At 41.3% G+C, this 144,179-nt stretch overlaps 1 protein-coding gene and 1 long non-coding RNA gene across 2 annotated transcripts; one reads left to right on the top strand and one right to left on the bottom strand.

Annotated features, from left to right (window-relative positions):
* Nucleotides 1–14,268: 14,268 nt before the first annotated feature.
* ANGPT4 (angiopoietin 4) lies at nt 14,269–74,943 on the bottom strand. The gene is given in 9 exon segments (XM_074292839.1): nt 14,269–14,566; nt 15,879–16,009; nt 19,828–19,994; nt 23,932–24,054; nt 24,057–24,127; nt 28,130–28,362; nt 29,403–29,524; nt 31,465–31,620; nt 74,504–74,943. Coding segments are annotated over 9 exon segments (1,464 nt in total). The 5' UTR covers nt 74,804–74,943; the 3' UTR covers nt 14,269–14,405.
* A 40,284-nt stretch (nt 74,944–115,227) lies between these two features.
* Nucleotides 115,228–131,248, top strand: LOC141553595 (uncharacterized). Its single transcript, XR_012485542.1, has 3 exons — nt 115,228–115,319; nt 116,480–116,544; nt 130,877–131,248. It is a non-coding gene; the product is annotated as an uncharacterized LOC141553595 (long non-coding RNA).
* The last annotated feature ends 12,931 nt before the right edge of the window (nt 131,249–144,179 follow it).

Here is a 144,179-nt window from a genome sequence, read left to right on the forward strand (position 1 = left end):
AACTCCCAAGGGAGAGGGGGAGCAGATGCTTGCACTTCCATGATGGATTTCATTGGGTTGACGACCCATTTATTATTTCTTTAAATTGTTTCTTCCCCAAGTAGAGGGGAAAAACCCTAACTACAACTCTGGATAACTCCTTTCCCCTCTGTAGGCCTTAGTTTCTCCATTTGTAAAATGGGACTCTGCTAGATGGTCTCAAATCCTTTCTGGCTGTAACATTTTGTCTAAGGTACATTTAAGCTCTGCGACCAATTGATTAAGATGAGTCCTCCTTCCTGGCAAAGATGGAGCTCAGCTGGTTGACCTCATAGGGTGCAGGGCAGAAGCCTCCAGGGCTCTGACGTTGGGAGCCATGGAATGTGAGCAGTCGGATCTTATCTCCAGCAGGGAATGGAAACCTTGTCCGGTGCCCAGGGGCCCTGGGACAGAGGGCACATTCAAATCTATCCAAGAAACAAAACACATTTTGTAGGCAGGGCTTGGCCCCAGGGGCCCGCCATAAGCCCAGAGAGGGATGGGAATCTTGGTCCACATCCTCTGGGTCCTTGAGAAATCTGGTCCCTGAGCAGAGAGCTCCATTCATGAGATGGGCTGGTTTGGACAGGGGGAGGGGCTCTTTTCTCTTTTAAAACCACAGATAGATTGAGCTATTGTGTAGGGGATACAAAGACAGGTCAGAATTGTGTTGTGTCCTTTGGGGAATTCGCACCTATTTAGGGAGACAGCACTCACACACAGTTGCATAAGTTAGCTCCAGACCAGGCGGTGGTTATATAAATGGATTTGTCATTCATTGCCTCAGTTGCCGCATTTGCTAAGAAAGAAGATGAACGGGAGCGTCTGCTGACTTTGCAGAAGGGTCTTTCCCGAAAGGCTGTCTCTGGTTCTCAACGTCCAGAAGCCCTTATAGCTTTCCCTGCCTTTGTCCAACAACCCTGACTAGCTGTTCTGGGGGAACAAGTCGCCTCTTTGAGGTTGCATGCCAACATTTATAAAGAATAGAAGCTTCGCACAGTAAGCTGTGGTATTTCACATTCTTTGAAGGCTCTCCTTGCCCTCCCATTTTTGAGCAGAGCATTTGGGATAGTCCTGAATCTGGACCTAAGCCTGCCTTTCCAGCTTATCTCATGCTACATCCCTTTATATAGCCTTTGATCCAACTAGACAGAATAACCTGCTCTCCCTCAAACTCACCTTGCAAATTACAATTTCTGAGATTGCCTACAGTGTGCCCTTTTTTTTTTTTTTTTTTTTTTTTTTTTTTTTTTTTTAACAATTCTTGATGTCTTCCGTTCTACCATTTGCCCAAATTCTACTTCTAAGTCTAAATCAAATCTTTCTCTAGGAAGTCCTTCTCCTCTACTCCAAGTTCTTGGGGAACTATTCTTTTCCCTCTGAATTCTTCTAGCCTTGCCTGGTAATGTTAGTGATCTCTCCATGTTTTAGTTTTCACTCCTCTACCAGAATGAAATTTCCCTGAGGTCAGGTACAAGACTTTAAACATCTTTGGCTTCCTTCAGGACTCTATCCAAAGTCAATCACCTGCAGGAAGTCTGTCCTGCATCCTCTCCTTCCCCCCTTTCCTGTTCTTAGCATCCCTCCTATCTACTGTACATATGGTTGTTTAGTCATGGCCAACTCTGTGTGACCCCATTTGGAGTTTTCTTGGCATAGATACTGGAGTGGTTTGCCATTTCCTTCTCTAGCTCATTTTGCAGATGGAAAACTGAGGCAAACAGGGTTAAGTGACCTGTGCAGGGTCATACAGCTAAGCTAGTAAGTGCCTGAGGCTGGATTTGAACTCAGAAAAATGAGTCTTCCTGACTCCAGGCCCAGCATTCTATCTACCAGACCAACTAGTTGTACATGTATACTCTGCATCTACCTTATTGTTTACATGCTATGTTCCCCATTATAAGGGGACATTGAGGACATATACTGTGTTTTTGGCTTCTTTATCCTTACTCTTTTGTTTTAAAAATAATAATAGCTTTTTATTTTTCAAAATACATGCAAAGATCATTTTCAGCATTCACTCTTGCAAAACCTTGTGTTCCAAATTTATCTCTCTCCCTTTCCACTCCCCCCTTCCCAAGATAGCTTTTAATCCAATATAAGTTAAACAAGTGCAATTCTTCTAAACATATTTGCACATTTATTATGCTTGTATTATTATACAAGAAAAATCACATCAAAAAGAAAAAAAATGAGAAAGAAAACAAAAAGCAAATAAGCAAATCACAACAAAAAAAGGTGAAAATACTATATTGTGGTCCACACTCAGTTCCTACAGTCCTCTCTCTGGATGCAGATGGCTCTCTGTATCACAAGCCCATTGGAACTGGCCTGAATCACCTCATTGTTGAAAAGAGCCACATCAATCAAAGTTGATCATTGTATAATCTTGCTGTTGCTGTATACAACGATCTCCTTGTCCTGCTCATTTCACTCAGCGTCAGTTCATGTAAGTCTCTCCAGGCCTCTCTGAAATCATCCTGCTGGTCACTTCTTATAAAACAGTAATATTTTATTACATTTACATACCATAACTTAATTCAGCCATTTTTTTTTATCCTTACTCTTTAGTACAGTGAATGACATAATAACCACTTAATAAATGCTTTTTGACTTATTGACTGACTTTGTATCCTTCAAAATCAAGACCCAAGCTTGGTACATGTGAGAAGAAAATGAATTGACAATCAGAGACCTAAGCTCTGATGTAAATGTGTAATTTTTGAGCAAAACATTTCTTCTCCCTGAGCCTCAATTTCTTTTTTGTTATTTTGGTTACTTTAAAAAATGTTTTATTTTTCCAAATAGATGCAAAAATAGTTTTTAACATTCACCTTTGCAAAATCTTGTGTTCCAAATTTTTCTCCCAATGTCCCCCTGTCCCCTCTTCCCTCCTGTAGATAGCAAGCAATCCAATATAGATTAAATGTGTAATTCTTCTAAACATATTTCCATATTTATCATGCAGTGCAAGAAAAATCAAATCTAAAAGGAAATAAAAACATGAGAGAGGAAAAACCCAAGCTAACAACAACAAAAAGGTAAAAATACTATGCTTTGATCCACATTCAGTCTCCATAGTTTTATCTCTGATTGCACATGGCTCTCTCCATCACAAGTCTATTGGAATTAGCCTGAATGATCTAATTTTTTAAAAGAGCCAAATCAATCAGAGTTGATCATCACATAATCCTGTTGTTGCTGTGTATAATATTCTCCTGATTCTGCTCACCTCACTTAGCATCAGTTCATGCAGGTCTTTCCAGGCTTTTCTGAAATTAGCCTGCTCATTATTTCTTATAAAACAGTAACATCCCATTACATTTACCTACCGTAACTTATTTAGCCATTCTCCAACTGATAGGCATCCGCTCAATGTCTAATTCCTTGACACTAAAAAAGAGCTGCTACAAATATTTTTGCACATGCGGGTCCTTTTCTCTTTTATGATCTCATTGGGATATAGAACCAATAGAGACACTGCCAGATCAAAGGGCACGCACAGTTCTATAGTTCTTTAGGCATAGTTCCAAATTTGAGCCTCAGTTTATCTAAAATATGAATGTGATTAACCCTGTCCTGCATCCTGTCAAAGGGATACAAGACAAAGGGGTGTGTTGGAGCTAGCTCCAGTTGGTACCTGATTAAATTTTCACTTTTAACATTTTTTTCCCCTGAGTCTGGGGTTAAGTGACTTGCCCAGGGTCACACAGCTAGGAAGTGTTCAGTGTCTGAGGCCGGATTTGAACTCGGGTCCTCCTGAATTCAGGGCTGGTGCTCTATCCCCTGCACCACCCAGCTGCCCCCTCACTTTTAATATTTGTACCTTGGAAATTGAAAATGCCACAAATCCAGGCTTTATTATTTTGTGGATGGTGTAGACTTATGAAAGTGATGGAGAAAACTTTAATGCAAATTGGACTGAAATGTATGTCTTGCATATTTTCCCCCAGAAAGATCTAGTTGTTAGAGACATCAGCATACCCTTTCCTGAGACTCAAATGAAATCATATATGTAAGGGGCTTTGTCTCCTTCCTGCAGTAAGGAATCAGTTAATTATCGAAATTTACCCTTTTGGCCTCTCCACACATTCTCGGGTTTGGGCTAACTCTGATTTTTTCCCTTTGTTCTGAGGACCCTGGATGGTTTTGAAGGGGAGAAGAAGGGAGGGGATTTGGTGGCTGGAGAAAGGGGAAGGAGATCCTGCTGCTTGGAGGAGGCCCTACGCTTGTGCCTCAAGGCTCCAAAGTTGAAGTCCTGCTGGTAAATTGTATTGTTTCCCTCATACTGGATGTCTGTGGGAGAAAGGGGGAGGACAGCAGTAGTAGTAGACAAGAGGGCCTTAGAGCTACCCGGATACTTAGGGTTGACCATTATTAACAATGTAGCCATTAGTGTTGGGCACTCTTTTATTTGGGATTAGTAGACTGGGATTAGTAGATTGAAAACCAACAGAGTTATGCTTAAAACGTGGAATCTTAGGGCTGGGAAGACTTAGGACATGGAATGTTAGAGAGGAAAGGGTCATGGTCCTCATTGAAAGCACAACTTCAGAACTGGGAGCTCAGAAGCCATTTAGACTAATTTTTTTCTTCTACCAATAGCCCTGAGAGGGGAAGGAATTTGCCCAATGATTTTGCTGGTCATTTACTCCAGACCTGGAGCTTTTCTTTCTTTGCTAAGATGCTTCTGGGTTGCTAGGTGATGAAGTGCTTTAGGGTGTCAACTTTGGAGTCAGGAACATTCATCTTCCTGAGTCCAAATCTGGCCTCAGACACTTATTAGCTCTGTGACTTTGGGCCAGTTGCTGAATTCTGTTTGCCTCAGTTTCTTCAACTGTAAAATGAGCTGGAGAAGGAAATAACAAAACCTTCCAGTATCTTTGCCAAAAAGGGTCATGAAAATTAAGCCATGACTGAAAACAACCGAATAATCTGAGTTTTTCTCCCCATGGTAAAACTCTTTCTAGGGAATGGGGGAGGAAAGGATACTCAGTGTATCTCCCAGCCTCTTTTTTCTATAGAATGAGTTTATGAGGCACTAAGGAGAGTCCTTATGAACTAGCTCCTCCTTGAGGTCTGGGCACCTATGAGGAGCCAAATAAAAGGAAGGGACCTCCTCCTCAAGTGAGCTTGGAGAGCTGAGATCTGGATTTTATCCACCTCTCATGGATGTTTGCCCAGCCCCTTTGGCTGGTCTCAACCCCATTTTCTGGCCCCAGGCTATTTTGAAGGAGAGCCAAGGGCCAAGAAAATGGAGGGTTATCTGTACTTGCTGCCCTTCCTTAGGAAGGAAGGAGACAAAGAGAATCTTCTTCGGGCAAAGGTTGTGGGTTTAGGGGATAGGGTGAGCTGTCTGAGGAAACTCACTATTTCCCAGCCTTCTACTGCTTCTCTTTTCCCTCAGGAAAGCTTTCACTCTTCCCCAGCCCATCTCTGATTCTTCTTCTTTTAGGCATATCTGGAATCCCATCTTCCCCAAGAATTCCTTGGCTATTTCAAATTACAGAGATGTCTCTTTTCTCCCATTCTTGTAGGCCACTTTCCAGTAACAATGTCAGAGCTGCTGAGATACCACTATACACCTGTCAGATTGGCTAAGATGACAGGAACAAATAATGACGAATGTTGGAGATCGGGATGTGGGAAAACTGGGACACTAATACATTGTTGGTGGAATTGTGAAAGAATCCAACCACTCTGGAGAGCAATTTGGAACTATGCCCGAAAAGTTATCAAAATGTGCATACCCTTTGACCCAGCAGTGCTACTACTGGGCTTATATCCCAAGGAAATACTGAGGAGGGGAAAGGGACCTGTATGTGCCAAAATGTTTGTGGCAGCTCTTTTTGTAGTGGCTGGAAATGGAAGATGAATGGATGTCCATCAATTGGAGAATGGTTGGATAAATTATGGTATATATGAAGGTTATGGAATATTGTTGCTCTGTAAGAAATGACCAGCAGGAGGAATACAGAGAGGCTTGGAGAGACTTACATCAACTGATGCTGAGTGAAATGAGCAGAACCAGAAGATCGCTGTATACTTCAGTGTTATATGAAGATGTATTCTGATGGAAGTGGAAATCTTCAACATAAAGAAGATCCAACTCACTTCCAGTTGATCAATGATGGACAGAAACAACTACACCCAGAGAAGGAACACTGGGAAGCGAATGTAAACTGTTAGCACTACTGTCTATCTACCCAGGTTACTTATACCTTCGGAATCTAATACTTAATGTGAAACAAGAAAAAGGTATTTACACACATATATTGTATCTAGGTTATATTGTAACACATGTAAAATGTATGGGATTACCTGCCATCGGGGGGAGGGAGTGGAGGGAGGGAGGGGATAATTTGGAAAAATGAATTAAAAAAAAAAAACAATGTCAGAGCTGGAAGAGACCTCAGAGTAATTGAGTGTAACCCCCATCTTTTATAGATGAAGATCCTGGGGAAGATGTAGCACTCAACTTCATACTGTAAATTAGTGCCAGAGGTAGGATTTGAACTGGTCTCATGATTCCAAGTTTTGCCATCTGCAGAATGGGAATGATCTCAGCTTCATAGAATATTAGAGAGATCGATGAAATACAGCCCCACAGAAATTGTTAGCTATTATCACCGTTATTGTGATTGCCCAGCAGCTCAGGAATTGATTTTGAGCTTTCTGCTAGTCGTGCACTCTTAACCCTCATTTCCTGATAGGCAGGTGCAGGAAAGAGAGAGGGTGGATTTGGCTTCTCCATCTGTGGCCTGGCAAAGGGCAGGCACTCAGCTTCTGTTCATTGGTGCAGGTGGTTTGCCCAGAGCCTGCTCTAACCACCCTGGACATCACGCACCAGAAAGAAGCAAGGCTCATTGTGTATGGCATACACAAGGGATTATTTTGGGGAAGTGCTCAGGGAAATGTCTTCTAGTGAAGATGAGGGTGAATGGTAGCCGACCTCCGCTCCCCCAAAGTGACTCACTGGCTCTTTCCATAAGGAACTAGACCAAAAGGGCAAAATCTGACAGCCCCCAGACTTCCACGGGCCATGAAGTGGCAATATTACATCTAGGTCAAAGAGACAGGAGGATGTGTCGTCTCCCTTCTCAGAGAGCAGCCAGCAGCCTGTCTTGTCCCAGGAGGGTGCCCTGAGAGGTGGGAATTCCAGCCCTAATGTTGGTTCTTCTGCCAGGGGTGAGCCCTAACGAATGAAACCCATTTTAGGAAGCTTATGCCCCACCACGGCTCAATGTGGCCAGCCTTCTCTCTGTAGAATCACTCTTCCTCTTGCCAAGAACTTAGGTTGGGAGAAATGGGGCAGGTGAGACGAACACCCCTTAGAGGGCCCAGATTCCAGTTCTCAGAGTAGGACCTGCCTGCTTCTCACCTTAGGAGAATCCCTCCTGTCCCCAGCTGTTAGTGACAGTCACACCGGTCTTAGCCAAAGTGTGATACTCTCTGGGCTGTCCTGAGTCTTTCTTAGGCTTCTGAGACATTCCTCAGAGCCTCGCAGCTCAGAATAAGAAAGACTGTCTGAACCTAGAATGTTAGAACTGGAAGGGAAATTAAAACAAAATACCAGAACTGGGAAGGAGCTTAGAATGGAAGGTAATGGACGAGAAGGGGGGGTTGGATCCTAGGACATAGAATATGAGAACTAGAAGAGACCTTGGAGTTAATCAAGCCAGACGTGGTGAATTTACCCAAAGTCAGAGATCTAGCCTGGGTTTCACCTCCACCCTTGTCAGATTATTACACATTCTTCCCCTTCAGGTGCCCTGTGGTTCAGTCAAACTGATCTTTGATTTTCCTTATACATCACGTTCCAGCTCTCTCTGGCCTTTCTCTGGCCATCCCCCATTCCTGGCATGCACTGCCCCTTTGCTTAGTCCCACGGGCATCTCTGCCAAAGCTCAGCTCAGACATCTCCTATGTGGGAGTTTCCTGAGCCTCCTAGTAACTTCCCACTCTCCTTCCCTAACCCTTTACATTGATTTTCTATATATTTTGGGTGAGAGGCAACTTGGCCTAGTGCTTAAAGAGTGGCCTTTTGGGTCTGGAAGACCTACATTCAAGTTCCTCATCTAACTACTGTATGAAAGTCCCTAAGCAGATTACTTAATCATTTTGCCCCACCTACCACTTTAGGACAAGAGCTGTTCTGCACTGGAAAGGGAAGTTTCCTCATCACTAGTTTCCTAAAGCAATGAAATCTAAAATTACATATTTTATACATACTTACATATGCATATTTTTCTCCCCCAATAGAATCCTAATTCCCTGAGCGTAAGGAATTATTTGCTTTTTCCTCAGTATCCCCAGCACTCTGGCACACTTTAGGTGTTTAATAAATGCTTGTTGAATGATTGATTGAATTTAGGTCTCCAATCCAGGACTCTTGACAGCAAATTGTGCTGCAAATGTCTTGGAAACGAGCTGGCCAGAGGCCACAGATCCACAGATTTGTGGAAGCTGCTGGAGGTCCTGCTGGTAGATTGGGTCTGTGCCTTTCACAGTGACCAACCCGGGCTTGATCTGGGTCCTATTATTGGCCAATCAGTGAGAGTCAGAGCCATTTGGGCTTAAACATGGACTTTAAGAAGTTGGAGATGATAAGTGGTGAGAAAGAAGGGGGAACTCAAAAGAAGGTGGAGAAAGGAGAGTGGAAAGCAGCCCACTGCCTGGGTGGAAGAAGAGGAAATAAGAAAGGCAGAGAAAAGAGGGATGGAGACAAAGTTAAACAGACTATTCCAAAGGAAAGAGAACTGGATCCAGAGAAAGAAGAACAAAGCCTCATGCAGAGGCTCCCTCCCTCCCATACAAATCATTTTTCTGATCTCAGTTTCCTTATTTGTAAGACAAAGTATTGAAGTAGATCAGAGGTCTTAACCAGAAGTTTGTGGATAGATTTCAGGGGGGGGGTGTCTCTGAACTTGGATAAGAAAAAAAAGTTTACATCTTTATTTTCACTAATCTTTGATTTTCTTTGTAATCCTATGTACTTTACTTTATGCATTTAAAAACATTACTCTAAGAGGGAATCCAAAGGCCTCCCCATATTGCCAAAAGGGTCCAGGACATAAAAAAGGTTCAGGACCCCTGAGCTAGAGGATGTTGAAGGTCTCCTCCAGATTTTGAGAGTCAAACCAGGAGGAGGCCTCTTGATTTTCCAAGGAAAAATTGGCCCTTTGGCTTCTGTTGCTTTTTTTCTAAACACAAACTGGGCAGGGAGGCAGCCCAGGGTCTTAGCTTTCCCTTCTCCCCTAGGGAGTTTTCTGTTGCATTAGGCCAAACTTCTCCTCCCAGGCTGGGCCCCAGCCCCTAAAACCCCCATGGTCACCCTCCCCCCAGCCTTGTCCCCCCCAGTTTTACTCATGCCCTGCTTATAAAATCTGAAGTACAAAAATAAATATTTGTTGATATAAAAATAAAACAAGCACTTTTCTTTGGCCTGCCTTGGAGGAAAGGGGGAAGAAGGGAGGGAGGAAAGGAAAGTTATGAGAGGATAGGCTCACTTCTCTTGCTGCTCTGGAAGTGCAGGCTTGGGGGCTTGGAAGGAGGCTGGAGCCTAGGGAGAGAAGGCTCCAGTAGGGGAGGTCTGGCTCTGACCCAAAAGCAGATAACAGGTCCCCTGCATGGCAAGGACAGAAACTGGGGCCAAACTTCAAGGTCTGAGCTTCTCACATGTAGTTTTCCTCATCTACAAAGAGAGATGGTTGTATGAGTCGTCTCTTTCAGCTTTAACATTTTACATTTTAAGAGCCCCTCTAGCTCAGAAAGTCTGTTTTCTGTGTTCTGAGGTCCCTTCTAGCTGTGATGTTTTCTGTTCTGTACTTTAAGGTCCCCTGGTGTTCTTGCTCTCCCACCCCTCAGTAGCACAGGCTACTTTCATGTTCTACAGCCTAGCCAGACTCCAGTAGTCTATGCTGTTTGCCTCTACCATGGACTACGAAGGACTCTGGACAAGTCCACCTACCCCCCCAAATTCCTACCAAGAAACCCTCTTAAAGCGCCTTAAATTCCATCATTCAAGAGTTTGATCCAAAGGACATGGCCTGGGGAGACAGAGCTTTGCCCTGGGGGACCCTCTGCCCAGCCAGCCAAACTCCAACTGGCTTAGAGGGCATCTCTCCATTGAGCAAGTAGGGGCTGGTGCCTGGGACCGATCTCTGGGGGGGAACCCTTCTTCCCATCCCATCCCCCTGCCTGGCTATGGATGTTTTTTCCTACCACTCCTTCAGAGGAAGGAATGAGGACCCCAGGGCCCAGCAGAGCCATGGCCCCAGCAGCTCCACTGCGGGCATAAAGAGCCCTAGGTAGCCCCGTTACCCAGAACTCCTTTCCCCTCTTTGAAGGAGGGGCTTTAGGACCAGTGGTGAGCCTGCAAGTTCTCTCCTCCCAGCAGAGAGGTGGCAAACTAACTCCAGAAACAGAAGGAGGCATTTCGTGTCACATATGACCAAAGTGGTGGCTGTTTTAGTTCGTTATACTTTTTTTGTTATGGGGGATAGGTGCTCTTTGGGAAGTGACAATGTAAAAAATGGAGATCTGAGATTGTCAGAGGGAATAACAGGCGAGGAAGCCCTCTTTGCCGATGTAGCTGGCCCTTTCTCTGTGACTGGGCCTAGAACACTGGGAGGTTAGGTAACTGCCACCAGCAGGACAGGGATCTGAATTCGGGTCTTCCTGGCTTTGAGCCAGCCCTCTGTCCAACGTGCAGCTCTTAGAACACACCTGAGCTCTGAAATCCAACTCTCTCATTCATCAGAGGAGGCAGCAGGGGCCGTGGGTGGAAGGAATTTGTTCTAGGTCTTACCACCCTCAGTGGCAGGGGCAGACTGGAACCCACTGGCTGTGCCCTCTAGCACAAGCAGCCGCCTTAGTTAAGACCCTTTGGGGGGGAGGGCAGGGCCGTGTTCTATTTCTATTGTCTTCATCAGCCCCAACAACTGAACTCTTTTCCCCGAGAACTGAAAGTATAATTACCAGCCCATAAATATTTATCACCATGGACACAGTAAACCCTGTCCCAGAGAGAGGGTTCTGCCTTTTAACACTCTCAATGCTTCTTTGCCCCACTCCACTCCATTGGACTTCACCCCACCCCACTCCCTGTTCCCAGCAGGCCCTGAGCACTTATCCATTCCCTGATTGAGAGCTAGTTGACCCGATTCACAAACATTTTGGTCCAAAGACCAAACATTTTTTGTTTGTTGTTTGGTTAGGGTTCCTGCTCCCCCAGTCCTACCCACTCATCACTTCCCCCGGCTGGGGACAGTGATCAGACTCCCAGAATGTCAGGGCTGGGAAGGAGCATAGAACACAGTCAATCGGAGTTAAAGGATCTCAGGAAGAACTTTTGTTGCTGAATCCCAAGAACATCAGGCCTGGAAGGACTAAACCATCCCTGAACGTGGATCTCTACTACAAAATATCCAACAAGTAGTTTTGCAACCTTTGTCTGAAGACCTCCCATGAGTGGGGAGGCCCAGGACTTACCAAAGCAGCCCTTTGGAAAACTGGGATTGTTAGAGAGTTACTTCAAACCTAAACCTGCTTCTACAACTTCTATCCATTGAGCTTAATTCTAGCCTCTAGGGCCTGATAGAATAAATCTAATCTGTCCCTCATCTCTGCTACGTATTCTCTTCGCCAGGGTTAAACATCTTCAGAATATTCAATTATTCCTTCTATGGCATAATGCCAATACCCTTCACCTTGAGGCCCTTCCCTGCAGGCTCTCCAACTAATTGATGTCCTTCCTAGACTTAGCACCCAGAACTAGTGATGTTTCAGATGAAATCAGATCAGGGCAGCGTACAGCGGGATTATCTAGCTCCTCTCTGGCTCAGACTTTTTTTCCCCTTTAAACGGAGTTAAGATAATGTTAGACCTTTGGTTACTGTATCAGACTATTGATTGGTATTTTATTTTTCAGGAGCCAATTCATCCCAGCTCCCAGAGCCCAACTGTTAAATTTCTAGTGTGAGCACTTGCGCCTTGGAAATCGGGGCTTGATTTATTGTTCTGTTGTCTAAACTTTGAAGGTGTTGGAAAAATGTTAACAGTGCAGATTGAGCTTAAATGTGTGAGCGCCATATATTTTTTGGAAAGTCAGTTTTAAACATTTACTAGCACACCCTTGCTGGTAATGCACCGGCACTCTCAGATCTTTTCCCAGAATGGTAGGTATTTTACCATAGCTTCTCCATCTTGTACTTGTAAAGTTTATTTTTTGAACCACAAGTGTAGGATTTTACATTTATCCCCATTAAAATTTAAGATAATATATTTCAAGCTGGAAGGGACTTGAGAGAGTTCATTTAGTTCAACCCTTTTTACAAATGAAGTTGACAAACGGAGAAACTCAGACCCAAGGAGATCATTCTTTATCCGAGATCTATTGCTGTCTCACCACCAAGCAAATAAAATTTGGCTCAATGTTCTTTGGGATCCTGACTCTGACTTCCATTGTGTTAAACCATCTCTGAACCAAGGGAAAAAAAAGCTTTGCCAACTTCTGTTTTCTCTTGCCCTCTTGGCCCAAATCTTACTCTTCCTTCTGCACACAATTCTGGTCTCTGTCCTGTGCCCTCTCCTTTGGAAACCTCTGATTATTCCAAACCCAACCGATCTTTCCTTCTTGGAATATGTGCTATCCTGTCTGTACCTTACTGGCTCTAAAAAACCACGAGTCTCACAGACTATTACTGAAATCACATATTCATGTATTTGGAAATCAAAGGGACCTCAGATCCTTTCATTTTTGCAGATTATCCTTTAAACCATTGATCTTCCCATAGCACCAAGAATATATATATCCGTCTTCTTTTTTCTCTGCTTAATGGAGCTGCTGTCTCCAACTAGATTGTGAGTACTTGAGGGGTAGTGTGGAGTTTATTCTTCTGTGTTCCCCAGGAACACAGAGCTGGCCTGGCCTACAGACAGAAAAGGAGGCCTCCTGTACCTTTGGACCTTCCCTGTCTGTTTGCTATCCCTCTATGGGGGACAAAGCCCTTCATGTCTATCTCTTTTCCCTTTGCTCTCCCCTCCCCCTCAACAGTGGCCATATTAAGGACATAAGTCCCCCTGGGAGAGGGAACACGGGGCTGGATCGTTTTAGAGAGAGATTAGTGACAGACTTCTCACCTCTTTTCCAGAAAATAGATTTAGGAGGATGTGGGGGGGAGCACAAGGTATTGGGAAAATGAAGAGGGGAATCATTATAGATGGAGGAGGATTGCATGGGGAGGGGGGTAGTCCAGACCAGTTGTATCTCTTACACATTTTTGTTGCCCAGAAGATCCAAATAAAGCTGGCCTGGCCTGAAATGACTGGTTATAAAGTTATGGTTTAATCCTTTGGGGAAAAATGGGCTGGGTACCTGGGTGGCCTCTGGCTTCTACTCCTGGTCCCCCTGGCAGATCATGGCCAGACTCCTCAGGGTTCAGCGTCCCACCCCTCCTCCTCCCTGGTCTCCGGGTTGGAGTGTTTCCATTCACAAGTCCATCTCTCTGAGACCGTCAGTCCCCTTTGCCCGGACCCTGCTGCCCACAACAGGCTCTCCCGCCTGCTTCTGGGGACACACACGGGGCCGTTGGGCGTTTCTGAGAGGGAGCCACTGCTTTAAGGCGTCTGCTTCTGGGATGGAGAGAGCCACCTGAGCAGCCTGTGCGAAGGAAAGGTCTCCCATCTTCTCCAAGGGAAAGAACCAAGGGCGCCCCTTTCTGCCCTCCTTTCTCCTCCTGCTCAGCAGACCAGCCAGGGAGACCAGCAGAAACCAAGGACTCGAAAGTTTGGGCTTTTTGAATGAACAGGATTCTCTGGATCTAATTAAAATGTGTGTGGGTGGTGGGGGGGGGGGAGAGAAGTGGAGCCAGCTCCTCTGGCCATGAAATGAGGATCCTGGATGGCAGCGCTGGAGAGAAGCGGGGGCCGCCCAGGCCGAGGAGGGAAAGGACAATGGGCTGGATGGAAGATGGAGGGACAGAGGGGTCAGACAGAATTGAGTTAGATGGGATCAATATAAGGTAAGAGGGAGCCTCCCCCCAAAGTGGGGCTCGGGTGTCCCAGGAGCCCAGAGAATCTGCTCCACTGTGGGACCTTTCCGGGAGGGGAGCCCCAAGAATCTGAGCTCCAGCACCAGTGCCGCCAGGAGACAGACAGGTGGGCCGACTCCAGCATCTTGATGCTGTCCAAGAGAGTCCTGTTTTGAGGAGTCCAGACTAATTTGTGGAATCTGAGTCTGTTAGGGTCTGGCTTCTCCTCCAGGCAGACCTTCAGGCACCTCAGTCACCTTCTGCGTGCTGAGACGTGGGTATTTCTCCTCTGTCGTGGGGTGGTCTCCGTCCCCCCGATTGCCACTGGTGCCTTTCCTAGCCTGCGCTGTAGTCCTAGAAGTCCGTGGGCCTCACCATCATGCGGGTGGCCCGGAGCGAATAGCTGGGGCCCTGGAAGTAGTGCCACCGGATGCCGTTGAGTTTTCGGACATTGTGCTTGGCTGGATAATAAATACCATTGAGGTTGGAGAGTCCACAGGCATCAAACCACCATCCTGGAAAGAGAGGAAGCGCTTCTACTCTGGCTCAGAGGCTTCTCAGGGCATAACTAGCAGTTTTGTTGATATTGTCCCTATTCTCCACCCCCACCCCCGGGTGCGACAAATCTTTATGAGACACCTACAAATATAGAGAAAGCAGATCAGTTCCTCTCTCATACCAATATAAATGGCTAGCTGAGCTACCAAAGAGCCAGAGTCCATGCTAATTGTTATCAATTGTTTAGCTAATGTATTAGCAAGAACCCTAGATTGAGGGTCAGCATCCCTAGGGTCAAGTTCAGATTCTACTGTTTAAGTTGGCATGACCCCCAGCAAATAATTTTCCTCTGTTGAACTTCAGTTTGTCTTTTGCTAAAATGGGGAAATAACATTTGCAGTGGTTACCTGTAGCCTATTGTGAAGAAGAGAGCTTTTAATGTGAAGTGCCATAGAAGTGTGATCTTTGGTTTTTGATAGCTCAGCCAGAGTGATGGGAGAGACCAGAGATCTGTCCTCCCTGGTCCGCTTCCTTCACACTGAATTCAGCACAAGAAAGAGGACCTGGAAGTGCTGCAGGTATGGAATTCTGTTCCTGAAATGAGGCAGTCAGTGCAGATACAGCCAGGTCACAAAATTACAAACCGTCCAAGCTTGGGAGGGATCCCAGGACACAATGATAGAACATGGAATCTTAGAGCTGGAAAGAACCTTAAAAGTAGGAGTCAGGGGCACATACACCCACACACAGCACAGACTGTTAAAGCTAGAAGGGACCTTGGATGTAAGTCTAACTCTTTCATTGTAGACGCGTGGAAACGGAAGGAAGGTGATTTGTACTGAAAGACAGTGCTGCCTCTGCCACTTTGTAGCCCAAGGGGAGCTTCCATTTAGAGCCTGCCGGTGGCCAATGGGGCAGCATCTTCCCAAGCCCTGGAATGGCGGCAGCTCTGCCCTGGGGAGGCTCTTTGAGGACTTGTACCAAGAGCCGGTCATCTGCTGATGGTCGTAGCCTTTGGGAGAAGTTATATGACCTAATTACGTTACGTTAGATATATAGCTATTTATCTATGTTCGTGCCTTAACTTTACACTTTACTACAAGTTCTTAAGTACTTGGCTTGAGCACAAGATGTGCAAGTATAAAATGCTTAAGAATGTGGGCTGAGGTTGGCTAAGTACGTGCTGCACATGGACTCTTTAAGGAGAAGCTAGGTGCATGGAATGCTTGCTGATGTTAGACAGAGGTTTAGTAGTAGGGCTGGTTCCCTCCTTTGCTTCTTCCCCTTCCCCTCCCTCTCTGTCTCTCCCCACTTGGCCCTGGTCCTTACCTCCAGACAGCATCTGAGCACACTTGCAAAGACAATTGTCATTGTCAGAATCTCGGGTGCTGAAGTTGGTGCCCTGGAGGACCAAGCCACTCTGGTGTCCGGCTGTACCACTGTAGTCCTTCAGTGTCAACCTGCAGGTGCCCGTGCCCCCAGAAGGGAAGGGAGAAAAGGGAGAGAAAGGGAAAGAAGCAATGAGAGCCGGGTGAGAGTGGACATGATTTCCAGGAGGGGGAAGGCCCTCTAGAAAGCTCCCCTCCACTCAGATGGGGCTGAGTTTATTAGGGACAGTCTTGAGAAGCATCTCTAAAGCATCTCTAAAAGGCCTCTACAGGAGGGGGGTGTTTCTGGGGAATCCGAGGCTCACTATGAAACCTGTGTGGGAGGTGTGCAGTAGCACGCCTGCTTGACCCACTATGTGTGCTCTGTCTTCTGTTTCTCTGTTTTCCAGAGGGAAAGCCCTGTCCCCTTCAGCCATTCCAAATTCTGTAACTCTCCGAGGTTTGAGTGGTCTCTTGTAGGAAGTCTTCCTTGAGCTTGCCAGCCCCCAGGAAGCTCTCCTTCCCTTGCATTCCTCCAGCATTCTCTGTCTATAATCCTCAGTGGAACCTGAGCAGAAAGGAATCTGCCCAGAATGGCGGGGGAGCTCTTCGGCTGGGTATGGTGAGCTCTCCAAGTCTTAGGACCTATTCTCTTTCTCTCCACCCCACTCCCATCTCCCAGCTGGCATTTACCCTTCTCTAAAAGGTGTCCCAAAGGTCTCAGGGCCGTTTAGAACTTTAATAGCTTAAAACGAACTAAAACTTTTGGGACATCCTGTATGAACATCATCTTATTTGAACCTCACTGCCACCTTCTGAGGTCCTATAAGTCACTACAGGTATTTAAATCCCCTTTTTACAGATGAGAATACTGAGGCTCAGAAGAATTAGGTGACTTGGTCACAAAGCTAGTAGGTCTCAGAAGCGGCTCTCTCCTGTCTAGAGCTCCTTTCCCCACTCCACAGTGCCTTTCAGCAGCTCGATGGAGGGGTAGCCCCCTCAGTTGTTTGTTTTTAGATAAACACTTTTCCAGGAGGGCTGCTGCAATAATCCTCTCTGTGAATGTGCATCTGTGCACACATAGACACATGTGTTATTATGGGTGAGTATGTGTACATCCACAGCACAGACACATGCCCTACTGTGAGTCACCTGTTTTTTAGTATTGCTGCTTCTCTGTATTTTTGTGCCTGGGTAAGTGTGTAGTTGCATGTATTTGTGTGTGAATTTTTCATATCGGGCGTGTCTATTTGTGTTTACAAATGTGTGTTTGTGAGCACTCATGTGCCAGGGCTGCCAGCGTTTTGTCTGCACGGCCGCCTGCGTTTGTGTGACCGATAGCAAGTCTCAGTGGAACTTTGTATGTTTGTGTCTCTCCGTGTGTGTCTCTGACTGCAGTGTCTGTATTTCTGTGTGGCTGTGATGCACAACAGCTGGGTGCTTCTTGCACCACCAGGCAGGTTGACTCAGCTCACATGGGCGCGCATTTGCCCTGGCCCAGAACTAGCAGATCTTTCTCAGCTTTCTCAAGAAGCACCGTCCCAGGAAGGAGTACTCTGGGGCCCCTGGGGAGTCTGGGCTTCTCACAGAGTTCTACCTTGCTGGGAAGCAAACTAACTCCCCCTGGTCCACTGAGGCCCCGGCCCCTCCCTAAGAGCTTCACTCCTGGCTGAGGGAGCAGGAAAGTGGGAGGAGCGACAAGGGAGTACAGGGGAGAAATTAAACCCCAGCTACAAGCCACCTACAGCCCCCCATTGCCTACAGGACACAGTCTGAACTTTTATGTTCAAGGACCTCCACCATACGCCCCCAAACCATCTTTCCTGATTCCTCACTACCTAATGAACACAATATCTTTACTCTCTTTGTCTGACTTCTCCATGCCCTTATCCACTCATTTTGCAGCTTCCTACAATGCCCTAACATATCTGGACGTATCGGCCCAAACCCCATGTGCCTTTCCTTCTGAACACACCCTCCATCTACTTTGGACATATCTGGTATGTGCCTAGTTATTTATTTCTTCCCCCACCCCGTTAAAGTGTGACCGCCTTTTTGCCTCTTTGTTCTTGGTATGGGCCTGAGACACGGTAATCACTCAATGCTCATGGAGGAACAGATAAAGTCGGTGATCCATGTACAATTAGAATTTTTGCTTCATGATGATAGGATTTTGTCTTATGAATGTGAGACATGAAGTGGTCATCGGTACTTCCCCATATATCCACTTCCACCAGGTTATGGTATTCTGGGAATCGGCTGAGAATAGGGAATAGGAGGGAACCTTCTTTGGTTCACAATGTTCCCCTGGCCTGAAGGGCCCATCTTGTTCCTTTCTACCGCTCTATAATCCATCTATTTTTCAAGCCCCAGTTCATGTCCTTCTTCCTTTGGGAAGCCTTCCCAGACCTCTCAGCCCACTCCTTCCTCCTCTCTCTGAGCTCTTGGAGGTGGGATTTTGGTCTCTGCGATGGGCAGGGTATGGGAGGCTCTCTCTGCTGCTGCTGCTTCTCTCTCTTCATACCCCTGCTCCCCATCCCTAAGGTTCTTTCCAGGTTCTTCCAAGCAAAAGGAGAGCCCCCCTTCTTCTCCACCCAAATCAGCCTAGTTCAGACCCTTATCACCTCTCATTTGGGTCATTTGCAATAGTCCACCCTCCACAAAGTTAACAGAGCAATTTCCTTTAATCACAAGGCTGACCATATTACTCAACAAACTGTAGCTCCCTATTACCTCTAGGATCAAATAGAAATTTCTCTGGTTAGGATTTAAAATGATTTATCTCCCTATCCTAACCTCTCCAGGCAGCCTCATTACCCACCACTTCTGCACACATTCCACATTCCAGTCATATTGATCTTGCAATTCTTCACTTGTGAACCCGGAGTAGAAGCTTTGTTGGGCCTTGCACAGGCAAAAAGAAGTATAGCCATATCACTCCCTTGCTCACAATTTCTATAGGATAAACAAAAATTCTGCCTTTTATTGAAAGTCTTCCACAATAGGGCGTAAGCCTATCGTCCTAGCCTCATCTCACATAGTGCCTGGCAAATACTAAGTAAGAGCTTAATAGAATCATCAACATCCCTCCTCTTTTTCATGCTCCATATTACACAGTCGACCAAACTAACAGGTATCTATCCCGACACCTCCCCTGCTTAGGAGGCCCTTCTTTTTCATCTCTGCCCTTCCTTGACCATCTTCCACTCCCTATCCCCGATGAAAATTGTAGCTTGTTCTCAGATTTTTCTACATTTCTTTGGATTTTCGCCCTGTCCCTATTGCATTCTATCTTGTGTAATATTTGTGTACAGGGGTACCTACTGCATCATATAGTAAGAACTATCATCTCTATGCCCATCTATCTAGCCCAACTAGGGTGTGTTGATAGAAACTAATTCTGAATGTACCAGGATACACTTAAATTCAATCTGCAATATTAGCCTTTCTCCCATAGAGTGCTAATCCTAACTCTACTACGGACTTTACTCTCTGTGTCGGGCCACTTGGTTCCATCCCTTCTCTGGACCTCAGTTTTCTCTGTCAGACGAGGAGGCAGGACTTAATGAGTTCCAGTGTCTCTAAGCTCCCTTATTATTTTTCTTCCCCTTCCTGTCCCCTTTTTTGTGGGTCAGAGGGAGCGGGGTGCTGATAGGCCTTCTCCTCTACTTGACCCCACCGGGCACAGAGCCTTGAAAGGAGGGGTCCCGCTCTCTTGGGCTCTTGGTGACGTGAGTCTGAATGGGGGACACATGGCGGTGGTTGATCCCCCCCAGGGCCTGACCCCCCTCTCGGTCATCTCTGACCGGCCAGCCCAACCATCTAGAACCTGGTGGCCCGGGCTGGGCCTGGAGGGAACCAGAGAGAAGGGCATTCCCTTCTCGAGCCCTAATCCCCCCCCTGCTTCCCACCTGTAGAACTGCTGCTCACTCCCCAGCTGGATCCGCTCATACTGGGCATAAGCCTGGTTCCCTTCCCAGTCCAGCAGCTCCACCCTCAGGGCATAGGACGCCTGACTGGTGAGCTGGTACAGCGCCTCATTGCCCAGCCAGTACTCCCCAGCAGCGTCGCCAAAGCCCTGTGGGGGAAGAAGGAAAGAAGGGACAGATGCAGTGAGGTGAGCTCCGGTCCCCTCCGGGCTGTGGCTCAGAGCCAGAGATGGAGCTGGAGGCGGGGCCAGCGCAGGGAGATCTGTCCAATCAGCTTTGGGCAGCATCCTTCTCCGCTGCTTCTCCCCATTCTTATTCTCTCCTCTGGCTTCTCTTCACTTTCAGGAGCCACTTCCTCTCCCTGTGCTTCTTCTTACTTCCCCCTCTCACTGGGCCTGCTCTCATGAAAGGCTCTGACATCAGGTTGTGACCCACCAATCAGCATCAGTCTCTGCTTCCTTCCCATCAGCCTCCTCTCTCACTAACAATAATATTTTTTAGAATATTAACTCATATTCTTTTAACTCAGAGGTTCTTAACCTTTTTGGGTGTCATAGACCCCTCTGGAAAATCAGTAAAGCCTGTGGATCCCTTTTCAGAATTGTGTTTTTAAATGCTGAAAATAAAACACATAGGTTAACAAAGGAAGCCAATTACAATGAAGTGTAGTCAGAAAAAAATTAAAAGCAAGCTCATAGACCCCACAATCCTGCTTCAAGGTTGACAAAATGCACCCTGCAGCAGCCTTGTGAGGCCTGAGGCCCATTTGTGGAGAATCTCCCAGGTCTCTCTCATCCAGACTATTTCTTGTGGTTTCCCAGCTTCATTTTGGCTTCGTTTTCTGACTATTTTTCACCTTCCTGGATAGCAGGACTCAATTCCTGACTTTCCCTCCTTCTACTTATTCTCTCCCCTCAAACTCTGATAGGGGGCCCGGGCCCCCTCACCACTGCCTGTGGTCCCCTTTACCTTGTCCACATTTTTAAAATGCTGTATCCTCCTATTAGAAAATAAGCTCCTGAGGCCAGGTATTAATTATTTGCTTATAGTTGCATCCACCAGCACAGTCTCTGACACGTAATAAATGCTAGCTCACTCCTTACATTTCTCTAACTTTCATTCTCTCTCTCTCATTCTCTCATCTTCTCACATTCTCTTTCTCTTCTCTCCCTTCCTCCCCCCCTCCGTTTCTCTGTCTCTTTCTGCGTCTGTTACTGCCTTTTTCTCTCTCTTTAAAACCCCCTCAATGGTCTTACACACTCTCTCGAGCTACATCTCTGTTCCCTTTCACAGCCAAATGCCTGGAAAAAAGCTGTCAACGCCATCTGCATTTTCTCCTTTTGCACTCACTTCTCAATTATTTGTACTCTCTCTTCTGACCTTGTGACTCATCTGAAACTGTTTTTTTCAAATCTATCAGCTCTTTGAATGGCCAGATGCAATAGTTTTTTTGTCAGTGCTTATCTTCCTTGATCTCTTCAGCATTGGACACCATTGAGCAGAATCAATTAGACAGGTGACATAGTAGATAGAACACTGGGCTTAGAATCAGAAAGAACGAAGCTCAGCTCCACCCTCAAACTTTTATCAGATGTGTGATCCTAGACAAGTCATTTAACCTGTCTGCCTCAGTTTTCTCATCTGCAAAATGGGAAAATTAATGGTATCTACTTCCTAGGGTTGTGGTGAAGATCAGACGAGAGATTTGGAAGTTGGCACTTACTAAATGCTCATTTCTTGCCTCCCTCCCTCTTCCCCTCTCTCTATACTCTGTAACTTCTTCAGTTCTTATGGATTTAATTATCATCTCTATGCAGATGATTTCCAGATTATATTTGCAGCACCAAGTCTCTCCTGGGAGCGCTAGTCGTGGAATGTTTTGTGGGCATTTCTCCCGTCCAGCTTCTCTGTGCTCACATGTCCCCACTCTTGTTCAGGCCCTGTCATCTCTCACTAGGACAATTGTAATAACTTCTGAATTGGTCTACGTGACTCAGATTTCTCCCCTCTCTGGTCTGTTCTCTACGTGCTGCCAGCGTGATGTCCTTGAAGTCCACATCTTACCATGTCCCCTCCTGCTCAATAAATCACAATAGCTCCCTATTGGTCCTAGGATCAAATTCAAACTCCCATGTTTGGCATTTAAAGGCCTTCCCAAGTTGGCTCCAATCTCGTTTTCCAGTCTGAGGATTTTAGATTTCTGTCCTTCATGTGGTCTTTGTTCCAGCCAGGCTGTATTACATGTTCTTCACACAAAGGATTTCATCTCTCATCTCCGTGCCTTTGTGCATTTCCTTCCAAGCTTGCTCAGATGCTCCCTTCGCCATGAAGCTTTCCCCAATCCCTTCAGCTTGATTTGGAGTGCTTCCTCCAACTAAATTGTGGCTGTTCAGTCATTTTAATTGTGTCTGACTCTCCATGACCCATTGAGGGTTTTCTTGCCAAAGATACTGGAGTGGTTTGTTATTTCCTTCTCTAGCTCATTTTACAAATGAAAATAACGAGGCAAACGGGAGTAAGTGACTTTCTTAGGGTCACACAGCTGGTAAGTGTCTGAGGCAGATTTGCGCTCAGAAGGATGAGTTCTTCTTGACTTTAGAGTCAAGTCTCTCCAATAGCATCTAATGCTTTAAAGTCAGCGATTATTTCATTTTTTTTTGGTTTTGTATCTCAATGCCTAGTATAGAAGGTGGTAGTTCTTGATAAATGCTTGTCCATTTATGCAAAGGAAGAAACAGAGTCAGAGCCCAGATCTCTTGATTCCAAGGTCATTACTCTTTCTCCAACCCTTCTTTATATTGGGTCATAGACCTGGAATTTCACTGGTGTATAGAAAACTCCCTTCCCCAATGCCCATTGCCATCCTGTACCCTGATCCAGATGAAAATGTAATTGAGAAACAATTTAACAGAATAAATGAAAATTACAATAGACCATAGATAATATTAGTTCAATAGGTAATAGGAAGAATCCTCAAATAGGCTTACTGGTTCCTTTTCAATTTGAGTTCGATGCCACAGCTTCCTCTCTCTCTTTTCACTAAAGCATACACAAAACAGGCTTTTTTGTCCTTATTCATTAGGGCCTTGATGGACAGTGGGTTGTAGAAGCCCAGGAAGTATATCAAGATTGCTCTCTGGTCCCCTGGGAAGGAGACCCTATGAGGTCCCTGAAGTTGTTGAAGAACAGAAAAACAGAAAAAGAATCCAGGGTCTAGAGAGGGAGGCAGATAGACAGATTGACAAACAGACTGATAGATTGACAAGCAGAGAGGCAGGCAGATTGACAGGCAGACAGACCGACAAACAGAAGGGCAGGCAGATAGGCAGGCAGGTAGACAAGCAGAGAGGCAGACAGACTGACAAACAGAAGGGCAGGCAGGCAGACTGACAGGCAGACAGGTAGACAGGCTGACAGGCAGACAGACTGACAGACTGATAGGCATATAAGCAAGCAGGCAGACAAGCAGAGAGGCAGACAGACTGACAAACAGAAGGACAGGCAGACAAGCAGTCAGGCAGACTGACAGGCAGACAGGTAGACAGGCAGGCAGGCAGACTGACAGGCAGACAGACTGACAGACTGATAGGCATATAAGCAAGCAGGCAGACAAGCAGAGAGGCAGACAGACTGACAAACAGAAGGACAGGCAGACAAGCAGTCAGGCAGACTGACAGGCAGACAGGTAGACAGGCAGGCAGGCAGACTGACAGGCAGACAGACTGACAGACTGATAGGCATATAAGCAAGCAGGCAGACAAGCAGAGAGGCAGACAGACTGACAAACAGAAGGACAGGCAGACAAGCAGTCAGGCAGACTGACAGGCAGACAGGTAGACAGGCAGGCAGGCAGACTGACAGGCAGACAGACTGACAGACTGATAGGCATATAAGCAAGCAGGCAGACAAGCAGAGAGGCAGACAGACTGACAGGCAGACAGATGAACAGGCAGGCAGGCAGACTGACAAGCAGAAGGGCAGGCAGACAGGCAGTCAGGCAGACTGGCAGACACCTGTCTGACAGATTGTGTCCCAGCCCGGAGGGCTCTTGACCCCAATAGGCTTGGGTGTCTAGGTAGACATTACCTGTTTGTAATCTTTCCAGTTCCTTTGGAAATTTACACTGCCATTCACTCGTCTCTGAATGAGGGTCCATCCCCCACCACTGGTCTCCATGTCACAGTATACCTGGTGGGAAAGAAACTTTCTGGGGTCACATTTGAATGAACAAGTGAATGAACCCAACAGTCCTGGAAGGACCGCTCATCCTTCTGTAGCAGAGCTGCAGAGTACAAAGGCAAAAAGGGAAGGCAGTGAACACTGGGGAAAGGACAAAGGTTGGCTCAGCCTGGGAGGATCACCCTGGGGGGGGGGCCATTGCAGTTCACACACCCACCTCCTTTGATTCTCACAGCAGTTAGGTGAGGGAAACAGGGTGACGATTAGCATCTCCATTTTATGGATGGGAGAACTGAGGCTTTGGAAAAGGAAAAAAATGAATTGTCCCGGGTCACACAGCACGTCGCAGTGAGTCAGGGCTAGAACCAGGGTCCTAGACTGATGTTCTGCCCTCCACCCGGGCTTGGGGGATCCCCAAGACTTCAGTCTCCACAAGCTCCGATTACTTCCAGCCTCCTGTTCTGTCCACAGATACACACCCACAGGCTCCCACCGACAGGAGCAGGCCTCTCACATGGTGATGTTTCCTTTGCTTTAGCTCTCTTACGATTCAAATGGCACCTCTGAGGGATGGGTCCTGGACAGGTGGCTCCATAGTCGACTTAGAGCTGGAAGCACTTTAGTCCAACCCCATCCCTTAACACACACTTTTTTTTTTTTTTTTTTTTTTTTTTTTTTTTTTAGAGAAAAAAAATTGAGGGACAGAGAGAAGTAACTTTTCCAAGATTACACAGGCGTAAAAAGTCAGGCATTATTTGAACCCAGGGCCTCCGATTCCAAATCTTGTACCAGTTTCTTTTCCCTCTGCATTGGGGCACTGAACCCATACATGGGAGGCAGGAATTGTGGCTCTGCCATTAACATGCTGTGTAAACTTGGGCCAGTCTCTGTCCTTCATACCTCTGTAAACCGAAGGCTTGGACTCCATGGTGTCTAAAGTTCTTTCCAGCCCTAATATTCTATGTTCTAAAGTTCTTTCCAGTTCTAATGTTCTATGGTCTGAGGTTCTGTGGTATCCCATAGAGTCAGTCTGGACCTGTTCCTAGAAGAACTATTCACTGAGGATTGGAGACATAGGCACTTCTCAGAGTTTCTGGTCCCCGCCTCAGAGATCCCCTTGTTTGCCTGCCTTGTGCCTGCAATGGGCTGTTAGCATCACATTCCTTTTAGGATTGAATGCTTTTCTGGACCAGGATGACAGGCTCTTTGATCTAGGACTGCAAGAGACTCAGAGATCAGGTGGTCCATCCCTGTGATTTTATAGATGAGAAAACTGAGGCTATGAAGGGAAGCATAATATACAGGTAGAATGATGATGATGATGATGATGATGATGATGATGTGACAGAAAACAACCCAGATCCTCTAATTCCAAAGCTATTATTTCCTCCAATGTACCTTTCTGCCTCCCTCTCTTGTGCAGTGTAGGTGACGTATCTTTCTTGTTACTTAACCTCTGTTTGCCTCAGTTTTCTCAACTGTAAAATGGAAATAATAATAGCACCTACCTCCCAGGACTGCAGTGAGGATCCAATGAGATAATAATTGTAAAGCTCTTTGTATAACACCTGAAATGCAATAGGTACTTCTTCCTTCCTCTCCTGTCCTGTCCTGTCCTGTCCTGTCCTGTCCTGTCCTGTCCTGTCCTGTCCTCTCCTCTCCTCTCCTCTCCTCTCCTCTCCTCTCCTCTCCTCTCCTCTCCTCTCCTCTCCTCTCCTCTCCTCTCCTTCCCTTCCTTTCTTTCCTTCTTTTCTTCCTTTTGTCCCTGGTGGCCCCTGCTCCAGGGGCTGCAGCTTGTACTTTTCTGAAGACAGGGAAGGGGACCTGGGATGCTTCTCTCTGTCCCAGAGGACCCCAGATCCTACTGAACTATTTTCCATGTAGTAATTGAGAAACACCACAGTGGATGTGGCTCCCTGGGACCCCACTGGTAATGACATATTACTTAAAAACAAACAAGTAAGGAATGTTAACAACTTCTAACTTCTAAACTATTTGTTTACTGTAATCTCGGAGGTGGCTTTGGCTGTGAGACTGAGGCTTGGCAGGATCTCCAGACAGGGGTGATGAACTACGACTGACAGATAGTTTGACCAATGCTGAGGAGGGGGGGGGGGGCTTCTTGCTTTTGACTGATCAAGAGGCGTAAGAGGTCACAGAGCAGATAAAACATTATTGTCCCCCCTTTAAGACAAAGCAGCTGAGGATCCACAGATGAGAAGTGATAGGATCATAGATCTCATCTGGGCTATCCTAAGAACTCTGCTACTTGACACCTGTGGAATCTTGGGCAAGTCATTTTCTTCTATAAAATGGGGCGAGGCTGGGTCATTTCCAAGTTAATCTAGCAGAATGTGGCCCATCATAGACTGTCATAGCTGATATGCTCCACAGAGGTCATCTAAGCCAAAAAGAGCTAGGCACACAGCTTGCCCCGTTTAATCAATACTTCTCATCATATTTAAAAAAAATTATTTTTTAGCTAGAAACTATGTGGATGCCCATCAATTGGAGAATGGCTGAATAAGGTATATGAATATTATAGAATATTATTGTTCTGTAAGAAATGACCAGCAGGAGGATTTCAGAAACATCTGGAGAGATTTACATGAACTGATGCAGAGTGAAATGAGCAGGGCCAGGAGATCGTTGTATATTTCAACAACAATACTATATGATGGTCAATTCTGATGGGCGTGGCCCTCTTCAACAATGAGATGAACCAAATCAGTTCCAATAGAGCAGTAATGAACTGAACCAGCTACACCCAGGGAAAGAACTCTGGGAGACGACTATGAACCACTACATAGAATTCCCGATCCCTCTATTTTTGTCCGCCTGCATTTTTTATTTCCTTCACAGGCTAATTGTACATTAAATCAAAGTCCGATTCTAGCTGAAAGGGATCTCTTCCTCCTCCATTTTCCTGGAGCACTTTGTCTAGATTGCACCTTCGGTTGTGTTTTTCTTTGCATATGTTATATGTGCTCCCACCCTCTCCCTCCAAGAAGGCAGGTCATTTTTATCTTTGTGACCCAGGCCCAATAGGTGATGGGTGCTTTGTAAATATTCACTGAACTGAATGGGAAGCAATGGGCACAGTGGAGGGTCTCAAAGTCTGGAGTCAGTGGTCCCGGGTTCAAACTGCTGATCTACCACGTGTTGTGCTCACAACTGTTTGGTCATGTATACATATATTGTATTTAATTTATACTCTAACATATTTAACATGTATTGATGGACCTGCCATCTGGGGGGAGGGGGAGGGGAGAAGGGTCTGAGGCTGAAGCTGCCCTCAGGAAGATGGATCTCCCTAACCCCAGGCCCAGAGCTCTGTCCACTGTGTTGCCCCTTAGAAAACATTCTGGATGTCATCTAGTCCAGTTCCATGATCCCACAGATAAGGTAACCGAGGAAGTCCCAAGGAGGGAGGTGAGCACAACACGTGGTAGATCAGCGGTTTGAACCCGGGACCACTGACTCCAGACTTTGAGACCCTCCAGTGTGCCCATTGCTTCCCATTCAGTTCAGTGAATATTTACAAAGCACCCATCACCTATTAGATAAAAATGACCTGCCTTCTTGGAGGGAGAGGGTGGGAGCACATATAACATATGCAAAGAAAAACACAACCGAAGGTGCAATCTAGACAAAGTGCTCCAGGAAAATGGAGGAGGAAGAGATCCCTTTCAGCTAGGACAGCAGGGAAGGCTTCATGGAGGAGGTGGCAACTAAGCTGAGCCTAGAGGATTCCTAAAATTAGAGATGGGGCCTGGGGAGGAGGAATGCAGCGTTTGAGCAAAGGGGGAGATGGTTGGAGCTGTGTATTAGGACAATTATGTTGGCAGCTAGGGGGAGTGGAAAGGGGAGATAGGAAGCATCATAGCTCCCATTTCTTTTGTACTAAGCACTTTCCCATTAGTTATCCCATTTAGTCCTCACAATATCCCTGTGCCTGTGAGGAGGCAGGGCAGGAGCTATCAGCTCCACTTGACAGATGACAAAACTGAGGTCTGAACTTGTTCAAGAACGCCCTCAAGCAGAATTGGACTTTTAAGTAGGGAACAGCAGTTTGGTTCAGCCCGCAGGACGGGGGCAGCCTCACCCTTGCCGCTGGAGACGATGTGAACCAGGCGCTGCACGGAGTCCAGGAGCTGCCGCTGCTGCCGCTGCAGGAGGCTGGTGTTGCTGTTGGCCGCGTGCAGGCTCCTCTCCAGGCCCTCCAGGGTGCTGCTCTGCCGGTTCACCAGGCGCCGCAGCTTCTCCCTCTCGCCCCGGATGCCCTCCAGCTCGCTCTGGTGCTTGCTCTCCATGGCCCGCACCCGCGTCTCTAACACACTGCCCGGGGGAACACACAATGGGCAGAGGGCCCCGGCAGGCGGTCCCACCTCCCACCGGCTGTGCCCCCTGTGCCCGGGGAGCTGCCTTCTGGGCCCAGCGTTGGGCTCTGGGAGCGCTCCTCCCTGGGGCACCACGGCCTTCTGGCACTGCTAATGAGGCTGGTACTGGGCCCCGGCAGGGCCTGACAAACACGTTTCCTCCAGGGGTCCCGGCCCCAAGCTCCCGGGACAGGAAGCGGGAGCTCGGAGCCAAAGATGCCTGGGTGGTGAGACAGTCCCCAGGCGTCAGAAAGGAGGGCCGGCGTGTGGAGAAGTCTCCCAAAGGTTAACAGAGGTGATCCTCTAGCAACGTTGTCCCGCTCTGCCCATGAGGAAACTGGGGCAAGAGACTTAAGTGTCTCACTGAAGATCATACAACTAGGCAGGAGCTGGCCCGGGTCCTCCCGATTCCAGAACCCACGCTCCATCCTGATCGCCTATTGGTGGTGCCTGAGGTTCCCTGACCCCCAGGTCAGTCACTGCCATCTCTGTCTCAATCCCTGTCCCTGTCTCTGTCTGTTTCTATTTTCCTCTCTGTTCCCGACTCTGTCTCTGCTTCCACCCTATTTCTATCCATCTCTTTCTCCCTATCCTATCTCTATTTCTCTATTTTATACATATATGTATATATTTCTCTGTATTATATATAATCTTTATCCCCATCTCTACATTATCTCTATATTATATGTATAATCTTTCCCCATCTCTATTCCTATCTCTATTTCTCTCTATTTTCTCTCATATATATATATATATATATATATATGTAAATATGTAGATAGATATCCACCTCTATCCCTATCTCTGTTTCGGTCTCCATCCCTATCCCTGTCTTTCTCTGTGTCTGTCTGGTTCTGGCTCTGTTTCCATCCCTGGCTCTGGCTCCCTCTCCCTCTATCGCCTCCCACAGATTCCTTGGTCTCCTAGGCTGGGCAGGCTGGTGCACTGGATGTCCGTCCCCTTGCCCAGGTTCCCCTCCCTTTCTCTCGGGCTTTGTACCTGTTCCGATTCTGCAGTTTGTGGATCTCATTTGTCTGCAGGAGCAGCTGCTTCTCTAGTTTGTTGGTGGACAGTGAGTTCTCAAGTAGCTGGAGCTCAATCCTGGACGTCTGGTTCAGTACCTGTGCCGGGGACAGAGAGGAAGCCCGCTTGTAGCCTCCTTGGTGAGCACACTGTCAGCAGTCCTAGGGGCCTTTGCAAGGCCTTGGTTCTGACAGCAGGCCTGGCTGTCAGGTGAGGAAGATTATTCCACCCCTTTGACAAATGGGGAAACTGAGAAGTTAATAGTTATAATTAATAATAATTATAGTAAAGTTATAGTAAATAGTAATAGTAATTATTCCTTTCATTTGCCTAGGGATTCACAGGTCCGATGCACTTTGTGTGTGCTAATTTATTTGAATCTTACAACACCCTCGGGAAGTAGGGAGGTATGGCCTGAGACCAGTCACTACGTTAGCCCTAATCTAGGCCTTACTTTTCTCACCTGAGAGCTTTGGATTAAATGATCTCCAAGACTCCTTCTAGCTCTGAAAACTCTTAGTCTATGAGGTGGATGAGGAGGGGCAGGAAGGTTAATAGTAATAATCTGTAATATGTATGCTACACTTTTAAGGTTAAGAAAAATTGCTGAATGCCTCAGTGGCTCAACTGGGCCTTAGACCCAGGTCTCCTAACTTCCTGCCCAGCACTTTTTTCGTCCTCTCTACTATTCTCTCTCAGCAAGAGGAGACAGTGACTGAGGCCTTCTGACTTCTGCTCTGGGCTCTGTCCGTCCACTGCCACTGAGGCTGGTTCTCAGCTCCGAGCTCACTGGGCCTGTCCTGAAACTTCATTCTCCTCCTGCTGCCCTATGGGAGGGCCCAGCTTGGACTCCAACACTTCCCAAAGCCAAGCGCTCATCAAATTATGGAGGGCCCAGGCATGCTGGGTGATTTGTGGGATGGGCCCTGAAGCTAGAAGCTCTGCTGAACTCTGTTGTACCTCCACATCAGCCCCTCCTAGTGTAGCACTGAATACACCTGCACATAAAGTACATGTGAATACTTAATTGTAGCCTTCCTGGGGGAGGGGAGGGAGGAAAGAGGGAAAAAAGAATAAAGTAAAAAGTACATAGCAGAGAAGAAAAGAAAACTTGCAAGGAAGCAAAGAAAAAATGGATAATTCTGGACACAATGTGTAGTATTTATCATACAGGCTCTCTTGAAATGGAAATTTATTGCTTTATATTTTGAATCCTTTCTTCTGCTGTGCACATGATAATTTTTTTCTTTTCCTATTTTCTATTTAAGTTTAAAGTAAACAAGCAAAAGTTTAAAAAAAAATTCTATGGCTTCAAAGAGCCTCTCTGACCTGCCTCATTTCCTGAAAGTTTTGGGCTGCCTATTCTTTTCTCCACATGGGTTCCCAGTCTTTTAAGCCAGTGACCTCTAAGCCCGACAGCTGTCTTTCTCCCTTGAAGGACTGCCAGGACAAAGACAAGAGAAGAGGATTGGTGAAAATGGCTATGTTTCCCATTTCCTCATAGCCACACTTTTCCTGCCTAATTTCCATCAAAGTCTTAAACATACCCTGTTATGGCCCCTGTAGTTATTGTGGGATTTGGAGCTGGAAGGGACATTAGAAATCAATAGACTTTAACTTTTTGCTTTTACAAAGTGGAGAAACTGAGATCCAAGGGCCCCTGGGTCCATATTCAGCCTCTGATGCTTATTATCTCTATGATCTTGGGCAATCCTGGGTCTCAGTTTCTTCACCTGTAAAATGAGGGAAATCAGGTAAGAAAGCCCTGACTTTAGTATCTGGTGATCCCAAGGCACAAAAACATAGCAGGGATTAAAATTCAGGTCCTTTAATTCTATATTTTAGGTGGGCTTTAGATGGGGCTCGGAATCCTGGAGAAGAGCTTGGTGCAGTTCAGGGAGAAGGAAGTGTGGGGCTCCCACTGCATCACTGGAATATCCCTTTTCTCTCCAAGTATCACCTCCACCCTTCCTCCCCTCCTCATCCCCAACTTCATCTCTCAGCCCTGCCCTCAGTCCTGCTTTCTAGAGTCCCATACCTGGGCTTCCACATCGGTGAGTTTTCTTGTTTGTTGAGCTGTCTGGTTGAGTAGGTTGGTGCCAAGCTCAAGCATGGTAGCCGTCTGGTTCTGGACCGCGTTCTGTTGGATCTGGACCATCTCTGACTTCATATTCATCTGGATGTAGCTCTCCAGCTAAAAGGATAAAACCATAGTGACTGGATCACAGCCTCAGACACATCTTTAGCATGCATCCAGTAAGGAATCTTGCCCTAGAGAGTTGATACAGAGGAGGCATAAGCGGGTCTTTGGACTCTCAGGTCACAGTCTGGGAGAGTCTACACCAGGGAAGGGAGTCCCACATGTTGAGAGAACTCGAGATTTCACTGGCAAAACAGGCACAAAGGTTAATTCTAAATGTAGTTTAAGGATAGGCAGACAGATATAGTGGAAAGAGTAAGAACTTGGAGCAAGACTTGGTTCAGACCCTAGCTGTACCACTTCTTTAGTCACGTAACGGGGGACAATCAGCTAGGTGACTCAGTGGACTGAGCTCTAGGCTTGGTGTCAGGAAGCTCTGAATTCAAATCCAGCCTCAAACCTTTACCAGCTGGGTGACCCTGGCAAGTCACTTAACCCTATTTGCCTCAGTTCCTCTTCTGTAAAAATGAGCTGGAGAAGGAAAGAGAAACCCATTCCTATATCCTTCCCAAAGAAAATCCCAAATGGTGTCATGAAATGATTGCAACAACTTCCACAATTGTGGACAAAAACAGCCTTTCTGACCCTTAATTTCCTCATGTATAAAATGGAGAAAATAATTTGTCTATTACTTTACAGAGCTGATGAAAAAAAGTACTCTGTACACTGCAAAGTACTATAGAAAAATATATTATTTCTATAGAAATATGAACTATTATTGTTATTATTTCTTTATTTGAGTAACATTACTCAAAGCTTGAGACCCTGACCCTTAGCTGGGAAACCAGTCTTAATATTTCTGAGGATAGAATATAAGCTGATGGACTTGCCTGGGGTGAAACCAAGGTGTGTTGGTAAATGCTTGACAATGCCAAAATGGCATTCATTATGCTTTTAAATTTAATCTGCATTATTGACATTTTCTCCATCACTTTCTGAATCAAGCCCTGATTTGTAGCATTAAAAAAAAAACTTCAAAGTGTCAGTGCTCTGAAATTTTAACAATAAGCTCTTTGAGCAAGTTCCAGAATACTACTGAAGAGAGCCCCAGTGAGGGAACCAGAGAATGGGGGAGAAAGAATAGGATGATAAGTTTTGCCTTACTTCATTGCTAACTAAGTTTTAGCTGTTTTATTTACGATCATGGGAAGGAACCATGTGGATCTAATACTCTACTTATTCCTGGATACATTATTGGGAGGTAAGCGCCTGATTTTCAGCACGCATTCACTTTGAATTTGCCAAGAGGGTCTTTGGCAAATCAATTCAACCCCCATAGCCTTCACTGTGGAAATGAGCAGGGTTTATCACTCTCTCCTACTCTTATCCTTTTGTCCTTGAGACTAATGCTTCTGGTCACTTCCTTGGTTCCTCCCCTCATGTAACTTTTCCTTCAGTCTCTCCTTCAGCTCCTTCCCTAAAGTTTTCCTTTAGAACCAAGATGGAAAGTTGTAGTATATGTTTTATGATGGAGTTCTATTGTGCTATAAGAAATAAAAAAAAGAAAGAGGGGTGATTTCCGAAAAACACGACAAGACCGATATGAATTGATGCAAAGTGAAGTGAAAAGAGCCAGGAGATTATTGTGCACATAATAGCAAGGTTATAATAATGATTAATTGGGAAAGACTTGGCTTCTCTGATCAATACGATTATCTAACACAATTCCAAAGGACTCATTATGAAGAATGTTGTCCACCTCAAGAGAGAACTGATGAACTCTGAGTCTAAATTGAAAAATAATTTTCATACTTTCTTTTTCTTCCTTTTAAATTTTAAAAAAAAATATGGGAATATTTTGAATGATTTCACATGTATAGTTGACATATTACTTGTCTTCTTTGTGGGTTGGGGAGGGGATGAGAGGGAGGGAGAGAATTTGAAATTCAAAATTTAAAAAGGAGTCTTACAAAATAAATAAATAATGAATTAAAATGGAAAATAAAAAAACAAACAAACAAACCAAGGTGGAGGTGGGAAGGACAAAAGCAAGATGGCATAGACCCTGCCTCTAATACCAGCTCAGCTATCTAGAAAGCTCCCAGCCTGACTAGTAACTTTTCAGTATTAAGAGAGAGAAAAAAAAGTATGTTTTCTCTCTTATTCTTTGCTCTGAGAAGTAAAAAAAATTAACAACTTTCCTTCCTTTAGTTCTGAGTCCCCAACCACAGAACCCCACTGACAAAATAGTATAACTGTACATCTATCTTTCATTCCTGGCACTGCTTTCTCTACAACTTCCTCTTGGTAGCTGAATGTACTTCTTGTCATGGTGACTCCCCTCCTCTTTCTGGTTCTGTGGACTGCTCCAGTGCCAGTATTTTATTCCTCAGATCTCACATAGTTTCACTTCCTCAGGTGAAGCCTAGGAGAGTAAGCTTATAAACCATGTCATCTTCACTCCCTGTATCCCAGGTTAAGGCAGATTCCCATTGGAATCAAGAAAGGGAGAAAAGCTAGGAATCTCATACCTGAAAACCACCAGGAATCCATCTCTCCCCTTGGCAATACTAAGGCAGAGCTATTTGTAAATGAGGAGACTTGTCCCTTCTAGAGCTAACTCCATGATCCTACTGTGCCTAAGGCATAGAGCACACAAAGATAAACACAAATCCTAGAGGACCTCACTATACACACATATATACATATATGTATATGTACTTATACATATGTCAGTGTATCTTAAACTCCTCTAGGGTTTATGTATACATGTATACGTATAGTAAGTTCTTCTAGGAGCTTACATGTGAATGAATACATGTATATATGAACACATACATACATGTATACACAGATAAAAAAGAAAGTATATACATGATAACTTGAGGAGAAGGAAGAGACCTAGGAGGATTAGGACGTATTTCTGTTTGGCGAACCCAAACCTTGAAGGACTGTAAAGATTCTGCCACCCAAATTACCATCTACCTTCTTTTTTCCCTTTCAATAGTATTTTATTTTTCTAAATACACATAAAGATAGTTTTCAACATTCATTCTAGTAAGATTTTGGATTCTAAAATTTCCTCCTTCCTTTCTTACCTCCTCCCTCCCCAAGATAGCAAGCAATCTAACATAGGTTAAACATAACTAATCCTTTTAAACATATTTCTATATTTGCCATGTTGTACCACCTTCCCTCTTTATTCCCATACTGGTTGCCAGGGGTCACTAAAGTCATGTAGGATCCTGGCATTACTCTGTGCTGGTCCAGTAGACAGGATGAGTGGCAGGGCCATAGCCTCTGAAGAGCATCCAGGGATTACAGTCACTAGTTGAGAACATATCATGTTCTCTCTGTCTCGGGAGAACAGGGCTTGTTTTGGGGTTCTGCAAGTCTAGGTGTGCTATTGAGGTTGAAGGTTTTTGGCACATGGAATCATGTTCTGTAGTATCATCTGCAGGTCAAGGTCTGTGGTAATTATGATAATGACAAGAACCACAACTCAGGAGAGTTGTCATGGATAAAGAACAAATCTCAGCATCGGGAATCAATCAACTAGTCAACAAGCATTTGCTAAACATCTATCTACTCCATATCAGGTACTGTGCTAGCAATATTTGGGATCAAATCTTGCCTCTGATACATACTGGCTGAGAGAATCTTTAATCTCTCTGTGCCCCAGAAAACTCTTAAGTTGTAGAGCTGGTGCTGGTCTGCTGTGGTGGAAGAAATCCTTTCCTTGGGAGTTTCTACACCAAAGAAATCTCAGTCTTAGTCAAAAGAAAAAGAAAAACCTATCCCCAAAGCAACAACAACAAAACAAACAACTAGTAATGCACTAACTTCCAGATATCTAAAGTATTTTTCCTACAACCGGTCTTTGGGATAAATTGTGCAAGCATTAGTACTCTCACTGTACAGGTGAGGAAACCAGTTTGGACAGAGATGGATGGTGTAATCCATCCAAGGTTACACAATTCATTAGCTTTGAAGTCTGGCTCAGACCTAAGCTTCCAATGCCAGGCCTTTTTCCATGATCTGAACTTATAATATCTGTTTGCAGAGGTGATGTTCTTCAGAAGCTATAATCTTGCCAGTCTTTCTGTCTACTCTATCAGCACAAAATAATTTCAGAATTCTATATGACCTCAGGCAACCAGTATGGGAGTAAAGAGGGAAAGTGGTATAACATGTTTAAAGTAGTACAATATGTTTAAAATGATTTTATATGTTTAACATATCAGATTTCTTGCTGTCTTGGAGAGAGAGGAGGTAAGAAAGGAAGAGGGGGAAATTTAGAACACAAAATATCATAAAAATGGATGGTGAAAACTAATTTTACATGTATTTGGAAAAAATTCTTGCCACTTGAATTGAGTCACTTGAAATCTTTATCTCTACTTGAGAACATAAAGGAATAGAACAGGGACCCAGCCACCCATGACACAGAGTTTCCTTAAGACAGAGGACTAGGGATGAGTTGACCTTGAATCCTAGCTGCAAGTGCAGGTCACCAGCTGTCCTTGGGAATAGGATGAAAGGACAGAACAGAAGGCTGCCTCCTCTCCTTCTTCGCCCCCCTTCCTCCCAACACATGCACACAGCTGGGAATCATCATCCCACACTCCACAGCAGTCGCCACACCACAGGCACTAAAGGGGCAGGACCAGAGACCCATCATACTTTCTGGACTTTTTCACCTTTTCCCTCATCCAACCTCAGCCTTTTGGGTGACTGGAACTTAGATAGAGTCCTGTCAGAATGACTTTGGAGGGAGCTGGTGTCACCAGTTGGAGGAGAGAAGAATCACCTCATCCATAAGTCAATCTGGGATCCAGGCTTTCCCCCTGCCCTTTAAATAACAGAGGGAGGATTCTGTGGCTTCTTCTTTCCTATCAAGTTGGGAGTGTGGGGAGGAGAAAATAAAAGACAAGGCAGTACCTAAAGCCCAAATTTCTCTGCCTTCTATAGGATATCAGAGCTGGAAGGTCCCTTAGAACATAGAATGTTAAACTGACTGGGGACCTGCTCCCTCAGATGTCTTTGGAAGTTCTTGTGTTGAGTTCTGGGCACCACAGTTTAAGAATGACATGGTAAAGGAGGGAATATCAAGAGGAAGGTAATCAGGATAGTCTTCAGGTTCTTGAATATAATTCAGATGAGGATGATTTACAGGAACCAAGAAGATTTATCCTTGAGAAGACTAGGGATTTGATAGCTGTGTCCACATCTTTGAAGGCTATCACATGGAGGAATGACTGGACTTTTCTACAGTCCCTGGGGATAGAAGCAGTAGTAACAGGAGGAAGTTGGAAAGAGACAAATTTGGATATAAGGAAAAACATCCTAACAGGGCTGTCCACAAGTGGAACAAGCTGGGTGAGGTCGGGATTTCCTCATCTTTGGGGTTTTCCAAGCAGGGGCTGAAGGACCACTTCTTGGCCATGTTATAGTCTCATTCCTTTAAGGTTTTACTAGATAGTCCATGAAGTTCATTACAATTCTAAACTCAATGATTCTGTGATCTTAGACATAGATTGTCAGAGCTGGAAGGGTTTTCAACAATTAACTGGCTCAAGTTCCTCGTTTTATTCATAGGGAAACAGGTTCAAGGAAAGAAAAATGTCATTATAAAGCAAATTAGATGTCATCTTGATGAGCCTTACCTCATTATTGCTTTGGGTCTGGTTTTGAGTATTCCATTAATACATTGAATGACTGGTTAAGTTACCAAATTTTAGAGCTGAGACATCATCTAATTCAACCTCCTAACCTACATAGGAATCCTCTCTATAGTTTCCATGACAATCTAATCACTATCTAATAGGTCTAATCACTTTCTGAGCCTCAGTTTCCTCCTCTGAAAAAAATATTTCCTCTGCCTTTCAGAACTCATATCTCTGCTTTGTCAGGCAGTAAGCATTTATTAATTGTCTACTATGTATCAGATACTGTTCTAAGTCTGGGGATTCAAAGAAAGGTAAGGCGACTGTCCTTGCTTGTCAGGAGCTCACAGTCTAATGGGAGAGACAATGTATAAATTGTAAGGGCTTAAGACTATACCATTCTGGAATGTCCTTTGGGGGCTGCCCTTGGACTTCTTAACTCACATTAACTCAACAAACATTTACTAAGCACTTTAGATAAAAGACACTGTACTTGGTGCTAGAGCCATAAGGAGGAATATGGAGCAATTTCCAACCCTAAAGAATTTACTTTCTCTTGAGTATAGAGAGAGGTGAGGATGCAGCATATATATATATATATATATATATATATATATATATATATATATATATATATATATATATATATATATGGAAGTATAAAGTATGGATAAATTTTAAAAAGTTCTATTTCACTGAGGGGAGAAGTTATTAACAATCCAGGGCAGGGAGCAGGAAAGCTCTTATCTAGGTTACAGTGTGGCTTCTGAGCTAATCATTCCACCAAAACTCTTTTCTCCAAAGTTTCTAATGAATACTTAGTTGCCAAATCCAAAGGGCTTCTCCCAATCCTCATTCTCCTTGATCTCCCTGCATCCTCTGATACTGTTGATCATCCCTATTTTCCTTGTTTCTTCTTCTCTCTAGGTTTTTGATATCACTGTCTTGGTTCTTCTCCTGCCTGACTGCTCCTTCTCAGTCTCCTTTGCTGGATCTTTGTCCAAATCTTGTTCTATAGCTATTAAGTGTCTCATAGGATTCTGTCTCATACGATTTCACTTGGTGATCTCATCAGCTTGGATTTAATTACTATCCCTGATGATTCCCAAGTCTACTTAACATCTTTGATCACTATCAATCATGCAAGTCCAATTGCCTTTCAGACATCTCCAACTGGATGTCCAGTGGACATTTTAAAAATGAACTGATTATCTTTCCCTCTAAATCCTTCCTTCTCACCAGCTTCCCCTTTCCTGTAAAGGATAGCACTCCTCTCCCAGTCCCTCAGGCTCAAAACCTCAATTCTCAACTCTCTATCTCTCACCATCTATTGTAGCATCTCCCAATTATGCCTTCTTTTCTTCTTGGATGCTATCGTCACCTGGTACAAGCCCTTATCTCCTTCTGCCTGTTTTATTGACTGAAGTTGCCTGCCGGTCCACCTTCTTGCCTCAAGTCTCTCCTCACGTCAAATTCATCATCCAGTCACCAAGTGATTTTTACTAATGCTTAGGACAATGATGTTACTCACCCACTCCATAACTCCATGCCTCCCAATTGCTGTAGGATCAAATACAAAATGCTGTTTGACATTCAAAACCCTTCAAAATTTAGCTTCCTCCTACCTTTCCAGTCTTCTCAACCTTCCTCTCTGACACGTAATTTTCAGTCCAGTGCCCCTGGCCTCCTGGCTGCTCCATGAACAAGACACTCTATCCCTTGACTTTGAGCATTATTCTCTCTTATGGTCCCTCATCTCAGCCTCCTGGCATCTCAGACTACCAAGTAAAATTCCATCTCCTATAGGAAGTCTTCCCTAATCCCTCTTAATTCTAGTGCCTTCCTTCTGTTCATTATTTCCTATATAGTTTGTTTTTATTTGTTTACTTTTCTCTTCCTCTGGGGCAGAATCTGCATTTTGCTTCTTTTTATTTCCCCAAGTGCTTAACATTGGGGTCCTGCATTAAATAAATAGTAGGCACTTAATAACTTTTATTAACTGACTGATTTATGATTTAGGGATTCTTCAAGTTGGAGGTGAAGAAGGATTAAATCCCAGATGTAGGAAACTATGTCTGCAAAGATATAGAGTATAAGTTGGATTTTCATGTAAGGATATTCAGGAAGTACAATTTGAGATATAAAATTTCCCCTAAGAACTGCTTTGGCTGCATCCCATAAATTTTGTTATGTTGTCTCATTATTGTCATTCTCTTGGATGAAATTGATTGTTTCAATGGTTTGTTGTTTCAACCACTCATTCTTTAGGATTAGATTATTTAGTTTCTAATTAAGTTTTGGTCTAGTTTGAGCAGGACAATTTGACTGGGATGCACTTTGAGCCTTGTGTTAGCCCCTTGTACTCTATAGGGACAGCCCAGGTTCCCTCATACTCTTCTCGAGATGATCTGAGTATTCTTCATATCCCCTAGGAATACCCTAACTGTTTTACATTCCTGGGGATGATTTACTGGAGATTCCTCAGGGTTTTATAGATAGCTACGGCCCTTAATCCCCCTAGCAGTCCTGCTTCGGGGAATTACAGTCTGGGATGTTACAGTCTGGCTAGGATCTGACTGCAATCTAGATGGAAAGTAGAAATATTAGTGAATTATCTAGGATACTTTTCAGAACTTATTCCTGCTAGAATGAATCATGCTTGATGCAGTGGGGATGGCCTGGTGATGGGGAGTTGAGAAAGGTAGCAAACTGAAGAGAGGGATCTGGGAAAGGCAATGTGATAGAGCATTGAATTGATGATTGAAGAACCAATATTCAAAACTAGTTTCTACTAACCACCTTGAGGACCTAAAGTAAGTCTGGGGCTCAATTTTATTACCAGCAAAAAACAAAAACAACAAAACAAAACAAAAACACTGTCTCCAGAAGGCTGCCACCATAGTGCACCTATACAAATATAGGACTTTGGGATTTGGAGCTATAAGGGATTACAGGATTTTGATTCCTCAGATGAAGAAATTTAAGGCCCAGAGAGAGGAAGATATCTTCCCAATGTTACCCATTGAATTAGGGTATGGAAAGAAACTTTAGACCCCCTCATTACCAAGTCATTGCTCTTTTCCTTATATTGCAATGTCTGCAGGTTCTTAAAGTGTACCTAACTGAATCCTCTTATTTTACAGATAAGGAAACAGACTCAGAGAGGATAAGCAGCTTCCTTAAAGTTAAGATCAAATTAGAAGCAGGCCTGTGACTCAGACCTAGGTTTTGTGGTAGAATGTCTCACTAGATTTAAAGAATCCTGGAATAAGAGTTGGTTATCTGAGCTGGAAAGACCTCAATTTATTCCAGCTTTTCCTCTGTTCTAGGGGTCTCCTTTTCTACCTCCCCAGTGGGGAGAGATAGCAAACGAATTTTGACTTAGACATTTTCTGACATGTTTAGAATGACACTGAATCTCTACAAGATCTTCTGAATGCTCCTTAGTTTTGTTTTACTCAGGTATAAAAGTGGATTTAGGAAGATCTTAAACATAAAGGAATGGACAGAAAAAGTATTTTCCAATTATCCTTCCTTACCCAGAAAAGGCAATTTTGAGGAAGCCGCACCACTGAATGCCCTGGAGAAGCAAAAGCTGACTTTCAGATGTGAGCTGGAGCTGCTGCTGCCCAAGTCAACAATCTTACCTTATTCCTGTCCAAGACCTTCCCTCCTCAGATTCTCTCTGAATTTCTACTGCAAGCAAAAGGACAGAGTGTGATTCAGTGGAAAGAGCCTAGATTTGGCAGCCTGGAAAAATGTGTTCTAATCCAGAATGTCATTGACCCACTGTGTGATTTGAGTGGGATTTTTCCTTTGCATAGCTTTATTTTCTTTGCAAAGCAAGGGAGTTTGTCTAGCTGGTTTCTGTGCTTGGGGAACAACCTGTGCTTGAATGTCTCTACTCAGCCTGATATTTTGTGTTTTGTGTTTCATTTTCTGAACAAGTTCCCTTCCACCCTTATTTATTTTAGGAATACGAACTGTTCTTGATCCAGAGAAATGGTTCTCAAGTTTGTCCACTCTGATAGAACCCTTCAGTTTAAACAAAACTTTGGTGGAATACTGCAGATTCTTGTAATAAAATCATCTAAAATAATTATTTTTAATGCTTATTAGCAAACAACAGAAGATTCAATGAAAACAGACTTGGGTATGTCAGGGCTCCTTGCAGCATAGTTTAAGAAACTGCTGGTCTTGAGTTCCTTTCCCCAGTGGATTCCTTCAGGGGACACCACAGCTGCCATGCAAAACACACTGAGGTTTCTTTGGGGCGCCACTAGTCTCTGAGCCTGGACTGGAAGTAAATCATAGGATTTAGAAGCTGGAAGGGACCTTAGTCCTCTGAACATTTCCCACTGGATCTCCTCCAGATTTGGGGCTTGGCCTCTCTGAGACCCTTTTTTAATTTGAGGAATGAAGAGGCAAGCTGGGCAACAGGAAGGTCAGGTCTTTTGTCCTTCCTTGCCACAAGACTCACCCCCAAGCTGGTTTGTGAATTCCTTTCAAAACAGTAAAAGGGTTTTGTTGAGAGAGACTCAGACTCAGAAACCAGTGAAGCTACCATTATCAATAAAAGAATAGACCTTACATCTTTATTTGGGGAATGAAAAAAAAAAAAAAGATGAACTAAGATAGGATCATTAATGAGAATACTGGAGGAAAAACCCAGCCAGTGAGAGCCTATTAATGCATGAGGTGATCCAGGATACTAGGGGGGAGATTTCCCAATCATGTGTGGGCCAAGATACGAGGGAAGGGAGAACATGAAGTGGAAATCTTCACATTTGGAGAGACCTTAGAACAGAAAATAGCAGTAACAGAGTCCTTAGAACATATTTTCGCTAGACAGCATCTTAGGATATGGAAAATTAGAACTGGAAGGGCCCTTTTAATCTAAAACACTGGCTGTTAGAGTTTAGCAGCATCCACTTCATTTTGGTACCTAGAAAACCGAGGCCAAATAAGTGAGAGAAATAGTTATTTCTTTCTTATAACAATAACCAATTACTATTGGGGAGAGCCAGGATTTTTTCCCTTCCTATTTCTTCATTCTCTAGAGCAAATCAGCCCCTGAAAAATAGGGCTGATATATTGGCATTAACATTCTCAGTCTTGTTCAAACCTTACCCAGTTGGGGAAGCTCTTTGTGTTGGTGGTTAGTGGGATAGATCCTTTGTCTACATTGTTGAAGGCAGTCTGAGAGCAACAGCAACTTACTTAAAGACATGGTAGCACAGCCTCTCAATAGAGTAGGCCCACCTCTCATTATACTATTCATTCTTCTCATTGTTAATGGATTGTTAATTGTGGGAAACATCCAGTCTTCCAAAGACATATCGTTATCAATAAGCCACCATTATCCTCTTTGGTTTATGAGATAGCCAAATAACCATCCTTTTATGTACAATTAATAAAATGATTAATTACTCAGAAATTATGTCTCAAACTTTTTGCACATCACAAAGGGGAAATGGCTTGCCTAAAGTCACACAGTAAATGCTCCATTGGCCTAGGATCACTGATTTTGAGATGGAAAGGACCTCAGAGACTCTCTAGTTCAACCCTCATTTTACTTATGAGGAAACTGAAAATTAGGGAGCCAAGATTTGAACTATAACTCTGATCCCAGCCCAGGGAGAATTGTGAGAGAAGGGAAGTGCCTTCTTCTGTGATACTGTAACTGAGACCCCAAGAGAAATAGAGAATTAGAAAGAGAACAGAGAAAGGGGCAAAAAGGGGGCAGGGATAAGAATTGGGGCTAGAATCAAAAGCATTCAACCATTTCAACCTTTGATGGATGGAACTTTAACTGGACAGGAATAAACATTAGAAAAAATTGAAATGTTAAAAGATCGTAGATAAAACCTGAGGTGGTGGGTAAGAATAGATCTCAGAGATCCCCTGATTCAATCTCTTCATTTTCTAATGGAGGAATTGAACCAGAGAGTGATTTAAGCAAATTGTACAAAGTAGGTAGTAAGGAGCAAAGCTGGGTCTCAGGTTCTCACATTCCAAATTCTGGGTTCTTTCCCACATTGAATCTATTATCTAATTTAATCCCACAACAATCCTATGAACCAGATGCTATGACTACTTTCATTGTACAGATGAAGACACAGGGGGCAAAGAAATTGCATGTCTTATGACTTGGCATAGGAGAAAAAACAAGAAAACAAAACCCAAAATAAAATCAGGTGAATAGAACACCTAGAAAGAATAGTTCAATGATTCTAACTTCCCTCCTATGCAAGGACTTAGAATAGCTGGTCAGACAGTAGGGCAAGAGCCCTTTCTTCTGGGAAGAAATTAGCTAAGAGGTTAAAGAATGGTAAGATCAGAGGAGTCCTTTTAGGAAGCCTTTCTTATCTCCTTTCATTCAAAATCCTCATTTTAAATCCAGTAGGGTGTGTGTGTGTGTGTGTGTGTATGTGTGTGTGTGTGTGTGTGTGTGTGTGTGTTCATAAGGAAGGGCCTCTTAATAATTCCTTCCTTCCTTCCTTCCTTCTTTCTTTCTTCCTTCCTTTCTTTCTCTTCCTTTCTCTCTTTTCTTTCTTTCTTCCTCTCTCTGTTTCTCTCTCTCTTTTTCTTTCTTTCTTATTTCTTCTCTCTGTGATACTCAAGAATATTATCTATGGATCACAGTGAGGCATGAATAGTTATCTGGAGTCTCTTCCATCCATACTTCCTACTAGGAAGGGAACAAGAGACTGGGACCACAAGGCTGATCCCTCTGCTTTCCTCAAGTAAAGCATATGTAGCTAAAAATTATTATCTATCTGCCTCCCTGCTAATATGTTAGTCTAAGGGAAATGAATTTTAAATTCAAGCTGCTCCTAATCATTTTTCATCAATAGGGAGGGAATACTCTAACATATATCCAAAGGCTTGATTTCCTTCCTACCAAATCCCAGTCACACAAAGATCCAGTAACTGGCAAATAAACTTATTTATCCAGGGCAATAGGAAATAGAAATCATACAAGTTATACAGATGATAATATACCAGATCACAGACAGAGTGAATATGTTCTCCCACTGGGAGTAAGATATTGCCATAAAGACAATTCCAGCTCTCATCAAATGGGAAATTCCACAAAGTATCTCACATGGTATCTCACATTCCCTCCTTCCCTCCCTCCCCCCTTTTTCTATGCCAGGCAATCAGGATTAAGTGACTTGCCAAGGGTCACACAGCTCATAAGTGTCAACTGTCTAAGGCTAGATTTTAACTCATGTCTTCCTGGCTCCAGAGCAGATGCTCTAGCCACTGTAGCATCTGACTGTCACAAATTATTAATTTTCAAAGAAACACCTTTTGAATTCCTTGCTTCTCTTCCACAAACTGAGGGGGGAAAAGAAAGGACTGGGGAGCCAAATGGAAATCATCCTGTCTGCTGCCCCTGCAATAAGGGGCTCTTCATATACTTGTAAGAATTGGCTTAAGGTTTATTTGGTTCCTAATCCCAGTGAGGCTTAAATAAATGAAAAGTGGGGAGAAGTAGAAGCCAATGCTATCTTCTCAGCTTTCAGTCATTCCTAGCTTCTCAGAAGGAGTCTGAGACTAGATTGGTGGCTGTGGTACATTGGAAAGTGCACATTGGCTTTGACATCAGATGACCTGGATTCTGCTTTTCCCACTTCTGACTCTTACTACTTGTGTGAGCTTGAGCAAATCAGTTTCTTCTCCTGTAAAATAAGGGGGATTTAGGACTAAAGGCCTTTGAAGCCCCTCCTGCATCTATTATAATCCTGTGCCCCTATGTCTGGAGCCAGGAGCATCCTAGTGCTGCTATGGAGAACTAGATATCAATTCTGTCTGACCATGAGAGAAGTGTTCTTTCACACCTTGGTCCCATTTTTTGCAGGACAAATGGTTCGGCTCAGTTCCTATTGGGTTCCTTAACAACTGGAAGTGAAGGGAGAGACCATCTTCCTCCAAGCTTTCCACTGTCCACAGTAGTTCAGGCAGGGATGTGGTAGAACCAGCTCTAAACAGCTTTGAGAGAGCTCATTGTTAAATTTTCAGTGTGAGCATTTACGGGTATCTGTAATTCTCTACAAATCTAGGACTGATTTATTGTTTAGTTGATCATCAAGCCTTAAGAAAGTGTTGATAATATGCAGCAAGATAATTGTATAAATATGTATACTTATATTAGATTTAACATATATTTTTACATATTTAATATGTATTGGACTACCTGTCACCTAGGGAAGGGGGTGAGGGGAAGGAGGGGAAAATTTGGAACAGAAAGTTTTGCAAGGGTCAGTGTTGAAAAATTATCCATGCATGTGTTTTGTAAATAAAAAGCTTTAACAAATTTTTAAAAAAGAAAGTGTTAATACGGATTAAATTTAAAACTATGCATGTATACATGCCTATCCCTGGGTTAAACATTTCCCAGCACATCCCCTTTATTGGTCTATAAACATTGCTTGAGCCTGCAATAGAAGTCTTGGAGAATGAAGTCATCACCAGATTGGAGGCTGGTGACCAGAGGATAACAACTTTAATAATAACTGGAATTTATATAGCGTTTTAAGGTTTGCAAAGTGCTTTGCACCCATTATCTCATTAGATATTCACAATCTTCCCAAGTTTAGAAATTTAGGACTCCCAGGCTTCCTCATGACACCAGAAAGGACCAGATACAAATCATGAGAAGTAGATATTAGATCATGTCCCTCCCTCCTCAAGTCAAGATTGGACAATTAAGACAATTGACAGAAAGGCAAAGATGAATTAAAAAAACCAGTCTCAGGAGCTTACCAACTATATGACCCTGGGCAAGTCACCTAATTCTGTTTGCCTCAGTTTTCTCATCTATAAAATGAGCTGGAAAAGGTCAGTTAGTCCTATTTGCCTCAGTTGCTTCATCTGTAAAAAATAGATTGGAGGAGGAAATAGCAAACCACTCCACTATCTCTGCCAAGAAAACGTCAAAATCCCAGTGACTCCAGAAGCACATCTTTTCCTACCTGTTCACACATTGTCTTAGCTCTTTGTGTCTGTGCTTCCACCATTGGTAGGGGTCATTGAAAGTTACCTGGGGATCATTGAAATTTTCATTCTAGGAATATCCCTGAACTTGGGGTTATTCGGACCTCTGGCCTGTGGCGCCTCTGGTAGCTTACTTTCCCTCTCTTTGAGTTCACTCAAGAATGACTTATTTTGTGTTACTGTTGTGCAGCCATATCTGACTCTCTGTGACCCCATTTGGGGTTTTCTTGGCAAAGATACTGGAGTTTTTGAACACTTCCTCCTCCAGCTTACTTTTTACAGATGAAGCAACTGAGGCAAATAGGACTAATTGACCTACCCAGCTAGTAAGCATCTGAAATTAGATTTGAACTCAGGAAGATGAGTTTTCCAGGAGGATTGCCAAAGAAATGTGGTCAAAGCCAGTTCCTATCATTAACTTATCTGAGTCCCAGAAGGAGCTGCAGATCACAGACCTCTGTCTCCCCATAGTGACTCAAGGTGGCCAGACTTCTCCCCCCCTCTCCCCAGCATCTATCCTTTTGCTCCCTTGTTTGTTCCTCTCCTCTTCTGCCTCCTACTTCAGGCTCCTTGGTCTTCTGAGGACAAACAGGGTGTGGAGAGTGGAGAGGACCACATTTGGATTCAGGGGCTTGGATTTAAAGTGCATGGTGACTCTACTCTTGTGATCTTGGATAGGTCACTGAGGCTTGGGATTCAGAGGTGGAAGAGCTCTTCTAGTCCAACCCTCTTCATTTTAAAGAGGTGAAAACAGAGGCCACAGAGGAGCTAATTGTCTAAAGTCACACAAGTGGCAGAGTCACCATTCAAATCCAGTGATCTTTCAGCTTCATTAGACTGGTCTAATTAGACTGTATCTTTCTGAGCCTCAGTTTCTTCTGCTGTTAAATGATGAAGTTGGACTGGACAATGTCAAGGACTCTTTCCAGATTTAGATCTTATGATATTTATTTAAAGGGGAGCCTGGGCCTGGGAGGAATTCCCAGACCCTCCAGGCCAAGGACTAAGACCTCCGTCCTGCCCCCTGCCCCAAATGGAAATGTGCTGGACTTGTTTTTCTTATTTTATCTAAATTGAAGGAGCATAAGGGGCCAGGGGCACCAGGCTTTCCATCTGGCTATTTTCATCCCTGGGAGAAATTCACTGTAGTTGGACCCAAAACCCTAAGTGGAGCTTGCAGCTGGAACAGAATTAAGGGAACCACAGGGTAAAGAGAACCCTTAACCAAGTGGATTCCCCTGCTAAAAGGAAATTATTTCTATATCTTAACTAATCAATGACTTAATCAGTTGTTTAAGGTACAGATTTTACCTGTCAAATGAAGGGAGAGGAAGAGGCGATTATATCAAAATTTCTTCATTTGACAAATTCAATGGTCATTGGTGAAGAATTCCGAAATTGGTATGCTCTAGATCAGTGCTTTTCAAAGTGGGGAATGTGGCCTCCTGACCTGAATGGGCTTGTGATCAACCAATTACTTGGTGGGAAGTTGGCTTCCCTTCCCCAAAATAGCCAGTGATGTCTCCAACACATCATACCTACCCATATCATCCAACATGCCCTCACAAGATCCCAACCTTTTCCATTTTGAGGTTGGCTTTGGTTTCTCAAAGCAGTTAAATAATTTATTTGATTCCCTAGACATCTATAGCAGCAGTTGTATTGTCACTATGGGAAAATTCTTTCCTTCCCTTCCTTTCCTCCCTCCCCCCCAATAAAACTATCTCCTGCTTCCTGACCGTGGCAGATGCCCCTAGGAGGGGTCTGCTTTATGCTCATTGGCAGTAAGTGGTGAGTAGGAAGTTTTAAGTTTGGGTGAAAGACATTGAGTCACACAGGATGAGTCAGAATTGGTGGGTTGTGGTCTTCATTGCAACCTTCATCACAGTGTTCCTTTCTCCTTCCTCAACTCTATCCACTCTTTCCAAATATCCCAAAAGGAAATAACTATCTATTAGATGTTCAGATTCCCAACCTTGACACTGTCTCTGATTCTCTACTGTGTATACAATCAGCTGCCAAATCTTGTCATTTTTGCTCCCACAATTTCTCCCAAATGTCCTCTTTTTCCTGCTCACATGCCAGTTCAGACTCTCGTTACCTTTCACATAGACTATTGCAACAAACTTTTAATTGTTCTCCCTGTCTCTTTTCTCCTTCTCTAATGTATCTTTCACACAGCCTCAGAACTGATTTTCCTGAAACAGATCTGAGCATAGTAGTCCCTGCTCAACAAAATCCAATGATTCTCTAAAATAAAATATTTTATTTTTGTCTCATTAATATTTGTGAATGTCAATTTTAAGAGTAATTTTATAATGTACATACTTATTAGTGTAGTAGTACATTAATAATAAATAAGTGTAGTAGTACATTAATAATAAATAAGTAAATATGCATATGTTGGGAATATATAATCAACATTTTAAGAAATATTTATTTTTAATGTTCATTTTTTAAACAATTACATTACAAATTTTATCCATCTCTCCCTCTCATTGAAAAGGGAAGAAATGCGATATCAATTATATATGTGAAATCATGCAAAGCATATTTCCATGTTAGCCATGCTACAAAAGAAGCAAGAAAAACAAAGTGAAAAAATTATGCCTCAGATTCCTTCAGTAATTAGAATTGTCTTGGATCACAGTATTGCTGAGAATAGCCATGTCATTCACACTGATTGTTGTATGATATAGTTCTTACTCCATAAATCTTCTCTTAGTTCTTTTGCTTTCACTCTACATCAGTTCATACAAGGCTTTCCAAGTTTTCTGAAATCTGCCAGCTTGTCCTTTCTTATAGCACAATAGTAGTCCATCACAGCCATACATTTCAACTTGTTTAGCCATTCCCCAATTGATGGGCATCCCCTCAATTTTCACTTCTTTGCCACCACAAAAAGAGCTGCTATAAATATTTTCGTACATAAGAATTTTTCCTTTTTCTTTGATCTCTTTGGGAATTAAAGGGTATGAACCATTTTATAGCCCTTTGGACATAGTTCCAAATTGTTCTCCAGAATGGTTAGAGAAGTTCACAACTCCACCAACAATGCATTAGTGTCCAATTTTTTTTCATATCCTCAGCTTTCTTTTACTGATGAAGTAAGTGCATAATCAAAAAAGCATGGAGACCATAAAATATAGATGGCTACCAAGAGCTTTTCTAGTTATAATGTGCTTTGCTTTATGTTCTAAGGTCCCTTCTAGCTCAGATGTTCTATGTTCTTTGATTATTTATAGTTCTACCATTCTTTATTATTTTTACTTACATTTGCATTAATTTGGAAACAGAGGATTTTGTTGATGGAACAGCACAGTGGCAGGAGGAGTTCCAAGTTTCACTGTCAAGCAATAGGGGCAACAGGTTTAGGAGTCAAGACTAAAAAAGGCTTGAATCATTTGTCCCTTTATCTGTTATGGAGTTTGATTTGGATTTAGTATCCACCAATGTATTACTGCCTGGATGACAGGGTTTGGTTTATCTTTGGGCCTTAGAATATAATACCAGTACTTTCTAAATAGTACTTTACAATTAAAAAATATATTTCCTATATAAAGAAGGATCTAGATGGGAACAGGAGCTGAGAACTAGGAAGGATATACTGCTTGAGAATTCAATTTAGATCAGTATCATTTATATCTCTATGCATAACACTGAGAGGCTCTCTGGAGGATCTCTAAAGTTCATATTTCCATAACTCATATTTATAGGATTTTTCATTTATTTACAGCCAGAAGGGAAAGAATCTTTAAAGATCAGCTAGTGCAACAGCCTCATTTTATAGATGAGTAAACTGAGTTATAGATAGTAGAAGACAATTTCTCAAGATAGAAAAAAGTCGTTCAGTCAGAAAATATTGATTAAATACCGATGATGTACCAAGTGCTGTGGTTTAGAGAGAGCCGGAATTTGAACCCAGATTGAAGCTAGATCTTCTTGCATCAAATCTACTACTCCTTTCACTACAGAACACTATTTTTGCAAAATACTTTTCTCATAACAATCTGCAAAATAAAAAACGCAGGTGGTGTTATCTCTATTTTAAAAATATGGAAAGTAAGACTCAGAGGTTAAGTAGGTCCCACAGTTACTAAGGGTTGGAGCTGGGATTTGAACCTAGATTCTCTTTTTGCTATTGCTACACTACCTGAATCATAATAATAACAGTAATTTCTTGCCTTCTCAGTGGGTGGGAGGAGGGGGAGGAAGAAAAGAATTTGGAACTAATAATAATAATGATAAGGATAACAATAACAACTCTAATAAGTATCATCAGTCAAGCCCATTGCTGAAAACTTCCTCCTTCTTGAGGGAATAAACAATACCAAATTTTGACCCTTTTAAAGACCTCTCCAAAAGCCTTTCCTTCTTCTAGGAGGTTTGGATAAAGATTACCTTTCCCTCATCTGGGATCTTAAAATCACTACTAAATAGGCTAATACATCCTCTTTCTTCCAAGTAAACTCAGTCTCAATTATCCTCTCCCATATTATTAAAAAGCAAAGCCCCAATAATTCCTCCAAAGAGTTTCAGGGAAGGACCTATCCTAACCATGGGGAGGGTGTGTGTGTATTAAGGATTGGAAATAGCAAGGAAAATTGCTAATCAAGGGGAACATGAACCATTTGCCCTTGTTTCATGGATCTTTTTGATAAACAAAACCTTTTAAGCTTGGTGACCCAGCACAGTGGATGGAATGAGGGAATTTGGGCATCTAAGTGAGGCAGTGGACAGAGCTCTGACCCTGGAGTCAGGAAGAGCTGAGTTCAAATCCAGCCTCAACATCTACTCGCGGTGTGACCCTGGGCAGGTCACTTTGCCCTGTTTGCCTCAGTTTCCTGGAAAAGGAAATGGCCAACCACTCCAGTATCTCTGCCAAGAAAACTTCAAATGGGGTCACAGAGAAATAACTGAACAACAAAAGAATGAATCAACTGGGACAATATCTGAAAATTGTCTATCAGCTCAGGTAAGTAGTCTCACAACCAGACTGGAATGTAGCAGGGCAAAGATCATTCTCATTTTATAGAAAACCAAGTTTAAAGAGGTGAAGGGTGGGTAGAATGCAAATGCAAGCGTAGGAGCTGAAATTCAATCAGCAAATCCAATTACTCCACTATACCATGCTGTTCTGAACTCCATCAAGTCCCAGGTTTGCTCTTTCATACAGCCTGGAGGCAGAGGAGAAATACAAATAATACACAGTAGTACATGATAAGTACATAACTGTACTATAGTAAGAGCTAGATAAGGTCTGAGGGGGGAGTTTGTTCCAGTGGGAGGGATCAGGGAAGGCTTCATAGAAGAAGCTGAATCTGAATAGGGCTTTTTAAAGGGCTAGTAGAATTTCAGCAGTGGAAGGGTAGGAGGGAGGGCTTTGTAGGGAGAAGAAATAGTCTAATGAAAGCTATGAAGGCTTGAAGTGGGGGCATATAGGAGGAACAGTAAGGAATCCATTTTGGCTAGGATAAATGGAATCAGGTGACTGAAATTCAACCTAGACCAGTTTAGAAATAAATCTGGATGGAGAATGACTGTTTCTTGGGGAGACACCCAGAGAAGGATTTGTATCAACATAGCCATAGGACCTAAGATAGATGAATCTAGAACTGAGGATTCTCTAAGCAGGATTATCGCTGAGATAGTCTAATGTAGTGGATGTTGAATCCTTCCTCAAATACCTATTAGCTGTTTGAGCCTGGATTAGTCACTCTGAGCCTCGATTGTCTCATTTGTAAAATAAGAAAGCTGGACTTGAGGAATTCCAAAGCCCCTTCTAGTTCAAAATCAGTGAATCTGTGAAAGTGCCCTAGATTAGGATCTCAAACACCCAAATCCACATCCCAGCACTGATCCAAGCTGTGTAATCATGGCTGGCCACTACCTCTCTGTACCTCAGGGGTTTTTTATTAGCAAATGGGGACAATATTGACCACCCTACCTAATTTTCAGGAAGGCCACAAGGAAGGTTTACAGACCATAAAGCATTATGGGGATGTGAAGCACTTTATTGCTTCAGGTGGTAAGGCAGCTATCTGTTACGGTTGTCCGATGCATTCCTAGTTCTTGACCAAAGCAGAGTCTCTATTGTGGTCAAGTCTTCCATGGAGATCAAATGTATCTCTGTTGGACTGGCATGAGTGGGAGCGGCAATCACGTGAATCATGGATTATTCTAAATAGAGGGATGGGAAGTAAAAATTGTAGATCTAAGGAAGAACCCCAAGACTTTTGGGGCAGTAAGGCTATTCTCAGGGAAAGAGATGATGAGAGTGGGTGGTGGGAGCGAGGTGTTCCAGGAGAATGTCCTGCTCTTACTAAGCTAATGAAATCCGGCAGAATTGAGGAAGAGTTGGGGGGTGGGAGGTAACTACTCCTTGGCTCCCACCCCAGTTCCTGAATGGGATGAAATTACATGGAGGAAGGTTGAACTCAGCCCAGGTTCCAGCTGAGAGCAATCTCAGAGAGGTGACTGTGGAAGGGAAGGAGGATAGTTTCTCCCTAGCTTCTCTTCTTCCCAGGGACCTCTTGTCTGGCTCCAGCCCCCACCAAAGGTGTTGGAAAGAATACATCTGGGGCCCAGCCTCAGGAAGATGCCGAGAGACCTATCTTACTGCCTTAGGCCAAAGTCAAGACTCTAGTGGGGAGGATGAAGCGTTACAATAGAAGCAAAAATCATCTACTAGACAGGTCTATAAGGCTTTGGGGACCTTTCGGGCTCTTCCTTACCCCCTAGTCCCTGATCTGGGACATCCTCCTCTTTCCCATTTTCTCTTTCCTCTTCCTATCAAAATGCCACTTGTCCTTCAAAGTCCAGCTCCAGTCTATGTCTGAGAAGTAAGAGCTCTTTGCATGAGAAGTAGGGAGGACTTCCTGGAAGAGGTGCCTGCCCTTCAAGTAGAACTTCAAAACACAGACAAAAGTAACAGGCAGATGGGAGAGATGGAGAGCCTGGGAAGGTGAATTGTAGGGCAGGGTGGATTGGAAGGGGTGGAGTCTAGAGTCAAGGGACTTGTATTCTAATTAAAATTTTGCTACCTTTAAACTTTGGTAAATCACTTTATTTCTTTGGAACTCAGTCTTCCCATCTATAAAATGAGAGGGTTGGATTATATAATCTTTGAGGTTTCTTCTACTTCTAAAATACTCTGATTAAATTCAGAATCTTGATAGCTACTCAGATTCAGGGCACCTGCTTCCTGGCAACCCTGTCCTGGGGCATTGATTTTAAGGATTATTCCAAGGTTAAGGAGCTCTGGAGTCTGGGGTTCTAGGTATACTATGAGTACAGTTTGGGGATGAGGTAGTGTCTCTTGTTAAATAAGCCAAAAGATGATTGTTCACTTGCCACGTGTTCAACATCTGGCAGGGGTGTGGGGAGATAGGGTCTTTGCCCTCTAGTCTGAAGTCTGCACTAACTGTCGCCGACCTCTCTGGAGATCAGTTCCAAGCCTGTAAAATGATCCCAGGTTTAGAGCTAGAGATTGTGGAGCCCAGACTTCTCACTTGATAGATGAGGTGAAGTCCAGGGGGATTAAGTTACTTGTCCAGAGTAATATATATCATACTGTAAGCGGGGCTGGTATTCCAACCAGGCTTCCTTAACTCCAAATGCTCCTCCCATTAGACCACACCGTGCTTTCCAGTCTGGCCTAGTTCTCACACCCTCCATCCTATTGTCTTTTCATTTCTAACATTTAGGTTTATGTTCTAATCATTCATTCTAAGCATGTCTCTTCTAGAGTTAACATTCTTAAGACTTTATGTGAAACAATAAATCTAAAACTTTACTGGGTTAAGGACCAGATAGTGTGACTCAGACTGTACATATAAATCAAGTTCGTATATCATTTTGGCCTAGAGGGAGTGGGAGAGGATTAGGGAGAACTTCCTGGAAGAGTTGACATTTGAACAAGGCCTTGAATAATGAGAATGATTTTATTCTATATTCTATAGTCGATCTATAATAGATGAAGGCGTTTGGCAGAAGTGGGAATGATATTCTAGGACAAGGGTACAATAGTATTTGCAAAAATGTGGAAGTGAAATATTAATTGATTTAATAAGCTTTTATTAACTACCTCCTCTGTACCAAGTCCTGTATCAAGCACTGGACATACAAAGACAAAAGTGAAATAGTCTTTGACCTCAAGAAGCTTATATTATGATAGAGGAAAGAGCACATACAGGTATAAAAATATGCAAAATAAAATGGGTACCAAAAATCTTAGTGTAGTTTTAAGCTATTAAAGCTTATAAAATGAAGACAAGGTAGTTTTGGGAGGATGACTGTGGAAGCTGATTGGGAATCAGGAAAGATTTCATGTAGGAAAGGTGTTTGAATTGAGTTTTGAAGAAAAGGAGTGATTCTAAGGAAAAGGGGATAATATTCTTGTTAGGGAAGAGCAGTCTTGGGAAATCATAGGAAATGGAGTCAAGAAAAGTAGATTTGGGGGATTGCAGAGGACCTTGAATGACAGGGAGTTTGGACTCTATTCTTAAGCCACAAAGAGCCCAAGGCACCTGCTTAGCAATGGGGAATTATATCAAATTTTAGTACAATAAAAAGAACACTAGACTGGAGAGCCCAGAGCCTTGGGTTTTAGGTCTGGCTTTGTCACTAACTCACGTGTGACTTTGGATCAGCCAATTCCCCTTGCTTGGTCTTAATTTCTGCAAAATGAGCAATCTGTGCTCCTAAGACTTCTTCCAGCTTTAATTCAATGAACAATATAATCACACACACACACACACACACATACACACACACACACACACACATAATGAGCTAATATTTTTCCTTTAAAGTTAACATTGAGGGGACAGTCCACTGCCTCCCCCAATCATCCCTTGGTGCCTCCTCAGAGAGGGAAATCTGAGGCTGACCCTGGGGCACGTTCCTGAACAATCTCTCTAAATCCCGGCCTCAGCTGGGCCAGTATCTGGCTCCCAGCCGGGAGGAGCTGAACTGCAGAAATATTCGGCCTTACGCCTTGGGAGACTTCCTGGTTCCAGCCACTTAATCAAATAAATCCATCATTCTGGGTGAAGCTGACTGAGCAAGCCATGGGGCTGACTGTCCAGCACCCCTGCCCTCTTAGAGCAATGCTCTGGAATCTGGAGGCATTTGGGGGATGGGGTGAGGGTGAGGTGCTTTTCCTGCTTTCCTGAAAATCAAGATGGGAGCATGAGAGGTAGATATTATTATCCCCATTTCACAGAAGAAGAAACTGAAGCAGAACCAAGTGACTTGCCCAGGATTATACAGCTATTAAGTGTCTACGGGTCTGTATTTGAATGCAGGTCTTCTTGACTCTAGGCCCAGAGCTTTATTCATTATACCATTTAACTGCCTAGTAAGTGATTAATATATACAATAAGAAATTAGTTGATCATATACATAATGTATACATATATGTGTGTGAGTAAATCACATACATGAATGCCTTTGTCTTTAATAATAACAGCAATACTTTGAATTTCTATTGTAACTTAGACTCTTCAAAGTATTTTTTTATCCACTGTTACACAATTTCCATGAGGGAGATAGGGCTAGGGATATTATTTCCATTTCATAGAAGAATAAATCCAAACTCAATGCATTGAAGTGACTTTTCCAAAGTCACAAAGCTGAATGTGTGGGTTGCAGGGAGATGTTTTGAACAGGCCGGAATGAAGTGAGTTTGTGTGTCCGGGGGGTGGCTCAGCGTTCGGGCTTTGGACAGATCCAGGGCACAGTTTTGCAGAGATGGTGGAATTGCATTTGAAGGTTTGTGTATGTTAGAGAACCAAGATACCCATGGAAGTTGGTGCCTGCAAAAAGGTACCCATTCTCTCCTAGGAAGGGAAGGAGGCTCGTACTATGTTCCAGACACTGTGCTCCTTCATCTGGGCTCATTTATGCATCACTATGCTCTCCATCAGTGTAACACAATGGTATGCTCACTGTACTCATTTATGTATCATATTATCTCATTTATTTCAGTAATGAGAATGCTGGAGGTCAAACTGCCCTGGCTAGCCTGACTAGTTCCTGGTCTGCCGCAGTGTCTTTTCCAATGGCAAGACATTCCAAAGCTGATACACAACATTGAGACTTGGGAGCCAGACATGAATCACTGAGCCAAGAGGCAGCATCCTTGGGCTACAGAGAAGGGGGAGAAAGCAGAGGAGGAGAAGGAGGAGGGGAATGAGGAAGAATAAAAGAAGGAAGAAACCAGGAGACAGCTAAGGTAGAGGGAAAAGAAGGAAAAGAATAGAGAGAAGAGAAGGTGGAAAGTACAGCAGGTGGGAGAGAAAGGAGAGGAGGGAATGGGAGAAGAGAGAAAGGAGAGTGAGCAGATAATGGAGCAGGAGGGAAGAGGGGCAGGTGGGCTGAGACTAGCTTGGTTTAGCTACTGAGCATACTAGGTGATATTTTGCTAGCTGCTTAGTCTTTCTCTATGTCTCTGTCTGTAGGTCTGTCTCTGTCTCTATCTGTCTGTCTGTTTCTCTGTCTCTCCCTGTCTCTGTTTCTCTCTCTGTCTTTCTCGTCTTCTGTCTGTTTCTCTGTGTGTATCTGTGTCTGTCTCTCTGTCTGTCTCTCTCTGATTCTCATCCTCCCTCCCTCGTTCTGTCTCTCTCTCTCTCTCTCTCTGTCCCTTTCTGTCTCTGTCTCTCTGTCTCTGACTTTGTCTCTGCTTCTCCATCTCTCTTGAAAAAAAGGATTTGTTTGGGGTTTGATTTATAAAGCACCTAAATGACTTTTCTCAATATATAAATCTTATCCTTTCCAGAGGGATTTCCCGGCATACCTTAATCCACAGGGATCTCTTTCTCTTCTGAGCTCTGATGATTCTGTGTCTAGTCACAAACTGGGTCCCAAACCCTAAAGTCTTAGAGTCGTCTGTTCTCTTCTCCTGTGTATGAATGGCTTGTCTCTGACTCTGTCTTTTCACAGCTTACCTTCTATGCATGTTCCCCATGCTCTCCCTGTTCTATATTGCCTGTTGGTTTTCATGACTTCCTTCAAAGCTCAATCCTAACTTCTTCAAGAAGTCTTTCTCTCTTCCCATTCCCCTCTTCTTCTTTCTGAGATCACTTCCAATTTACTCATATATAACATACATACATAGTTGTTAGTATGTTGTCTTCCTGATTGTATTGTAAGTTTCTTGAGGACTGGAACTGCCTTTCTTTGCTTGCAGGGCTTAGCGCTTACTAATTGCTTGTTGAATTGTTTGATGATCAAATGATTGACTTAGTTTTTCTCAGAAATACAATGCTCCAAGACAATTCCAAAAGATTCATGATGGGAAAGGTTTACCATCTCCAGAGAAAGAACTGATAGAGTTTGAATATAGATCAAAGCATACTATTTTCACTCTATTTTTTTCATGGCTTCTTTTCAGTTGTTTTGCTTCTTCTTTCATAATATAATTACTATGGAAATATGTTTTATATGATTGTACATATATAACCTATATCAAATTATTTATCATTTTAGGGAGGGAGGGAGAAAATTTGGAACTCAAAAGTTTTATAAAATGAATATTAAAAATGGTCCTTATATATAATTAGAAAAAAATAAAATGCTATTTAAAAATAATAATTGTGGGGCAGCTAGGTGGCGCAGTGGATAGAGCACCAGCCCTGAAGTCAGAAGGCCCAGAGTTCAAATCTGATTTCAGACACTTAACACTTCCTAGCTGTGAAACCCTGGGCAAGTCACTTAACCCCAATTGCCTCAGCAAAAAATAATTAAAAAAAATTAATTGCTTGTTGACTTGCTTTAACTAGATTATGAACTCCCTGAAAGCAGGGGTTTCATCTCTGTCTATAAGAAAGCAGCAAATCTCTTCTGCCAGTCTCAATTCCAACACAAATCCTTCTTTCAACATTCACTGATTGAATGGGTAGGCCAGAGGGAGAGGTAAGATCACCCTATGAGCAAATAGGAAAGAGTTGATTGTTGATGGCTGAAACAGGGTTCTTATTTTCTGCTACCACAAACAGCTGTTACAAATATTTTTGTACATATGGCCTTTTTTCCTCTTTAATCTTTTTTTGGGCATAAAACGGATGCAGAGTGAAATAAGCAGAACCAGGAGAATATTATACACACTACCAACAACAATGCAAAGACAAACAAACTTGAAAGACTTAAGAACTCTGACCAAGGCAGTGACCATCATCAGTTCTCTGGAATCTCAAATAGTCATTGTATTGGTCAGAGCGATGGACTCAAGATGTAGAATGAGACACACATTTTTGGACGTGACCAATGCAGGAATTTGTTTTGCCTGATTCTGCTTATTTGTCACAAGGATGGTAGTTGTTTTCATCTCAATGGGAGAAGGTAGAAGAAAAAGAAAAAAATTCAAAAATAAAACTGAATTCCATTCTCCATGGCCTTGAGTAAGCGCTTTTCCTCCCTCTAGGACTCAGTTTCTTCATCTGTAGAACAAAGGGGTTGGGTTAGAATCTCTAAGATTACTTCTATCTTAGATATTCCATGATTCCATGGGAAGAATGTCTCTGGCCTGGAGCCTTTGGGACTAAGGGAAAAGGCTCTATTTCTTAGTCATTAACAGATCAAACTGGGGAAAGGGGACCACCCAGATAACTGACTAGAATTGGTAGTAGAAGACAGAATTAAAGGAAAATGAATTAATTCTATGGAGACTGGGGACCCCTCCTGTTGTGGACTAGGAAATCCAGAGCAGTCAAGACCAAGAACAAAAATATATATATGCCTTAAAAAGGAAGCAATGGGAGAATAAGACTTGGGCTAGACTCAGGTGATTATATCTCAGTAGATCTCACTTCCAAGATGAATTCTTCATCTGTTCTAGACAGCTGTGATTCCTAACTATGGTATTGTGTATGCTTTTATCAAATTTTGAATCTTGAATGAAGGATTTTCTGACTCCCTCCCTCCCTCCCTCCTTCCCTCCCTCCCTCCCTCTCTCCCTCCCTCCCTCCGTTCCTTCCTTCCTTCCTTCCTTCCTTCCTTCCTTCCTTCCTTCCTTCCTTTCTTCCTTCCTTCCTTCCTTCCTTCCTTCCTTCCTTCCTTCCTTCCTTCCTTCCTTCCTTCCTTCCTTCCTTCCTTCCTTCCTTCTTCCCTCCCTTTTCTTTTTTTTCTCTCTCTCTGTATCTGTCTCTCTTTTCTATGAAAGGAAGGACAAGAAATAAAGGGGAAATTTCTGGGGGGAAGAGGGATAAATAGTAAAGACAAAAAGCCCAACTCTACTGTACAAGACTTGGAGATTTCATATTTATCTAGGACTATGGCCAATCTGGGCTCCATCTGTGAGGATTAGTTCAGGATCTCAGGTCACATTCTCTACATGGTGGGCCAGAAGGGGGCCGAGAGAGGGGTTCATAGATCTCAGAATGTTATTGCTTCAACTGGAAGGGACTTGAGAAAATAGAATGTGCAGGACATAGAGCTGAGTCTCATTTTATTAATGGGAAAACGGGTGCCTGGAGATGGAAATTGCCTTGCACAAGATCGCCAAACAAATTATTAGCAGAGCTTGAATTAGAATAAAAGCTACTGGTTTCCAGTCTTTTTGTCCTCATCCTCTTATTTCTGGAAGTCCTGGTTATTTAATTTTCCTTTCCACTATTGCCTTCCTCCACTGGACTTTATCACCTTAGATGGTTCCGGATAATTGAGTCTATAAGGAAGAGGGATCAAAGATAAAAGATGCCAAAATGCCTGATTTTTAGAGAAGTAACTGAACATTTAGAAAGAACTTTGTGGTTTACAGAGATTCATGAAATGACATAAAAACCCTGATTACCTAACACTCTTAGTAGAAACCCAGAGGTCTGCTAGGTCAATATCAGCTTTCTGATTCTAACAAATTATGTCATCTTAGGCAAATCTCTCTAAACCTCAGTTTTCCCACTAGTAAAATGAGGCAGTTACAATCTCTAATATGTTTATATGAGCTTTCTCATGGACTACCATAATAACTATAGTATTCTATTCCCATTCCATTCCATTTCCAAACTGCCATTTTGTATTCCATGTTTATAATTAAAGTTCTAAAGCCCTCCCAAGCTCTACTGTTCTCCATAATGCTATGAAATCTCCCATACCTGCCCAAACTTAAGCAATCCACAAAATCAGAGAAATTTTTTAAAAGAGGAAATGGAGTCAGTTTTCACTGGAGGTAATATATTCACCATGAAAATAGCTGCATCCTGGGCCCTATGGGGATAAATAAAAGTAATGAAGATTGGGTTCCCGCTTTCAGGGAGCTCTCACTGTCATAGGGAAATTAGAAAATAGGAAGAAAAACTTCTACAAATCAGAAGATCAGGGTTGTGCTAGGATTCAAGCCAGACTTCATGGCTTTTGACCTATGCCTTGAAGTATTTAGCCCAGTGTTGGATTTAGAGATAGGAAGATCTAATGTTATTGAGCCTCTTAACAACCATGGGAGGTGTTATTATTATTATTATTGTTATTATTCCCATTTTACAGATAAGAAAACTGAAGCTGAAACATATGACTTGCCAAGGATCATATCACTATTAAATGTTTTGGGCAAAGATGAACTCATATTAAAAGCATTACAAACCTTAAAACCTACATAAATATTAGTATTATTTGCCCAGAACAGTAACCAGTTTTTCTTTTCTTCTTTTTTTTTTTTGGCCTTGGGTAAGTGAAACAAGATGTACCTTCAACTGAAGGAAAGGTGGACTAGTTGGGATGTTATTCTGAAGAGGCAACTGCTAAGGAGATATTGGGATGAGATCAAGATATTGGGATTTAGCGTAGGGTAGGAACTCATTCTGGCTCCTTCCTTTAACTAATTATCCTGGCTAACTCTATCCAAGTTCCATTGTTTCTATATGATTGAAGTTCTAAAAGTTCTGTTAGTGACATTTAAATCCAGCAACATGAGGCAAAGCCCTGAACACCTAGTCCTAGTTGTAACTGATGCTCAGGTTCATGGGATGCTTTTGGGGATGAGATCTCCAGCCATTAGCACTTAAAGGAACTCAAAGGAATGGCAATTGGAATGGTCTCACATTATTAGAACATTGGAGAGACAGACTTTAGAGATTATCTGGTCTAAGCCCTTCATTTTGCAGATGAGAAAACTGACTCCAGAGAAAGAAGTGACTTGGTAAAAGTCACATAAGCAAGTCCGTTGCAGAGCCAAGAACAGACAGAATGAGACGTTCTGACTTTAATCCCTTGCCTCTCCCCACCCTTTCAATCTGTTTCCTCATGTAGGAACACTCTGGACCAGGCACAGGGAAGAATTAAAATGTGAGCTGAGAGTTGCCTCCAATTAAGGCCTCTCCAGGAGAGGGTCTCATGTCCCAAAGGGAGGAAGGGTGATCTTCAGTGGGTTGTGATTTACTCCTGATATCAAAGGAGACTAGTCACAGCACTGGAACTGGGCCAGTTCTTGGCCTCCAGCTCTGTACAGAAAGCTCTGGTTTCCCAAGGGGAATCTCCCAAAATTTTAGTAGAATGAGAATGGGGCCATTAAAATGTCATCCCCAAATTTGGCTGTCCTTGCTGAAGCCTTCAAGAGTTGGGGGCTGGGGGGGGAGAGGTGAGTAGGGGGTAAAGGATAAAATGTCCAACAGAATCTGCTACAAATTATACTAAAAATAAAGTGGCCCCTATGCCTTGCCCTGCAGCTCTCTGTTTTCCAAATTCAGTATAGGAAGGATGCTGCCATGGAACTGAGGACTGGCTGGGAACTTCTGCTCACAGTCTTGGGTGACTCCAAGCCTAAGGGGAACCAGCTCAAAATGATCTATCCCTACCCTCAACTCTCTCATCCTTCTTCCATACCCTAGTAAAGGATCTGGCAGAATGAGCAATGATGTCTACAAAGGTGATGAGGCTTCAGGGGTCTTAGGAAAATCTTCTGTCATGGTATTGGGGAAAAATTCTGAAATTAGAATAACTGGGTTTAAATCCTGCTCCTATCCCTTTCTACCTGTATGACCCATGGCAAGCCTCTCCTTCTTGCCCTGTCCCTCAGTTTTCTCATCTGTAATATGAGGTTCAGGGAGCTGGATAATCTCTAAGATTCTTTAAAGCACTAATGTCATGAAAAATGAGCATTATTAAATATACAGCTTAAGGTACCTCTCTTTTCTCTGCAGAGGTAGGAGACTATGGTTATAGAATACATATATCAGGATTTTTTTCATGTATTGGTTGGTTTTGTTGAACTACTTTCCCTGTGAAATCCTTGAAATCTGAGTTACAAATCTCATCTTTTGCAACAACTCTTTCTATGTCTCCCTTAATACCAATGGTTTCCCTCTGAGATCACTTCCCATTTATTCTGCATATGCCTGATTGTGGGCTCCCAATTAGACTGTGAGCATCTTGAGTGCAAGGACTGATTTTGCTTTACTTTATACCCCCAGTTTAGCACAGAGCCTGGCACATAATAGATGCTTAAGAAATACTTGCCTTGATTTATTTCTTTTTTGCTCTTTGTTATGACAGATGACTTTCCTCAGACTTGTTGTGGTTTAAGGTTTGGGTATATATAGAGAAGAGTTTGAGGAGAAGCCTAGAGTAAAGGGTACTCTTTGGAAGAGGTTCTGGAGCAGCTGAGGGCAATGCCATATAGTAGAAAGAAGCCCAGGTTTGAGGTCAAGAAAGCTGGCTTTGACTTTCAGCTCTACCCTGGGGCTCCTCATTGGGAGATTGAGAGTTGGCTGAAAAAGCAAGGAACTGGTGATGTTTAGCTCAGGGGAAAATGGAGTGGAAGTATATGTAGTGCAATGGAAAGTGACTTGACTTTCACGACTTCAAGGAGTTAGCATATGAAAGAGGTACCCAGTGGATTGGGAGAGCCTGGATTTGGAGGAAAAGCACCTAGATTTTTAATCCAAGCTCTTCTGTTTGTGAGCTTTTGTGGTTCTGCAAAGGTCACTTCTGTTCCTTCATTTCTTCATGATAAAATGGGATTTGGACCAAATAACCTCTAAGATTCTTTATAGCTTTAAATCCTTTGATTTTACCACATTGCTACTAATTTATGAAATGCATTCATCATTTAATTTTTTTAAAATCTTATTTCTTGTTTCATTTTTGCCAGTTATATGTAAAAACAACTTAACGATCTTTTTTTTTGTTGTTGTTTCCAAATTCTTTCCTTTTCCTTCCACTCCTCATTGAGAAAGCAAGCAATTTAACATCAGTTATGCATGTGTAGTCATGAAAACACATTTCCATGTAAGTCATTCTATGAAAGAAAACACAGAAAAAACTCCAAGAAAAATAAAGTAAAGAAAAAATACCTGATCTGCATTTAGGCTCTACTAATTCTTTCTCTGGAGATGGATAGCACCTTTCATCTTAAATCCTACACAATTGTCTTGGATCATTGTATTGTTAATACTCATTCTTTCTTTTAGTAATTGGAAAACTATTAATGTGTCAAGTTGTAGAGACCATCAGTCACAATTGCTCTTTTTAGTTATTTAAAACAACTTTGGAGGGATTGTACATTGTGGGAAATGTAACCAGACCTACTCTGGAGGCTCATGTGAGATGTTAAAACATAATTTGTCAATAAAAACAAATCCTATGAGAGACAGAGACAGGGAGAGAGAGAGAGAGAGAGAGAGAGAGAGAGAGAGAGAGAGAGAGAGAGAGAGAGAGAGAGAGAGAGAGACAGAGAGACAGAGAGAGACAGAGAGACAGAGAGAGAGAGGAAAGAGAGAGAGACAGAGAGACAGAGACAGAGAGAGAGACAGAGAGAGACATAGGAAGACATAGAGACACAGAGACAGAGAGAGACAAAAACAGAGATAGAGACAAAGACCTACATAGAGGGGGGGAGGGAGGGAGAAGGGAGAGAGAGAAAGAGGCAGAGACAGAGAGAAAGGAGAAAGGGAGGGAAAAAAGAGGGAGAGAAAGAGAGAGGGGGGAGAGGAGAGAGGGAGAAAATGGAGAAAGGCCAGAAGGGAGAGGGAGAAGGAGAGAGAGAGGAAGAGAGAGAAGGAGAAAGAGAGAGAGAGAGGGAGAGACAGAGACAGACAGAAATAAACAGAGAGACAGAGAACTCCAAAACTCAAGATTTTGTACATAGGCTCAAGATATCAGACTCAAGGCCCAAGTTGCTGCAAAATACTCTTACTGTTCTGCCTGCTTTAGGACATTTTGCATCAATTTGGGCCTTGAGTTTTATCATTTTAGATCTAATCTCATCTACCAAGGGAAAGAATTCTCTCCATTTTATTGTTATACAATCATTTCAGTCATGTCTGACTCTTTGTTACCCTATTTAGGGTTTTCTTTACAAAGATACTAGAAAAGTTTGCCATTTTTTTCTCCAGCTCATTTTTACAACTGAGGCAAATAAGGTTACATGATTAGCCAAGAGTCACACAGCCAGGAAGTGTCTGAGGTTGTTTTTGAGCTCAGGTCTTCCTGTCTCCAGGCCTAGTACTCTATCTCCTGTACCACCTACCTGCTCTTACCCTCCTTAGTCACCCTCATTTATAGGATCTTAGCAAGCAGGATTCGGACTTGGGTCATCCTGCCTGTAGTGCCTGTGGGGAAAATGCCAAGGAATATGATACAGAGATGTTTCATTGCCCAGGGCAAACAGACTGTTCCAGAACGAATGTTCCACAGCCAGTCTCCTGGGGCTTCCCTGACCTATCCTTCCTAACCCACTTATGTATCCCATTCTGGAGAGCTAATCTCTGAAAAGGTCTAAGGACTTAGCAGAATTGGGCTGACTTGATCTGGATTCAGCCTCAGGGCCATCCTTTTCCAAGCACCCCACCAGTGTGGAACAAAGGGGGACCCTTTGACTAGCACTGGCAGTCTTCCAGTGGCTGGAGTGCTCTATTCCCTTATACCAAGGGAAAAGGGAAAAGGTTTAAATAAAACCTTTTAGTTTCTTTCACTGCCTTACAAAACTGTTCTAATCCCACTAACTCCAAGAAGTCTTTCTTAGTCCCCCCAGCTGCTGATGCCTTTTCTCCTTAGCCCCTTCAGAATCCCTTCCATCTCCCCTGAATATATATACTGTATATACCTTGTTTATATGCTGTCTCCCTCTATTAGAATATAAACTCTCTCAAGGCAGGGATTGGCTTTTTATCCCTTTGTATTCCCGTGGCTTAGCACAGTGCCTGGAACTGAGTAAGTACTTTAAAAATGCTTGTTAACTGATTGACTTTCAGGACTCTATGGGTCTAAATTAGTAATGGAGAGAATCCTCACTTCTGTTGCTGAGAATTTCCTCCCTTTTTAGTAATGTTGGCTGATATAATGATAAGAGAAAGTCTTATGAAAGACAGGGCAAAAATAGAGTTAGAGAGAGTCAGGAAAAACCAGTAGCTGAAAGCCCAAGAATGTTCATAGCCGCCATACTGAGAGGGGTGTGTGTGTGGGGGGTTCACTGCTTGTCTGGTTTCCACAGAGACTGCTGAGTGTCCCAAATAGCTTTCTGGGGTGACTGATACAGCTTCCTCCCACTTTGTTTGGGAGACAGCACGGTGTCTGGAAGCTGAGACTGGCACTCCTGGCACAGTACTTATGGCTCCAGCAATGATCTAGTAACGGGTAGGAGACTCATAACAGCTCATTCAGTTGCTTGTTTTTGTCTAGTTATTGCTCCATTAAATGTATTTGCTTTGAATTCATGGTGATCTGGTTGGATCTGAGAAAAGATTCATTGATACTGGTTCATGAACTACAGATTTGAAAAGATGGTTATTTGAACAGTAGCACAAGCCTTTTTAGAGCTGAAAAGAGCATTATATTAAAGAGTCTTGGGTATCACATTAGAACATGAAGCTAGAGGTGCGAGCCAGAGAGCTGGTTAATCTATACACATATTTTGGACGGACAAAGCAGATGAATAACAAACTGGGCCTGGAACTAAATAAGATTTAATAAATAGAATTATATGTGAGTCAGACTTGATGGCTGCTAAAGTCCCTTCCAACTCTCAAATTTTGTGATTTTGTAAGGAGAGCAGACTCAATTGTTTTTGGGAAGTTGAGCAGTGCTTGTAATGACCTCAAGCTTCTCCCTGAAACAAAGGACCATCTTTTTAACATCAACATTCTTCCAGGGATGCTGCAGGGCTGCAAGTCATAGAGAACTATAGTGGCCAAAGGATTCTGGCTGTGGGTCATCCAAAGGGCAGTGTATGTGGTGGGTGACAGGAGGCACTACAAAATGTTACCAGGAGACAGGAGAAGGGACAGAAAGGACATTATCAGAGAGATTTATGACCAGAAATAGAGGAGGAGTTGTTAAGGCATCCATGTGGGCCAACGGATAGAGTGCTAGACCTAGAAACAGAAAGGCCTGGGTACCAATCTGGTCTCAGATATCACCTATCACTCACTTAATCTCTTTTTATTTCAGTTTCTCATGTACAAAAATAGGTATAAATGGTTGTGCTTACTTCTTAAGTTGTTGTGAGAATAAAAGGAGATATTAGTAAACCTGAAAATGCTAAATAATTGTTAGCTCTAAAGAGCAAGAAATAAAAAATAATGGAAAAACTGCATAATCGAGTAGGGGATTAACAAGAATCCCTGCTTCTATTTCTGAGTGATGAGGTCCTGATTAACTGGGTGCGGTTGGCAGATGGGACTGGAGTATTGATGGAAGTGCTCCCTGGGACAGACAGGGAAGGGCACTGATAGGGATGAGTTTAGTTTCAAAGTCCCACCCTCTGGAGGTCTAGACAGCCCTGCCTTGCTGTGTCGGGTCAGAAATACAAGTTATATCAAATCTCTGAAGTTAATTTCTCCTATAAACCTGTCCATGACTCATGCAATCTTTGCTGAACCCCTTTTGGGTCAGTCCACCATGACACTCTACCTTGTATTCTTCTTATAGTTAACTAATTCTTTTAGGGTGCCAAATTCCTCTATAGATTTAACCTGCAAGCTAAGGGTATGCACCAATCTCATAGAGTACTACCTTTCTCCTGGTTAATTGTGAGTTCCACTAGGGAACTTGTCTTCTCCATCATTGATTATTAAAATTCCTTTCCTTGCTATGTGCTCTCCCAACTCTATTTCATATTTACCACTCCTGGTGTCTATTGAATCCTTTCATTTTGTGTGTAATCTTTTCTCCTATATAAACCTACCTTTTGCCAAAGAGAATGGCCATCATGAGTTCTTCATATGACCGAACCCCAATATTTGGTACCTACAATCTCATCATTTGATGCTAAACCCGAAACACATCATTTGGAACCAGAAATTGCTCTTCTAAAGCGTATCATGTGCGTTTCCTCCCCTTGCATAGTTCAACGAAACTTTACCCCACATGGACAAGTCATAGTGGAGAGTTCTGACAAAAGTGATTGATCCGCCACTGAAGGGAATGGCAAACCACTCCAATATCTTTGCCAAGAAGACCCCGAGTGCTAAAATGCTAAAAGAGAGGACATCAGAAGGTAAACCCCTCAAGTTATAAGGGGTTCGACATGTTTACTGGGGAAGAGCTGAGGACAACTGCAAGGAGTTTAATGAACATGAACTTGGACAGACTTAGGGAGACAGTGGAAATCATAAAGACTCGGCATGCCGTGGTCCATGGGATCACAAAGAGTCAACTGAATGACAACAATACTATATGATATTTACAGAATAGATTCTGGGTAACCTTAGAGGAAAGGATGCAATCTTGGGGAGAACTTAACTACTGTAAGTGGTGATACTTGAAGTGAATTTTGAGGGAAACCAAGAAGAGAGAAATGCTTGTAGACACAGGGCAGTGGCCAGTGCAAAGTCAGAGAGAGGTAAAGCATTGTATATGTAAGAAATAGCAGTTGGGCCAGTTTGGCTGCATTATAGGAGGAGTAGAGGGGAATAATATGCAAGAGAAGTGGAAAGGTAGGAGGAGCCAAGTGGTGAAGAACTTTGAATGTCAAACAGAGGGATTTATGTTTGACCCTAGATGTATTAGGGAGCCACTGGATTTTAATGAGAAAGAATATTGGGGGGGAATGAAGGACCATTTTGAATACTGTCTGTTGGACATGTAAAATAGATTCTCTACTATTTAATGCTACATCCCAAATTACAACACAATCTGGTCTATTTTCCACATAGTTGCTGAAATGATTTACCTAACATATACCAGCCCATACCCTCCAATCCCAAAATTCTGTGTATATGTGTGTGTGTGCACTTTCCTTCTGTCTCTGTTTCTTCCTCTTCCTTCCTCCTCTTCCTCTCCTTCCCTCCTTTCTTCCCCTTCCCCTTCCTCTCCTACTTCCCTCCTCCCTCCCTCCATCCTTCTTTCAGTTTATATGATATGGGACAGGATTTCAGGAAAGAGCTCATTCAAATTCAGGTACTGTGACTCTTTTCCCACTATATCACACTATTTCCTTTAGGAAAATATCTAAAACACAACATCATTCAGCAAATTCCATTTAATTCAACAAAATTTATTGAATTTATAACACATAAGACATTTCCCCCGTCTGACTTCTGTGTTTCAGTCATCATCAATCACATGAACTCCCATATTTGTAACTTCAAGATTACCTTTGACTCTTCCAGCTGTTTATCTCTCATATCCAAAATAGTCCCTTATTCCCACTGATTCCACTACTAAAGCTTTTCTCACCTGCCCCTTATTCTCTATTACCATCAACATTACCCTCATGCAGGTCTTCTTAATGTTCAGCAGGACTATTGGACTAACAATAAGAGGTTTCTTCTCACTTCCTCTCAGCATCACCTTCCACACAGAACATACTACTGCCAGAATCATTGTCACATACATAGATCTGGCTGTATCCCTTTTGGCTTGAAAAAAAATTCATCAGTGATTCCCTCTTGTCTTCTGAGTAAAATTCAAATTTAAAGCCATCCATTCAGAGCCTTAAAAATTTGGTATCTTACTATCCAACGTTAAGAGTTAATGATTCATGGTATCACCTCACTCCTCATTATCCACAGCAGGAAAAATGATACTGTTAGAAGGAATCCAGAAAACATTGCTAAGTATTATGCAGTCCTTAGCCAGAAACGGAAGATCTAAGGTACATAGGAAACATTTTCATCACTTCGGCTGATTTAAAGTAAAAATTTTAGATGATAAAGGTAGATTTGGAATGCAAACAGATGGTTAGGAAGATGCCAAAGCAGATTGCATTTCTGTGGTATTGTTGTTCAGTCATGTCCAACTCTTCATTGACTCCCTTTGGGACTTTCTTGGCAAATATACTGGAATGGTTTGCCATTTCCTTCTTTAGTCCATTTTATAGGAAACTGAGGCAGACGGGGTTAAGTGACTTGTTCAGGATTACATAGCTAGTAACTGTCTGAGGCCAGATTTGAACTCAGGAAGATGAATCTTTCTGACTCTGGGCTTGGCGTTCTATCCACTATGACACCTAAGTGTCCCCTGAATTTCTATACCACTGAGTAAAATGCTGAAATAATAGATTCTTGGCAGGAGATGAGATAAACCTAATATACTCAAAATACTTAGTGATCTCACCAGTGTAGGTATTTCCCTCAGTCATTCTGTCAACAAGCACCTGTTAAGTGCCTACTATATTCTTGGGGCAGCTGTGTGGTACAATGGGTATAGAACCATAAGTCAACCACTGGGAAGTGTCTAGTTGTGTGGCCCTGGGCAAGTCATTTGACCCTGTTTGCCTGTTTCCTCATCTGTAAAATGAGCTGGAGAAGGAAATGGCAAAACAAGCCAGTGTCTTTGCCAAGAAAAACCCACATGTGACCCTCAAATGGGGTCACCAAAATGGTACACAGTTGAAACAATTCCAGGACCCATATTAAGTACTGCTTGATACAAAGAAAAACAAAAGATCTCTCAGTTTTCAAGAGGCTCACAGATCACACTGTTTATGCCTATTCATCTTGGGCAACTTATATACACTTTCATTAGTTCACCTTCATTGTCCATCCCATACATTGGGTACCTTCCTCACTTCCTTATGATGTATGCCAATGGAGCTGATGGATTATGGAAAAGTGAGCTAGAAAAAGGAGTCCCCTCTGATGAGCCCAATTCCTACATTTCCCTGATGATACTCTCTCTCATAATTCCTCATTTGTAATGTGTTGAGCATTATACACATCTCTCATTTGCTTCTCTTGTGTCAACTACAACTTTATTTGGCAAATGCAGTGCTTTTTGAGTTGTAACCATAGAACAACATAAAAAGAATAAAGTGCTTCTAAAGATGAACTTTGTTTCAGGGGGCAGCTTAGGGGTAATTAATAAAGCTCTGCAGTTTCCCAGAAGCAGTCCGGCTGATTTCTACTCATGTTCAATTCTAGGTTCTGCTAATTATTCATTTATAGTAGGTCTCTCTGTGATATAAATATATGTATGCATGTACAATATTTGTATGTATACATAATATTATGTAGGGTCTCTCAAAAGCTTTAGTTCAGTTTTAAGGTTTTAATAGAAGAAAATTGCATTAAGCCTTCTAGGACATTCTGTATATGTTTAATATAAAATATGTCTATTTGTATACATATTTAATAAATACATATAACATCCGTGGATAAGCTCTATAGATTATTTACTTAACTGCTTTTATAACTTTGACAAAGGGCATCTTCATCCACTTTGTTTTTCCTATGTGGATATTTGGACCAAATTTTTTTTGATTGATTATGCTCATTTAGGAGGCTCCGTATATGTTCAAATAATGTTTTCATCATTCATAAACAGAAACATCTGGAGGACCCCATAATTCACAGGGAATCTCTCTATGATTATTGGTTCTCCTCTATACAAAGGGCAAACACTTTTGGCTAACATACCTCCCTGTTTTATGTATCACTTGAAATGAATGATTAAAAGTCAATGAATAAAGTTCTCTCTGTTATTTCTTTCAAGTTCTAAGAGGGTTTCTTTGGGCTGAAGTTGAACTCACTGGAAATAATGAGGTATTGCTGACCAGAAAATAAATTGTGGGATGCTCCACTGAGAAGAAGAGAAAGGATGATGTCAAAGTTTTGAGGAGAGAAGAGAAAGCTTGGAACAGGCACTGTGGGGAATGAGAGAATTAATCTCATAAGTACAAGATGGGAAAGACATGGTGAGGTAAACATTTATATGAAAATGATCGGGGTTGGTTTCTTAGTAGATTGCAAGCTTATTATAGATCAATAGTGCAATATAGCAAACAAAAATGCTAGAGAAATCTTGGGATACATAATGGAATTAATACTGTTGAGAATAAGGCAGTTGGCAGGCCCATTTCTGTTCAGTTCTGAGTGCAAAAGTTTAAGAATGAGATTGATAAATGTCCACAGAAGGACAACTAGAATGATGAAGTATCTTATGATTCTCCCATATGAGGAATGGCTAAAGTAGTGGGGAATGTTTAATCTGGGGAAGAGAACACTTAGTGGCGGTAAGCATTGAGGATATGAAAGGCTATCATGTGAAATTCAAGGTATTTGAATGTGGAACAGGCTAAGTTCCTCTTTATTGGAAATCTTCAAGAAAAGTCCATTTTGGGAATGTTTTAAGTATCAGTTGAATGAGATAGCTCCTAAAATATCTTCCAACACTGAGGTGTTGTGGGATCTGGAGGTACCTTTTCTGTTTTATTTCTTATTACTCCCTACCACGGACTATTCAAAGTCATTTTATGTCCTTACTTACCCACTTCCTCTCCTTTATTCAATTGATTTCTTACACCTAGAATGCCTTTCCACCTGTTTTCTCACCACCACCTTTGCTTTTTGAAATTCTTTCATTTCCTCCTTAATCCATCAGGAATGATCTTTCCATTCTAAAAGCTTCTTTGGGTTTCTCATATTCTATGTCACAGTCTATGTACAATCTTATATATTTGTGTTTGTGTCCTGTGCTACCTCGTTATATTATAAACTTCATGAGGATATGGACCACTGTTTTGGTTATGTTTTTGTTAACTTTTTTGCTGCTAAGCACAGTGTCCTAAATATGTTCAGTACTTCATAACTGGTCCTTGGATAAATTTTGATGTCGTAGCTATAAAGTTTTCAAAGTATTTCATGTGAATGACCTTATATGAGCCTCGTAGCATTTCTGTGAAACAGGCTTTAAAAATGTTAACCTTTTTCCTCTCTTCCTTCCTTTTTTCCTTCCTTCCTTCCTTCCTTTTTTCCTTCCTCCCTCCCTCCCTTCCTCTCTCCCTCCCTTCCATCCTTCCTCCCTTCCTCCCTCCCTCCCTCCCTCCCTTCCTTCCTTCCTTCCTTCCTTCCTTCCTTCCTTCCTTCCTTCCTTCCTTCCTTCCTTCCTTCCTTCCTTCCTTCCTTCCTTCCTTCCTTCCTTCCTTCCTTCCTTCCTTCCCTTCCTTCCTTCCCTTCCTTCCTTCTTTCCTTCCTTTTTTCCTTCCTTCCTTCCTTTTTTCCTTCCTTCCTTTTCCTTCCTTCCTCCCTCCCTCCCTTCCTTCCTCCCTTCCTCCTTCCCTCCCTTCTTCCCCCCCTTCTTTCCTTCTTTCTTTCCTTCCTTTTCTTCTCAAGGCAATTGGGGTTAAGTGGCTTGCCCAGTGTCACCAGGTAGTAAGTATTAAATGTCTGAATCTGGATTTGAATTCAGATCCTCCTGATTTGAGGGCTGGTACTCTATCCACTGTGCCATCTAGCTGCCCTAATCTTATTTTTTGATGAGGTAATTGAGATGTGGAGAGGAAAAGTGACTTACAATGGTCCTATAGCTATAAATAAACAGAAGAGGCAAGGTACTGTGCTGTTTCTGCAATTAATAAGGTAGAAAGGTAGAAAGAATCATAAATTAATGTCAGAAGATCTAGGGTTCTAGTCCTTACTATGCCAATTGCCCCTCTCTGAGCCTCATTTAAAAATAAGTGATTATAATCTTGCATTTCTCATCATTTAAAAAAAAATGACTGACATTAAAAATGAAATTTTAAAAAACTGAGATCTTCTCTGACCCTCCTCCTTACACCATCCCCAAAAGTCTTTCCTGTTTCAATTGTCACAGACCACATTCCTTGGCTTTCTTCTTTGCCCCCATCTTACTCTCCCTGGTATTCATTATTTGCATATTCAATCTTTCACTAATTTGATTATAGGTATCATAGATTTGGAGTTGAAAGGGACCTTGGAAGCATCTAGTCTAAACACATACTATTTCCTCCCCCAACATTGAATACAGGGCCACTACATATTTAATAAATGTTCATTGAATTAATTGAAGGAAGAAAATCCCCTGACTATAATCTGTAAAATAAGGTTAATAACCCTAGAACCATGGTATCTCCTAGGGCTGTTATGAAGAAAGTGCTTTGTAAATAAACCTTTGCAAATAAAGAAGAAAACAAACATCCTAATCTGATCCTAATCTGATCAAAAGTGCCTCAGGATGGGGGAAATGGACCTGGTTTCTAGCATCCACTCTATCATTGACTCCCTATGTGACCTTACACTAGTCATTTCACCTCTGGGCCTGAGTAGTCTCATCTAAAAAATAAGATTGTGGGCAAGATGTTCTATAAGGTCGTTGACAGTGCTGATGTTCTATGTTAATAGCAGTAATAGTAAGAACAGCTCGAATTTCTGTAAACTTTCACCTTTACAAAGCACTCTCTTAACCACCCAGAGAAGTTGGTACAATGTGAATCATTAGGCAATTTAACAATCACAGAAACTCTAAGTCTCTGAATCACAGAATCTCAAAGTTAGAGGGAACCTCAGATACATACATACAGTCTAGTCCACCCCATACTTAGCAAGAATTTCTGGACAAATGACCTTGGATTCCCTGCTGGAAGACCTCCAGCGACTGAAAATACTCCATGTCCCCCAGGCAGCCTGTTCTCTTTTGGACAGCTCTAATTGTTAAATTTGCATCTCTGGACCTTCCACCCACTGCTCTCATATCTTTTTTTGGGGGAAGATTTAGCAGATTAAGCTGAATCTCTTCTACATGACAAGTCTCCAGGTATTTACTAGGAATTGTCATGGCTCTCCTCTCCCCTCTTCTTTTAAATTCTGATTTTTGCAAGCAAGGTATCGAGAGAAAGGACTTACCCAGAGGAACTAAATGAGGAAGCGCTTGCCCGATACTTTTCACTGCACCAGACTGCCCCTTAAGCACCTTTCCATCACTGAGGTTCTATGACTAAGGATTATTCTTGATTTCTTATCCGTTATTGACGGTGGAAGGGACCTCCAGATTTCCAAGGGCCCTAACGTTTGCCCAGTCCATCCCCATGGCCTTGAGGGGCCACGTCGCCTCCTCTTCCAAGCAGGCTCGACCCCCCTCGTGCCCTTCCCCTAACTCACCTTCAGCAGCCACTGGGTGTTGTTCTCCAGGACCCGCTCTAACTGCTGCACCCTCTGGGCGGACCAGTCATTCCCCTGAAGCGCTTCTGCCGGGGAGTCCCGCTGCAGGGTGTTGGCACTGCCCCCGAAGGCCTCGGGCCCCGGCGGGCACGGCTCGGGCTCCGGCAGCACAAACGTGTAGCTGCACTGGCCGTGCTGGACCCGGTGGTAACGGCGGTGGGCGCTGCCCTCGGCCCTCCTCCTCTGGGGGCTCACCGTGGCCACGGTGGTCAGGACTAGGATGAAAGTGCCGGTCCTCATGTTGGGACTCCCAGGTCGTGGGATGGGTGCGGATAGACGCTCCGTATCTAAGTGCAATGTGTGTGAGTGTTTATATGTGTTTGTGTGTATGTCCAAGTGTGAGTGTTATATATTGTGTATTTACGTATGTGGAGGTACGTATGTGCTGGGGGGAGTGGTACAGTTAAACCCTTGCCAGGCTGCTGCCCTCTGTCCCTGGGCAGGATGGGGAGACAGACAGACAGACAGACAGCTGAGGAACCCTGCCCACTGAGATATTCAGGGAGGCTGCGGTTGGGAACCACACAGCTAGGCTATTTATATTCGCTCTAAATACCGAAGCTGCTTCCTCTCCCCCCACACTCCCCCTCTTCCCCCCACCCTCCCTTCACCTCTATTCTTTCCCCATATTCCCCTTCCTTCCTTCCTCCCTCACTCCCTTGCTCGGCAGTCTCCCTTCCTCTCTCCTCAGCTCCTATAAGTCCTTTTAACTGTGTAGTTGCCTCCCCCCTACCCCGCCCCTTTTCAGCCAGCCCTGCATCCCAAACCGCATACACACCAACTCCAAATCTCTCTTTTCTTATCCCTAACTCCGCTCCCGGAGCTCAGAGCTCAAATTTCAGTCTCCCTCCCCCCTCCCCTCCACAACTTCCCTCCCTTTCTTCTTCCCTCCCCCCTCAGCCTCATTCCCCCTTCTTCCCCCCCCCCCCCCAAGCCCTCTCTCCCCTCCACCACTACTCTGGGGCTTTCTCATCCCACCACCAGCTTCTTCCTGCTCTTGCTTAGCATTAAGTTGGCGGGCCACATATCGGCCCAGAACTGGAATGACCCCAAGAGAAAATATTTGGGGAGAGGGGAGGAGGGAAGGAGGCTTTTTTTTTTTTTTTTTTTTTAAACAATGCCTATGCAGGGAGAAAGCAATTTGGAGAGAAGAGGCTTGAACCCAGGTCAGATCCCAGCTCTTCCCCCTCTCCCCTCCTCACTCCGTGGACACAGCCCAGGAAATCATCGTGTGATCAGGACCAGCTGGACCCGGGGTTATGGAAAGCGCCCTAAAGGAGATGATTCCTTGGCTCCTCCAAGCTGGTCCTACATAATGCAGGCTTTTGGGAAGAGCGCTTGTGCTCCCAGCTGCGGGAATGAAGTCTGACATGAGGAAGCCAGAGAGGTACAGAAAGTGGGGAGGCCACAGAGCAGCTCTGAAGTCGCTGCTCCACTCTGTGCATCCGTTCCCCATCACTTTTCTTTCTCTGTCAAACGAAGACGCATTTGATCCCTGTCCTGCCTCCTTCACAGGTGTGTGAGATGGAGAACAAGGCACAAAAAGAGTACCTTGAAAAAAAAATTGTAAACTGTTGTATATTGAAGAAGGGACATTTGATATGGACTTATCAAAAAAGCCTTGGGTTTGGTAATTGGTTCTTTTGTTTATTTTTTTGTGTGATTTTGAGTAAATCATTCATTCATTCGTTCATTCATTCATTCATTTGTTTGTTTGTTTATGTGACTTGCCCAGAGTCACACAACTAGTAAGTGTCAAGTGTCTGAGGCTGGATTTGAATTCAGGTCCTCAACTTCTGGGCTGATACTCTAGCTAGTCACTTAACATCTCACTGAGGGTCAATTTTCTCATCTGTCAAATGAGAGAGAGACAATTGATCTCTTGGATGATCTCCAAGGAACTTTGTAGGAAAGAAGGAAATAAGCATTTATTAAGTACTTATTATGTACCAGACAGAGCTAATCACTTTACAAATATCTCATTTGATCTTTTTAATATTAATATCGATAGCTAACATTTATATGAAGGCAGCTAGGTGGCTCAGACACAAATTGTGTGAACTTGGGTAAGTCAGGTAACATACATTAATCCACTGGATAAGGAAATAGCAAAGCACTCTTACTCTATTAAGAAAACCTTGTGGATGGTATTGGTGCATTGTGATCCATGGGGTCCCAAGGAATTAGACATGGCTGAATGACTCAACAATCACATTTATATAGCACTTACTATGTTCTTGATACTGTGCTAAGTGCTTTATAATTATAATCTTATCTGACCCTCACAAAACAAAGCCCTGGGAAATAGGCACTATTTTTCCATTTTTTTTTTTTTTTTGCTAAGGCAGTTAGGGTTAAATGACTTTCCCAGAATCACACAACTAGCATGTGTTGGGCATATGAGGCTAGATTTTAACTCAGGTCCTCCTGACTCCAGAGTGGATACTGAAACATATAACTGCCCCCAACAGGGACTGTTATTATTAATCCCATTTTATAGATGAGGAAACTGAGGCAGAGAGAGGTTAAGTGACTTGACTTGTGGCAAGCACTTCACTAGCATACAAAGTAAGATAGCCTTGTCCTCATGGAACCGGTATTCTAATTGTAGGAATACTACATGTTTAGAGATGAGTAAAAACAAAATGTATACAAAATAAACAGTGAAGGGAGCTTAGTGGGGTGCAGGGAGCTGAAAGCTGGAGAAACAAGAACGAGGTCTTTTGAAGGAGGTGACGCTGGCGTTGATCCTTGAAAGGAGGCAGAGGTGAGCAAGGGAACTATTCTAGGACCAGTGAGGGGCAGTCAATTCAAAGGTCAGACCAGATGACCTCTGAGGTCTCTTCAAAGCAGGACATTCTGGAATCATTTAACTCCAGTCCAAAGGCATGAAGGAGGAAGATGGGGTGTTTGGTCAGCCAGTTTGTCTGGAGTTTAGAGTGATAGAAAGTAATATGCAATCATTCTGGAAAAACAGACTGGGGCCAAACTGTGAAGGATTTTAAATGATAAAGAGGAGAATCTGTATTTTATCTTGAAGAAAAGGAACTACTCAATATTCTTGAACACAAGAATGACATGGTCAGAAGATCTATATGACAACTTGTAGAAGAATATTTATAAAGGGTTGGAGAGAAGAAGCCTAAATGCAAAGAAAGGAAAGAAGACAAGCAATTATTAAGCACCTAATATATGTCAGACACTGTGCTAAGCCATTTTCAACATTATCATGTTTGAGTCTCACAGCAACCCTGGGACATGGGTGATTTTATTATCCCCATTTTTTATAGTTGGGGAAACTGAGGCAGATTAATTGATTTATCCTAAGTCACACAGCTAATAAGTATCTGAGACTGATTTAAACTCAGGTTTCTGACCCCAGGACCAGTTTTCTATTCATGTGCCACCTAGCTGCCTCCATCCCTTGCAGGGAGAACATTGTAAAGGTATTGCAATAGTCTAGGGGAGAGGTGATAAGGGTAACCAGGGTAACTGTAGTGTAAGTGAAGTGAAGGGGACAGATAGGAGAGATGTTGATGAGGGAGAATTGAAAAAACTTGGCATCTGATTGGATAGAGGAGTGGCAAGGGTGAATGAGAGTGAAGAGTGAAGGATGACTCTTAGCTTGTGGACCAGGGTGATGAAAAGAATGGGGGTGCTTTCAACAGAAATAGAGAATTTAGGAGGTGGGGTAGGTTTGGAGCAAAAATGAGTTCTAAGCAAGGTCTAGACACTGAACATATGGAGGATTATTATGTTTTCATTAGTCTTGGGAACTCCCAAACGAGGAAACTTAACTCTACATCTGCTTATAAGCATCTTCTCTGTACTTCAGAATATTAGAGTGTTGCTTGGGGATCTGAGATGTGAAGTCACATTTCCAAGGTCACACCAGAAGATCAGAGAGCTTGAGTCCTAATTCCTAGGTCTCCTAGCTCCAAGGCCAGGTCTTTATCCATGATAGTACTCAGAGCTAGGAGAGGCTAATGAGTCTACAGCATGAAGCAATGGCAGATTTTTTTGTTTGCTTTTTCTTTCTCTTTTTTTTTCTGATTTTTCTTTCACAACAGGACAAGGAAGAAAATATGTTTACAATGATTTTACATGTATAACTTATATCAGACTGCTTACTCTCTTGGGGAAGGAGCAGGTATGAGAGGGAGGAAGACAAAAATTTGAAACTCCATCTTACAAAGATGAACGTTGAAAACTATCTTTACATATAATTGGGAAATACTATTGAGAAACAAACAAACAAAAAAAAGAAACAATGGTGGACTTTTCATAGAAGAACAGATTTAGGTTTGGAACGACTTTCATATGATATTCCTTTTTTCTATAGATGAGAAAACTGAGACCTGGACTAGTTAAGTGATTAAGTGTCCAAGATCAGACAAAGTTAATAGCAGAATTTGAATGTAAGTTCTCTTACTACAGAATTCTATCCATTGAGCATACAGTCTATAGTCTGGTCTAGTCTAGTCTAGACTATCTAGGCATTCAATTAAATTGTCAATTAGTATCTTCAATCTAGTTTTCAATTAGTATTTTCCGTCATCTGTAAGTGATGATAAACTTTAATGAATTTTTAAAAAATTGTCTTATATGTTATATTTTTCACATGGTTTGACTCATGAGTTCCATGATATCCCTATGTATTAAAAGTACAGTAACATTAAAAGTTAATATTTCTAGCACCCAGATGGAAAAATCAAGGCCCAATTCAGTTCAACAATTTGTACAAGATTTGACAATGAGTTAAGTCACAGAATAGTGTGTGTGTGTGTGTGTGTGTTTTTCATCATACTGTGCAAGGAAGGTGATCCTACAACAATAGATGACATCCCACCTTTTGGGCCCCATTGCTAACCCAGGAAGGCCACTTATACTCAATATTGGTTTTGGTCAGGTCAGTCCTTCAAGAAGGAATAAGCATAATAAGTGCCTACTGTATTCCAGACACTGTGCTCAATACTTTACAAATATTATTTTATTTGATCCTCACACTAACCCTATGAGACAGGTGATATTGTTCCTATTTTTACAACTGGGGAACTTGAGGTAGACAGAGGATAAGTAATTTGCCTAGGGCCAAGTCAGTTTCTAGGGGAGAAGAGGAGAGAATAAGCATTTATTAAGCACTTACTATGTGTCAGGCACAGTGCTTAGAACTTTTAAAACAATATTTTATTTGATTGTCTCCATGAACTAATTATCTGAAGCTGGATTTGAACCATCTCTTCTTAAACCTAGGCCAGTGCTCTGTCCATTGCACCATGTAGCTGCCTCCTCGGGGAGGTGCTGAGGAGGTTAATGGGAACGCCTGGATTCTCTTCTGGGTGGCCGGCTGCCTCTTGCTCCCTGCCAGCTGGGCTGCAGCGGAAATTTCTCTCTGCTTGTTTTCACGGAGAGGGAGCTGATTCTGGTGTTTGGTATTGTTTCTTTCCTCTTGTTTCCCAAACTTTGATGGTGTTTTGACCTGGGCAGGATGCTTGGGGGTTGGCTGTAGTCTTTGCTTTGCCATAAGGGAACAAAAAAGAGAAGTCATTTCTGACTTAGGGACTATAACCCTATGGGAAAAGATTAAAAAACAAACAAAACCCCACCGCTCCATAGAATCAGAGTTAGATGAGATCTAGGTTGACAGCTTCCCTGAAGAAGGATCCCTTTACCACATTCTTGACAAGAGATCACCCAACCTCTGATTAGTGGCAGGGAACACAGCTCTCTCCTCTTCCAGGTTGTTGCAATTCAGTCATTTCAGTGATATCCAATTCTTTGTGATTCCATTCTTGGCAAGGATACTGGAGTATCCAGCCTATTTTACAGATGAAGAAACTGAGGCATATAAAATTAGGTGACTTACCCAAGCTCATATAGCTAATAAGTGTCTGAGTTTAGATTTGAACTCAGAACTGGTTGAGTCAAGGCTTAGCTCTCTAGCCACTGTACTAGATAATTGACCTTGAATGTTTAAAAACTTTGAATATAGTATTTACAGCTGGGAAAGCTTAGACAGGAACTAGCCCAACCTATTCATTTTCCACAGGAGGAAATAGACCCAGAAGTAATGTGACTTAACTCAGTTACATGTTAGTAATAAACATTTTAAAAAATGAAAACTCTGGTTTTCTGAGCCCAAACCCAGTATCTTTCCCACACCCAATGCTGCTTTCTCTTCTTCAGGTTAACCGGACTTAATTCCTTCAAAGAATTTTTTCTTGTCATAATTTCCAGGCCCATCAGCATCATACGTTCATCCATACCCCTCCTGAAACGTGGTGCTCAGAACACAGTATTTTACATAGAATATGACTGGGCAGAGAAGATCCCTTATTTTGGGTTGTCTGTTCAAAATTGTAGAACAAGATGTCAGTAGCTTTAGGGGCTGCTATATTCTAGGTCCAGAATGGATAAAGCACCAGGTCTGGAGTCAAGAAGACTTAATTCAAATTTGACCGTAGATATGAACTAGTTAGCTCTGTGATCCTGAGCAAGTCACTTAATTACTCTCTGCCTCAATTTCTCCAACTATAAAAATAATATTACATATTATCGTTATTAGTATAATAATAGTACTTACCTCATAGGTTGTTGTGAAAATAAAATAAGATAATATTTGTAAAGCATCTCACATAAGGCAAGTACTAAATATATAAATGCTTATTCTATTTCCCCCTATAATAATCTCAGAGGCTCTCTAATCCAATCTCCTCATTTTGTAATGAGGAAGCTGAGACTAAGAGATTTAATTCAGAACTGAGTTCTGAAATAAATCACAGGGTTGTTGGTAGAATCAAATTAGTAAAATATACTTATGCATATATTCATATTATATATACAGATATACTACATATATGTATATAAATTATATGTATTGCAAACTTGAAGGCGTTTGATCAATGTCAATTTAATAACCACATTAAGACTGGGCCCTGATTAGGGGAGGGGAATAATCGACCTCTCTCAAGTCTGCACCTATTTATGTCACCCTGAGTGAGTCTACCTACAACTCTATATTCTCCCATATTTTGACTCTTTACATGTTTACCCAGGAATTCAAGGAAAAACTTGCCTAAAATATAGGTTCAGGTCATGTCCAAGATCAACACAAATTTATTAAGTGCTTACTGCGTACCAGGTATTGTGTTAAGGTCTTTCCAAACATTTGCTTTGAATAGTTTAAGGGGAGTAGAAAGATACTCAGTATACAATATAGATCATTAATAGGACAATTATTTATTTACTCTACACAAAAAGAATGCTAAATACACACAAGACTCACAAGCATGCATTGACAAAAAAACAAAATAATTGTTTTGAATTTTTACCCCAATTACATGTTAAAAACAATTTGAACATTCTTCTTTTTTAAATGTTGAGTTTCGACTTCTTTCTTCTCTCCTTCCGCTTCCCTCCAAGCAATTTGATATAGGTTATACATGTGCAGTCATGCAAAACCTATTTCCATGTTATTCATATTGTGAAAGAAAACATAGACAAAAAACCCAAGACAAATAAAGAAAATGGAGTAAAAAAATGCTTTGATCTGCCTTCAGACTCCATTAGTTCTTTCTTCAGAGATAGAACATTTTTCATCATAAGTCCTACAGAATTGCCTTAGATCATTGCATTGCTGAGAAGAGCCATGTCATTTATAGTTGATCATCATACATTATTATTGTTGCTATATACAATGTTCTCCTGGTTTTGCTTATTTTACTTTGCATCAATTCATGTAAAATTTTCCAGGTTAGAAAAACATAAAATAGTCCTTAGCAATAACATAATTACTATTTTACAGGAATGGAAGAGTGATAGTTGAAACATCAAACCGCGATGCTGTTTGAAGGACTGAATGGTAATTTTATATTTCACCCCATTCCATATTCTCCAGATAATTCCTTCCAGGACTTTATCTTCTGGCAAACAAGCCATGGATTGAACTCCTCCCCCCACCACTCCCACATTGGTGACCATCATGTCTTATCCAGAAACTTTCCCTGCCCCCATTCAGCTTTCACTGAGAGAGCCCAAATCGTTGGACATCTTAAATTCATGAGATGGTTTCCAAGGCTGGAAACATGTATTTGGGGACTGCTGTTTGATCACTAATGCCTCAGCAGAAAAGATAATCAAAGGTCTCAACTCCTAGACACAAGCTTATCCGAGTTCATGAATATGTATGGACTTTAGTTGCTGCATTATGGCAAGGTGACATTTCTGTACCCCTTGCCCTCCAAACAAAGGTGCAGAACTTTCTGACATGATCAACAGATGGGAAGAAAGAGTTGAATCAATGGTTCTTCTAACTCAGTGGCTAGGAAAGGCATTGTGTCATCATATCAAAATGTGGACTTTCAGCATTAAGCCCTACCTATTTTATTCAGTTATCTCATCAGTTTGCATAAATTTAATTATTCTCTATTTTAAAACATTAAACAGAGTTGTGAGTTCCAAATTTTATATCTCCTTCTCCTCCTCCTTCCCTGAGATGATAAGCAGTCAGATATAGATTACACACATACAATTATTATCATTTCCCCCCCTCCTGAGGCTGGGGTTAAGTGACTTGCCCAGGGTCACACAGCTAGGAAGTGTCTGAGATCAGATTTGAACTCGGATCCTCCTGAATTCAGGGCTAGTGCTCTATCCACTGCGCCACCTAGCTGCCCCATTATCATTTTTTAATGATGATTCTCAGCTAAACAAATTTCCTTACCCAGCACTTGCCTCTCTCCTAACTTCCAGATTCTAATCTCCAACTTATCTATTGAACATCTCCAACTGGATATCATAGATATCTTAAAATATCTCATTATTAAAACTTGTTCTCTTTTTCCCCAAAGCTTTCCCTCTTCTTCCTTATGACTGGAGATGGTACCACTATCCTCCCAGTCACTCAAGTTGCAAACCTGAGTTATCCTAGTCCTCACTCTTATCGTTCCATACATATCCAAACTGTTGCCAAGGCACATTTCAAGTTGCTGTCTTTGTTGCAGATCTCAAAACACACACCCTTCTCTCCCCTGATGCTGTCATTACTTTGGTTCAAGCTCTTTTCACCTCATGCCTGGACTTTTGCATTAGCTGGCTGGTTGGTTTCCCTGCCACAAGTCTGCCCCTACCTCAATTTATCCTCCATTCAGCTGTTAAAAGGGGAGGGCAGGTCTGACTTTGTCACTGCTCTGCACATATTCCAGTGGTTTTCTATCACTTCTAGGATCAAATATAAAACTTTCTGTTTAGGGTCCAGAGAGACAGAACTTCATAACTTGGCATCATCTTACTTTGTCAGACTTCTTTTTTTTTTGCCATTTTATTTTCAAACATATGCATGGATAATTTTTCAATACTGACCCTTGGAAAGCCTTCCATTCCAAATTTTCCCCTCCTTCCCCCCCCCTTAGGTGGCAAGTAATCCAATATATGTTAAACATGGTAAAATATGTGTTAAGTCCAATACATGTATACATATTTATACAATTATCTTGCCGCACAAGAAAAATCAGATTAAAAAGAAAAAAATGAGAAAGAAAATAGAATTCAAGCAAATAACAATAAAAAGAGTGAAAATTCTATGTTGTGATCCACACTCAGTTCTCACTGTCCTCTCTCTGGGTGTAGATGGCTCTCTTCATAACAAGATCATTGGAACTGGCCTGAATCATCTCCTTGTTGGAAAGAATCAAATCCATCAGAATGGATCATCATATAGTCTTGTTGTTGCCATGTACAATAATCTCCTGGTTCTGCTCACTTCATTCAGCAACAGTTCATGAAAGTCTCCCCAGGCCTCTCTGAAACCATTTGCTGATTGTTTCTTATAGAACAATAATATTCTATAACATACATATACCATAACTCTTTCAGCCATTCTCCAATTGATGGGCAGCCACCCAGTTTCCAGTTTCTGGCCACTACAAAGAGGGCTGCCACAAACATTTTGGCACATACAGGTCCCTTTCCCTTCTTTATGATCTCTTGGAATACAAGCCCAATAGCAGCACTGCTGGATCAAAGGGTATAGACAGTTTGATAACTTTTTGAGCATAGTTCCAAATTGCTCTCCAGAATGGCTGGATCTATTCACAATTCCGCCAGTAATATATTAATGTCCCAGTTTTCCCACATCCCCTTTAGCATTATTATCTTTTCCTGTCATCTTAGCCAATCTGAGAGATATGTAGTCTTTATCAGACTTCTTTTACCTTACTGCCCCAATTACTCTTGTTGCAGTGATAATCGTCTCCTTGCTGTTCCTCAAACAAAATGTCTGACTCTAGACATTTTCTTGGACTATCCCCCATGTCTGGAATGCTCTCCCTCTTTATGTCTACCTCTTGATTTCTCTGGTTTCTTTCATATCCCAGCTTTACAGGAAGTCTTTCCCAATCTCCCTTTAATCCTAGTGCTTTTGCTCTGTTATTATTTCAAATTTGTCCTTGTATATATATCTTGTCTGAACAGTTTCCTGCATGTCATCTCCCCCATTGGATGGAGGGTTCTTGAGGTAGAGAGTGTATTTTGTCTTTCTGTGTATTCCCAGGGCCTGACACATAGCAGGTACTGAATGTTTATTGACTGATTAATTTGGTCATTGATTTAGGATCTGACATTTAGAGTACCAACTGTTAATATTAATAAATAAACTGTGATTCTTTAGGACTCTTTTCTGCCACTCTTCCACCTTCATAGCAGACATGTGAAGAGAGCTTCTCTGTATTTACGCTTCTTTCATGGACTGCCATGTCCCACAAACCCCTCTGTATTTTGTTATGTTGGTTTTTAGAAAATAGTGACTATATTTATTGTTGGCATACTACTGAGTTTATGTTCTATTGACTTCCTTCAAAAACCCAGGACCATCTTCATGCCACAAAGAAGCCCTAGAGCAGGATTTTTGTGTAGTTTTATTACAAACACTGAAAATGAATCATCCTCTTTTAAATTAGACCACTCCAATTCAGAGAAACGTGGAAAAACTCATATGGATGATGAAGTAAACAGAACCAAGAAAAAGAATATATGCAGCCACAATAATGCAAATGAAAAGAACTCTACTAAAACTAAGCCAAATGTTAAATGACTAACAACCAATCTTGGTCCTGGAAAAGAGGAGAGGAAATTTTTCCTTCATTTATTTATTTATTTATTTTTGGGCAGAGAGTGGTAGACTCTAGGTAAAGAATAATGTATATTCTAATGTTGGTTGGTTTTGCATATTTTCCTTGATACAAGGGAAGGCTTATTGGCTGAATAGGTGGGTGGTATATCTGGAAATTACTGTGGTACATTAATAAAAGGCATCACATAAAGCTTTTATAGTTAAAAAAAATTTAACTAAATTAGATGAATAAATGAATTAAACTCCTCACCAGAAGAGAGCTTGCTCTCTTGAGCACAGAGGCAGGGGCCCCTTTGAGTTTTACAGTAATCCTGTTGAGAAAGATACAAGGAAGAGATTGCTCCATTTCAAAGATTTAAAAATACCCGAGTTCCCCAAAGCAAAAGTTATTTACTAAAGAGGGGAACTTATTTATCAAAGGTAGCAGAAGGTGGCCCACTGTCCTCCTAGAAGAGGGATTGGGACAGGGAGGGAAGGTATCCTCTCTCAGAGGAAACTCAAGGCTCACTTTTGGGACTCTGGAGGTATTGCCTGATTGTCCTCATTTTGACCTGAAGGAATTGGGCTAAATCAGCAATTCTCTTCTCCCCACCCCCTGTCCCTACCACCCTAATCCAATTTTCCTTCCCCATCCCATTTTCAACTCCTTAAATAAATACCGGGTGATAATTAAGGGATGAAAATCATGGCAGCTTGAAGCAGACCCACATTCCTCTCCTCCAAGTCCTGTTTACATTTCTGCTAAGAAAATTACCCAGGGCACCTCTGGCATTATCTGATTGGCAAGCAGGGGAGGCTCTGGCAATCATTCTTCAGAACCATTAGCAACCTTGGAGAGATACCAGAACCGTCAGTGCCCCTCTTGAGGGCACTGGAGAACTGAGAGGGGGTGCTCCCCAGAGTCCTACTAGTAATAATCTTGATGTCACAGGCAGAAAGTAATTTATAGCTTCAAAACCTTTTCCCTTAGCCACTCCAATTTCCATCCTTCCAGGATGGCCCTGGATGGATCACTATAATGAAGAGATCAAGTAGCTAAGGAGATTTCGCCATAAACCTTAAAACTTCTTTATAAATGTGCCAAAGATCTGAATTCTTCCAGGTTGACCCTGGATGACACTTATAATGAAGGGATCAAGTAGCTAAAGATTTAATCATAAACCTTAACTGCCAAAGATCTGAATTCTGCCTTTTCTATACAAGGAAGCTGGAAAAACAATCAATCAATCAGCTAGCATTTATTAAGTGTTTTTTATGTGCCAAAGACTGTGCTGGAAACCCATAATTAAACATAGGAGTTAGGACTCTTGGGTCTTAGATTTTATTTAGCTAGTATCTTCTGCTACATTCCATACCCTCTTCATGTGAAATTATCCCCTGGAGCTGCTGTATTAAAATGCATTATGTGAATTTGAGGTGAAAAGGAGTGGAAAGCTCTGGAGTTGGAGAGCTGGAAGACCTCAAATGACATCTTGACTACCACCAATATACTTGTATCCTTGAATTAGAGGCAACATGCAGCAGTAGAAAAGTGGGACAGACCACATCTTGGCCCTGTGACCTTCATCAAGGACACACACAAGGTCATAAACCCACTGCATGTCACTTTGCTCATCTGAAAAATGGGCAAGTTAGATTAAGTGATTTTCAGACTCCATACGGGTTTAAATCTAGAGGGCTAGATCATCTCATTTCTTTGTGCTAGGCTCTGAGACAACTATGAAGAATGAAACAATTCCTACTCTCAGGGCAATTGCATTCTAATGTAATGGTGCCAAACTCAAATAGAAATGGGGCCATCAAACTATACATAAGAATCCCTTCAGGACTCATTTTAAATTAGAAAACTACATATTAATGTTATGTTTTATTGTATTTTTATTTATTTTGTTAAATATTTCCCAATTATATTTTAATATGGTTCAGATCACACTTGGGAGAGTGTTGTAGAAGGCATAGCATTCAGAGCTATGTGTCTGATACCTTTGTAAAGGAAATTTAAGCAGAGATTGTGAATTTTAAAAAGTAATGCAATGGAAAATATATTTTTTATTGTCATCAACTTTGTAAAATTAGCAAAAGTTTGTTTTTGGGCTCTCTCTCTCCTCTAGCTCTTCCCTGTTTTTTCAATGGGGCTGGCTCTTGCTACCCCTACCCTTCCACAACCTACAAATGAATTGATATTACAAAGACAATGGTTCTTAACATTCTGATAACTATATTTCTATGTGATTAATTTCACTTGTAATTCTATGTATTTTCTTTTGTACATTTAAAAACATGATTCTGTAGCATTCTTATTCTTTCTGTTGTTGTTTGCATGTATTTTGTTTTCTTTTCCAGGTTTTTTCCTTCTTGATCCGATTTTTCTTGTGCAGCAAGATCACCATATAAATATGTATACATATATTGGATTTAACATATATTTTTAACATATTTAACATGTATTGGATTACCTGCCATCTAGGGGAGGGGTAGGAGGAAGGAGGGGATAATTTGAAACAGAAGGCTTTGCAAAGGTCAATGTTGAAAAATTATCCATGCATATGTTTTGTAAATAAAAAACTTTAATAAAAAAATAAAAACATAAAAACATGATTCTGAGAAGGGGTCCATAGGGCTTCACCAACCTGCCAAAATGGTCCAGGATATACAAAAAGAGGTAGGAAATTTTGTGCTAAGGGGACAAAGTAATTTATTCCTTCCCTCATACCTGAGGGATTTACATCCTCAAGGAGGATCTTGGGGAGTGCAAAAGATGACCAAAGGAAAAGAAATGTTAATTGTGGGAGCTACCTAAGGCCCCACAGGGTTGCTCTAAAGGGAGAGAAACTTTTATGAAGGGAAGGGATTTTTTTTTTTTTTAGTTTCCCACATGTAGGAAGTTAATTACTGTGTCTTCCAGAAGACCACACCTATTCTCTGTCTTTGGAAAGGTCCCCTTCTCAGTTCTATCCAAGGAAAATGAAGCATCCTTTCCTTTAGTCTCAATATTTCTATTAGTTGCAAGACTGGAGATGTCAGAACCCAAGTTCAGTTAAATGCTTGCAATTTACAGTTTGGGGGTCTTGTGGGTCATGACAAATGTAAGTCTAGCATAGGTCATAGAAGCACCACTTGGCTGAGGCAGAAGGTTCTGACAATCTGCTCTATCCCAGTTTGTATCCAGACAAATGGTCCTGTATCATATTCAATGCTAAAGGAAATCTAAATTGTCTTTAGTTCAGGGTTCATTATCTTGTTGCGTTTTTAAAAAAGTATTTTGATAACTACATTTCAGGATACTTGATTTCCTTTGTAATTTTATGTGTTTGCAAAGTTATTCTTAGAAAGGATCCATGATACACAAAAAGGCCAAGAATCACTGCATTAATGGGTTGAATTGCCCATTTTTACATATACTAGCTTATGCTCACCTTGGTTTCCCCAGAGAAAGTTGCTAATTATAGTAATAGTTATGTAAAAATTTAAAGGCCTTCTCTAGGAAGAAGAGAAGGAAAAAAAGAGATCTAATGAACAATATGAATTAGGCATGGTAACAGATGGTTTATCATTGCTCGGAAATAGAGGCTAACCTAGAAGAAATTCAGTCTGTGAATTAATAGAATGATTTAAACAAGACTTATCAACTTAGCTTATACTTACTGTTACAGTTAGCTGAGAGGCTGATACTTAGGTCTCATCAGAAAATAAATTGATTTTTGCTGCAAGGCTGTTAATTAGTTTATATTTCACCTCTGCACCAAGTATCATCTGATAAAACAGTTAAACTTAATTTTCTCCACCAGGGCTTCCCAGACACCTGCCTTGGTTCTAGTCTTCTCCGTTTTTGGCTACAAATGCTACCATTTTGGTAGATAAAATTGAAAATGTTTGCATTTTCCCTCCCTTCTTCCCACCTGCAAAAGAGAAAAAATGCAAAAGTGGATGAGCAGTCAGGTGCAGATTGGTGAGGTCTTTCTGGCATTAGCCATCCTGTGGATTGGATTGCCATGATATTAGGGCAGAGAAAAGGCCTTATCTCTTCCCCACATATCCTTATATTATACCTTTCTTTTTTTTTTTTTTTTTTAAGTGGGGGCAGGAAACAGGCTTCAGCTAAGAAGTTCAGCTGGATATTGTCTCCTGTTTTAAAAAAGGTCCCCCAAATTCTCCTTTCTTCTGTCTCAGTGGTCAATCAAGGAAGACTCATTAATGAGTCATACATGATGAAAAACTGGGCTCCGGTCACCCTGGAAAAATTAGAGAATATCCAAGGAAGGGCACTGAGCACACCAAGGAAGTGGGGAAGTGCCCAGTTACATAGGTATTAGAAAATGATTTTAGTCAATCAAGTGTTATTCTGCAAAGTGGATAAATAATCATATCCTTTAATTCAAGATCCAATTGCACATTGGGACACATGCCCCAAGGAAATCAAAGATAGGAAGAGACCTCCAAGATGCACCAAAATATTTATAGCACACTCTTATAGTAGCTAAGAACTGGGAACAAGGTGGATGTCCTAACATATTGTGACTCAAGAATATATTGGGATACTTTTGCAGGATAAGAAAATATAAGTATAAAGAATTCAGAGAAAAATGGGAAGACCTATATGAACTGATGCAAAATAAAATAAGCATAACTAGAAATACAATAGATATCATGACAACAATAATATAAATGGAAAGAACAATCCTCTTTTCACACTACCAACTGAAGACCAATGGCCAAATTAAGCCTCTAAAAGAGATAGGAGCATGCATCTTCCTTCTTTCTTTATAAGAGGGAGGGAACTGTGATTTTATAATGCTACATATACAGCTCAACTCAGCTAGTTTTGCTGATCTTCTTTTCCCCTCTCTTTTTTATTCTTTATTATCAGGGATGACTCTCCAGAGAGAAGAGGGAAATATCTGAAAATAAAGGCGATTTAAAGCAAAAGGGATCAGTAAAAGCAGTACATTACTTGAGGAATCATCAAGGACACATATGACCTAAAAGGATGTAATCTGTTTCCATAATAAGAATGAGAGCTGAATGATTGTCCCAAGTGATGTGTCTGAACCCACGACTTATTAGAAGGTGTAGATGAAGGTCTGCAGTGCATTGGGTGACTCTTTTATGGGAAAAATAATAAGACAATAGGTCTAAAAGGGCCTTCAGAGATCACCCTCTCCTTTTATGGATGTTGAAACTAGACCAATAACTTCACAGCATGTGTAGGCACCGATGGGTTATAATCTGCAATGATGGGGAAGGGGTAGGGATGTATCTACATGAAAGGAGAAAACCTGGTATAGTGCAAAGACAAGTTTGGAAGTCAGAAGAAGTGGGGAGATCATAACTTGCCCAGGCCCCCATTTTTTCAGCTTTAAATCAGATAACTGTTAAGGTAATTTTCAACTCTATAATTTTTAAACTATGAATGAGTACTTTAGCATTACACACATTCATCTCTGGGGCAAAAACAAAGGCTTTGACAAGAAGGAAACAATCACTTATTGAGTGCCTATTATTTACCAGGACTTTTGGTAAGCTTTTATAAATATCTCATTTGACTCTTACAACAACTCTGGGAGATAAATACTATTATTATCTCTATTTTGCAGTCAAAGAAATTATGGCAGATAGAAGTTAATTGCCTTACTCAGGGTTATGCAATCGTGTCTAAGATCAGATTGAAATTGAGGTGTTCTTGATTTTAGACTATCACTCTAATCTCTGTAGCACTTAGTTCCTTTGGTGCTTGACCATGAATGCAACTGACAGTTAAAAAGCATTTAAGTTCTTACTATGTGCCAGACACTGCATTAAGTGCAAGAAATATAAATAATGGCTAAACCAGTCTCTGTCTTCAAGGAGCTTACATTCTAATGGGGGGAGACAACATGCAAACAACTGTGCATACAAGATATATTATTATAGAGAGATGGAAGGTAATCTCCGAAGTAAGTTACTAGCATTAAGAACAGGGAAAGGCTACAAGATTCCTATGCTCCTGATGAATGATAGGGACAGAGAGAAACAATATTTTTATTGGAACCTTTAATACTTTGTATCACCCTTTCATGGAAGTTGCGCAATTGTACAATTACATCCAAGTGAAGTTGGGAACAATTTCAGATTATTTCCTTCATATGAGAGGCAACGTGGCTTAATGAAAAATGCCTTGGCTTAGAATGAGAAGACCTGAGTTTGCAGACTTGCTTTTTTATTGTTTGTTGCTGTTCAATTTTCAGTTATGTCTGATTCTTCGTGATCTCATTTGGATTTTTTTTTTTTTTTTTGGCAAAGATGATGGAATAATTTGCCAGTATCTTCTCCAGCTCATTTTACAGAGGAGAAAATTGAGGCAAACAGGGTTAAGTGGCTTGGGGTCAGATTAGAACTCAGGAGTTCCTGGCTCAGGGTCCACACACTACCTTGTACCTAACTGTCTGGCTGGCTCTATCACTTGTTAATTATGAACTGTTTCTGCTAAGGGGAAGGAAGGAGGAGAAATCTCATTGAAGATCAGCCCAATCCCTAACTGCCCAGAACGCCCCCATAACTTCCTTGAAGTGCTCATTCAGTCTCTATTTAATGACCCTCAGTAACGGGGACCTCACTACCTCGTGAAGAAGGCTCTTCCATTTGTCAGGACCTGACCTGCAAAATAAGAATAATACTGATCACACTTCCTACCTCATGCATCTATTAAGTGCCTACTGTGTGCAGACCACTGTGTGAGCATAAATAAGACATACTTTATGCCGGGAGGAGCTCAGAGTCTGTTAGAACTGTTTGTTGTAAGGAAAAGTGTTTTGTAAAGTGTTACATAAATGCGGTCTATCATTATTCAGCTAATGTAGAAACAAGAGCCCGCAGAGATCTTGAAGGCATCTGGCAGTGCCCTTCATTTGCAGGGCGAGGGAGCTGGCTGGCAGATCTCCCTGGCTCAGCCGCATTTCTGGGTCTGAGCTTGGCAGTAGCTGCTGGGAGTTGATTAATGAGCCTGGTTGGGTCAAAGGGCAGTTCTATTTTGGAAAGTGAGGCCCTGAGGAGGGACCCCATGACGACAGTGAGCTGACAAACCCAAAACAAAGAGCCAGGCTTGGGACGTCCCTGGTGGACAGGGAGATTGATCACCTCTATTCCCGGGGGGATGAAGGAGTCAGCCCCCTCTCTTTCCGCCTCCCTGACAACCGAGTACTGGGATCTTTATAAGGGTTCATCTGGGATGGTGGAGAGTGAGCAGAGGAATATAGTTAATTTCTGAAATAACCTGGCTTCCCACCAGCCTCTGAATTTGCTATCTACCTTATAATACCAGAGCTAGCAGCTGAGAAAAGAGAATAGGAAAACGGTAGAGGAAATCTGATGACAAATGCCTCAGTTATGTCATCAGTTTCATGTAGATCCCACCAGAGGGAGGATCATATAGTATTAAGAGGACTAAATTTGGAGTCAGGAAAAATCAATGCATTCGTCCTGACTCAGAGACTTGCTATCTCTTTGGCTCTGGGCAAATAATTGCTCTGAGTCTGAATTTTCTCATCTGTAAATTGAGGTCAACATTTGCCTTTTCTATCTCATAGTATTGTTGTGAGAAAATCACGTCGTAAATTTTAACATGCTACAAAATTCTGTCAGACTCACTTTTTCTGACCTGTCTTTCCCTTCCTCTTTCTTTATGCTCTAGGCCAGAGGCATCAAACATGGTGGGCAAAATGTGGTTCACAACACTCCTGAGTATGGCCCAGATTAAACTGGAATATTCCTGGGAAATAGCTAACAAAATAAGTAAAAATACAATAAATTATACAATAGAATACAATCATTCAATACAACATATATAATCATAAAATATAATACAATAAATCATACAATACAATAAATACAAAACATATTTCTGCTGGGATCTTTATATACAGATTAATGGCCTCCTTCTCATTGGACTCTGATGCCATTGTTCTTGAGTATTGCAGGTCAAGAAGGAACCTGAGATATCTCAATAGCTATATCCCCTCACTAGTACCAAAGAGATACTCACACTGATGCTGTCAGAATTTATTTGATGGCCTTTTTCTTCCTTGGGAAGCAGTATATAGCACAGTGGAAAGAATACTGGATTTGGAGTCAGATGATGAGGGTTTAAATCTTGCCTCTGCTGATAAACACTTGGGGGCTTTGAACAAGTGATTCAGTGCATCTCAAATCTCCATTTCCTCATTCCTAAAATGAAGGAATTGGACTAGATGGCTTCTGAAGTCCGTTCTAGCTCTGAATGAGCTTGAGTCTTAAGCAGATAAGACTTTCTAGTGCAATTTCCCCATTTTATGTGAGGAATCTGAGACCCAGTGGTATATGCCTTGCCCCAAATCATAGAGGTAGCAAGTAGAAGAGTCAGAACTTAAACCCAGATTCATTGTCTGAATCAGGCACTTTCTCTCCTGTGCCAGGGTCCAATCCATCCTGCACATGTTGCTAAAAATCATCATCTAAATGGATCCATTTGTTCATATCTTTCCTCCGTCCCAGAATCTTCTATGCATCCCTATTCCTTCTCAAACTGAGTAAAAACTCCTAAGTCTGACTTCCAAAAAGCTCCATAATCTGACTTCAATTTTTTTCTGTCTGATCTTCATACTTCCTACTTCCTGCTTCCCATTACACATGCTCCACATTCCAGCCAAACTGAATTTCTCACCATCCTCATTTCCTGCCCTCCTCAAAGGGTCTTTGCTCCCTGTTTCAGTCTCTTAAGGTCTAACACAATTGAAAATTATTTTATGAAGTCTTCAGCCTGACTTCTTTCTCCTTTAATGAGGGAAAGAGATGCAATTCTTTCATCATCTAATAAGTAGCTATTAAGCAGTCCATTAAGAAACATTTATTAAGCATTTACTATGTACCAGGAAGTGTGTTGAGTACTGAGGACATAGTATTTACTATGTGCTAGGTACTATTATAGATGATGAAGCTACAAAGACAAAAAAATACCATGAAGGACTTTACAGTTATAGCCAGAAGAGACAATATATACATATATAGACATATATCTTGTATAGAATACAAGATAATTTTGAAGGGAGGTCACTAGTAGCTTTGCACATCAGGAAAAGTTTCATGTAGAGTGAAATGTTTCAGCTGAGGCTTGGAGGGAATTCAGGATTCTACAGGGTAAGGGTGAGGAGGAAATGCATTCCAGGTATGGTAGTCAGTCAGTACAAAGACATAGAGGCTGGAGATTAGCCCTTTATGTAAGGAACTGTAAGACGGCCAGATTGGGCAAACCACAGAGTGCATGGAGGGGAACAATATGGAGTGAAGTTGTTAAAAGAGGTTGGGGTCAGGTGGTAAGGGGCTTTAAATCTCATACCACTTTGTACCTTCAAACTTATCACATTCTGCTCAATATCATGATTATATGTTTCTGTCTTTCATATTACACGGAATCTCAGAATTGTAAAGGCACTCAGTGACTAATCAGTCTAATGGGTACCTTGACAAGATTATTTCTGACAAGTGGTCATCTAGGCTTTGCTTGAAGGTCACTTTACTCTCTGTTGCTGTGAGATCTGAGCACTTTTATGATTTGATGAAATATGATATCTTGGCTCTTTTTTTTGTCTAACATTTTCAGATAGTTCAATGATTCTTAATCTTAATGGGTAAATAGGCAGCCCAGTCGATAGAGCTCTGGACCTGGAGGAAGAAGTACCCATTTTCTTGAATTCACATCTGGCCTCAGAGTTTTCCTAGCTGTATGTCCCTGGGTAAGTCACTCAATCCTGATTACTTCAGTTTTCTCATCTGTAAAATAAGCTGGAGAAGGAAATGTCAAACCACTCTAGCATATTTGCCAAAAAAATGCAAATGGGCTGATGAAGAGTCCAACATGACTGAAAAAAAGGACTAAATGATAACAATATTTCTTAAATGATCTCTCATTTGTTTTCTAGTCAGTTGTTTTTTGTCATAAGATACCTTACATTTTCTTCTATTTTTAAAATTTCTTATTTTTTTATTGGATCCATTCTAATTTTCAAGAAGTTTATTGCTTGGACAGGGTTTTGTATCTCTTATGTCCTTATGTTAGCTCTCATTTGCCCTCCCCCATTTTTCCTCCTCTAGTTTTTTTTTTTGGTTTTATTTATAAAGGCATTTAAAACCTTTTTTTTTTTTTTAAATTTCCTATCTCTTCTAGGAATTCTAGTTGAACTTATTCCCATGCTCTGTTTTTCTTTGATGTTTTGCTGGTAGATATTTTGAAGGATTTGAATGTTTTGAAATCATTCTCTTTTTATGGATTTGTTATCTTGAGCATCCTTGTCACCACAATAGCTTTTTGGGGTGGTATTTTTTGTTGTTGTTGTTCATTCTTCCCGACATCATACTTTAAGTTAGAACTGGGCTCTAAGAACATCTGGAAGGAAAGTCTGGGCTGACCTTTTGTCTTCTGGATTCCTGCCGTGACTTTTTTGGGGGTGTAAAATGTTGTGTTATTCCAGGATCTCATTTTTTCTGACTTCATACTTTGTGCTAGGGAAGGTTGATTGTACTTCTTCCTGTTATTCCATCATTTTAGCTTCTCACAACAATCCCTGAACTACAAAATCTAATGGAATTTTCTCAATCCTCATCCTGCTTGATCTCTCTGGAGTTTTTGACACTGCCCGATCTTCTCCTTTATACTCTTTCCTGGAGGTTTTTGTCTCCTCCTTTTACTCTCTCCTAGTTTTCCTATTTGCTTGACTATGTCTTCTCAGATCCAATACAGCTTTTTGATTGATAAACATGGCTGGAAGGTCTTCTCTCACTGATACCCTGGACTCCAAGGTGTGTATACAGGCAGACATTTCAAAACCTTGAAATAAGGGTTAGGTAAATGTTGGGTTGTTTTTATAGGCTTCTGGAATTAGAAAAAAAGGAAAAAGCAAAAGTAGGGTTTTTCTATATCTGAAAGGGATTCTAACAGGCAATTACTTAATTTTTAAATATTATACAAGCAGCTCAAAAAGAACTGTTTAAGAACCTTGGGAGCTACTCTAATCTGAAGGCAAATTCTTCAGGTCTTTTAGGTAATCTCCCAGTTTCTGAGGGAGATTCTTGGTATCTGGTTTTCCTCTAATTTTGACAGGAAGGAAGAGTTCTGGTTTTGTGTAGTACTCTAATATCTGCGAAAAATTCTAGCTGAAGCTAAACTGGTGTTAAATCCATTCTTTTGGGGCTGATTATAAAATCTCAGATTATCTGAGGTAATCACAGCACAATTTACTTCTATGTTAAAAAGTCCTAGAACTTTTCTGTTGAATATGACTGGTTAGAACTGGTTAATCTTTTCTAAAAAGCTAAGGATTTGTTTGCTTTTTGTTTGTTTCCTATTAGACAAGAATGTTTAATGATAAAAATAGCTAACATTTAAATAGCCCTTTATGATTTGTATTTGATCATTACTATAATTCTGCAAAATATGTGCTGTTATTATCTCCATTCAGATGAGAAAACTGAGGTTGAAAGAGGTTAAGTGATTAGCCGAGAGTTACCCAGTTAGTTTCTGAGACAGAATTTGAACTTGACTTTTTCTGTCTGCAAGTCCAGTGTTCTATCCACTGTGCTAGCCAGCTGCCATATTTACTTGTTGTATTTATTTAGATATCTATTTATTCATCATATCTACTGTTGGTTCACTTTGGTTATAAGAAGGTGAAATGGAAGATTGGCTCATGGAGACCTGAAGATTATATTTCCCATGTAAGGAGACCTGAATATAAATGGATGAAAGAGGAATTTGGAGAGAGAATATGGCTAGCTGGATCTGCTGGATCACCTCTGGTCATCTTCCCCTATGACTAATCCCCTTTAAACAAGAGTGGAGAAGAGATGGCTTTGCTCACAACTCTCTGCTCCAGTTATTTCATCCTTTAATCACATAAGAAGTGGTGATCTTGTTTGTTTAAATGTTTGCTTAAATGAAGTCAGCAGAGTCTATTTTGTTTTTCTATGAACTATACTTTATGACAGAAGCAAAATCTACTTTTGACTTCTGTGTGAACTAAATACCAGTTTGAAAAAGGTGTTTATCTTACCTACTCTTAGAACAGAAAGCATTTTCAAAATGATTTTAACTAGAAACTGGTCATAGCAGATGAATGACTTTCAAATTAACTACATCCTCTAGGTAGCTATAAGAAGAAGTTTTGTTTTATTAGCAATAGGAACAGATAGTACCTTGGAGACATTTCACCTGTTGGTGAATGAAAAAAAGATATTTAAAATAGAAAAGTTAGGTCTCTAAGGTAAGAAAAGAAAAAAGGTTGATCTCAAACAATTAGTGTTGAGAGTCTGCCAGAGTAAAATTGGAATGGATCCCAGAAAAAATAATTGAACTACTAGGTATTGTCCTGTCTTCATTATTAATGATTTAATGCCTGCAAAAGCTTTTTCATTTCTTCTCTAGGTTTAGATATATGTGATTCATCCTTAAATGAAAATGAATTTATAATTGGAGTCTACTTAAAAATAAAACGGGAATTTTCCCAATCTGAGCAGAAACCTTTTTCTCCCTATTTTTGGCCAAGCAGGATATAAGGGAAAGGTCATGATAATTATAAGGAGATCAAGTGGAGTTTATACTAAATTTCATAATGAAATAAATGCTTTATTATAGATTGTTAAATTGAAAACTAATAAACTTGAATGTTTTTGTCCACCTTTATTTCTTTATTCTCTCTTTCACAAAGATTGTAGGATGCAAAGCTGAACTGCATTCATTTAATTCTAGAAACACTTAAAGTAAATCTTCCCTCCCAGTAGTTATTACTACTGAAAGAGGGAAGTTTTTGAAAACCTGTCTTTCATTTTAAATAAGAAAACTTTTCATTGCCCACATTTTTCTGAATAAATGATTTAGTTGAATTCAATTGTTTGGCAAATTGAAGGAAGTTTATATGGTACAATTTGTATTCATCTAAATTACTACTAAGTAACTAGATTTTAAAAAAGCATATCTTAGAAGTCCTATATACAGAAAGTACACTAAATTGAAGAGAGAAACAATGAGGAAAAAGAAAACTAGAATTAACAGCACAATTGAAGCACATACAACATCATTTGGAATAATAATATGATGATAGTTAACATCTCTATAGCACTTTAAAGATTAGTAAAATACTTTACAAGTATTTTCTTATTTTATTCTCAGAGCAATGCAGGGAGAGAGGGACTATTATTACCCCCATTTTACATATGAGGAACCTGAGGCAAACAGAGATTAAGTGACTTACCCAGGATCACAAAATTAGAAAATAGCTGAGGCTGGATTTGAACTCAGTTGTTCCTGACTAGATTCAGTATTCTGTTCTCTGTATCACTGAAAGCAACAAATTTGTTCATTTCTTAACAATAGAAAAAAAGGACATATATGTATATAGGCATAAATAGAGAAATTTAGTAAGTTACAACAGAATTAGTCTGACTTGCTGGACATTTGGAAGCTATTGGAAATTCAGAAAAATTAATGGAAAAAATGATTCATAGAAAAGCTCTGCCGGTCTGAGCTTATTTAGGATGACAGACTATCTCTGAAAAGACAGTTGCTCTTTAGGAAGTTAGGGAGATTTCTAATTATTTTTAAGTTTCATTTCATAAATACCAGTATCTTGGTGTGACTTGGAAAAGGAAGCTGGAATAATGGAACAACTTTAAATTTGAGCCATCTAAATTTTTTTTTTCATTTGTTTTAGTACATTAATTGAGGACAGTTATTTCAATGGCAAAGTTGATGCAGAATGTGAATAACCACTGATAAACACCTTTGGAACTAGGAAATTATCTGTGCTGGGATTTTGGGTGTAACAATAATGAAATGCCCTAACTGAGAGAGACACACATGGCATTTTTTCCTTATCAATAATTTTAAAATATGCTCAACTGGACTAATGTTGTCAGATCAATTACAGTGAGTTCTTCCCAATGCTTGAATTATTCACAAGATTATTTTTGGTTATTGCTATGTTTATGAGATTTAAACATTGTAACTATGGAAAGTATTATAAAACCATGCTGTTAATACTTGGTAATGATACTTAATGTGTGATGCATATGTAATATTAATCCTCTTTGATTTCAGTGCTCATATATTTGTATGATTTTCTCTCTCTCCCTCTCTCTGTATATCAAGAGCCAATTTAGTTTTGCTAAAATGGAACAAGAGACCTTGAAAATCTGAAGGCACACTTATGTTTGCAAAGGACATTAATTATGATCTTAAACTAAAATCTTCAATCTTTGATTTTCCAAAACAAGGAAGAATAAATATAGTTCATGAATTAACTAAAAGATAGCTTGATTGACATATTTTCATGAATTTTCAGCTTAAAATAAGTTAAAATCAGAAATGAAAAAATATGGTAATTAGAAAATTGGTTTAGACTTTAAATCTTTAGATTATGACAAAAAAGATCACATGAGTTTTACAAAATTTATGCATTTGAAAATGGCTTTGTCAGGACATATTACCTAATGATATCTGATTCCTTGCATTCCTATCAGATGGGAAAATGACACTTTTATAAGCAATTTATTAAAGAATTTATTTGAAACAGGCTTCAACTTCCTCTCCCATATACAATTATCCCGGGCACTTTGCCTTCCTCAGAACACTAACCTCCCTTCCTATTCTTGATTATCTTTTCTTTTTTATCTGTTATTTTCCCTATCAGAAAAAAGTTAAGGTAAAGAAAATCAAAAATGTGTCCCCATTACTTAGTATACTGCTTTACATATAGGAAGAGTTTAATAAATGATTTTTCATTCATTAATTGTATGGTTAGGCATTTCACTCTAAGAACAGAAAGAGAAAATGCATTTTTTTTTCTGAATGGGGAAATCAAAAGATTAAATACGTTGTTTAATTTGTATTTAATAATAATGAACTTGAAGAATCTGAAACCCAGTGTTTGTTCTGTGTTATGTTATTCTCAGCTAATAAAAATTTATTAAGCCAAAAACTGTGCTAATAAATGCTGGGAGAAGCTAAGAAGGGTAAAAGACAGCCTGTTTTTGAGGAGTGCACAACCTGCTTGGGGAGGAACATACAAATAACTATGTGCAAACAAGCCATACATTGGATATATTGGAAATAATCAACAGGAAGATTGGGAAAGGCTTCTTGTAGAAAGTAGAAAAGTAGGAAAGGAATCCAGGGAAACCAGAAGGTAAAGATGAGGAGCAAGAGCATCTGGGCATGTGGATGGCCAGTAGAATTGAGAGGTGGAGTATCTTAGCTGCTGTAAGGGATAAAGATAAGAACTTGACTTCTCATGTCATTGATGTGGGGAATTTCCAAACAAGGAGACTCACACTGCCAATGCATTTCGGTACCTTTTGTGTTACTGTGCTATTAGGTAGAGTTGTCTAGAGCAGGGCTTCTTAAACTTTTTCTACTAGTGACCCCTTTTTGTCCAAGAAATTTTTAAATAACCCCAACTTGTAGGTATATAAAATAGTTATATAAATAGAATGTTTTCTGATAATAAATCATAATTTTATGATTCCCCCAATTCAATTTCAAGACCCTACAGTTTAAGAAGCTGGGCTCTAGAATACCGAGAGATTTGCTTTAATGATAAGCATGGGAACTTAATGTATGAAGTATCATCTCTTGGGACTGCAAATGTGGCTTGTACTTATTATCTTTCTTTGATCCTAGTAAAATTATCTAAGTTGATGCATCAGCAAGTCAATATTTAAGAGGAAAGTATTGAGAAGTAATAAATGATAGGTGCTGGTGGATATTGTTATGACTTTTTTTTTGTCTTTCTACTTTTCATCACCCATCTTACCTTTTGTCTTCTCAAATGTATTGTAAGAATTGGAAGGTCATCTATATTTGGATAGAAAACCTGCTTGGGTATCCATTGCCCTATCTTCCTTTTCACAAGTAATAAAAATACCTTGAGTAAGCAATAGACAAAGTATTGACTTAATTCTTTAATAAACTTCACCCTCCCCACTACCATATCACATTGTGTCCTATTGAGTTTGCTGATTTCTAAAAGCCTTGGATATTTCCCACATAAATTGTTGTGCCTCTGATATCTTTTCTTTGCAGTGTTCTGCTTTTTAAATAGAAGTATATGACTTTTACATTAATCCCTATTAAATTGCATCTTATTAAATCCAGTCCAACATAATAATCTGGCAAGACCTTTTTGAATCTTTGTTCTGTTATCTGATGTATTGGGTATCCAGCGTAGCTGTGAGTAATTTGCAAATCTGATAATCACACCTGTTATGTATCCAAGTCAAGAGAAAAATGTTTTCTAATACAGGGCCACACACAGATCTCTAGGATGCTTTACTAATGATTTCCTCATAAGTTACTTGGCTATAGAGATTCAAACCATTTGATAATCTGCTTAACAAGCAACACTACACTCTAATCCACATTGTTTCATCTTATCTTCAAGAATAGATTGAGAAAATTTATCAAATGCTTTGCTAGAATCTTGATAAGCTAAATTTATGCCTTAACTCTGAATTTGCTCTTATTGTTTACTCAATTGGTCCTAGTCCAACTCTTCCTGAACCCATTTAAGGTTTACTAGAGTGCTTTAGCATTTCCTTCTCCAGTTCATTTTGTCCATTAGAAAACTGAGGCAAACAAGGTTAATTGACTTGCTCGGGGTCACATAATAGTAAATATCTGAGGTCATATTTGAACTCAGGTCCTCCTGATTCAGGACCAGCACTTTATTCACTGTATCACTTAGCTACCCTCTAACCTTATAAATGGTTCAGTTATTATTTATAGAATATTATTTAATATTTATCCATTTAAATAAGTATTTAAATTAATTAATTTAATATTATCAAAGGAGCCTCTAGGTGGTATATTGATATAGTGGATAGAACATTAGGTTTGGAGCCAAAAAGATTTATCTTTCAGAATTCAATACTATCTGTATGAGCCTGGTCAAGTCACCTCACCCTGTTTGCCTCAGTTTCCTTATCTGTATAATGAGCTAGAGAAGGAAATAACAAATCCCTCTAGTATCTTTGCCAAGAAAATACCAAATGGAACCACAGAGAGTCCTATACAACTGAACAACCCTATCAAAAAAGGAAAGGAAATGCGATTAGTCTGACATGGCCCTTCTTGGTGAAACCAATGCTGGCTTTTTATTCTTTCCCCATTCTTTCCTTTTTTGACACACAGGACACTTAGCATTGTCCAATCTTGTGACTGTCCTCCTGTTCTGCACAATCTTTCAAAGGTGACTCATTCAGCGATTCCATCAGTCATTTCTTTCACTACCAGGAGGAGGTGGTCTGTGTATTATAGTTCTGGGCTTAGTGACTTGAATGTGTCAAAGACAGTCAACTATTTTCTTAACTCCTTAATTATAAGAGTTTTTTTCTTTCTTTAAAATTTTTTTAAAAACATGTAATGAGCTTATTATAGTTATTTTTAAAAATAATAGTTTTTTATTTTCAAAATACATGCAAAGGTAGTTTTTAACATTCACCTTTGCAAAACCTTGTATTCCAAATTTCTCTCTCTCTGTCCCCCACTCCTTCTCCTAGACAGCAAGTAATCCACTATATGTTAAATAAGTACAATTCTTCTATATATATTTCTACATTTATCATGCTGCACAAGAAAAATCAGATCAGAAAAAAAGTGAGAAAGAAAGAAAAAAAAAAGCAAGCAAATAGCAACAAAAAAGTTTTTCTATTTTCTTTTGGTCATCTGTGCCATCCTTCTTTACCTGAAACTTTAAATATCCTAAACAAAATGCATTACTCCTCCCCCAAATCCACCCCTTTAAAAAATGTTGGTGTTTCTGTCCAAGGTACCAGTATCTTTCCAGACACCCAGGTCCACAACTTCATAGTTATCCTGGAGTTTTTATTCCCTCACCCCAGTTCCACCCCTCATGTCCCATCATTTGTACGTCCAGTCTTGTTGATTCTGATTCCACAACATCCCTCACATCCATATGTAAAGAGAAGCCTTTACATGGCCCTTGTCACATCTTGTCTGTACTGCTACCATAACCTGTGTATTGTAGTGGAGAGAGACCTGGCCTTGGAGTCAGGAAGTCCCAGATTCAAATCTAGCTTGAGACACATCCTGGCTATGTGATCATGGGTCAGTGACTTCTATGTGCCTTGGTTTCCTCATCTGTAAAAGGGAGAAATCATAGTACTTACTTCCCAGGATTATTGTATCAAATAAGATAATGGATGCAAAAGGCTTTGCAAGTCTTAAAACAATATATAAACATCAGCTGTTATTATTGATTACTTCCTAATTGGGCTTGCTTATTTCTCATCTCTCTTTTCCAGTCTATTCCTCCACAAAAGCTGCTACCATCTTCCTAAATACACATCTAACCACATGGAGCTTCAGTTATTCTTAATTCCTTTAGAAGAAAAAGAAATTATTTTGCTTAGTATTAAAAACCTTTACAATCTGGTTCTGTCTTGTTTTTCCATGATTATTTCATATACCATCCCATGACCCCTGCCAATGTCATTCAGGCTCTGCTCCCACCAAAATGACTTTTTAAAAAAAACTATTCTTGTGTGTGAGAAGCCATCCTCCACTTTTGGGTCTTTACAGAAACCCAAGTCCTAGCATGTTCTCCAGCCTCAGTTCTCTCTAGAATTCCTCCTTTTCTTCAAATTTCAGAGGGTCAGACCTCTAAAGCAAAGTCTTTTTTGCTCCTTCCTCCCCATAGTACTTTGTATATACATCTCTTCATAACTGACATAAATTCCTATTTGATTTTTCTGTTTAAATTTCTAGCATCTGGAATAATGTTTCACATTTGTATTTAACAAATCTGTGTGGAATGAATAAAATAATCTAATGAGAAGTCATTTCTCTTCCCCTGCAGTTGTTTCTGTGGCTTAGAACTCAAGACTTTGTAGGGCATTCCTTTGGGTACCTCTCATTTGCAATTCAGCTGGCATTGACTCCTTAGGGGGTGGAAGTGGAGTGGGAAGTAGGGCATGCATAGTGATGTATAGGTGTGGGTGTGTGTAATATGAAATAATTACAGAAAGGTAAGTTAGAGCCAGATTATTGTTATTGTAGTTATTTTCCAGTCCTATCTGACTGGGTTAATTTTTGGTTTATTTTTTTTGGAGTTGCCATTTCCTTCTGTAGCTCATTTTACAGATGAGGAAACTAAGGCAAACAGGGTGAAGTGATTTGCCCAGGACCAACAACTAGTAAGTGTCTGAGGTCAAATTTGAACCTAGGAACATGAGTCTTTCTAGTTTCAAGTCCAGTGCTCTATCATTTACTTTTCCACCTACCTTCCTGGAACTGGATTATAAAAGGTTTTAAATACCAAACAAAATAATTTGGTTTTTATTCTAAAGGAGTTAGGAGTCACTGAAGCTTCTTGAATAGGTGGGTAATATGGTTAGGCCTGTGCTTTAGAAATATGCTAGCAGCTCTTGTGGAGAAATGGACTGGAGAAGGTAGAGATGAGAAATAAGCAAGCTAATCAGGAAGCAATTAAACATAATACTATGCTGTTCCAATTTAACCTTTATGGAGCAATTGGGGAGTGGTGGTAGGTAAATGTTTAATAACAAGCCTTTGAAAAGAAGTACACATGGAAAATTTTCATTTTTATCTGCATTGTTAACATTTTCCCCATCACTTTCTTAAGTCTAAACAATAAAAAAAATCCCCCCAAACAATAAACCAAGCTCTGATTTATAATGTTTGGTTTCCAAAGTGTAAATGCTCACCTTGAAAATTTCTCAATCGAGCTCTCCAGAGCAAGTCTGAGCTGGCTCCAGCACCATCATGAGGCTTCAGGCCCTGTGGTGTGCTATATGTGTGTGTGTGTGTGTGTGTGTGTGTGTGTGTGTGTGTGTGTGTGTATGTGTGTGTGAGTGTGTGTGTGTGTGTGTGTGTGTGTATGTGTGTGTGAGTGTGTGTGTGTGGGTGGGTGTGTGCGAGAGCACGTGTTCATAGAAAGGTATATTTTTGATTGGAGGTAAGCCTTTTGGTATTTTTCAAATTGAGGGATGATTACGGTGACCCTTCTTTGTGCCCAACTCGTTTCCTTTCATTACCTGGTACTAAACCTAGACCTGGCTTAGAATTCGACCTCTGCCTCTTAATAAGGGAACAATTCTCCCTACCTGTTTGAACTTCTATTTCCTGACATAGCAAATAAGGATAATAGTAATCCTTGCATTCTGGTCTCTTGGGTTTGCTGTAAAAAACAAACAAATAAAAAACTGGGGAGGGAGGTAGTTTGCAAGTCATGTGGCACCACTTTGGAAATGAAAATTTCTGTTATTTCAAAAGAGGAGGCTGGGCAAGGCGATTCTTTCTCTCCAGACACTTGATGTTGTCTTTTACACTTTCTTTGAGGTTCTTCCCAATTCTAAAATTCTATGATATGCCCATCTATTGAGAGATAGTTAAACAAATTGTGCCCCATAAATATAATGGATTATTATTGTGCTATAAGAAACAATGAAGACAAAGCATTTAGAAAAGAATAAGAAGACTTATATGAATGAGGACAGAGTAAGGTTTTCAGAACCAGAAAAGCAACTTAAATAATGACCATAACATGTAAATGCAAAGGGGAAAACAAACCTGAAGCTAGTTATAACGATCAAGCATAGTCCCAAAGAAAGGATCAGAAAACATTTTCTCCTCTCTTCATTGCAGAAGTGAGCCATTATGGGTAAATTTAAATTATACTGTCAGACTCTACTGATGTGTTGGTTGGTTTTATAAACTACTTATTACCTCTCTTTTGTTGTAGGGAATGGATCTCTGGGTTAGGGAAGGAAAGGGGAAATATATATATATATATAATATATTTATATTCATATAAATTATATATATTTCCCCCTTCCCTCTCTCTTTCTCTCTGTGTATATACACATATATAAAATGAAAGTGATTTAAAAACAAAAGATATCAATACTTTTTTAAAATCCATTACAAATTTTCCTTACTCCACATATATGAAAGTGATTTAAAAACAAAAGATATAAATAATTTTTAAAAATCTATGACAAATTTTCCTTACTCCACATATATGAAGGTGATTTAAAAACAAAAGAGAGAAATAAAAAATCTCTGACAAATTTTCTCTTACCCCACAATTTGGCTGTGGTTTATTTCTTGTCAAGATGGTGATAGTTGGTGTGAGGATGGAGGAAGGACAGATGAGGAGGAAGTGAAAAAGGGAGGATGATACCCCTCCCTTTCCTGCCCCCTTCTCCCCCTTGGCATCCCTTCCCACCTGTTAAGTTTGCTGATGCCAGAGCAAAGCAGGCTTGAGATGCTTCAGACAAATATGGTCAATCATTTCTCAGTTATCAGAACAGGCAAGTTGGGGTATTGCCCATAACTCCTGAGGATTCTTAGAACTCCAGGAACAGATGGCAAATCCCTCAGCCATTACCAGAGCTGATAGACATGAAAAGAAACCCTTATTGTTGTAGAAAGAGAATCTGTGATTCTTACAAGAACTAAATGAACTCCTAACTCAGGCCAGGTTATGTCAGCACTATTCCATCAGGCTCTGGTCTTGACTATTATGGACTATTAAGCAGAGACCTCATTTTCTTTCTAAAAGATTACAGATACTCCTCCCCCAGCTTCCCCAACCTGATCTGCCACCCTCAGAGCATAGAGTGAAAAAGCCAAGAATGTTTGGAACGAGGCCTGCTGTGGCTATAGGGAAGCAAAGCTGGTCGCAAATCAGAACCAGGTGGTACTGAGTGGGTCATGGGAAAAGGAGAAACTTGACGGCAGGGTGCTGCTGATCTGGATTCACAGTGAGTTAAGGGTAGGAGGGCCAGGGAGGAATAGGTTGCTTGGGTGGATCCAGAGATGTATGGGAATGCTCAGGATGTCACAAAGCAAAAGGATGATGGTCAAATTCATGAAGTGTTTCATAATTTCCTGATCCTACCAAGTCTTACCCTGACCACCTCTATCCACAATAATCTCTGCCGTTTTGGAACACCCCAACTAACTGTGTTTCACGTATCATTTCCACCTCTTAGAATTTCTTGTTTCCCTCAAGTCTTAGGATAAAACATTACCTTTAACATCACGGTTTCTTAACCTGGGTTCCATAGACTCATAAGAAATTTGATGACAGATTTTGCAAATTACTATAAACTAGATCACAAGTAAATTTATTAAAACAAATCTTTTGATAATTGTTTCTCAATAAGATGGTTTTCCTTTGTAATGCTTCTGCATTTACATTCATCTGAGAAGGGATCTGTAGGCCAGAACACAAAAAAAGGAAGAGTTTTGTTCCACATGACACCTTTCTGTTCCTCCCAACTACTGGGGGCTTTTTCATTCCCCTTAGATTATAGATGTACCGATATCTATTTTCTCCCCTAAGATTATAAACTTCTTAAAAGCAGGGCCTAGGATATTTTTGTCTTTATCTTGGGTGATGAGCCCAGTGCCTGGTACTATATTGATAAATGCTTAATAATTAAGTGGTATCTTTCCCTATTTTGTTAGTGATCTTTTAACTTGTATATTTTGCCCCTGGTAGCTAGATGGTGCAGTGAATAGGAAACTGTGTCTGGAGGCAGGAAGATTTGAGTTGGAATTCAGTCTCAAATACTTACTAGCTATATGACATTGGGCAAATCACTTAATCTACTGTTTCTTTATGAATGAATGAGTTGGGGAAGAAAATGGCAAACTAGTATCTGTAAAAAAAAAAAACAAACAAACCTGAAAACAAATCCCAAACCAAACGGGGCATAAAAGAGTCAGAAAGGAGTGAAAGCAACTGAATAACAACTATTTCTCCCCAATTGGATTTCCTTGAGGGCTGCCACATTGGCTTGTGTCTTGTGGTGGGAGCTAAAGGTAGTGGATAAAGTGCTGGACATATAGCAAGAAGATTGGAATTCAAAAAATTAACTTGGGCTCTTTTCCTTAATAAAAGTGGGTGACTTAGAGAAAGTTATTTTGATATCTATGAGCCTCACTTCCAAATTTATTTTTCCTATCTCTCCACCCTGGAGAAAACTCTGCCTTGAGGTCCACTTTCTTGATTGGTAACTCTCTAGGCCAGACCACCATATCTTTAGGACCCCTAACTATTCTCATTTCACTCCTAGCTCAATTATGTCACAGGTCTTCTCTCCTTTCTTAACAGAAGCCTTAATCCTGCTCAAGTACCCTTCCTTATTTCCAGCTCCCTTTTCTTTATCTTTTGTCTTTCTCCATTTGAATGTAAGCTTCTTGAGGTGGTGACAGTCACGTTCTCTTGTATTTGTATCCCTAATACTTAGCACATGGTAAATACTTAGTGTTTCTTTCTCTCTCTGCCCCCCCTCTCATCTGCCTCTTTGTCTGTCTCTGACTCTCTCCCCTTCTACCTCTTCTTTCCCTTCCCCTGTCTTTCTCTTTCCCTTACCTCCTTCCTGTCTCTCATCGTCTATCACTATTTGACTACCTGTTGTGTATCTACATAGTTCAATTCAGCTACATTTATCTAGCTATACCTATCTTTCTACTTATCTACAGCTATTTAGCTTTCTGTTGCTCTATTTCTGTCTTTGTCCCTCTTTCTTTCTCTCTCCATCTATTTATCCATCCATCCAGTACTTGTGCCTAACAGACTTATGGGAAGAGTGCCTTGTAACCCTTAGTAAGTATATTACATGCATTCAAATTGCTTTCATTATATTTTTCTCTGTCTCCCATAGCACTATGCATGTAAGTGTTGGCTGTAAGCAGGCTCATGGGCCTCTGCAGCCACATGCCACTTTCAGAAGTCTATAGACAGGCTCACTTAGTGCGGCGCCAACAACATCTACTGCAGTGATGAGTGAACAATTACCTCATTCTGGCAACTGAAAGCTCCCCAACCCCAGATTCCGTTCCGGCTCATCTCTGATCCTAGCCCCAACTCTCTGGTTAAATTGTATTCTTGGGCTTTCCCAGTTAGTAGACTCAGCTCCCCTAGGTTTTCCTGGACCAGCTTTTGATAAGAACCCAGCTGTGTCCTCCACCCTGTCTCAGCACTCCAAGCTGACGTCAGGATTATGGGACCTCATCCCTGGCCAGCTAGTAACAGGTTGGCTGGGATCAATTGAGTGCCAACACCGTGTGGGTACATAATAGCTGCAAAATTCTGCAAAAGGGAAACCGAAGCATTGCCAAATTTTTCTCTAGAGGGCAATGAAAAAAATAAAGCAGAAGGAAGAACCAATAGAAGCAAACTTGGAGCTTTTTCTTTGGAGGTCTGGCAAGTCATTGGAACCAAAGGAAAAGGAGTTCATCAGCAAGCTTTTATTAGGCACCTACTGTGTGACATATGCTATAGTCAGTCCTGGGGATAATAATACAAAGAATAAAACAATCCCTCTCTCAAGGAAAATGACAGTTATCTCTCAGTAGGAAGATAATCACAAAATATAGACAATAAGAGAGGAGGAGCCTTCCAACATAGGTGTCTGAGCTGGAAGATTATCTGATTCATCAATTTAGAAATGAAAGTAATCATTAGGGATCATTTAGTCTAACTTATTAATTTTACAGTGAAGAAACTGAGACCCAAAAATCATTAAAATACTTGTTCAAGTAACAAGGCAATATGATTGATTTAAAGCCAGAATGGGCCTTATGGAACATTTTAATTTAACCCCATTCAATTTTCAGATCTAGAGATGAGGAGTAGCTTGCCCGAGATACCCATAAGTAATAGGTAACAAAGGCAGGACTTAAAGCCAGGACTTCAGATGCCAAATTCCCATGATCTTTTTATCTTGCTTCTCCAGAGCTTGGTCTTGAAAATGGCTTAATACTTTATATGGTACCATAAATGGATAATTTTAAACTCTAGAATAAAACACTTAAACATATTCAGCCTATTTTGATATCTATCTATCTATCTATCTATCTACTCATCTATTTATCCATCTATCATAGAGTTCAAGTTACTTAGCAATTAAATAGCAAAGCTATGACTCAGAGATTTATAAGTCATCAAGTCCTATATGCTCATTTTACAGATGAGGATTTTAATACCCAGCCAGACTTGCCAGTTCCATACAGTAAGTGAAGTAAGATTTGAATCCAGGTCCTCTGAATCTAAGACCAACTCTCCGTCTCCCCTTTCCCACTGTTTTCTCCTGGTATGAGCTCTATCAGTAGAAATTTATTTTATTAGATGCCTAAGCAAAACATAATTGGAAAGAATAATATGCAGCTATTACAAAAATTCAGGCAATGCATTCTACAAGCCAAAGAGAAATGATGTTTGAATTATCCACCCCCAGTTCCCTTTCAATTAGTATAAATGACTGGGAGCTGAAATACCTTGCTTGCAGGCTACCTTCTTCCAATGAGTTTCAAGTCATGTAGAGATATTATAATTATAGCACAGATTGTTGCAATCAGAAGATACCTTAGCCCAACTCCCTCATTTTCCAGATGAGGACACAGAGGCCTAGCAAGGGAAACTAACTTGCCTGGGGTTACACTACAAATCAATTTAGATCAACCACTGAATTCCAGGTCTGGTGAATCCCAGTCTTTTACGACTTTTATTGAAAAAAGATTTCTGGGGCAACATCCAAATAGGCCATTGTTTAAACATTGAGAGAAACAATGACATTATTTACTATAATCCACTCTGTTCTCTCTGCCCAGTCTTTTTTCCCCCATATCACATTTCAATCTCTTGGTAATAGAAAAATTGTAAGTGTGAACAGAAATCTCCTCCAAACTTTCTGCCTTTTCTTGGCCCATTTCTCTTCCTCCTTGGCCCTCCTGAAGGTTATCTGTCTTTCTTTCCCCGAAAATAGAGCTGGTGCCTAAATTGTTATAGATTCCCAATTTGTTGTGGGATTCAAATAGATTCTAAAGATCAGTTAGAAAATTAATGGAGAAAAATGCTCCAAGAGGGAAAGTCATTTGTCCAGGGTCACATAGCAAGTTGGATGCACATTGGAACTGGTATCTCTGCTGCTTTGGATGTCATATTAGTCTATGTGCAAGTATCTACTGATTACTCCCTATGTTCTAAGTCTTATGCTGTGTATGATTGATTTGTGGAGAGGAAAACATCAGCAGTCTATGGTCTATCTTGAAATTATAGTCTAAGTAGGGAGGCAAGGCACTGTTGAAAGAATTAGAACATTTAAATACTAAACAAACAGTGTTTCTCCAAGAGGAGAGAGCTCTAGACTAAGGGGGAAGCTTGCTGATCTCAGGCAGTGTATGGGTGGCATGGGGATGGTAAGCTGGGCAACAGACTCTACATACAGATTTATGTCAACCAGGTTGGGGGAGAGGTAGTCCTACTGTGTGATGGTCAGACACAGAATGTTGGAATCCCTGGTACTTTTTATTTTGATTCCTTTCAATCCCATCCTAACCCAGAAGGGATAGGGAATAGGTGATAGTATTAGTAGCTTGGGATCCATTCAAAGGAGGCATAATCTTAGAACTATTTACCTAGGACACTGCTTTCTACATAGTGATAATGAGCAAGTAACAACTTTTTATCTGTAAAATAGGGTTGGTAATTGCCATACCAGGCAGCTATGTGGTACATTGAGGAGAGCATCCAGGCCCTGGCATCAGGAAGACATCTTCCATAGTTCAAATATGGCCTCCGACACTTCTGACTCTGGACAGGTCACTTAACCCTGTTTGCTTCAATTGTAAAATGAACTAGAAAAAGAAACGGCAAACCATTCTGGTGTCTTTGCCAAGAAAACCCCAAATGGGGATATGAGGAGTCTGACTGAAAATAATGACTGAAATAATTAAACAATAACATCAACAAACATGGAAATGATAATTAAATCCCTGGAAGCTGATGAGGCTACCAAATAGAGAAAATAGAAAGACGGGACAAGGGTACACAGAGCACAATGTGCATGGTCTGTTATCTGATTTCTCCATTTTTACAGGCTCTTTTTTATATCTTCTATTCACTGCCCCTGTTCATTTCCTGTTAATATTCTTCCTCAAGTTTAGAGCCTCCTTTGTTAAGGAGAAAATTCTTCTGCCTCTCTCCCAGTTCCAAATAGGAAAGAAGAAACATAAAATGCTTGCAACGGGGTCCTTCCTTTAATGAAATTCACAGTATAATCTCTAAAACATCTCCACATTAATCATTCCCAGCCCTTCTTAGTTGAAAGACAGGGCTATCAGACTCCATGTTCCATTAGGTCATTCAAAACTAATCTGGAGGAAATGCAACAAGAGAGGATGCTCAGACCTTATCTAACCCTCTCATTTTTCAGGTTGGGACACTGAGGCCCAGATAGAGTGAATTGCATACCTAAGGGCACAGAATGAGAGTTAGTGCAGCAGAACCCAGGTATCCTGACTCCCAATTTAAAACTCCTTTCATCACAGCTCATTGTAAGCTTCTCTAGTGACTTTTTCTGTCTAAGACCTGATGACACAAACTAATATGTAGATGGACTTTGCACCACTTATTCCTGCAATTTAGAATATTTTCAGTGCAGCCCAAATTAGTAATAAACTCCTGACACTTTTCTAAGACTTTCCTTCCATGATTAAAGGCTAGGTTGATAATGTGAACAATCCTGAGGAGAGGGATGCTAGAGATTAACATTGTAGTAACAGGTAACATTTCTGCACACATATGCTCCCTTGAATCTATGATCCCATCAGTTTGGGAGTTCCTTTTGGTAGTGACCTATCTATACCTGTCCATCCTGTGTGATTTTCATCCTCCTAAGGAAGGCCTTCTTCAATTTCTCCCAACATTGTGAGGGTACCCATGGAGTCCTCTGGCTGCCAACTTATCATCTCTTATTCTAATCCATTTTCTTTTAAAAATTCCTTGATGATACAAATTTATGCCCATCTTCAGAACTCCTTCTTGGTTATAATTTGCTGCTTGATCATCTGGACCAAGTAGGTTTCCATTGACTTTTGTGGGATGTTCATCCGAGATAGAAAGCTTTCATATCTCATTGTTATACAGTAATAAAATATTTGTGTTGAAAAAAGAGCAAGTAGGTGGCACAGTGATTAGAACACCAGGCATGAAATCAGGAAGACTCATTTCTTGTCCAAATCTAGTGACAGACACTTACTAGCTGTGCGACCTTGGGCAAACCACTTTACCCTGTCTGCCTCAATTCCCTTATTTGTTAAATGAAGCAGAGAAGGAAATAGCAAACCTCTCCAGTATCTTTGCCAAGAAAACCCCAAAAGGAGTCACTGAGAGGTGGACATGACTAAAAAAACAACAACAATATAATGGAAAGATTAGATTTAGAATCTAGAGAACTGTGATTCCAATTCCAGATTTGCTACTGGCTACATATTTGTCTTTGGGAAAATCAATTATTCTCTGTATCTGAGTTTTTCCTCTTTAAAATGGAAGCTTGAACTAAATTCTCTCTAAATGTCTCTTTCAGATCTAAATCCTCGGAGCTTACTCTTCTAAAGGAGATTAAATTCCAAGTGGGCATGAAGATCCTGACTAATCTATCTGCTTCCTCTCAGGCTCAAACATATGACCTTGTAGGCCCCCATAAATATGCACTGAACTAACATTGACACATGAAAAGAAAAACATCAACTAGTACAAGCTAACATTTAAGTGTAAATTAGACAGTACAGAATGGCAAGGGCTACAGGACTTCAGAAGGTGGAGAGGTTACTGTGGGCTGAAGGAATGGAGGGTAGGCCTGAGAAGGGCCTTGGAAGATTTATTTATTTAGATTTTTTTCTAACTAGGCGAAAGAGGAGATTCTTTGCCTCAGTCACTACCTAGCCTTAATCACTGAATGTGTGTGGCCTCAGTCAAATTGAGACCTGTTGAAGACCTTAGCTTAAAAAGGCCAAGGTCTCCCACTGCATCCAGGGCCATCTCCAATCATCCTGGTCTATATCTGGCCACTGGACCCAGATGGCTCTGGAGGAGGAAATGAGGCAGGGGACCCTGCCCAGCCTCCCTCACTTAAATTCACTTACATCTCATAGCATCCCCTTCTTGGTGTCATAGCATTCTTTGAGAATGAAAACGAACGTAATTCAGATACACAAAGGTGGGTTTGGGAGGAAATTCTGGGTGCAAGGATGAGGAATCTGGAAAGACAAAGTGGGCTTGGAAGACATTGTGGAAACTAGGATGGCTCAAGAAAAGGAATCATGTTTGGGGGGAGAAAGGGACAATAGGGACAGCCTGTGGTCAGGCTTATGTGCTGAAATTATCCTTAAGATACTTGGAAGCCATAGAAGGCTTTTAAATAGGGAAATGGCCTAGCAAAAATAGTGGGCAGAAAAGAGTTCCAATGTCTCATTTATGTTATAAGCTCCTAAAGGTGAGGTCTCTATGTATATATGCCACAGGGCTGAGCATGCTATAGCACCACATATAGAAATATTGAGTAACTAATCATTGCTTTTATTGAGTCATTTTTAGTCATATCTGGGGCTCTTAGTGACCCCATTTAGGTTTTTTTTTTTTTTGGCAAAGATACTGGAGTGATTTTCAATATTCTTCTCCAGCTTATTTTACAGATAAGGAAACTGAGGCAAACTGAGTAAAGTGACTTGCCCAGGGCACACAGCCAGCGAGTGTCTGAGGAGGACCTCAGGAAGATGAGTCTTCCTGCATCCAGGTCTGGTACTCCATTCACTGTACTGTTTAGCTGCACTAGTTATTCCTTACCTGTCACTATGTGTTGGGGAAGGCACTCTGGACTTATGATCTCTTGCCTCAACTAAGGTGATCTTCCCTCCTTTCTGCCTCAGTTTTGTCCTCTATAAAATAAAGAAAGTAGGACTAGACAATACATAAACTGGTGATTTCTAGTTCTGACATTCTATGTTCTTGGACAGCTTCCAACTCGGACTTCCTATAGTCTGTGACTCTGAGATCAGCCCCCATCCAGCTGCCGGGTGAGTCAGCCATAAGGTCCATTTCCAAGATTGTACTGGAGGCTTGTGTAGACTAACTTGTGGCTTATCCCAGTCTAACAAGCCCCAAGCTTTCACATGGCTGGAAATCAGGGTGACTTTCTAATGAAGTTCTATCAAGCTTCTTTTCCATCTGCCCTCACTCTTCTCCTCTTACTTCCTATCTGATAGTGTTTTGTTTTTGCTTCACTATGGCTCTCATCGACAGTAGTTCTCAGGACTAACCCACCTTGGTCCTTGTTTGGGTCCTGATTGGTTCAGAGCGAATGTAAATAACAATTGTTTCTGTTATGGCCAGAAACCCATAGGATCTTCCCCTCCCAGACTGATTTCTTACCTAGTCTTCATCAGTGAAGGGTATTGCTTCCTTGCCTAGCTTTCATCAATGAATGGATTTTTCTTGGGTCAAACTGAAAACAATTAAAGAGTAACTTGAAAAAGATCAGGGCTGTCTCCAGTTGTCCTGATCTATATCTAGCCCCTGAAAGTGAGACTGGTAATTTTGTACCTCCCTCCCTCACTTAAATCCAATTCACTTGATGGCATCTCCTTCCTGACTTCATGGTCCTCTTCCAGACTGAAGGACAGACCGCAACAGTAACAACATGTATTGTGCTTTACTTACAATGTATCATGGTATAGCTATCTGTATTTGTGCCTTATATCCCTAAAGAGCAAGGCAAGGATTGTGACTTACATAAACTTTATACTGCTCTCATCATCCAGGACTTAGCATCTACTATGTGATTAAGAAATAATTGTTGATCTGAAATCAATTTCAACTAAATTTAACATTTATTAATGTTTAGGATCCTGATTATGGTGACTAAGGCCTCTTCTATTCCTCTTCTTATACGTGTAGACTCTTTCCTGGGACTCCCTGACTTCTAAGCACCAACCTCCCTTGATATCTAAAAGCCCTCAGAGGTGAGTTGACTTGTTTCTTTCCCATAATGTCTTAAGGACTCTCTTAGATCAAGTTCTCTAACCATGGGAACAAATGGCAGCAGGACCATCCAGGCCTTTTCATCACAGAAACAATCCTTCCCAAAGTATCCTCACCACTGAATCTCCTGAATCTCTTATTTCCTTAGTGCCAGGCCCCCAAACTACCTCAAAGTCTTCTAGTTCTATACTTTCAGTTTTGGATCCTAAATCAACTTCATATTCCTGTTCTTTCAATGAGAGGGTCCTCCTCCAAACCTCAAAGTCATGTTCCTTCAATATTAGTTTACTTAAATTATCTCAAAATCCAATCCATTTAACTGCTTTTTTCTGTTTGATGCCAGAAAGCAACCAACTCTAATGTATTAATTCACATTAAGTCATTTTAGCCTGTAACATAAACTTAGACTATCAGGACTGGAAAAAACCTCTGAGATCATTCATTCCTCCCCTCTGATTTTATACAGGAGAAAAGTGAGGCCAGAGGCTCATGGATACAGAGCCAGCCAGTGGACAGCCAGACATTTTTTGACTTTTTTTGTTTTTTTCACTATCAACATTTATTAACAGACTGCTGTATTCAAAGTCCTATCCTTCACAAATAAGAGTTAAGAGGTTTGGGGATATAAGTAAAGTAAAAGTAGTTGCCCTTATAGAACTTACACTCTAGTAGACGATAGAGTTAGAGGTAGAAGATCATTTGAAGTTATGTAGTTCAATCGTTTCATTTTATAGAGGAGAAACTGGAGGCCCACAGAGGAGAGGTAATTAGGGTGCTCAGGTTACCAAAGTAGTGAGGAGCAGTGCCAGACTCTACACACAGGTATCGGACTCCAAATCCATTAGTCCTTCCACTTAAGAGATAAGATAACACCATGGAGAACTATAATAGAAGGCAGAATACATAAAAGATTGTAGCAGAGATAGCTAGAAATAGAAGGCCATGGACAGAAGACAAAGCAGAGTTCTTGTGATATGAAGATGGGAGTTTCCAGTAATATCCAAGACATTTGAGACTGGGTGAGTGGGCCTTCCTTTTCTACTGCCCTTAGACCACCATTGAGGTCTACTTCAAATTGATTTCCAGAGCAGAGAAGATTAGAATTACAGAGGAGATGGCACATATTCTTGTTATAGATTCCCCATGTGAAGTGAGCCCTACACTAGAGAACAGATTGGATTGATTCTAAGCTAGATTCTGTCACTAACTAGCTGTGTGATCCCAGACAAATCATTTCCTCCAATATAAAATGAAGCAATTTGACGAGAGGACCTCCAAGGTCCCCTCCCAGCTTGCATATTATATATTTCATTGTTCCTCCCAGCTCAGATATTCTCTGTTGGATGCTTTAAGCTCTCTTCCCTCTCCGACATTCCATGTTCAAAGGTCTCTTTCAGCACTAGGAATGAGAATCTGTGGAACAGGCTTGCCATCCTAGACTCTGTAGACTCTACCTCTGACCTTAGCAAAATCTGTTGTTGAAAAAAGGCCCCAACTGAGACTAATACATCCCTATCCACGGTCTGTGGCGTAGCCTTCTGCACGGAGAAGAGAAGCAAAATACTGGCCTTGCAAATGTCTTACGATCTCTCCCTGCCCCGATGGGAGTCATGTAAGGTTAAAAAACAGCTCTAAACTCATCTGAAAGCCATCACCCCTCCCAAAGCATTGGAAAGAGTCCTTGAAACCAAACTCGGGAACACATTATTACCCTAATGGAAACAGCCCGGCAGAGCCTCAGCCTGGACCACGGGCTTGCTCGTGCAAGTCTCTTCTCCTGGAGAATTCCCCTTGGAGAGGTCTGGGCCCAGAGTCCTCCCAGTCCACATGGGGAGTGAATGAGACCATCTGTGCATCTGCTCCCCATCAAGAAAAAGGCCATGGATAGGGGAAGACACAGTTCAGCCTGTAGGAAATTCAATAACTCAAACTGAAGGCCTGTGTAACACAGAAAGATGCAGTTTCAGACCCCCCATGCCCCAAATCTCATCTCCTCTTCCCACCACTACTTGGCCTTTTACTGCCCACTCAAAAGACAAATGATGGAATCACAGCTTGATTTGAGAAGGAAATATAAAGATCATCTAGGCCAATCCCCACATCTTACTGAATAAGAAACAGGTCTGGGGAGGTGAGATGACTTGCCCAACACTGGTGACTTACTACAGTGTCAAGCATACAGTAAGCAATTAATAAATATTAATTAGTTTATTGATTCATCATGCCATGACTTAGTCACAAGACCAGGAGTAGAAATGACACTCCAGAAATCTCTCAATCTAGTAAATTTGCTATAGCATAAAGAACGCTGGATTTGGCATTGGGTGATTTAATATCAAAACTTTACTACTTAGACTCTCAGTTTCCTTATGTGTATTCTTAGGATAAGAATAATAATCCTATCAACCTCCAAGATTGTTGAGAGGAAAGTGCCTTAAAGGAATATATGAGAAATATGTGCTATTTTCCTTCTTTCACTCTTATTATTATTGCCTAGAACTCAGTTTCCCCATTTGTAAAAGGAAAAAACTGCCTTCCAGCTTCGACATTCCTTTATTCCTTCCCAATTACATTTAAATGCTAACAAGCATTTACTTTCTTGTCCTCCCACCTCCCTCTCCCATTAGAAAGAGAAAGAACAAGACTCTCATAACAAATATGCAGAGTCAAGCAAAACAAATTCCCACATTGTCCATGTCCAAAAATGTGTGTCTCATTTTGCATCTTTGCATTACCTCTTTGTCAGGAAGTGAATTGCATACTTTATCATGGGTCTTCTGGAATCCAGGATTCCTTTTTGATTCTGTCCCCCACTCCATGTCCTCCCATCTTGCCTCTACCATCTTCAATTACTAGAGTTCTAATTAACGTCAATGTGGTTTAACAAAGATTATTAGGATTAATATCCTTTTTGTAGCACTGGAGAAACAAAGATCAAACAAACAAACAAAAAAGATCTAGTCCCAATGCTTAAGCCACTTACAAACTAAATTTGTGTTTGTATATGTGTATGTATATATAGGAATACATATGCATATCTGAGATATATAACTATATTATATATAATTATGACATTATGTTATATATTAGATAATATAATTATTTGTATACATATCAATCAATAAACATTTATTAAGTTCCTACTATTTTCCAGGCACTGTGCTAAGTGCTGGGGATATAAAAAAAAAAAGGCAAAAATCCAGAAAGAGGCTTGTTGGGCGTGAATATGGATCATAACATAGTATTTTTACTTTTTTGTTGTTATTTGCTTGCTTTTTGTTTTCTTTCACATTTTCCCCCTTGTTGAGCTCATTTTTCTTGTGTAGCATGATAAGCATAGAAATATGCATAGAAGAATTGTACATGTTTAACATATATTGGATTGCTTGCCATCTAGGGGAGGAGTAGAGGGAAGGGAGGGAGAAAAATTTGGGATATAAAGTTCTGCAAGGGTGAATGTTGAAAACTATCTTTGCATATATTTTGATAACAAAAAGCTCTAATTTAAAAAAGGAGGCAAAAGTCAATCCCTGCCCTCATAGAGCTTATAATCTAATGGGGGAGACAATGTGCAAATATATACAAAGAAACCTATATCTAGGATAAAAGAAGAAATAATTAACAGAAGAAAAGCACTGGAATTAAGAGGGGTTGGGGAAGGTTTCCTGTAGAAGATGGGATTTAAAGAAAGCCAGGGAAGTCAGTAGTCTGAGATGAAGAGGGAAAGCATTTCAGGTATGGGGGTCTGCCAGAAGGAATGTCTAGAACTGAGAGATGGAGGATCCTAGACTTATAATATCCAGGAGCAAGCGTCACTGGATAGAAGAGTAAGATAGGAGAGTAAGGAATAAAAAGGAGATTGGAATGGTAGCAGGGGTTTAGGTTATGAAGGGCTTTGAATACCAAACAGAGAATTTTGTAGTTGTTCCTGGGCATAATAGGGAGCCACTGGAATTTATAGAATAGGGTTATGTGTGCATAATTATAACAAAATATAATAAATTTAAATTGAAGTGATTATTAAGGGATCAAGCCACACTCTCACCTTCTACAATATCTCACTAGATCTCACCTGCCACAGGTAAGGAGTCTTAAAGAATTCTCTTTAGTCATGTCCTTTTCTATTAATTTCCTCAGAGCCCTTAGCTCTGTTTTTCATGGAGGCTGGTTTAAATAGGAGGCACAGTAGCAATTTCACCTTTGACGCCTAGTCACTGTGTGACATTGGACAAAAGAGTTCACTATCCTGGGCCTCAGTTTCCTCATCTGTAAAATGAAGGGTTTGAACTAAATGGCTTCTGAGATTCCTTTTAGTCTTAGAACTTTGATCTTCTCAGCTGGCAAATTATCTTAAGCTCTGAATGTTAATGGTGACTTCTTAACTTGACTGAGGATACTTGTATTCTAAACTTGGAAACAATTTCTTGGAGATTCAGTTGCCTGAACCCAAGACACAAAGCTCTATGGAAGTATTTTAGACTTGATAGGGGAGATTTGGGGACTAAGGAATTTTCCATCATCCCTCAAATAACAGCTCATGCAGTTTTTCCTCCATATAGAGCTGACCTTATTAACTTGGGACTATGCACACAGCAGACACTAAGTCCAAATGGCTAAGCGCCTGATTGCCCTTGTTCCTCCCAGTGGATTAAAATTTTGTCCACTTGGCAATGCAAGTCCATCCAGCTTTTTTCCAAATTCTTCTCCTGGAGTCAGAGACTATTCTAGCATCTATCTGATAACTAACTGTCCAGAGCCCTGGGAGCAAAACCCTTCCCCAGACCTAATTTACCCCAAACCTTCTCCTAGGCTCAGTGTACTCTGCATAGCTTACTTCCTGGCTTTTGACAGTCCTAGCCTGAGGAGGGAAGAATGGGACCCATGCTTTTTATTTTTGCTCTAGAGCTAGAATGGAAAGTAGGCAGGTCTGTGACAGCTAGAACACTCATCTGGGAAACAGAAGCCCAGAGTTCTAGATATGGCTCTGCAATTTTGCTATACCACTTGTACCTTAGCTTCCTCCTCTGAAAAGTAACAGCGGTGCTGCTTATGTTAGCTACCTCCAAGGAAGGTTAAAGAAGAAATAGTTAAGTCTAAATGTTAGAAATGATTCATTTAAATTATGCATTAGTTTCTTCCTCTGCTAAGTTAAGGAGGTGGTGGTTGAAGGAAAGAAAAGATAGGTAGAGAGAAATCTAGCAACCAGATTAGGGGAGTCAGCCAGAGAACTAGAAAAGTCATCCATCTCAACGTGACTGAGCTCTCCTCTGCTCTGAGATGGTGACCTTCCTTTTATACTGTGAATATCTTATCATCTTCAAAGTTCTTTGTATGTTGGCTCCCCCATTAGACTGTGAGCTCCTTGAGGTCAGGGACCACATTTTTGATTTCCTTTTTGTAAGGGCCCTTTAAATGGGTGGACACGGTGCATCAGGAGATTGAGGCCCAGAAGTAATTTCTGTGGATATTAGGACTGCCTTGTAGGTGGGATCCTATCCATTTTGAGATAGCTTCTTAATGGGTGACTCTCTCGCTGATTGGCTGTGTGTGTGACCTCACAGGCCCTTTATAAGCCCACTGCAGGCAGCAGTCGTTCTCTTTAACCTGGCGCTCTTCACCCTGGCTCTCTAGCCTGGGTGGCCAAGCCGAGATGGATAGCCGAAAGAGGTAAGGAGTTTGGTAGTGAACACGTGGGTCTTCTGACCAGGTGTTCACTCGGGAACCAACAAGTCAGGGCATCAGTCAGGGCATTATGTGAGTAGGTATAATAAAGGCTTTTAAGATTACACGTGGCTGTTCTTGAGTGCGCTACCGGGTATTAAACTATAGATTCAAGAGATTGTGGCCAGAGACCTTTGAAGGCCTCAGAGGAGGCGAGCCAGGTAGAGTTCACACTGCAAAGGTCAGTGGGCAAAGGTACTCTGTTGGGCCTAGGACAGACTAGTAATTGTAACTGCCAGGAGGGCACGTTACACCTTTTGTCACCATGACTTAATAGAGTGCCCAGTACACAGTAGGCAGTTAACAAATGCTTGTTGACTTCCTGACTATACAGAAAGATGAGCTACCATTATTATCACCACTTTTAACTATCAGCACTATAGCCCAACCATGTCCTTGTCTTGTCCATATGGCTTAATCCCATGTGAAATGGACAGTGAGTGACCTGAGGTCTACAAAGTTTTTCACCAACATGGTCAATCTCACTCTCCGGGTGGGTCTCCCTCTTTCCTACTGCCATGCTTTTACTCATGATATTCTTCCCACATTCCTGTCTCTGTTGACTTCCTAGTTGTTGTTCAAAGCCTTGTTCTGATGTCTCTTTAAAGGGAACCCCAGTTAAGTAACATTGAAATCTTTTTTAAAATAGTTACAAAATATTTTTGAACAGGGATTACAAAAGGTACAGGACCCTTGCTTCTCTTAACTTTTCCTTAGAAGCTATTGGTGACACAGTAGACAGACAGCTGGGGGTAAACTCAAGAAAACCTGAGCTCAAACCCTGATCAAGTCACATAACATCTGTCTCAGTTTCCTCAACTGTAAAGTAGGCTCTTAATAGTGTCTACTAGGGTTTTTGTGAGGATCAAATGAGAAAATGTTGAAGTACTTACCATAGCGCCTAGGTTATAGTCAATATTTAATAAACCAAAAAGCAACTATGGTCAAAGAATTACAGTCTACCACTTATCAGGTGCCACTAGCAAAAATGAGAGAGGGGAGAGTCATATATTTAGAGCTGGAAGGAATCTGAAGGCTAGATGATTTTACAGGTTTTACAGATGAAGAAATTGACGCAAAGAGAAGTTAAATGAGTTACTCAGTGTCATACTCATAGTATGTGTGTGAGGTGGTAGTTGAGTCCAGGTTTTCCTCACTCTAAGTCCATTGCTTTATGTTACATCTTGCAAGAAGGCAAACCATCCTCACCACAGATGAGCTCATCATGGGGCTATGATCACTCCATTAGTAACATTCAGTTCTATGGAAAGGTTAACATAAAATGATTTCTTTCTGTTGGATAGTGGGTTATATTATTCAACATTCTTAGCATTTATTTGAAAGATACTGTGCTGGCTACCAAGGAGGGCATACAGAAATCAGTAAGTCTCAGAGTTTATAGTCTACTAGGGAGAGAAAAGTCATGTACAAAGATTAAAATTGTATAAATTATACTATAGCATGCTTAAAAAGTATTAAAAAAAGTATTGTAAAATTAGATGAGGGAGATATAACTGGGCAAAACAGGGAAGACTTCCTGGAAGAGGTAGAATTGGAGCAAAGCCTTAAATAATGGTAGAGAATTACAGAAATGCAGAAAAGGGCAGGGGCAGCTAAATGGTGCAGTGGATAGAGTACCAGCCCTGAAGTCAGGAGGACCTGAGTTCAAATCTGGCCTCAGACACTTAACACTTCCTAGATGTGTGACCCTGGGCAAGTCACTTAATCCAAATTGACTCGGAAAAAAAAGGGTATAAGTAGAACAGTGTAAGTAGAAACACAGAAGGGGGAAAGTGGGAATTTTTCAAGGAGATGGCAAGTAGTAGGTACAAGCTGAAGGGCAGTATATATGATAGGAGAAAAGACTGCAAAGTCTGGGTCCTGTAGGCCCTGGAGAACCATTCAAAGGTTGGGTGCAAAAGAGGGATATGATTGGAGTGATGATCAGATGGCCTTGGCAGCATGGGCAAGTTAAGCTGGCAGGGCAGAGGAGACTGATTAGAACGATATCATAATGAAATTGACTTTTTGGGCATATATTAAAATGAGTTTGCATCCCCTGCTGATGACCCTGGAGTTTGACTGGCCAAAAGGGGGTCGGAAACATCTATCTCTGGAGGGGGAGATAGGAGAACTGAGCTTCCTTCTTTTCTCTCTCTCTTCTTTAACTTCCTTCCTTCCTTCCTTCCTTCCTTCCTTCCTTCCTTCCTTCCTTCCTTCCTTCCTTCCTTCCTTCCTTCCTTCCTTCCTTCCTTCCTTCCTTCCTTCCTTCCTTCCTTCCTTCCTTCCTTCCTTCCTTCCTTCCTTCCTTCCTTCCTTCTTTTCTCCCTCCTTCCCTCTCTTTCTCTCTCTCTCTTTCAGCAAAATAATTGGGCTTAAGTGACTTGTCCAGGGTCACACAGCTAATAAGTCTTAAGTATCTGAGGCAAGATTTGACCTCAAGTCCTCCTGAGTGAGTGCTCTATCCACTGAACCATCTAGCTGCTCCATTGTCCTTTGTTTTTGAAGGGCATCAATGGTATCACTATTGACGACTTGTGTATACATTGGATTTAAGGGAGGCAGTATCACACAAACTCGGGAGCCTCATTCTCTTCTCCAGCAGAACAAAAGTCAGGATGACTGATGATGGCCCAGGATGCAGTAGGTGACCTTGACTTCTTTGATGTCTGACCAAGCCCATAACATTCCACAGCTTCAGTACTTTCATGGCTATGGAAAAATATGTTCTCAATCACCCATTTCCCCATTGCTCTTTAGATAACCCACTTGTGGATAATGAAGAGTTGTCTCTATTTTACATCATAAACTTGGTTACTTGGTTGTGACCTTAGAAGCCAGGTCTGTTTCCTGGGGAAATTTAATTTTTTTCACTTCCTGATTTCTTCTTATTTCTCTAATGTCAGGTGAAATTGGACACATTTTACCTCTATAGATTTCTAAGCACCTGTTGGCTTCCCATACTCCAAGGATGGAAAAAATTAGAAACATGGAAGACAGAGCTGGAAGGAACTTTAGAACATAGAAGATGGGATGTCAGGACATGAAGGGGCCTTAAAACATCAAATGTAAAAGTTGAAAAGGAACTTGTAACATAGAAATCTTAAGTCAGGAGGTATCACAGAATGTTAAATCTCTAAAAACATGGAATGTCATAGAATGGAAAGTGCCATAGAAGCTGTTAGGTCCAACTATCTCATTTTACTGAGGGGGAAACTGAGGCCGGGGGAGGGAGGTAACTTGACTAAGTTTTGTGGTATACTCCAGGACTGTGTACCATTTTAGGGTTGTGCCCCTCTGAGTTAGAATAAAGGACAGGAGAAGAAGCAGAAGCCATTTGTCTTGACAATCCCTGGCCTGGAAGCTGAAACGCATGCCAGGGGAGTCATCTTGGGGCCCCCCACATCCATGGTGGTGTAAAGGGTGTGACCTAAGAAGCAGACCACAGGCCCAGAAAGCAGCCCCAATTGGAAGCATATGGAGCAAGCCATCCCTTGGCGGGCCATGCTGTGTTCTTTTACTCCCTTTGACCCTGGCGGGCGGGCTGCTACATGACTGGTCCAATGTGGTCAGCTATCAGAGCCTTGGTAGAGGCCAGACATGGTCTGGTCAGACTGGGGCCCAGGGCTGGAATTTCTCCCCCCCATTTCCTCCTTCTCTGCTGGCCCCCCCAGGCTTTGGCCTGACTTCAAGCCCTGCAGGAGCCCCACTCCACAGGCTGTCTGTGGCCAGCTGAGGTCCAAGGGCAGGGAGGGACAGTAGAGGAGCCGTGTATGGATTGCAACATACTCAGCTCTGGCCCAGGCGTGGGGCCAGACACATCTGTGCAGCCAGGAGGAGGAGCGGGAAATGGGGTTTTTGAGGAAAGGCAGGGGGATATAGTAGATATCCCCTTTTATGGAGTCAGAGCCCCAGGCTTCTGGGTAAACCCAGGCACAGCTAAGGCAAGGGATCCCCTCCTAAGCCAACTGGGGAAGAGGATTGGGAATCTTCCCTCCAACTTCTCCCTTTCTTGTTCTCCTCCCAAGAACTAGAGTTAGGCAAAAAGCATTGACCTGAGAATCAAAAGACTTGGTTGAAGTTATAGATGACATTTAACTGTGTGACTTTGGACAAATCATTCTTCCTCTTTCTCAGTTTCCTTAACTGCAAAGTGATGGGATTGGAATAAAGTCCAAGATCCCTTTCAGTTTTAATAGTCTATTTTCTATATTCTAAGCTCATAGATGTAGCATTAGAAGGGTCCTCAGAGATCACTTAATCTACTCCCCACTCCTTTGTTTTATAGATGAGGAAAACAAGAGATTAAATGACTTGCACAAAGTCATAATAAATATCTGAGGTAAGATTTGAATCCAGAGTTTCTGGGTTCTTCCCACTACATCATGTTGCCTCCTTCCCTCCCCTTTCCTCCCACAATCCCTTCAGCTCTAATAACTTCAGTGTTCTTATAAATGTTAATCAGAATTCAATTCAATTCAATAAGCTTTTATTCTCCATGTGCTGAGGTCCATTTAAGCTCTGAAATTCCAAGTTCTAAGTTCTCAAATTCCCTCTAAGGTTCTCTGACAAAGATCTCTATAGGGGATGGGTTCACATATCCTTTATTAAGGAATTCTTGGTCATCCTTAATGTCCCAACTCCTCTCCTCTGGGAAGCCTTTCCTGACCAACTTCATCTCTCAAGGATCAACTCACTTGTTGCCTAAATAGATCAATGTTCTGACATTCGATATTCTAAGGACATTCCCAAAGCTAACATTCTATGCCATAAATTCTAAGGCAATTTTTCAGTTATAAGATTCTATGTACCATTCTGTGCTCTCCATACTGAGTTCCCTTTCAGCTCCAACATTCTATGTCCTAAGGGTTCTCCCAATTCTGGCATTAGAGAATAATAAAGTGCTAGTTAGGCTATTTAGACAAAGTGGAGTTAAGGGTTAGAACAGATAGCTCCTCGAGGATTGGGGTTGGTCAGAAAAGACTTCTAAAGAAGGGAAGACATCAGGAATAACCAAAAAAATTTAAAAGACCCATGAGTGCTCTGATAGAGCAACTGTCTACAGTATTAAAAATCTCTCTAGATGGGCATTTAGGATGAGGGTTGGAAAGATGGGCTCATCTATTCAGCATAGGTTAGAACCAAAAAATCAGTGAATTCAAACTGGTCCCTCTTGTCATGCCCTGCCTGCTTTTCTGACCATGAGAAATTAGAGAAGGAATTAGTTCTAGTGCTCCCTTCTCCTCTCTACCCATTCAGAGCCAGATCTGGGGAAAAGGGAACATGTGAGGAGTGTAGAATAATTGTTAATCAGAATTAAATTCAATTCAATAAGCTTTTATTCTCCATGTGCTGAGGTCCATTTAAGCTCTGAAATTCTAAGGTTCTCTGACAAAGATCTCTATAGGGGATGGGTTCACATTAGTCCAGCCCTGAGCTAGGCTAACACAAAAAGGGATCTTTGGGTAAGAGGATTCATTGATGGAGAAAACAAGGAGGGGGAGTGTTAAATTCAAATCCAGAAGCGGTGACCTAAAACTTCCAAACAAATTTAGTCGTGATCTTCATTTTTTCTCATTGGAAAAGAGAAAGAATTAACTGTTGTGTTGTGGTACACTAGAGAAACTGGAAGTCAGAGGAGCTGAGTTTGAATCATTTCTCTGGCAAGACTTTGATAATCATGGGCAAAACACTTAATTTCTCTAAATTTCCTCATCTATAAAATTACTGGACTTGATTAGTTGCTTTTAGAAGTCTTTTGCCACTTTAAGCTTCCATCTCCTGACCCTATGTGGCAGCCCCAGGTTAAACCTTCATCACCACCTGGATAATTTCAATAGTCTCCTCTAAATGTTTTTCCTCATCCTGCTCTTCTTCCTCTTCCCACGTGTATCAGATGACTTCCTTATGCTTAGCTCTGACCATGTATCATTCTTTTGCTCAAACCTTTTGGTACATTTTTGTTGTCTATCACTTGTGTCTAACTCTGCTGGCACCATTTGGAGTTTTCTTGGCAAAGATTCTGGAGAAGTTTGCCATTTCCTTCTCCAGTTCATTTCACAGATTAGGAAACTGAGGCAAACAGCGTTAAGTGACTTGCCCAATGTCACACAGCTAGAAAATATCAGAGATTGGATTTGAACTCAGGACTTTCTGATTGCAGGCTCAGAACTCTATCTGTGGAACTAACTAGCTGCTCCCTTCAATACATTACCTATCATTCACTGAGGAAAATTCAGACACTTCCTGATAATCAAATTCCTTCACTATCTGGCACTGTCCTACTGTTTGAAATTTATACCCATCATGTCCTTTGCTTTTCTTCTGCAATAGATTCTTTGAGATCCTCTGGATGCTTTGTCATTTCCATTCTCTGTGCTGTTGTCTCTGTTTCTAGAATGTCTTTATTCACACTTTTGTTCCTACCTGTCCTTATCCTTGCTCCCTCAAGCCAATTGTGCTAACTCTCTGCCTGACCTGTGTCTTGAGTTCCCATAACAGGCTTAAAATAATAAACTGGTGATGAGGGGGCTTTTTGTTTCTCTCCCTCCCTCTGTCTATCTATGTGTCTGTCTGTTGTTCTCTGTGGTAACTTTTTTTTTTTTTTCTTATTCTGGGTAATACCCCAGAACCAGGAATCAAGAGATTTTAATCCTGCCTCTCCACCAACTGATAAACTAAACAAATCATCTTGAATCTCTGGCTTTCAGTTTCTTCATCTCTAAAACTGGTTGATAATCTATGCTGTTTTTAATTGTGTGAGTACCATGAACTCATTAAATCATAAAATCTGAAAGCAGGATTATTAGAGATAATGAAATTCAAATCCCCTTCTTCCCATTTTATTAACAGGAAAACTAAGGTGAAAAGAGATGGGTAAGAGGTGAGTTTTTACTTAAAGAGTTGAGTAAAAGACATGGTTTCATTGGAATAGGTTACTGCCTCCACTAGCAGGGATCCCGCTATGATTTTGTACGCCAACTTTGAGAGTTACTCAAGACTAATTTGATTCATCACCCTGAGGCCGAACTAGTAATAAACCTTTGTAGAGTGGCTAGACTCCTGCCAGTACCACAGGTAGAAAATTCATCACTAGGTGTGTCCTCAAAACCTTTCCAGCTCCACAGTTCTTGCTCAAGCTTGTTCTCTGTTGATGACTAGGATTGGGATTATAAACATAAGTACTGTTTTATTTCTAGAGAGTTATAATTTACCTTTTTTTTAAAAAAAGTTCTCCTCTGTAGGAATGATGCAATAGAAGAAGTCTAGGATCAGGGGCCTGAGTGTTTGCCCTGAGTCTCCCCCTGGCTTTTATTGGGACTTTGGGAAAATTATCTTTCAATTCTTATTCCCCAAGAAAACTCAATAGATCTAAAGATGACTCATGATCTTTCCCCCAAAACCCTCCCCTCTTCCTAACTTTCTTGTTATCAAAATCCTGGTTATGCAAGCTTGAAATTTTGACTCTTTACTCTTTCTTCTCCATATCCCATCTATTGCCAAGTCCTATCTAGACTACCTTCTCAATATGTTCCCCATTTATCCTTTTCTTCTTCTTTTCTTTAAATTTTTAATAATATTTTATTTTTGTCCAATACATAGAAAAATGGTTTTCAACATTCATTTTTGCAAAACCTTGTGTTATAAATCTTTTTTTCTCCCCTTTTCCCCTCTCCAAAGACAACAAGTAATCCAATATAGGTTAAATGTGTATTCTTCTAAACATATTTCCATATTCATTTTGCTGCACAAGAAAAATAGATCAAAAAGGGGCAAAAAAATACCTTGCTTTTTTTTTTTTTTTTTTAGTACTGTTATGATTCTCATCCAGGCTTTCATAACTGGACTATGGCAGAAGTCTGCTGATTGGTCTTCCTCACTCAGGTCTCTTCTTCCCTTTCTAGTCAATTCTCCAACTCAGTTGCCAGATTGATCTGGCATGTTTTGACCTTGTCCGCACTTTAAGAATTTCCACTGACTCCCTATTACTTCCACAATCAAAATATAAATCAAATATTTGCTCATTGTCTCCTTCATTAGGTTGTGAGCTCTGTGGCAGTAGGGGCTGTTTTTTGTTTTTCTGTTTTTGCCTTCTATAAAATGAGGGGATTGGATTAGACTTTTTATATCTCTTCAGGCTTCAGTATTATATGTTACTAAATTCTCAGCATGAACAAACTAGGTTTGATGTTTTAAGAATCTGTCTCTAATAGCCCATATTCTAGGACCCTTTCTAGCTCTAATATTCATAGAATCACAGATCTAAATCCTACAGAAAGGGATCCTCAGATGTTATTTATTTCAGCCTCTTAATTTCACATATGAGGGAACCAAGACCCAGGGAGTTGTTAAATGATTTTTCCAAAGTCATATGAGTAGTAAAGATGAAAAGGAGAACTTGAACTCAGGTCTTTTTTCTCCAGAGGTAAGTATTCTTTTTATTGCACTACCCAGCTTCCTCTATATTCAATGCTCTGAGTTCTTTCTCGCTCTGACATTCTGATTTCCAGCTCAAATACTCTAAGGCTCTGTGGTAGTCATTCTTCATTTGTTGTTTTCCTCCTTTCTTGCCTTCCTCCCCCCATTCCCCAGGTCTCTAGCTCCCCAAGTCACTGGATATGAGCTACTCTGAAAAGAAGCAGAGTCTGCAACCTAAGGAAGACAGACAGCTGGGGAATTCCTTTCCCAGCACTCTTCGGGGAGAAGAGCTGGAGGCTGCCTGCATAACCTTATCCTCTGCTTGGCAGGATCTGAGCTCAGGTCCTGAGCACATGGATTCCCGGCTGTCTTTTGGATGCAAATTGAGTTTCCAATGGAGAAAACATCTTGCTGTGGGGGGAAGGTCAAGCTTGCTCTTACCTCGTGTCTGACACAAGCCCAACTTGAAGGCGGGGAGCTGGGTCTTCTCTTATTCCCCCCATGGTTTCTTCAGTTCCAAATCCAGATTCTTTCCCAGAAGACACCAGTTCAACCTCTTTGGACTCCTCTGTGAATTGCTAATCATGCTATAGTAAAGAAAATACATGACTAGGAATTAGACCTGAATTCTCATCCTATATGACACCTATCCTGATTCTTATATTTCCAGGGATCTGTGGTTCCTAAAGGCTCTAGGTTCAGAGGAATCAGCTTTCGTTCTAGGAAATTACCCCAAAAGGTCCTGTTTTTCTCTTTATGTCATTGTCCTCACCCAGTATTCTCCAGAAAAAAGCTTTATAATAAGGTCAGGTAAGCATTGTATTGGCTAGACAGCTGCATGGCTCAATAGCTAGAGCTCTGGGCCTGGAGTCAGGAAAACCTGAGTTCAAATGTGGCTTCAGATACTCATTAGCTGTGTAATCCTGGGCAAGTCATTTAACCTTAATTTGCCTTAATCCACTATAGAAGGAAAGGACAAACTACTTCAGCATCTTTGCCATAAAAAACCCTTAAAAACATATGGAGTCACAAAGAGTCAGATACAACTGAACAACAGACATTTTACCTAGGTTTCTCCCATAGTAGAATAAAAGGGTACCTGCCCTTGACTCCCCCAATATTCATTGGTGAAAAAAATGGAGATCAGGTAAGCTTTATTTTACCCACTATAAACTATACACACTAGAAACTTAACCCACTTTATATATATATATATATATATATATATATATATATATATATATATATATATATATAAACTATAAACTTACCTACTATAAACCCGTAAGATACAAAGTATTCACAGGAGCCCACAACAAATGCAGAAATAAAAAAACACTTGAATAACCCATTAGACTCTTCCCTGGAAGACAAAGAACTTTATGGCTACTGAGCATCTCTGACCATTCACCTTGGACCTATACTGTCTGAGGAACTCATAGCAATAGCATGGAGCATTGACAATTTCCAGATCTTCTGGTTCCCTCTGGCAGAGCTTCAGCAGCAGGGTGACCTTTTCCCTTTTCTAAGGAGTATACCATTGAGAAAATTCTGAAATTCTTATTCATCTGGGAACTTTTCAGCTTATAAGGAAAGCACATACTTCATGAAGCCTAGCAGTGATTTATGCTTAGAAAACAACCAGGGAGGCAGAAGAAGGAATATAGGGATCTGAGCAGGTCCAAGGATCTTGCAACACCTGAGCAAACACATAGGGCTTGCTATATTTCCTCCTGAAACCTATCTTTCTCTGCTCCTGCAGAGGGAAGGTAAAAATACTTCTCAGTCTTACTATACTATGTCTAGAGTACTTTGTACTCTGGTCCAGAAGTCCAAGAGAAGTCCAAGAAGTCCACATTGTTATACAGCTCAGTTTGTAAACTATTGGGGATAAAGTGGCTCCTTTGTCAAGAGTCCATCCCCTTAATTCTAAAATCCCAGTCATCCTGGAGAAAGTTCCATTTGGGGGATAAGTCAGAGGAATTCCTTATGTTATCCAGCAAGATGCTAAGGAGCTTGTCTATCTTCATAAGAAGCATCCTTCAACACCCTATAATTCCAACAGATTGATTGGCAGAACTCATCAAACACATATGTAAGGATCACTTCTTGGCACCCTCCCCACTCCACCCACTCCAGCACCAGTAGAATGTAAGGTTCTTGAGAAGAGGGACTATTTTAGTTTCTGTCTTTGCATCTCCAGTGCCTAGTGCATAGTAGACACTTAGTGCACAAATTTAAGTCTTATACAGAACAATTTATGCTAAAGATCCAGTCTGTGGTAGTGCTGACTTCCCCAGAATAATGGAAATAGTCCAAGCCTGGGAATCAAGAGACTGCAGATGATGTCCTACTTCAGTCATTAACTTGCTATGCAATCTTGGACAAAGCTCTTGCCCTCTCTGGCCTTAGTTTCAAAATCAAAGACTCCCAGAAATCCAAAGTTAGAAGGAGCATCAGTGACTTTTTAGCCCAACCAGTTACTGAGAAAGGATTCCAACTCTAGCCTACCAAAGAAGTGGTTAGTTATCTAATCTTTATTGGAAAACCTTCAACATGGAAGGAAACATACTGCCTTTAGAGGTAGCTCATCCTGTTTTGGGATAGCTTTATGGCATCCCCTCTGTTCATCCTTTTAGTTCTGACCTCTGGGACTAAATTAAATCTCTTTTCCATAAGACAGCTTTCAGGTACATAAAGATAGCCATGATGTCCTTCTCCCCCTCTGCACCCCATTTCTCTATGAGCCTTTTTTTCCAGGTTAAACATCACCAGTTCTCCCAATTAATAACATGCCATGAACGTCCTTCACCATTCTGGTCAATGTTCTCCAACTTATTGTTTGTCCTAAAATGTAGTATCAAGAATATTTAAGATCTCTTTGCTCCTGGAAGATATCTCTCTAAACACAGCCCAAGATCTTTATAGCTTTTGGGTGCTGCCATACAACATTGTTGACCCATGTTGAGTTTGCAGTCCACTGAAAATCCCAGATCTGTTTTAGATGAACTGCTAAATATCTCTTGTATTTATGAAGTAGATTTTTTGAACTCGAGTATAGGTAATACTTTTATTAAATTTCATCGTTGTACATAGATTCCACCTCTATCATCCAATGCATTAGTGATTTCTCTTAGCTATCTGTAAAGCAGGAATCATTGGAACTTAGTATTATGGCCTAAAAGGGATGTAAAATCATTTAGTCTAGTTATAGAAGAGGAAACTAAGACCCAAAGAAGTTAAATAATTTGCTCAAGGTGATGATCCAGGATATGTGTACAGTGATGTAGTAGTAAATATTTAACAACCAGCTCTCTGGTTGACACATTTAAGTTTAATCTGCAGTAGTCACATTTTCTCTATCACTTTCTTAAATCTAGACAATCATAAAATGATGAATCAAGCCTTATTTGAAGCATCTGCCAATTTCTAAGGTACAAAAGTTAACATTGAAAATTTAACAACTAGGTTTTAATATTTAGTAAGAGTGAATTCCACTCTATCTCCATTACAGGTTTTTTGAATTCCAAATAAGGTATTCTTTCCATTATTCTCTCCTATTCCCTAACTCAGAGGATTTCTATGGGACTCGAATGAGAAAACCCATGATGCTGCAATGTGGATTTAGTGGTGAAGACCTTCTTAATAGGAGTAAGTAATCTTTTTAAGATCTAATGCTTTAAATTTCTATTAGAAGAAAATTTTCAGTTCACCAAAAACATTCCTTTGAGTAGTTACTTGATGACTTATATTAAATTTACATTCACCTTTAGAAGTAAAAAGGCAAAGCTTCTTTTGCCTTGCCTTTCCCTTCCTCCTCCTCATCACACCATGATCTTTCATGATAAAGGGAACTGTGGCATTTGTTTGTGTCTGTGGCCAGGATGGGACACAGAACTAGCTTGAAGATCAAGTCTTAAGCTCATAGGATTATTTCTGTGTCTAGAAGAAAACTTCGGGAGCCTTCTCTTGCAAGTCCCTCACTTACAGAGCATCCAAGTTGGGAACCGGCTTGCTCATGGTCACACAGAAAGTAGCTAAACCAGGATGAGAACCAGGAACTCCTGAGTCCTAGCCACATGTTTTCACTTAATGCTGGCTCTTTCCCTAAGCTGCAAAAACATCCAAGGAAACCAGAGTGTTTCTGAATGAATCTTGGGGTTGGGGTTAGGGGAGGAAGGGAGCAGACCCTTTTCCCACCACCCCTAGAAAGTCCCTGGATAAGGGATGTGATAGAAGAGCACATGGGAGATCCCTCCCTGTTTCCATGCTTGATTCTCCTCACTAGAGCTTCAGGTATATGGAGTAAAGCCTTCAAAATGAAAACCTCACTGTTTGGGAAAGCCTTACTGGGTATTCAAAATCTTCCTCTACATACCAAAACATTTTATGTGGTCTCAAGGAAAGATCATTGGATTTGGGGTCAGAGCACTCTCAAGTAAAGGTCCTGACCTCATTATTTGTTATTTGCCACTGTTTTTGAAGAGGATTATGGAGAACATAAGGTGATGTCTTGACTTGAGCATAAATTGGATTTAAATGAGGCCGAGTCACGTCCTAATCTTCCTGAATCATCAAAGTCTTGTGGCAGGACAAAAATCAAGATGGCTGTTGATGACCTTGGATGCAGTGGATGACCTTGGTGTCTGATCAAGCTCTGCGCACTCCACAGTGCCTGTTTTAGCAGCCTTCACGGGCTTAGACAGGGCAGTCTTCATATCCTTGGGGTAGATATTCCTCTATCTCACTGATGACATGGAGGCCTGTTGCTTACCTTCCACCTGGCTTAGCTCATCTGTCTAGAAAGTTTTGCCAGGGTGTGGCCACTGCACGTTACTTCTTGGAGCCACAGGTAAGAGTTGAGTGCCAGGTGCACATGATAGGTGGATGTGCAGTCCTGAAAAGGGCTTGGCAGCCTTCACATTAGAAGTGCTAGTCCTCCTTAGGCACCTCAAAGAGCTCTACTATTTATAGTCTTCATTTTCCCACTCTGTATCTCAGTCTCTTCATCCTTCAAATGAGGAGGAAGCAGAATGATAAAAGTGGGATGGATAAAAGCTCTGGAGCCTAAGGTCTTGGGTTCAGCCATTGTCTCTGAGGCTTACTACCTGTATGAAATCTTCAAGTTCCTCATTTTTCCTGAGCCTGTTTTTTATTCACAAAATAGAATCCTTGACTAGATGGCTTCTGAAGTCTACTCTTAGTTCTACTTCTGTGATACTAAGGAATCTTAAATACTTGGCTAGAATTAAATCAGGGTCAGTATAATCTGGTTTTGTCTCCCATTGAGTAGTATAATAGAATTCCCTGAGCCCCCAGCATCCCATTTGTTCAAAAGTAGGATGGATAAGGCTTCTTCCATCCGGCTGGGTCTCTGGGTCAACCGTGGGGTCAGGAAGGTCTTTTTAAAAACAGTCAGCACAGTTCAGAAGGATACTTCATTGTTCCTTTTCAATGCCCTGAGGGTCTCTAGTCTTAGGAGAAAACCAAAGGGAACTCATAAGAGATCATATTAGGAGATCACAAATCTGGGAGGGGGCACTCATCAAATCACAGAGTTTAGAGCTAGAAAAGACCCTAAATAATATCAAAGTCAATCCTTATTTTATAGATGAGCAAACTAAGGCCTGGACAAGTCAAAGGGCATGTCAAGATAACACAGTTAAGTATCAGAACAGGATTGTAAAGTTCTTAGATTCCAAATCTATTGTTCTTTCCACCACTACATTATATTTCACAATTTGTGCATGTGTGTGGGGGAGAGGGGGATTCTTGTTCATCAAAGGATGTGTGTGGGAGGTATCATGAGGGAGCTTGGGGAGAGAAAGCTTCAGTTATGGGTCATTTTATGACCCATAATACCATAGGGGGTGGGGCTATGTCCCACTTAGAGCCTGGCTTGACCAGGCAATTCCTAAGACAAGAGGAGGAAGCCCAACATCCTCTTTCCTTCCCTCTGTCATTCTCTTTTTCCAATCAGGTGGGCTAGGAAGGGTTTTCTAAGACTCAGCTGCTGCTTCCTGTTTTTGTAGGATCTCTGTCCCAAAATAACTCTCCATCCTTTCCCATTCCTGCTCTTCCCACAGTCTCAATAGTTTGGGGTACTGTGGCTACCTCCATTTGTGTGGGTCTGAAGAAAGATTTAGATTAGGACTAGTCAGCACCAGATGTCTGTTGGGATCGGGAAAGAAAGCCTGGTGAAGAGCGTAGTGACTGGCAGTGTTGGGCCTCTGCTTCTGTTATCCTTCCCAGACAAGATTTGTAGAGAAAGTCTTTTCTAAGGCTGTCCTGCAAGATTCTGTCACTGCTAAAGGAGGCTTCTCAGTGGCGGGCAGCATTTACGCCCAAAGCCTTGTTAAACACTTAATCTTAGCATGGGAGAGGTGGAAAGGGCTTTAGGACAGAATTTAGAACACTGAATGTAAGATCCATAAGAGATAGTAATAAGAAACTGTTAGAACTGGAAGGGCCTGTGGAAGGCAAATTATTCAAGTGCCTTCTGCACCCCTCCTTCCTCCGTTGCTGCTCAGACTGTTCCTGCTATATGTCCCTCACAGCCAGCCAGGTATCAGGGAAGAGATATTCTTGTCATGTCTCAGGGCAGGGGGAGCATGAATTCTGCTAGGCTATGGGCAGGGGGAGTGGGAGGAAGGGGGAAGGGAGAGAGGTGGGAGAGGGGGAACGGGGCGGGGGGGGGGGCAGGTGAGAAATGTCCTGAATCCCAATCAGTGGAGTTGGCCGGAAGCCATACCTTCCATCTCAGGCAATATTTATATCCAAGTTTCCTTAAAGCACTTAAGAGTCTTAGAATGTAAGAGGTGGAAAGGAACCTCAGGGAGGATTTTAGTGGAGCCTCGCTGCCCCCTGCCGGTTTCATTGCTTGGAAAGTTTCTCAGGCCCATGCATGACTGAAAAATCTGTTTCCTTAGCCTCTTGCCGTTTGCCATGTCTATGTGCACAAACAAGCATCCTTACTGGAACAAGGTCCATAGAGTAGTACAAATAGCCTCCTTTTTGGAGCATCATTGCAGTGCTTTAAGGATGGGGAACAGCCTTGGCATCTAGGTAAGCTTCCCTTCCTCCATCAGATCTATTCATTCTCAAGGGAACCTTCTACAAATTCCCTGCCATTCTGCTAGAACCTGCTTTGGGAACCCCACCTTGGGAGACTGATTGAGGTTCAAGATAAAAAACTGACATGAAGGGGAAATAGGGTGAGAGAGCAGGAAGGGGTAGAGGAGAGAGCAGAGGGTGAGGAGAGAGAGAAGAAGGAAGCAGGAGGGAAAGTAGGAGTCTGCAGGAAGCAGAGGAAGGCAGCCGTTGATGGGCTGCCAGGAGACTGAGAGAACCATGTACTAAATGCCGCATAGCAAGTCCCCGGATTGTAGCCCAGGAACTTACTGGCCACTAGCTCATCAGCACAATACTTCAGTGACCAATGGTGTGTCCATGTTGCTAAGTCCTCTGGGAGTTAGTGAGTGGTCTTTGTTGCAGATTCCCCCAGAGCTCGTCACCCTGTTTCCAACTTGGTCATGGATTGCTTCCTCATGTGCCATCCAGAACCAAGACACAATCCATCAATGGACCTATGTTCTAGCTCTGTAGAACCAGTCAGAATTTGTCTTAGACTCACTGATACAGCCTTTGAGAGCTCAAGATTACTGCCATTATCCCATGATGGCAGATAGGCTTTGGTGGAGGTACTGTATGTTTCTTTAAGGGAGAAAGTGCTCAATGAAAATAGTGGAAATCTTTTGCTGGGAAAGGACGGGGTATGTAAGGTTGGATATAGTGACTCTCAGACCCTCCGCTGAGTTGGGAAGGATGTATTAAACTTGTATTGACTCTTTAAGAGGTGTATGGAGTGGGAGGGTCTAGGAGGAGGAAAGAAGGAGACATAGACTGCATGACTCTGCCTGGCTGAATGCTGACCTCTCCTGGCCCTTTACGGGAAGAACAAGGATGGGCTGAGGAAAACTTTGGGCTGGGACTCTGCAAGGCTAAGGTTGGACTACAAGGGCAGTCTAAGCATTGTCTGCCCTAGCAAGCTCCTCTGGGCTCTGCACTTTGGGTCTAGTCCCAGAGAGACCATGGGGAAAGGAGTGGGGAGGATCAGACGTTTGCTGAGCCCCTAGCATCCTATCTGGGCATATCTGGGATGTTTAAGGCTACCTGTACCCCACTGAGTCTCCAGGTTAAATCTGGGACGAGGAAGGCCGCTGTCCAGAAGGATATTTCATTGTCCATTTTCAGGGTCTGAAGGTCACTAGTTTTGGGAAAAAACCAGAGGGGTCTTCTAGAAGAGAAGTCGGGGGAATTTGTACTCTAATTGGGTTTTGGCATCCCATCCTAGTTGAGTAACTAAACATGGATAAGTCAGTTTCTGTTTCTGCAATTTGAAGTGTGTGGGGGAGGGAATAATTTCCATCCAGGACAACATTTATATCCAAGTTTCCTTAAGACCCTCAGAATCTGAGAATGTAAGAGGTGGGAAGGAACCTAGGGGATAATTATCATCTCTGTCCACTTGGCTTTGTCAGAGGTCCTTTCCTCATCTTTCAACTCTTTTCCCCATCTACATCAAATCTTCTGAGCTCCATGACATCTGTCTTTGTTCTATCAAATCTTTGTTTCCTTCAGTTGAGCAAAGTGTAGCTGAGGTCATAGGATTCCAGATGTTCAGGTCCCAGCTATTTATATAGTATAACATTCACTTACAACCAAAAAGGTTTTCTGTTTCTTTTATTTTTCTATTCTTTACAACAAGAAACTTTGAAAAGCTACTGTCTTGAAGAAAAAGAGAAAGCCAAGAGCCTGCTGGCAATGATAAAAACATTTTCTAGTCCCCTCATCCCATTACATCACCATCAAGGCCTAGAATACGAGGGCACGGAAGTCCCCCATTGCAGCCCCAAGCAATGTGTTTCCCCCTTCTGGACCATTTTTTTCATATGTGATAGGAGGTGGATGGAGTATACTACTGAAGGACCTTTCTAGCCCTAATGAGCCATGAACCCTCTGAAGCTCCATCTCTCCAGTGAAGTTGTTCCTCTAACCTTCTAGAAGCATTTATGAGGTTTCTGAGACTGAGAGGGCTGTGGCCCTTAAGGAGTGATGAGAGAGACATGCATGGACTTGGGGGACCCCTCCTAGTCTAGTTAGGAATCAGACACTGGGCTGAGTGGCAGCTTATAGGGCTGAGTAAGCCCTCGGCACATTGGTGCAGGAGGTGGAATTTCTTTGGTAGCTGGGTACCAAAGGGTAGTCCCCTTCCCAAGATGCTCTTGCGGAGTTCTCTGTTCCTTTCTCTCTCAATCCCCCCATACTTCTATCCTATGTCCTATCTTTGTTTCTCTAATGATGGTCATCTAATCCCTCCTTTATGCTAACTGATAAATAAGGTGTTAATGCTTTAGTGGAAGGAGCATTGGAGCTCGGGGCTTATGATACCAGCTCTGCCACTAACTTGGTGTACGACCTTTCCTTCCTTGGGACAGAATTTTTTTTCTCTTAAAAAAGGTATTGGACTGGATAGTCACTAAGCCCCTGACATTCTATGTTCTATGTTCTAAGTTCCTTTTAAATTCTAACATTCTATCTTCTAGATTCTGAGATCCCTTCTAATTTCTGTTCTATTTTTCTTTCTCCCAAGGCTATTTACTTCTTAATACAAAGCCCCGAGGAAACATAAGAGCCTTCTAGGAAAAAAGAAATGAAGTCATAGTGACAGAATCAGTAAAACGGATTTATTTCATCAAGGGACTATAGAGTGGCACCCACACAAGAGTACTGGATTTAGACTCAGAATCTAGGTTCTGTTCCTGATTCTGGCTCTTGCTATCTGTGGGACCATGAGCAAGTAATTTAACTGAAACTGAATTTCAGTTTTCACATCTGTAAAATGGGAATAATAATAGTGTTTTGCCTCACAAGATGGTTGTGAGGCTCAAATGAAATAATGTAAAGCGCTTTGTAGACATTAAAGCGCTATATAAATGTCAGCTATTATAATAATTATTTCTCCTTTCTGGGACACATTTTCCTGCTCTGTAAAATGAAAGGATTGTATTAGATGATCTCCACTATCCCTTCTAGTTTTAAAGCAATGAGCTGTGAAAATATTCCCTATCTAATTGGCTACCTCCCTATTTTCTTGAGATCTAAGGCCTATGTAAGGGACTTCCTTATTGGGAAGAAAGAACCCATAGCTAGATTATTATCCCAATCCATCCCTATTTTAATTCCAGGCTTTTTTCTGCAACTGACAGCTGTTTTTGATGGGGGGATTGGGTTGGGACTGGAATTGGTGTCTTGGTCCTACAAGGAAGAGAAGTTCTCTGACCTAATCCTTCTGCTCCCAATAGCCACCAGGGTTCTGGTCATAATAAACAAGTTAAACATGTGGAAACAGCTGGAAGGGACAATAAGGAGGATGCTCCTGATGGAGCAGAAAGAATCCAATTCTCTAGGAAACTCAAGAGCAGTGATCCTCAAACTTTTTAAATAGGGGCCAGTTCACTGTCCCTCAGACTATTGGAGGGTCGGACTATAGTAAAAACAAAACCTCACACCGCTGTCTCCACCCCTCAGCCCATTTGCCATAACCCCGCGGGCCGCATAAACGTCCTCAGCGGTGCATCTGGCCCGCAGGCCCGTAGTTTGAGAACCCCTGCTCAAGAGTATTTGACCTGCCTTGGGAAAGAGGCTGAAGGCAGGTTCTCATGACCTTATCCTGCCTATGTGGAGCTGAGTAGAAGACATCCCAAGCCTCCCCACTTTGACAAAGAAAGCTCATCTTGTAGTTTAACCTTCTCTTTTACCGGAGAGAAGTTATGGTTGCTTCTTTAGCATCAAAATGTTAAGTTTTCAGCGATAGGAGATCAAGTCTTTCACCCTCTCTGGGCCTCCATTTCCTCCTCTGTAACTTGAATGGGTTGGAATTAGTGATCTTCAAGGATCCTTCCAGCTCTGGCATTCTATCAGCTGTGACCCCAGATCAAAGACCTTTTGAATCCCTCAGATGTATGACTGCTGAAAGCCCATGCTTGGTGAGGGTCTCTTCTCATGGAGAGCAGCTGGACTTAAGGGGTTAGTACAAAGGGGAAGAGAGGCTTTTGGCTAACCAAAGAAGTACTTGAGGTCTTCTGGTAATGTGTCTCCTGCTCTTTTGTCCTGGACAGCTGAATTAAGTCTATTGTCTCTGTCCTCTGGAGATGATATCTCTTCTTTCACTACAGCCCCCAAGGTTACAACCAGCATGGAGAACAGAATGAGCTTTTTCCTGTGCTTGTTTGGAATATCAGGAAGGATGCTGGTGAGCTTCTCGATGGACTTGAATCTTTCAAGAGTGTTGTTAAAGATCAACTCTGAAGTTTGTAAACTTATTTCTTTCTATTGAGAAAGAAGGGGAGGGATTGATGAAAGAAAGGAGAGAGGGAGGGAATAAAAGAAGAGAAGAAATAAGGGAATAGAAGGAAGAAAAAAGAGGAAGAGAACATGGAGGTAAGCAGAAGGAGTAGAAGAAAGAGGAAGGTTGACAGAGAAGAAATGAAGTATAGCAGCAAGAGAATAAATGAGAACGGAAGGAAGGAAGGAAGGAAAAGAAAAAGCAAGGAGAGAAAGAGGAAAACAAGGAAAGAAAAAGAAAGGAGGAATGAAAAATGTTCAGTTTTCCCTGGAAGGAAAGGACCAGGTAAGTGAGGAGCCCCAATGGCTGAGTCAGTGCTGCCCCTTTCTTTTCCCTGGTCCAGATTTCTTTGTACCAAGATTGGGGGAGGGGAGGCAGGGAGTGGTGTTCAATGGGAATGGTCCATCTTTCGCTCTTTCCGATGCCTTCTTTCCTTTCTCCCCCGCTTTCGGGTCAGGTTTTTCTCTGAAATGAAAACACAGAACACTACATCACTCCTTGAATGACATGCATGAAGATAATAATCCCTCCAATGCTTTATGATTTACAAAATGTGTCACATCCTTTTTTTGGTGTAGTGCAAAGAGTACCAGACTTGGAGTCAGAAGACTGGATTCGAATTTTAAGCTGTTACTCTTTTCCTGTGTGACACAGTCCCTGAACCTCTCTGTGCCCAAGTAAAATGGGGAAGTCAGATCAGTCCCTTCTTTCCACTATCTCTGAGAGCTGCAGAGTATAGAAGGAGATACATTTAAAGTTGATGCTGAAAATATCTGTGAGCCATCTGGAATGGGTTAAACAGGCAACATTACACATATATCATGAAGTGAAGAGTATAGCACCTTCCAAAATCTATAAAGAAACCAGGAGGGGAAAGCAAAGGGTGGAGGGAGAAGAGAAGGGAGGGATCCATGGCTAGGGGGAAGTGAAATAATACCAAGGCAAGTTAAGGAGTAGAATTAAAGCAGAGTTAGCAGGGACAGGAAAGATATGTGTATATGTGTATGTATGTGTGTGTTAGTGTATGTATGTATATATCTAAATATGTATACATAAATATATCCTTGCTTAACTATAGCCTGCTTGGGGAAAGTGGGGTGGGGGAATGAAAAGTGGAAAAAAATAAAATGAAAAAGGTGCACATCAGAGAACAAAAGAACAACCTACAAGGAAGTAAAGAAAGACAGTCTAGACACTCATGAATATAATTTCTGCTACTGTTATATATCCTTTTTTGAATTGGTAATTTATTGTTATATATTTTGAATCTTCTCTGGCGTTCTGCTAGCCACAGGACACTGTTCTGTTCTGCTCTGTTTTATTTTATATTCCTTTTCTGTCTTTCTTTTTTCTTATTTTGTCTTTCTTTAATGAAAGAAAAAGAAAAAGAAAAAATATCTGTGAGCATGAAATTCAGAGGAGAAAGAAAATGTTAGACTCTAGGAATTATCTAGTTCAATCTTCTCATATTATATATGAAAAAACTGAAATCCTTTCCATAGATGATTTTTTTGGGGGGGTGAGATAGATCATTTTATCCTCTCATAAGACACTTGTCAGAGAAAGTATCCTGGGCTAAATAAGCCATGGGCTAGCCCGGTCAATTATAATGACTTAAAGCAAATAAATCACTTTCTGTTTCTAGATTTCCCTTTCTTCCTCAGCAAAATGAGAGGGTTAGAGGCAATGGTCTCTGGAATCTCTTCCTGCTCTAGCCTTCTAGGCTATTTGCCTTAAAATCCCTTCTACTGCCAGAATGCTCATTCTGTAAAATGGGATTAGTAATAACACCTATTTCACAGAGTTGTTGTATATATTAAATGAAGTAATATTTGTAAAGTACTTAGCACAAAGCCTGGAATATGGTAGGTGCTACATAAATGCTCATTCACTTTCCTCTTCTTCCTTACATTTAGTGGTATGTTCCTTCCAGCTCTCACATTCCATGTTCTAAGGTCATTTCCCCATTTTAACATTCCATGGTCTAAGATCCCTTTCCCATCTAACATTCTATGTTTTAAGGTTCTTATAGATTCTAAGACCCTTTAAGACTCTAATGTTCTTAAGCTT

This window comes from Sminthopsis crassicaudata, chromosome 2 (assembly GCF_048593235.1).
Source record: "Sminthopsis crassicaudata isolate SCR6 chromosome 2, ASM4859323v1, whole genome shotgun sequence".
Lineage (NCBI taxonomy): Eukaryota > Metazoa > Chordata > Mammalia > Dasyuromorphia > Dasyuridae > Sminthopsis > Sminthopsis crassicaudata.